The following is a 131,601-nucleotide window of genomic DNA, read 5'->3' on the forward strand; positions in this document are numbered from 1 at the left end:
GCTGCCCCGCGAATAACTCTCCTCCAAGGGTAGTCCTAACCGCGGGTCAGGTCTAATGTAAACAGAACTAACCAGGGGTGGCAGGTCGTGGGAGGGGTTTGTAGATGTTTTTAAATGTATTATTATTTTATAAATAAGGAAACAGCTGAAGAGAGTAACAGCAGCAGCAGGACATCACACGTAGGATCTACATTAGCAAGATGAATAACTGGGGAGAAAAGGAGATCCGTGAGTTACTCAGCCTCAGAGCCTCGGACCAGCGTATGTCCAGAACCACAAAGGGTGGTCTATTATTTGAACAACTGGACACAAAGATGAAAAACCAGAGCTTTGCAAGAAGCCAAACCCGTCAAAAACACTCATCCCGATGTTCTTCCATCCTCGTTTTGAAAATGACACCTGTCTGACGGCATATGAATTTTGCTGATGTAGGGACAATAGGTCATTCTACACACCCACATAGATTACGTTTTGCTTCGCACATAACGCCTCCCGGCTCGCCTTCCCTCCCCTCAACTCGCCTTCAGGCCCGAGGTGAAGAATAAAATGCCTTGCGTTTAAATTACCCAACGCACTTTAAACACGCGTTCATCATCCAGCGAGTTAGATGGATCCAATCTAAAAATACCTATTGACTCTAGAATACTCAAATCATTACACTTCCACCACCGTGTTTGACACATAATCCTGCAGATGTGTTATTTTGCTGGATTTGGTTTTCACCTAATGTGGTCTAGTGCACTATATGACTAGACCACACCTATGACTATCTCCACACTGTTCTCATTTGGGTCATTGTTCCAAGTTGTTATAGTTTTTTTCAGATGTAACTTAGCAAACTCTTCTTTTGAGAAAGTTTGGAAAATGTCTTGTCATGCTAAGAGAAGTGCTCTTTGCAGCATGTTGAAGATGTAATGAAGGGGGCACGATGTAATAGTGCAAGCAAAGGTAAACCAACGTTCCCTCTCACATTTATGCACATCTTCTCAGAAAGACAGCAGATGAATTCCATCTCAACTTTCATTTCGCCACTATCCTGCAAACACTGCAGCATTGGATTATAGCTGATACAACACCATGGATTCTGAGATTCTCAGCAGGTGTTGAGCCAAAGTGAAAGTGGAGACGGTAACTGCGCTGACACTTGCTTCATTTTGTGCTGGCAAAGAAAAAACAAATCTTTCTTGCTTTTTTTTGTTGTTGTTGTTTTTTTTAGTCAACCCAATATTAGATTTAGTACCAGAGCAGCAGTCCAGCAATCACGTGTGTGTGCGCCACAATCCAATTGTTGTACTTTCTAAACAGCCTGTAATGCTTGGTAAACAACATATAACTCCGCCTTAGAAATATGTCTACATAGATACAGCTTAAATTGATTATAATGCTCGCATATACCCCCCTCTCTTTCTTTCTCACACACCCATACATAAACACCCCCTTAGATCTAGAAATGGGCAGCTATAAAGTGCTCGCTCAGTCCTGCAGCTGCGTCAGCAAAGTGAGACGGAACAAAAAGCAATGCCTTTGCTCGAGTCTATGTGTGAGTGTGTGGTCGAGAGCAAGCGCGCATGTGTAAGGATTTTAAGGTGATAGGCTCTCTGAGCAGACAAAGAGGAATCACTTATACTCTCAGCTTCCATTAGACTAACTTAGTGGATCAATATTGATCCTTCCCACCACCAGGCTCAGTCTAATAGGCTTCTGGCCTCTGTGATGCAGTGACAGCATTAGCCACACGCCTGGGTGGATGGATCCAAGCGTGGTAAGAGGACCACAGCAAGAAGAAGGAACGTGAGAGATAAGGATGCTAATTTACAGATTAACAAGTTCAGAAATAAAAGGAGTGGAGACACTAATCCTGACAACAAAGGATAAAAAGGATAAAAAGGACAAAAATTGAAAAATCACAGTTTTCTTTTGATATAATAGTTTAAAGCAGTCAGTGACTCAGCAAAAAAAAAAAAAACACTGCTGGTCTTTCAGCCTGTATGTCACTTTGTGAATCAGGTTCTTGACGTTTTAGAGAGCAGCAAAGACAGGAAGCTTCAGTAAAGTGTGCTGATTAACGCATTAGGCCTCAATCTATGTCTGTCTCTCTTGGAGGACGAAGAGTTAAACAAGAGAGATCTGTTTGTTTTTGGCCATACCTTATGTGTGTGTGTGTGTGTGTGTGTGTGTGTGTGTGTGTGTGTGTGTGTGTGTGTGTGTGTGTGTGTGTGTGTGTGTGTGTGTGTGTGTGTGTGTGTGTGTGTGTGTTCATGTCTGTCCTGTAGCTCTGCCACCCTCCTCTTTGAATAACAAATAATGATCAGCTGTTGTTGTAATGTTCACCAGAGTCTTACAGTCTCCTCAGCCACCTGGTTGGAGGAAATAAGTTTGTTAGATCAGAGAGCATTTCTGTCTGAGTAGTCTTCTGTCACACACTCAAGTTCTCCCTGATTGTTATCTCAGTAATAGGATTAGGACACTAAAAGATAATGCTGTGGAATTCCCATGACTTTAGTCATTTAATATTCCTACATTCTGGAAAAGCATCCAAATAAAGCTGTGATAGATGTTTTTTGACTCTGACTGGGATGTGTCCATTTATTATATACACAGTAAAGTTAGAGTTAGACTTTTAAAACACATGTTCACAAATTTAATGTAACACCAAAATATAACAAAAGAGGTTGGAAATGCTCCAATAGTTACTTTATAAACTGATTTTACATTCCAGAGAGACCTAATTTTTACTGCTATGCATTTATGAGCTTTGGTTCCTGGTTATTATCCTGGTTTCACTTAAACAAACAAATGTGAAGGATGTAACCCGCCAGGCACTGTTAAATATTAGTCCCTGATACAGAGCACAATGTTAAAGAAACGTTCAAGAAGAATTGTCTCACAGTTTTTGAATGCAATGATTTTTATTTTTTTAAGTTATCATTTGCTATAAATACTTTGATATAATAACTGCTATTTTTACATGAGTTCACAATGTAAAAGCTTCTTCTACCACAGCAGGAGACAAATACTAAAGATCTAAAATCCAGTTTTCAGAGGATTACAAAAATAGACATAACAAGTCAAATTTAATTTATCAAAGAGAAACCACTACAGCTTTTTTTCCTGCTGTTTGGAAACAATACATGTGGTTATTCTGCGTCAGTTAAGTTAGAAGGCAGTTTGCGACGGTAATGACATAATAATTGTTTCTGCTTGCCTTTTTTTATTTCCAATGAAATGAAAAACCTGTGGAACCTGTTGTATTTCAGAGTACGCAACTTTTAAAAATTGTGCCTGCCCCAGGGCTTGTCTTTCATACACAGCCACACTTTAATGAGATGTCAACAGTAAAATTTGCATATTGCAAGTGAGTTCTATATAGAACCTGCAAGTTATTTTTAGACCATTTTCTGTGATAGTCATCCCAGAGAAGATAAGTAGTGTTTGGACTTAGTTGACAGGGTTTTTTTTGTGGCTGTTTTTTTTCTTCCTTTAATTCGCAGAGGCACCAATTGGTGATAGCTTAAGTCCAAAGGCCAGTCTTCACACAGAGAAAAGGAGGCTGGAACACAGTCTGAGCTTTGTGCTGCGGCTTGGATATAGGGTGAATAGTGTTGGGGTAACCAGGCAGTGCAGCTGGCCTTTCAAAAACATGCAACTTTAAGGCAGTGTGTAAATCAAGATTCAAAGGACAAGGCCCCTGTTCTCCTACACACACAAGGAAAGTAAAGGGAATTGAACAAGAGAGATGTTAAAACGATGATCTTTTAGCATTGCATGTCAATGAAATTCAGTTTAAATAGGAGCATAAACAATTCTGTTTTAGATAAATGATTTCCTTTACCACTCTGTTTAACTTGAGTCTTGTATTCAAAGACATAAAGTATATCTTTAGGTTTTTAAAACCTGTACTGGTCTGTTTTTGTGACTGAATAATGGAAAAGCTTACATGTAAATGGCATAAGATATTAAATATTTTAACTGCACAAAATCATCTGTTTTTCATTGATTAATTGATAGAAATTGGGTTCTTAAAAAAAAAAGCGATGACTGCTTTTAAACCTGTGATAGTAACACGTGCACCTAAAGTATTTCGTCAAAAATGTTCCAAAAGAAAATCAACTTCCCAGTAAGTTCACCGTTTGTACCACTAAACCTCCTCTCCGGCATTCCTATCATAAATGTGCAGTGCTTGAGTATTTTTCCACGAAACAAGAGTGAACTGGTATGCGGATGGACCCATTACAGCGCTGCTTCAATAAGAGGGTTTTCATTTTCACAATCAGATCTCTTCTCATGCTCTGACCCGTGGTCCAGCAGGGTTTTTTTTCCCCCAAGATTGAATAATGTTATTCTGCTAATGTGCCCGGCACCACTCGCATACGTAAATGCACTGACGTCCCTCCCATCCATACATGCATTGCTAGTTGAGAAGAAACCAAAATAACATTTAACTCCCTACTGTTAATGTATGTGTGTTAGCACCTGCATGGCAAAGTCCATCTGGTGTGACATTAGAGAGAGCAGCGTGACAATATTCTGCATGAGGCCCTCGTCGGATGTTACACCGTGTTTATCCTCGCCCCTCAAAGTCTAACTTTACCTAATGCATGTATACTGTCACACTGTGAAATAGCAGGAAAATGTACTTAGCCAGTCGAGTGCCTTGTTTTCTTTTGCTTTGTGCAGCATCAAAGGCTTTGATCCCCCAACAGTCCATCCCAGCCCCCTCTTCTGTTCCTCTGCCTCCTGCATGCATTCCTGCCCCTCCCCCTCCTCAAACTCCCCTTACCAGTATAGATCTGTGAAATGTTACTGGAGTGCTGTCATGGCACTGAGCAACAGAGGTGAGGGTTACCTCTGAAAATGGGCTGATCTCTCCGGACACAGCAAAATCCTTGTGTTTGTCCAAGCTTGACATCCAAGCTGCATGTTGTTCTATCAACCAGTGATCAGTGATGGTTTGTTTGGAAATGAATAATCCGCATAAGTCTAAGCTATTTGAGCATGTACATGTTGTAATAACAATTAATATTAACCTTGTTGTTTTAAATCAAAAGAGCCCTGAAATTGCTAAATCCTATTGTACCTCTCCTGCAAGAAGAGCAATAAAAATGAGGTGCCCACTGGATTTTATGGGTTGGATGTAAGTTAACCAATTCCAGATGCTCCTTACTTATTCCCAAACCAGTAAAACACGTTTTCAATATGTTTTAAACTTTTACTGCACATACTGTTCCAGAGATGTTTAGTTTGTGGTTTTTATATAAAATGATAATCCAGACATTTACAATATTTCTAAGATAGCAGGTTTACAAACACAGTAGCTGAACTCTGAGTATATGATATGATGGAGAAAGTGAGGACCCAAGTAGCCAGCCATAGTAATTCTTTCTTTTTTTTTTTCAACATAAATAATTTGTCTGGTTCCTCTGGATTCAACTTTAATTTCCGTGCTGCAGTACAGATACAGATGAACCTATCTCTGGACACCAACGAGAGGCATACAACCATTCGGAGAAATTAAGCATGCGATGTAGGCAGTGACAACCAGATTTGTGTTAACAAGAAACGGCATGCATCGGGGGGAGAAACGCTGCTGAATGACTGTTATCAGTTTTGTAGTTCCAAGGTGATCTTGAAAGTTTTACATGGTGGGTCTTTGATGCTCCTGTATGAGTCATCGAAGAAAGCCCGCCTCCACCGCCCTAACGTTGGTTTGGTTCGTTCTATAACAATGGAAATGGCTGCGAACAGGGGGGGCACCAGGCCCATTTCATGAGAGAGATTTCTCACCTAATGAATGGGTATTGCTGGCCAGGAGAGGGCTCAATTGCAACAGCTAAGATGTGAGCATTTCTCCAAGCCCAAGATTCACTTTGTGAAGTGGTGAAGAACATAATATTGGCTTACAAAGACGAAGATGGTTTTAACAACTGTAAGGGAATTTGGAAATGTAATGGTAAAATCTATATAGTGGTCTAAAACTCTAACTAATCTGTAGGTCATTTAACGTATAACAGAGTAGCAGTTGTGAAACACTTGCTGCTGAAAGAGTTCATGAAAAAAACATCACTGTGGACTACAACAATCTCGTTTTATTCTCTATTCTGAACAATCAGTTTGAAATGAACAGTCCTTACAGGTACCATTATTATAAAAGGCCAACACATGAATGTTATCTTACTTCATATAGTAATAGAAAGGATATAGGAAATTCTAAATCCAATAATATGCAAATAATGAATGCTTTTCCAATGACCCACTTCTATCAGCCTCGTACACACAGATGTATTCATTGATTAGTGTCATATATACTGCTCAGTATTGTTGCAATACCGTTCAGCTCTTGCCTGTCGCACTCAAACTATCATATCACTTTCAATCCGTCTCAATTTATCCATCTGTCGCTTCCTATCCTTAACTGGTTGTGTTTTATTTTTGGTTACTCAACAGAAAATACCCTTTTCCCGAGTTACCTCTAAAGACTTTGCAGTGGTTACAGCATGTCAGAAAGCCTAGTTGCGTTTGTGATACCTTGATGGCTTTCTCTCACCATCGAGGGATTGAACTGGATTCATTCTGATGAATAGATGATTTCGTTTCAGACTGCCTGGGTGACCTCAGTGCTGAGACCCTCCACCATGTCTGAGACTGCATCAGAAACCTCCTGGACATCCCCACACAGGTTCATGTCCTTTTTCAGTTCAAAGTCACTCTGCTCCTTGATGGGTGTCTCCTCTACCTTTCCATCTCCATTAACACATTCCTCTCCATTTGTGGCAATAGTGGCAGTGTCATCTCTGCACTCCCCATTCACTGCATCTGCCACATCATCTGTACCAGAAGGGCTGCCTAAATCCCCATTTTCCATCTTGTTTTCCACCTCTGGCTCTGGGCAACCCCCATCTGCCACAGAGGCGTCAACTGCCTTTTCAGACTCAGCAGTCATGTCAGGAACACTGACAGATTCCGTGATGACAATCTCAGGGACAGGTTCTGCTGCTTCTGGCTCAGCTGCTGCTTCGGTTTCTGTTGAAACAAATTCCTCTTTTGCCTCCTCATTGTCAGTGCAGACACTGTGTGTAGCAGGATCCAACTCCTCAGAAGAGTTTGCTTCAGTGGTATCAGATTTCTCTAGAGTTGGCTCTGGCGCAGGTTCAGGCTCTTCTACTTGTTTCTCAGCTGCAGGACTCACTGCCTCAACCTCTTGCTTAGGTTCGGACTCTTCTTCTTGCAGTGGTTCTGGTGTTTGTTCTGGTTCTGCTTCCAGGTTTTGCTCTGGTTCTGATGTTTCCACTGACTGTGCAGGTGGTGGAACTATCTCTGACGCTTCTTGCTCTGGATCAGCTGTAGTCTCTACTGGTTGACCTACATCTTGAATTGACTCAGAGGTTTGCTCTGCTTTGGTTTCTAACTTTGCTTCTGGCTCAGCTTCTGGTTCAGGTCCAGTGACATCAGCAGGTGCTGCTGTCAATTCAACAGTTTCTTCTGACTCAGTAGCAGTTTTTGGGGTGGGCTCTGCCTCTTGATCCTCTGGTCCTGCCTCTGTGCTCGCAAGAACAATCTCTGATTCTGGCACAGATACAGCTGAGTGTGGTTCCTCTACTGGGGGCTCTTCAGATGCAGCAGCCGACTCTACTTCAGCCTCTGATGCTGGATCAGATGATTCCTCTGTTGTTGTTGTAGCCAGTAATACCTCTGCAGGTACAGTTTCCTGTATTTCTGCGACTGGGGCAGATTCAGTTTCAACTGGCTCCTCTACTTCTGGTTCTTTTTCCTGTGCTTCTAGAACTGCCCCTTCCTCGGATGCAGGTGGTTCCTCTACACAAGCTGGGGCCTCTGGTGCAGAAGCTGGTAATGCTTCAACTGGAGCAGCTTCAACTGCTGCTGCAGCTGGTTCCTCCATAACTGGAGCTGTTTCAACGTCTGCTGCAGCTGGTTCCTCCACGACTGGAGCTGTTTCAACGTCTGCTGCAGCTGCTTCCTCCATGACTGGAGCTGTTTCAACATCTGCTGCAGCTGGTTCCACCATGACTGGAGCTGTTTCAACATCTGCTGCAGCTGGTTCCACCATGACTGGAGCTGTTTCAACATCTGCTGCAGCTGGTTCCTCCATGACGGGAGCCGCTTCAACTGCTGCTGCAGCTGGTTCCTCCATGACGGGAGCAGCTTCAACGTCTGCTGCAGCTGGTTCCACCACGACTGGAGCTGTTTCAACGTCTGCTGCAGCTAGTTCCACCACGACTGGAGCAGTTTCACTGGCTGCTGCAGCTGGTTCCACCACGACTGGAGCTATTTCAGCGTCTGCTGTAGCTGGTTCCTCCATGACTGGAGCTGTTTCAACGGCTGCTGCAGCTGCTTCCTCCAAGACTGGAGCTTTTTCAACTGCTGCTGCAGCTGGTTCCTCCACAACCGGAGCTGTTTCACTGGATTCTGCAGCTGCTTCCTCCATGACTGGAGCTGTTTCAATGGATTCTGCAGCTGCTTCCTCCACAGCTGGAGCTGTTTCAACTGCTGCTACAGCTGGTTCCTCCACAACTGGAGCTGTTTCACTGGCTGCTGCAGCTGCTTCCTCCATGACTGGAGGTGTTTGAATGGTTTCTGCAGCTGCTTCCTCCACAACTGGAGCTGCTTCAACTGCTGGTACAGCTGTTTCCTCCACGACTGGAGCTGTTTCAACGGCTAATGCAGCTGGTTCCTCCATGACTAGAGCTGTTTCAATGGCTGCTGCAGTTGGTGTCTCCAGGACTTTAGCTTTTTCAATGGCTTCTGCAGCTGCTTCTTCTGCAACTGGAGCTGTTTCAACTGCTGCTGCAGCTGGTTCCTGGACGACTGGAGCTGTTTGAATGGCTGCTGCAGCTAGTTCCTGGATGACTGGAACGGCTTCAACTGCTCCTGATTTCCGTTTTGGAACAGCTTCATCTTTTGCTGCTAATTTTTGCTCTTTTGGAGCTTCAACAGTCTCAGCTGATGGAGCTTCCTCCTTTACAACAGGAGTTACTTCCTCTGGTGCTGTAACAGGCTCTTCTGCCACTGGAGCTGCGTCAACTGGTGCTACAGATTTTTCCTCCACAACAGGATCTGAATCTTTTGTTGCAGCAGCCGGTTCGTCTGCTACTGGAGTTGCTTCAGCTGCCTCCACTTTAGCAGAAGGAGCTTGCTCTACTGGAGGTAGAGATTTGGGCTCATCTGGAGCTGCCACAGCTGACATGACAGTCTCCTCTTTTACATTGTCTGCTCCATTTGTCATCTCAGCTCCTGTGGGAGGCGCTCCATCTTCTTCCTTTGCAGAGTCTTCTACACCAGACTCTGTTGCAGCAGTCTCATCATTTTTGCTTTTGGGGTCGCTCACATCATATCCTTTTCTTTTTTTGCTCAATTTTCCTCCCATGATGTCTCCTAGAAACAAATAAGACACAACTTACTTTGTAAATTGTTTCTATTAATAGATGTTTAAAAAGGGTTAAAAAAAAAAAAACAATATGCACTCAAGTTTCCAATTGACCCTTATGATTCTGTGGTTTTGTTTAAAAAGGAACACATAGCAAATGCAGATGCATATATCCTGAATAATTGTGCCTAATGCGCCAAAAATCTAATGGAGCAATATCAAATTACATTCAAATGAGCGATAGTAATGACATTACAAGTATTGATTGCGTGTCAATGAAAATGCAGCATGGTTTTTACTTCCTTCAAATGTAAATGTGTTTAGAATGCAGAAGTCTCGTCCAAAGGAGAAGGAGAAGTTCAGTTGGAAACTGCTCTGTGCCAAACACTATTTGGCTGGAAAGCAAATCTCAATGCATGGGAACCTTACTGGGGTCAGACGGTCCCACAGACTCTACCATTTCAGGAATGTCTTGTCAGACTTGGTGCCAACTGACCCCACAAATCCAAACATCTATGATATGCATGCACAACTATTTCTCCCCCAGTATGACAAACTAGAAACTATTTGTTCTAATTGGTTTATGAGCACACACCCAGAGACCCTTCAAGGTATGTAATTAGAAACATAGTATGCATATAGAAACTAGAAAAGTGGGTCTTTTGTATGGCCTGCAAATCCTTGAAAAATTATAATATCAATCTAACCCATTATGCGTCAATTCTCCACTACAAACATGAAGTTATACTAGTTTATGTCACAACACTGACGTGACTGCAGAGGAAGTGTAAAGTGCACTGATTGCCACATAATTCACCAGTGACAAAGTAGAGAACAGGAAGTTGGTGAAGGATCATATTTCCACAAACCCTGAACAAATAAGCATGTAGGAATATAAACTATTAAAACAGTAATCAGGCTCTAGGCTTCTGCACTCAAAGAACACAAAACCATGCCGAATCTACTCCAACAGTCTCATCATTTCACTCGCCTCAAAATGGCTTTCTAATCAACATGGGCTATTTTTCAGTGTTGAGTCCTCAATGCCACAAGGAGGACTCTTACCCTGCAGGGCAGCATGAGGGCACAGGTAGTAAAAATCTGGGAACTGTCCGTAGTGCTGCAATGGAGCAATCAAACCAGGACGTGCTACAATCCAGAATGGAGTAAGATGCACTTGTTCATTTTTAGTCAAGTAAGATGCCTGTTTAAAATGGACATCATAGCTCTTTTTATAATAACATATGTTTAACTATGTTTTATTACCTAATTCTTACTGATTCTAATTTATTTTTGCTCTAATATTATTTATCTTCTTCTTTTTTGTATTTGCCTTTTTCCTTCATTCCTGTCTTTCCTGTTCCAGTCAGACAAAGCAAAAAAAATGTTTAGTTTGAGGAGAAAACTTCTTATTTTTGTATCAAATTGTTTCTGCTTTGTGATCAAAGTTACGTGATGCGTTATGCTTCTGCAGGAGTTCAAAATGTGAAAAATTAACACAATTCTTGAGGTTAAATTTGGACAGATGAGGAGCTCATGCAAATGCAAATGGGGCCTCCGACAGCCCCCTGTAACAAAGGACTCCTCGCCGGGAGCTGCTCTCACTTACAAAAGCAACGAGTTGGACAAAGTTGGGAGAAACCACTGAAGCTGAAACGTACAGGGCTAATAATGCAGACTGCAGCAGGCCTCTGTAGACTACAGCGACATTAAACAGCACGCCTGCACCCGGTGAGAGGGGAGGGAAGAGGAGAGGAGAGGAGAGGAGAGGAGAGGAGAGGAGAGGAGAGGAGAGGAGAGGAGAGGAGAGGAGAGGAGAGGTCTCCATCCCCCATTTCTAGCCACCCACCCACCGCTGCTCCCTTCGGCTGTACGGCCCCTTTTTGTTCACGCGGATTCCAAAATGTGTTACACTAACGGGAGCATGTCTAGGAAAATCTCCGAAAAAGCTTGTACTTTTAATCATTTACACATTTCTTTTGTATTTATCTCATAAATGTTTTACTCTCTTGACCTTCTATAAAACAACCCGAAAAGACGCCCTAAAAAACGCCCATTCAATCACAGAATACTGGAATAGCCTATGGCCATTATATCTATTTCTTTATTACACCAATATATGAATGAAAACAAGGTAAAACAAGGACGAAAAAACAACGTTGTCTTCTTTCTTTCTTTCTTTCTTTCTTTCTTTCTTTCTTTCTTTCTTTCTTTCTTTCTTTCTTTCTTTCTTTCTTTCTTTCTTTCTTTCTTTCTTTCTTTCTTTCTTTCTTTCTTTCTTTCTTCCTTCCTTCCTTAATTCCTTCCTCAATTCCTTCCTCTCTCTACATCTAGAACATTTAAACGACGATATGAAATAAAATAAAAATAACGTGACTTACCTGTACTTTTTGTTATCTATAAAGCGGACAGAATCAGTTATTCTTCTTTTCCAGTCTCCGGCTGGCTGTGAGAATGGAGGTAAAGCCTTTGGAGTGACAGCTGCAGATTCCGCCCCTGCTCTCCGAGGTGCAGTCTCTTGTAACTGAGGAGAGCCCCTCGTAGTTTTCTAGACATCTGTCGCTATCACAATCCAGCCAACCCCGCGATTGCTCCGACTGCAATCTATACCCTCCCAATTTTGTTAACCCCTCCTCTCCTTCTCACACCCACTCCAGCGCATTTCTCTCTGTTGTACACATATAAGAGCAGGGTTGGGGCGGGGAGGTAGGACCACCACTTATTAGGAATTATGAAACCCTTTCCTCTGTTCTCCCTTTGCCAGAAAAAAAATATTTGGGATATCATGTTAATAGACTCTCTGGGAGTACTGTTGCAATATAAATTATGCACAAGAGGCATTATGGCAGCAAAACCACTTACCATGTCCCCCCCCTCCCAACAACACACACACTCCTTCAGTCGCCATATGAATTAAAGTTCCCTTTTTTTCTTGTATTGTCAGCGGGAAAACATTCATGTCTGCTGTATTAAGAAGACGCTTAAGAAGTTTAAAGGTATATTTATAATAATAATAAATTATTATTTATCTTACAACTCAAAACATTCATGAGGGAAACTGCTGGCATACAGATATTGATATGGTATTTATTCTTGTTATGGTCTTAATAAGTCTTGTTAAGCAAACATTAGCCAAATATAGTTCAGAAACAATGTTTTTTCTGTTGATTTAGATGCTACCTTGTGTTTATATGCATAGTAACATAAGACTACCAGCTGTATTGACACAAAGAGGACTAAAAGTTTGCTATATCCAGTGCAAAGCATTCTAAATGATTACGCCTCTTTGCTATTTACCTTCTAGGTGTTAAAGGAGCGAGTTGGGTCAGGTGGAGACTTTAAGAAATTCAACAACTGAACCTTCCAGATAATCAGGTTGTCAACTTTAGAAATGGGCTCTAGGCTTCAGGCCAAAGAGACGCTGCAAAATTGAGGTTTCTGTGAGCAGCTCATGACTGTCACATGCATTGGGGATATTGAATTTCACGGAAATTATATTTGCATTAATCCACAATAAAAGTGAATTGCTATGGTACTGGACAACTTCTGTAATCTTGTTTATAGCGCCGGATCACGCTTGGCCAAAAACCCATCACATGTGTCCGAGCAGCAGATGTTCCCTGTGAAAAGTTAGGCAAGACTAGATTTGTCTGATTACACAGGCTGTTTTGTCTTAACAGTTACTTTCTGTAAAACTGCAAGGGGAATGTTAGGCTTGAGGTTTGATCAATCAAAAATGTCCATCTTCCCATTTATTTGCAAATTATTTGAAAGGTGAGGTTTTATTTTTTTCTTCTACTTTTGGGTTAATCATGTGTAACTTCCCAGTGAAAACTAGGAGAGGGAAAGCCGGAAAAAACAATTAATGGCAGGTTGTTTCAAAGTAAGAGGTCTTAACATATGTAAAACTTACACACATAGTTTTTTGAATTATAAACAAAAATAATTTACCAAATGTAATCCGAGTGTCCGTAGAATTAAATTGACGTTTGTGTAATTGCCATGTAGCAATCTTATAATAAATGTGTTTCTGTTACAGTATTAAAACCAATCACAGTATTATTGAGGAGACAGCGCCCTCTTCTGTTGTAAGAGTTGACAGCACAACATGTTATCTGATGAGATGGAGAAAACCTGCTGGGCATTAATGGCGACATACAATGATTTTATAACTAACAAAGATGGATTTTAAATGTTACAAAACAATTATACATTTTATGAATATCTATTTGCATTGCTAGAATGTATTGCTCTTTTGTGAGATTATCATTGAACCTATGCGTGGCCTCCTCTCAGTATCAGATACATCTGCTTCAATGTGCATCCCTACAAGCCAAACAGTAATCTTTTCTTAAGGAAATTACTGTGGCTCTCATCATAGTATTAGAAATATAATTGTCTCAATTTTGATATGGGTATAATGTGAATAGTATGAAATTAGTTATATTTGTTTTTCCAGTCACCCAAAGTCGTAGTGTTATAGACAATGACAGAAAAGGAAATCCATCTATTTTGTTTTTCCTGCTGACAGCAGTGTGAAACAGTGACAAAGGGGCAGCACAGGCTGACTTTCACATGATGCAGAAGCTCTGGAATGTGCTCCCAGGAGTGCAAGCACCATCCACGCCAGCCACTCTGTTCTTAGACAGGACTCAGAGACATGAGGGGAGGCCCAGGAAAATCTCCCAACTGTAGCAGAGCTTGTCTGAAGCTCATCTCTGTATGCAGCTCATGTTCTACATGATCCCAAAGGAATTAAGAAAAACCGGTGTTTAGTGCTACAACGCAGTACAGACCTACCACAAGTGTGTGCACGGACCTGGAGCTGCTCAGCCTGTGTGCAGTTCCCACTAAGAAGGCGACAGTACTTCCAAGACACATGGAGATATATTAGTTCAAAAATTAACCAACCGTAGCAATACTTTATCCAATAATGGTTGTTTTTGTTCAAGGCAAAACTTAAAAGCAACTTATGAAAGCTGTGTAAACACATATTTTGTGAGTTTCCCAACCTCAAGCAAAATAATGAAGCATATCAAAAACATAGTGAATATAGTGTGGCATGCTGGCATGATGTATAATGTGTTAACACGATCCCCCATGAGAACCTAGATTTATTTAGTCAAGTTACGTGAATGATAATTCTGCAGCATGTATTGGCGTTCTTGTTTATTTCAGAGAACGAGTGAAAATGACAGCAGTTTGGTCAAACTAACCCCTTTTATAGATCAGATTCCATCTAAAACCATGTGATAAATGGCCTTGCACTTATATTACCTTTGTTTTGATCTTATCTATCGCCAGAGGTGGAGATGCCATAGAGTAAAAGTCCTGACATGTTTCTGAATCAGCCTGTACATTTAGAACAGGTGTTTTCACTAACAAGCTACACCATGTACCACCTACCTGCACAGGAACTGGTTTAGTGATTGGTTGGAACAACTGCTGGACAGGATTTTTACTTTATGGCACCTGGATTATCCACCTCTGTCCATTTCTCCCATTCACACAAACACACTCATACTTCAACACTTCTGTTATGTATGAACTATATAAAGCGCAATGTTTCTAGAATAATACTCTGAAGTCCATTAGTTTGCTGCAAGAGGACACTTGAGCACATGCTGCAGAGGGGGGGCATTGCAAGTGCTTGCATTATAGATACTCAGTTTAGGATAACTCACTCATTTGCCCATATTTTTCCTTGAATTTTGAATTCACTCTATTAACAAGATAATGTTTAGCTCGACTTTTCAGCAGCAGTTTCTTCCATAAATTGTTAACTACAATCAACTACAGATTTTCAACGTAGTCCAGATTATAAAGTACAGATTTATAGTTTTCACAAAGGAACAAAAGTGCCATCTACTGGAGAATCAATATTTTACAACATACCTTTCGTAGCAAGAGTTATTAAATAGGTGATGTTAGTCCGCTATCAACTTTGCATTCAAAGGAGATTAAAAACATAACCCCCATTTTTTTCCATAATACCTGTGTATGAAGCCGATATTGTGTATGAACTGATGTGACAATCACCAAAATTACCCCATAATATACAAACTCTGTGCTCGATGGACTCCATTATTATTTCGTTTCCCAGTGAGAAACTAGTGTTCCTACTAACATGCACAGATTTGGTTTAAAATTATTCAGATATAGGATTTCACATTTTTGTGCTTTGCAACATGGTAACTGGCATGTCAAATGTAATATGACAGTTATATTCAGTTTCAGTTCAAGCTTGATTTATACAAAGCCAAATCATGACAAATGTCAAGTAAATAAAACATTGCTTCGCTAAGGAAACCAACAGCTTGCATCAAAAGTTTTTTGATACAACCCTCAATCCTGAGCAAGCAGCAGGTGACAGTGGAAAGGAAAAAAAACTCCCCTTTACCATAAAGAAACCTCCAGCAGACGCTTGCTGGGAAGAAGGGACACAGGTTAATAATAACAATGATGTCAGTATTAGAGTTTAAGTATAAGAGAACAGAGTGAGGAGAGGTGGATCATGGGAGGCGCCAGCAGTCTAGACTCTAGGCATATAGCAGCATAATTGTCACGAGTTGGTAGATGAGGACCCAAACGCAGGAGAGACCAGGAGTTCCAAAAAAAAAGGTTATTTAATATGCAAAAAACAAACTAAAAGCGCTGCAGAGCAGGGTTAACAAAAACACGAGAGCAAAAGTCCAAAAACCTGACAGGACACACGGAGGGAGGAAACAGTACGGACCAGCACGGAGCAGTGGAAAGACAGGACCAGATACAGAAGGGTTAACGAGACACAGGTGCAGACAATCAGGGCAGACGGGAACCAGGGAAATCAGAACAGAACTGAAACACAAGACACAGGTTTCAAAATAAAACAGGAACTGCAAACCGTGACAATAATAAGCGATGTTTAAAAGCACCTGCCATCCATAAGCTTTATCAAAAAAAAATGTAAACTTAATTTTAAAGGTAGCGAAGGTGTCTGCTTCCCGAACACAAACTGGCAGCTGGTTCCAGAGGAGAGGGGCCCGAGAGCAAAGTGCTCTGCGTGGAAAATATGGAACTCTGAGCCCTTGAAGATATGATGGAGCTTGGTTATTAAGAGCTTTATATGTGAGGAGAAAAAAAATTAATTATATTCTGGATGTCTAGCTAGTGAGTAAAGAGAAGCAAACACTGGGGAAATATGATCTCTCCTGGTAGTTCTAATCATAACCCTGGATGCAGCATTTTGGATGAGTTGAAGGTTTTTTTTAAGATACATTTTAGGATTTAAAAAGGAGATATGATATAGGTCTATAATTAGCCAACGGTCCTGGATCAACAGTAGGTTTCAAGCAACAAAGAGGCATCCTTCTCTTGGAGTCGATGCAACAATTATATTGACCAATCTGCACGAAATGTACTACAAAATTCCTGAGGGTTTCCAACACTAACATTCCTGTTATTACGTAATTTTATTTTGTTCCATGAAAACTAATACAGAAATTTAGTGACATCAACTTAAAGCATTAAAGATACCCTATATCATCTGTAAATTGATCTGTTAGATACACAATGCCAATTTCTTGTTCCTTTCTGTATGTTGCGCAGCTTCTCCAAGACAATTCACAATGTTACTCGACAATGTTAAAACTGATATACCAGATTGAGACATTTATTTTGATCCTTTTGTAATTGACATTCCAGCTGCTGACCACCTTCTACACTGACATCTGCCGTCTGTTCTCTGCACTTCCATCACCGTCTGGATCGGATCGGCCACCAAACTAGACAGGAGCAGACCTCAACGGACAATTAGGTCTGCGGAGAGGATAACTGGGACTAACCTCCCATCTATCCTGGACCTGTACCGGTCCAGGACCAGGAAACGGGCAGGTAACATCTCTGCAGAACCCTCACACCCAGGACACAGTCTGTTTGAACTCCTCCCCTCTGGACGGAACTACAGAGCTCTGTACGCCAAAACCTCCAGAAACAGAGACAATTTGTTCCCCCAAGCTGTTGCTCTGGTGAACTCTCATCACTCAGTCTCATAGTAATCAATCAATCACTGTGCAATAATAATAATAATAATAATAACAACAACAACAACAACAACAACAACAATAATAATAATAATAATTATTATTATTATTATAATGATGATAATAATAATAATAATAATAATAATAATAATAATAATAACAACAATAATAATAATAATAATAACCACAATCATATGCTGTAACAATGCACCTTTCAATAACCATGACTACCTCATACTGCTGCACCTTTTACTTTTAAATATTGTATATATGTTAATAAGAGCCATTTGTCTATAATAGACAGATGGCTCTTAATAACAGACAGTATATAAATATATATAATATACAGTCTATTACTATTTAAATTACTATTTAAATCTGGGTTCAGTGAGCAAAAACAAAAACAAATTCCCTGTCTGGCAAGTTCATACTTGGCCAATAAAGCTTATTCTATTCTAAATAAAAGTTTACAAGATCAAAATTGTCCAGGTCAATCAAGTCTAAATCAGGTTTGATTTTTAATTTTATTTTTATTTAACCTTTATTTAACCAGGAAGATCCCATTGAGATTAAAATCCTCTTTTCCAACGGAGACCTGGCCAAAATAGGCAGCAGCAATTACAACACATAGTTACACAGAGTTACAAATGACAGATAAAACACCAACAGATAAAATACAATTAAAATAAAATTTAAAAAAGCAAACAAATCACAAAAAAACAGGTACTTGTAATAGAGTCGGCCTCAAGTATTTTCAATTAAGATTTAAAAGTACTCAAATAAATTAACCCTGTTAGCCTCCAGTCAGTCAGTTTGAAAGAGTTAAACTTAAAAATGTTCTCGCCGGAGGATAATAAATGTGATTGCACTATTGTTCACCATCAGCTGATTAAAAAAAGAAGAAGAAAAAGTCCCTGCTATGACATCACTTGTTGGAACAGAGCCAGAAGTTGTTGATAGTTTGACCTCAAGTCTGAACGGGAAAATGCTCCATCTGTAACATGCAACTATTGCACATATATATATGTAGTTACCTTAAAACTACAACAGATAATGACAATTATTCCTAATCGTGATTAACAAATGAGTAACTGACGATATTGTTATATTCCAAAAGAGCAGCTGTGCATACACTTGGAGCCCAGGCGGCGTCGCGGTGGATGAATGCAGCGCACCCGTGGGTGCCGGAGGAGGGCGGTGCTAGGGCGGTGCTAGAGCTGCAGCAGCTCTCGCCTTTGTGGGTGTAGAGAGAGAAAAGATGGCTCCCGTTCTGGAGAAACACCTCCCGGGTGCAGCCGGCTCGGGCGACAACAACAACGAAGACGAGGAAGGACAAAACCTGTGGCAAGTTCTTCCCTTTTCCTTCGAGCAGCGTGAGGCGTAAAGCCGCGGCGGGGGGAGCCCGGCCCGGCCCCAGGTGCTGTGTCACCGCGGCGGCTGCAGCCGGACACCGGCCCGCCGGCAGGCAGCGGGGGCTGGCTGGAGCCGCGCCGGCGGAAAACGAGGGTACACCGGGCTGGAGCTCGGTGTGCGGGGTTACGGTGTTTAACAGGGAGTTGGACACGGAATATTTAGTTAAACTAAAGTCACATTCAGGCTTTGACAGGTCGTGTTTGGTTCATAGCTAATGCTAAATAGCTTTATTTAATGAAGTAGGCAGCGAGATGTTGCCGTAAGCGACACATTGAGCTGTGCTGAATTATAAAACTGTGTATTGGTCGTTGTTATATCCAGGTATCACGTTATTGTGTGATTCCAACTTGTCACATTCATGAATTCAGATCGGTGTGGTCACTTCCTGTTTAGTGTTGTCGTGGACTCATCTGCCGGCCAGACCATTTACCTCCAATAAAGTGTCATGTTAGACACGCAATTACTCTCTGGATATACAGGACTGTCTCAGAAAATTAGAATATTGTGATTTTCTGTAATGCAATTATAAAAACAAAAATGTCATACATTCTGGATTCATTACAAATCAACTGAAATATTGCAAGCTTTTTATTATTTTAATATTGCTGATCATGGTTTACAGCTTAAGAAAACTCAAATATCCTATCTCAAAAAATTAGAATATTCTGGGAATCTTAATCTTAAACTTTAAGCCATAATCAGCAATATTAAAATAATAAAAGGCTTGCAATATTTCAGTTGATTTGTAATTAATCCAGAATGTATGACATTTTTGTTTTTTTTTATTTCATTACAGAAAATAAAGAACTTTATCACAATATTCTAATTTTCTGAGACAGTCCTGTAGGCAAGGCAAGTTTATTTATATAGCACAATTCAACACAAGGTAAATCAAAGTGCTTTACATCGACATTAAAACCGGCAAGACACAAACGGTAAATATCAAATAAAATGAGATAAAATTATGAGAAAAGAAGGTAAAATAATAAAAAACACAAGTTACTGAAAACTAAGGGCAGTAGAGTACCGCAGGTACACATCTCATTCGCGGTTTTCAGTGAGTATTTATTTTAAGAGTATGCTTAAATACTAGGGGTGGGACAATACGGGTAACTCACGATTCAATACTGTGGCCCACGATAATATCACGATACACGATATCTACGATATTGTGGAAGTCGTGAAAATAGATGAGCCGACAACTTCTCACGGTGCGGACACAGAAGCGTGTGTCCCTTTATTAAATCCACCGGTTAACTGAAACTAAACGTTAAGAAGCTCGCGCTTCCCATCACAGAACAAACTGACTCCAAAAACGTCACCGTACTTAGAGGGACCGTAACACATTAAACACATAGACCAAAACACTAGTAACAACATAAATTATAACCTGAATAAACACTGTATGGTAATGCTGTGACTAACATCTCTATGCAGGGGAATTATGTACACATCACTATGAATGATAAAGGCACTACAATATTCAATATATTGTAAGAAATTTCATCAATGATATATCATTATATATGTGACTGAAAAAGGAAAAAATACCCATAAAAAGGAAACCGTCTGTAGTTATGCATTTATTCAATGCCAAAACTTCGTACAATGTATAAAGAAAGTGCATTTGATTGTGCCTGACTGCCTCCTAGGCTTGTAAATGTAAACACTGTCCAGCTAGACAAATTAAAGTGCATGAACAATAGTGCGGTTTCAACCACGTAAATCCATTATATGTTTTGTAATAAAATAACGATATTTGCCGTCAGTTTATCGATTATTTATTGCGACAGAGAGTGCAACAATATATTGCAATATACATTTTTTCCCCCCACCGCTATTAAATACCAAATAAATGAAATAAAATGGTAAAATAATAAAAAGCGCAAGTTGTTAAAAAGTAAGGGCAGTAGAGTACAGCAGGTAAGTATTTAATTTAGGAGTACGCTTCAGTAAACAGTAATGTTTTTAACCCTGATTTAAAGGAGCTGACAGTTGGAGCAGACCTCAGGTCTACAGGAAGTTTGTTCCACCGGTGAGGAGCAGAATAACTGAACGCTGCCTCACCTTGCTTGGTTCTGGTTCTTGGGACAAACAACAAACCAGATCCAGATGAATCTCAGGGGTCTGGGAGCTTCATAGGAACTAACAGATCAACCATGTATTTTGGTCCAAGACCATTCAGGTCTTTGTAGACCAACAGTAAGATTTTAAACTCTATTCTTTGACTCACTGGAAGCCAGTGGAGTGATTTCATGACCGGTGTAATGTGGTCCAGTTTCCTGGTGTTTGTAAGGACTGTGGCGGCAGCGTTCTGGATCAGCTGCAGCTGCCTGATTGATTTCTTGTTAAGGCCTGTAAAGATGCCATTGCATAAACCAACCTACACTTTTGTTCAGAGATTTGGGATCTGTCATTAACCAGCTTGACAGTCGGGGAAGTCCATACTACTACTACTACTACTACTGACGTCCTTAAAGTAGTTCTTCTTTCTTGTAGGTCCGCGATATTGAGTGAAGTGTCAACTCGGTCGAGCTCAAAGTTGCCATCAGGAAAAAACATCCTCGTATTCGGTGAGTCCTTGTCCTAGACTATGTATATAATAAACAAAATAATCCTGTGAAATCTTTTGGGTGGGGTTATGTTTATCTGATTGACCCTTCATGTACTGTGACAAATTGTTTTTCAATAGGAAGATATAAATGAGAGATTGCAGCCTTCTCCGCATTGAGGGTCTTTTGTTAGCATAATAGGGGATATTCTACCCTGATTCAGTGTTTTCCCTGCACTTGTAAAATTTGTGTGTGTAGATATATATATATATTACACCTCCTACACACACTTAAATTTCACTTGAATTAATATTTGATTTAGAAAGTGTTGTCTATTTCAAACTAAATTTGGACTCCCATCGTGATCCTCACCAGCAAAAACTGGTTTGCTTTACGACACTGTGACACACCTCAACAACAATGAGGCTGGTTCACAAAAGAAGGAAAAATGAAGGAGGAGAAAACGAGAGTGACTGAGCAAGAGACCGTACAACAGTACAACGTGGACAGCATCAAGAAGCGATTTAATCCCCACACACATAGAGGAAGCTTCTGCGCTAACATTTTCCAAACTCTGTGAGTTTGGAAAATATAATGTGAGTCACCTAATAACAAATATATTAAATCTTACAGGTGAGGATGGATCCGGAAAAACAACGATTATGGCCAAACTTCAAGGAACTGAACACAACAAGAAGGGCAGGGGGCTGGAGTACCTTTACTTAAACGTCCACGATGAAGACCGGGATGGTGAATTTACTTCTAACCTTTTTGTGGCTTATTTAAACCAGTAACTTTACAAAATCACTGTTGAAACTGTTGTTGTATTGCATATGTCTAACTAGTTGTTTTTTGTGTCCCAAATGAAGACCTTACGCGTTGTAATGTGTGGATCCTGGATGGGGACTTATACCACAAAGGCCTTCTTAAGTTTGCCATTACAGCTCAGTCGCTGCCCGATTGCCTAGCTGTGTTTGTTGCGGACATGTCACGGCCCTGGACCATTATGGAGTCATTGCAGAAGTGGGCCAGTGTGCTTCGTGATCATTTGGACAAGCTCAAGATTCCCCCAGAGACCATGAGAGAAATGGAGCAGAGCAGTAAGTACTGGCCCAGTCTGCCCACATTTCCTTAACTTGGAAGTGGGGAAAAAAAAAAACATTGAGTTTAGCCTACCTGTGACTTAGTATATGTTAATAATAAACACATCTTCTATCTAGAAAGATGTTAATTTTTTTCCTCCCCATTGCATTTGGCTGGACAGTGAAACACTTGTACCCTATGTAGTGCTAATCTGTCGCTAAAACATCTGATTTTATTAAATTTGCATGGCACAGTTGTGGCTTAGAAGATAGAGCAGTCTTCTGTTTTTTGGAAGATTGGTTGGAAGCTCAGTGGTTCGAATCCTGGTCAACTGTCAAAGTGTCCTTGGGCAAGATACTGAACCTTACATTAACCCTGATGAGTCCCACATAATGTGTTTGAGTTTAAAAAGCACAGTATCGACTGAAAAGAAAGATTTGGATGGATATGGATTAAGAGACTGTTGTGTGAACAGAGAGGTCAGAAAACTAGAAAAGCTCTTGCTGTCTCCTATATCTATAAAAATATGCTGTTCATTTATGATTTAACTAGACTCTTCTCTGGGTTGCTGGCACTTGTGCTAGAAAGATATCTTTCTCTTGGAAAGATAATATAACTGCATGTTCTCCATACGATGAGCCGTCTCTAGTAACGGTGCCTAAATCATCCGGGTGGAAGCAATGTGAGTCTTATATAAGAGCAAGAGTCCTTGCTGACTGGCTACAAAGGAAAAAAGGAAAGCTTGGTTAATGCAGGGCATGGAAGGCAAGCAGTGTATAAAATTACACATTGTCATGGTGGATTTTATGTGGAGAGGCCCATGATCCTCAGCTGTGTGCTCTGACTGGGGGCAAGTTCAGCAGATCAATGTGTGTGATGTGTTCAGATGTTGTTTTCCTTTTAATTTTAGACCTGATCATCTCTTGCTTATGAACTGTTCTTTTGTGTTTGGACAGACTGTTGCTTTTCAGCCTCCAGGGTATTGGGTTTCTGTATTCTCTCAAGAGAGATTTTCTTACAGAGAAAACCTTTTTTTTCCCCTGCAAAAATTGCAAGTTATTGTGACTTATCATGGTTTAAATGACTTCAACATATAACATGCTAAATGAGTAAAAAGTGTTGGCAAGTCTTAAAGAAAAAGTGTGAAAAGAAAAGGGAACCTGTTTGCCCTTTTGTAAGAGTGGAATCATTTTAAATTTGTTCCAATCGCTTTCACTTCAAGTTTCTGTTTAAATAAAATGTGTTGAATCGTAAACTGCACAATCCATTATGAACGAAACACCTCGTGGTGTTAGTATATTACCTACTTTATGAAGTTAGTATTAACTTTGGCCTTTATTGCATATTGTAAATCAGTGTTTTTCTGCATCGCACTTCTTTTTGTAGGTCTCCATAAGTTTGTTTTCAACAGTTTATTTACAGTTTTTTAATTAGCTGTCCCTAAAAGATTGTTTGCTCTAATTTTCCTCTTCTGACAAAAACTGTCATCTTACCCACTCACATGGTCAGAGTTCCAGTTTAGTTGAGGCATGTCATCCAGATAAAGGATCTTTCAGATTGTCTATTGTGATTTCTAGTACATCACAAACAGATAGTGTTTGAGTGAGCAAGACAGCCTGACGCTCTGGATGTGTGTATAAATGGCTTTTGTCCAGTGAATGTTGCAGGCGTCTTGCATCATGGCCACATCCTTTCCAATAGCAGCGTCGAGGAAAGGAAGTAAACCTAGTTGGTCTGAATTCAGTCAGTGGGCTGGACATTTCCCTGCTGTGGGGCTGTAACTAAAAGTAGATTGGATGTCTGGAGTCGTGTAGTCAGATTGCAGGATCCACCTCCTGTTGCTTGACTGCATGTTTAAACTGAGAAATATTTTGCTCAGTGGCTTCTTTTATAGAGATAATAAAAATAGTCTTTAGTGTAGTAGAGTGGTATGTGGACCAGTATATTCCCTGTTATGAGACTTCAATATTCACTAGTGAACAGTTTAAGAATGGTTTTATGGTCGAAAGTAAATCATAGTGATTTATTTGACATTTAGGTCGTCAGGTAATATTTTATTATTTATGGCTCAAGGTGAGCTTCAGCTTATTCCTACATTTGGTTTATGTTAAAATTAAGTGTATTTTAACTGAAATAAAGCATTATTATTATTATTATTATTATTTTTATTATTTTTTTAATGAAGTATGCAGCGAGCTGTTGCCGTAAGCGACACATTGGACTGTACTAAATTATAAAACTGTTTAGTGCTCATTATTATATCCAGGTATCACGTTATTGCGTGATACCTGGATAGAGCAGAGCATTATTATTTATATTTTTTTAAAGGAGGTTGAGTACGGGTGCGTTATGGCCCCACCTTTGTTTGTGAAACAGATAATTAGGTCTTGATGGGTCAAAGTCTGTCTGGCTTCATCATTTCCATTTTTATTTAAAAGTGTAATTCCATTTACAATCACTGTACTAGGCATCAAATTACTCATCTCCTGTTGGACTTCAAATCATAGCAAAAACAAACATTAACACATCCATACAAGCTGCTCAAACTATTAATGCAATCCACTGTTGAAGGAATGTTACTAATTTATTCATGAGCAGTAAGAAGATTTTTTTTAAATCAAAGCATATTATCTGTAAAGTTAATATTGTTGTTTTGATCATTGTCAAGCTGGACATGACTTTTATGTTTTTGTTAAATAAAGCTCTTTGTTTTGTTCAACATTTAGGTCCATCCTAACTTCAGGTATAAGAACAGTTAAGGACCAAAAGATAATTTGACGGCTTTCTGGGACCAATCAGGTTTAGGTAAATTAAGATAGAATGTATTCTGGTTGGTAAATGAAGACACTCATTTTTAGTAAAGTAGTGGGCCATTTGTATAGAGACATGTAGCTACTATCCTTGTGTCAGAATGTAAATGATCCAACCTATTCATGCATATTCTCTCGTCTTGTGTAATCGTGTATTCCAAGAAACTGGTTTCTTTTTCTGTTAACTATAACACCAGTTTTGGTCCCTTGTACAAGAATCCCATGTCTGAAATTAAAGGGTTCAGTTAAAGCGAATCTGGCTTTGTGGTCGGCTCCCCAACTGCATTTTCAAAGCTCTTGAGGGAATAAGCCAAACCTTCCTGTCTGCAACCATGAAACTTGTCTAAGCCAACAATAACATCTTAATTGAGTTTACAACAACTACTGGGTTTTTCCTTTTGGTCAAGACAGGAATGTTTTATTCAGATGCTAAACAAGACTCTTCCAATAAAAATAAATTTGCAGGGGAGAAAAAAAATTAAAACAAGCATACATACACAATAGTAATTTTCCACAGATATAGGAAAGTGTGAGAATATGAATTGAGACTGAACTAATCCCTATCTTTTTCAAGAAATGTATACCAGTTTTTGTTTTCCACAGTGGTAAAAGCTTTCCAAGAATACGGGGAACCAGAAGATGCCAACCCATCCTCCCCACGACGAGCAACATCAGGGGAAGATGAGGACATTGTCCTACCACTTGGAGAAAATACACTCACACACAACCTGGGCATTCCAGTCCTAATAGTTTGCACTAAGGTAAATAATTCCTGACGCTAAAGGACTAATGTTACGCTCTTGCTATATGACTTTATCATCCAGTAAAGCTTTCCAGAGTTTCCTATCTCTAGTGTGACAGTTACACTTACCATGACCCATAGCTAAAAGAAAAATGCAGCATAAAATTAAAACTCAGAAGTCTTAGCAGTACCATTACAGTTTATACTTCCTGCAATGATCTACATGCGCTTGTACAAAGAGGACATTGTAAATTGAGGCAATATTGCTCTGGTTTTCTGTGGATTGCCCAAGATGCACATGAATCTTAGATGGATAGACCCTTTAAAGCCATTGGGTGAGATTATTTGATACACCCCTGATGATAATATTCTCAAAGCTTCAGTTGAAAAGTTTTACAAATATTTTTTAAATAAGCTGTTGCAAAATGATCTTCCATTTTATCTTATCGTCCATATATTCTCTAAACTTGTGCAATAAAAGCCTTCTGAGCCAGACAAAGAAAGAAGTACAGATAACCTTTTTTTTAAATTTATTTATTTATTTATTTTTAAACCATTATATCAGCTGCCTTTACCACTGGCTTTGTCTGATTGTCTCTATTCCCATGGCATGCCTGTTTGGGTTTAGATCATCCTGGCTGACATATGTGTATAAGAATCAATTGGCATGACACTGGACTTGCATCACCCGTCTGGAAAAAATGAACCTTTTTAGAATCCATCAACGGAGAATAACACGTTAGCTGTAACTCGGAAATGGTGAAAGTAGCTTTTTCTTTTCTTTTTAGCATCTCCTCTTGTCAGAGGACTAAACTGGGGAATGTCAGAGTACTGGTTCATGCTCATCATTTGTTGCTTATCAAGTCACCTTAGCAATATATATTTTAATGACATCTCTGGTGACCACCACTCTCTCTGCTACTGGGAAAGATTCGGCAGCAGCTCACGAGTTTCTCCCTCAAATGCAAGTTTGTCTGTACAAACCTCAATAACAGTCAGTATAGAAACTAATAGAGGTGACAACAAATCAATTAGTCTTTTAAATCTAAAATTATAAAAAATTAGATAAACACTTGGACTGTTAAAGCCTGTCATGGTTTGTATATTAATGTGCACACCAGCGACGTTTCTGACGTATTGTCCAAATATAATTTAATTCTCTGTAATTTTGATTCTTTCAGTGTGATGCAATCAGCGTACTAGAGAAGGAGCATGACTTCAGAGACGAGCACTTCGATTTCATCCAGTCCTACATCCGGCGATTTTGCTTACAGTGTATCCTTTCAATGTTATTTTATTGTGTTTATAACTGTTTCAAAACAGAAATTGGCTGTATTTCAGTATTTTATAGTACATTATATTCTTTATTGTCATATGCAATCTATATGACATCACTCTAAGGGTGACTACCTTAACTGAATTTAATAGACGGAGCTGGCTTGATCTATACTTCGGTCAAAGAGGAGAAGAACCTGGATCTGCTTTACAAATATATAGTGCACAAGATGTATGAGTTTCAGTTTGTCACACCCGCTTCAGTGGTAGAGAAGGATGCAGTGTTCATGTAAGTGAAACTAGTGGTGTGTCGGTTTGTCAAACATGGGTTCACCATCACTATTCTAAAATTTGCCATTGTCTTTAAAATACTTATTTACTATTTGTATCAAATGTTGTGTTCAACCATCTTTTGCTGATGTTAAGTCATAGCAAGCAAGAGGTTAAATCAAAAGATTACACCCTCTTATCACACCTACTATCTCTTGATTATTTTAGTCCATCTGGATGGGATAATGAAAAGAAAATTGGGATTTTGCATGAGAACCTCACAACAGTCCGACCAGAAGATCCATTCGAAGACTTTATCACAAAACCTCCCATACGAAAGGTATGGTATTACAAGTAGTGACGAAGAGGATGTTATTGTCATACAGTAACATATTTGTGGACAATGTTACATCAACTCTGAGAATGCTCAAGTGGTGTTACAATGTCAACCATTAAGTTGATATAACACAGCAGTAGGTATATGCATAAATATTCATATATATTATATATTTCTGCTTTCTTGCAGTTGGTTCATGACAAAGAAATAAATGCAGAGGATGAGCAAGTATTCCTGATGAAGCAGCAGGTAAATGGGTATCTCCTTTGTAGTTTTATATTTGTCAAACATCACTGACATGATGGTGGTTATTTGATTTTGATTTTTTCTGATTTTTATATTCAGGTTTACGATTAGTTTACAATTACAAAACTTTATAATTTTATAAATTGTTACCTCCTGTCCAAAAAAATTCTTATGTTGCACTGCTATGAATGTACATCTGAAAATGCTACGTGGCAAGTTGTATTACTTGATTTAGGAGCAAATAAAGAGTTTAACGGCAATCAAAATGTTTTTATTAGGTTACTGCGGCCAATCTTCAATAATCCTTCACCTTCCTGTATCTGACATGTAGCATGCAGAATTTGTAAATAAGAAGAGTATCTATTTTAAAACTTGGAGAGGACAACAGAAGTGGCTGTTGGAAGTATTCATTTTTGATATTGTTTTTTTTCTTCTTTTTTTACCTGCAGTCTTTGTTAGCAAAACAACCAGCCACACCAACGAGAGGAGCAACAGTGAGTCTCTTAAAGTCCATCAGATGTGGTATATATGTATTTTTTTTTGGGGAGAGTTTACAAACGCTGCCTTATTGTTTTTGTGCTTCAGGAGTCTCCAGGAAGGACGGCTTCAGGCTCCCCCCGGCCTGCAGGCCGCGGCCAGCCCGCCGTAACCAGTGGATCACCACTGGCTGCAGTCAAGAAGCCTGACCCCAACATGAAAGGTTAGGCTGGGTATTCATCATAGAATAGAATAGAATCCTTTATTGTCACTGTAAACATTGTTTCCAACATCGCTGTGAAAATATACTTATTGTGCTATTTTTTTGCTCTTTTTTTAGCATAGTAGTAGCGATTGTGATAAAAATAATTGAAGTCCATGGGGATTTTCAGACACCTGGAGTGGGTTAAGTTGTGTGCATGTGATTCATGTTTATGTGAGAGGGCTGAACCCAATCAGCAGAGACCCCCCGGGCAGGTAGTTCTCTTGGCTGATCTAAGTATCTCTCCTACTATAGGAACATTTTTTTACACCGCAAAAATTCCTGAAGGGCTTTTTTGCAGGGCTGTTCCTGGTACGAGAGACGCCTGTAAATAGTTGCTCCCACCACAATACGAAAAATGAAACTATACATTTGCGACAGGGGTACCGCTTTGGGGGGGGCTGTGTTTCAGTTGAACAGTGTTTTTCTCTGTATGGCATAACTCTCCTTGTTTCCTCTCTGTATCTCCGTAATCTTATCTCGTACTGCAAGACATCACTTCAAAACAAAGAAAAAGAAGATTTCAAGTTTCAATTAAAGATTTCAAGTTTCAATTAAAGGATTTAACGCAGAACCATAATTCAGGCTTTATGCGATGCGAGCGTCAGCGACAAAATCAATTCCATTACTTTATTTTCTATTGGACTGTCCTAACTGGCCGCAGTGCTGCGCGCTGTTTTGAGCCAAGACAAGATATATTAGTATTAATTATCTGTGAACAAAAGTTCTATGTACATATTACTGATACATTCCTATCTGGGGTACTACAAAGCAGCAGACGATATTGGCAAATTGAGGAGGGTCGGTCATGTTGGTTTGTTGTTTTGTTTTGTTTTTCCTTAACCCACACCTACCTACGGCTTTATTTAAAGGAGCTTGAGGCCGGATTGAGGCAGAATTTATGAAAATAATTCGTATACGTTTTAAGTTTTATAGTAATAATGTCAGATGAAGCGTTCCAAACCAAAAAGAATGAGCCCTCTAGTGTATCTCTCCTTTGCCTTGAACAGGCTGTGTGCTGCAAAATGTGCTGCAATTCTGGGCCCGAATTTGACGCACTGGGCTGCAGATGTGACGTCACATGACGCTGCATGTGCGTTCTCCCCGTTCTCCCGTGCCGGCTTCACTGTTGGCTGCAGTACCCCCAACGGCCGTCGTGGTGAAGGGTGGCGCTAGAGAGTCTCATTTCTTAAAAGGAGCTTCATGCTCCTTTTAAAAGGGTTCTTCCCAGCATTTAATACTTTCCATTAAAATCTTTAAGTACATTTTCTTAAGAAACCAGAACAGGATATTTAAAAAGGAAAACAAAATAAGAGAAGTTAAAGCTTGTTTTAATATTTAGAGTATCTTGAAAATGTTAATATGAAGAGTGCATTTTGTCAAGTTTTATAAATTAAACCAAATGTGTGTTGCATTAATTAAAAGAAGCTTTACTGACTTCAAATGTATTAATGCAAAAATATTTCTTCTGCAGCGGGAGCTGCAAATGAGGGAGTGCTGGCCAACTTCTTCAACAGTCTGTTGAGTAAAAAGACTGGATCGCCAGGAAGCCCAGGAAGCCCAGGAAGTGGAGCAGTTGGAGCTGGAGTTCAAGGGTCTGCCAAGAAAACAGGTACAAGCTGTTATGCCAGTGCTGAGACAGTTTTTTTTTCTTTTCTATTTCTTCATCTTTTCAAATCTTTTTTAACCTTCTTTCCTGCAAGTTAACTGTTGTCCTTTTTAACAAAACACTTAAATGGACTTTGATTGCTGAATAGAGAAACAAGAAGGGAAATTACATTCAAAAGTCAGAAAAAGGATCATAAAATCCAATCTCAGGATAGCAACTTGTTTGAATTAGTGAAAGGGATATCCAAACCTTTTTTATTTTTGTATTTTGTTTTCTTAAATCTGTTATTTTATCTTTTGCACTGCACTGCAATGACTATTACATTTATTTAATTCCACAGTTTTGTACAACTGTAAAGGGAAAAATAATATGATCCAAACAGCATGTGCCTTCTGACATGAATGTCGAAGGAATGAGAAGCATCTCCATTAGGATTAAATTATCTTGTAGGTAGCTGAAACATTAGCATATTACTGTTAATTTCTAATGGAAGGCTTCTGCCTATTTCCTCATATGCTAACATAAATCCATGCGGTAACTTGTTTCTTTTTCCCAAGCAGTGTAGTGTGTTTAGAAAAGAAAACTTTCAGTGTAGTTTCCTTCTCCGTTGAGATGGATCACTTTAAATTAGCTTATTTATTTCTTATTCCAGAAGACGTTCAGTTTTTCAGCCATGTCATGTTATTGATAGCAACAAGGCTGAAGAGAGTAAGAATAGAAGATGACAAAAACAGATTGCTACACACACACACACACACACACACACACACACACACACACACACACACACACACACACACACACACACACACACACACACACACACCATCTTGCTGTCTGGAGTTTCATTTCTGCAGACTGAGTAGGACGGTTAAAGCAGGAGAAAAGAAAGTATCCGTTTTGACTGAACTTCTGACAGCTGAGGAAACTTGTAACAGGCCTGTATGCGCTGCAACCATCCATCATAAATTCCTGCATGGAATCTCGTCTTTCACAATCTCGGTACGTTTACATACAAAATATAGTTCTGCTAGGTTTATAGCTTGATTAGGCTGTTGTACTTGGACAGCTGTCCTTGTCTCAGCATAGAAGCACAGGAGGGAAATGGATGTATTGACCCAAACATCTAACTCTGAAGATTGCTGCCAATATTCCCAGCTTCTTACTATTAGACTTTTTCTGGTTCAGCTATTACATCACAAACCAAAACAAATGGTCAACAGTTAAGCAGGTAGCAGGTTAGTGCTTGTAGAGCAGTCAGTTGCATGGCTTATCTGCTATGTACGCTTTGAAGGTACTTTAAAAGTGCCGTCACTTGTCATCATTCTCTGCTACATTTCTGCTACATCTTTTTCTTCTATTACTTCTGAATCAAAGCTTGGGATGGGCACTGCAATCATGAGTAAAGCTTTTATCCTATTCTGGAGAAATTTGATTCTTATGTACTGTTTTTTTGCACTGGACTGAAATTACATCTACATTTGAAGTACTTTTAACATTACACCTCAACATCTGTATTTAGTTTAGCACATTCACGCTGGACAAGCAAAGTCTGTGTTATACTATCATTTACATAATTTACATCGATCACGGAAGTGACATCGGCCTTGCGTTTTATTAAACGTTAAAAGCATCTGATCAGAAATTCAAGTTAGATTTCAAGTAACCCCACATCACATTTTGACAAGTGATTAAAATTGGGAAATGGTTTATCGGCCTGTGTATCTACGTTGCCATGGTAACGGAAAACCTAATGGTAAACTGGAGCTTTCGTTGAAGCCCTTAAGGTTTTGTGCTGTCAGAGAGGCTTTGAACTTTTTTTTATAGGTCTGCTTGTGAAGCTTAATGTTGATTTTTAATTTCTTTGTCAGCCAAAAATATAGGATCATTACATTGTACGTGGTGGATATAAGTCAAAGTTGTATGTCACACTATACACCAAATCTGCCATAATTACTTCAGTAAGAGGCATAAAAGGTGACAAAATGAGTTTAAAAAAACAACATATTACTGAATTACTGGCATGTGCATTCGCACAATATTAAAATTATCTCATGACCTCAGTGTTTGCAAAAATAGGGTGGAATTTTTACTTTACAAATCACAGACATGGCGCATTTGCCTGGATTAAAATCACAGACGGTTTCATTTAGACTACCATATTGGCATGTATTTTAAAAATCAGCTTTTAGTTGGAATAACAATACGTTTTAACATCATGTAAACAAACTGAATGTCCCACTGCTCTCTTGCTCTACTAATTTTATTAGTCTTTAGCCTTGCTGTGCACAACAACACTTTGTGTTTTCAACACTTTTTTTTTTAACTCTGTATTATATAAACATAAGAAAGTCAAAACATTGTTAAATCTGAATGTACATTCTTGACAAAAACATTGCATAACCCATCTCTGCCTGAGACCACTGACACTATCTGTTCCATTGCTGAGCAGTGTTGATGTCTGTGACCCAGCTGAAATGAGCATGCATGAGCACATGTGTGTGTGTGTATTAGTTTTGCATGTGTGTTAACTGTGGCAGTAAGCATCACCAGCACCACCACCCCAACCCCCAACCATCTGCTTGCTGGCCGTGGAAAACTGTTGTTAATGAACACATGCAGAAGCTACAGGAGATTACTTTTGGGTCTTTTCTCCTGTTTTTTTTCCCAAGGGCAGAAGCCGGGTTTGACTGATGTCCAGGCTGAGTTGGACAGGATGTCTCGAAAGCAAGACTCACCGGTTTCAGCTAACAACATATCGCCGACAGAGAACAAAGCGTGAAACAACAAAAACAGCTGCATTGTCCACTGCGTTAATACCCTGGAAAAATATATGTACATGTGAGCTTCAAAAAAAAAAAAAAAAAAAAAAATTGACCAAATTCCCAAGGCCTTTTATCGGTCAGCACACAGTGGTTTCACCAAATGAGTTGAAGACGCTGTCAAATGTTTTGGTGAGATGGGAAGAGAGACATATAGATAGATTGAGGTGTCAATGAGATTAAAAATGCTGAAGGCTTGGTTTCATTTCTGTCCTCTCTTCTACTGTAAATGTTATTTTGTGAGGGATGTCAGTTTTGGGAAATGTGTGCACACTCTGACAGTCAGCCGGATTCACCGGGCTTCAGGCTATCCAGTTTCTGGTCAAAGCACTCTCCTCCTGGATTTCAGAAGTGGTTACTGGTCCTGTGGCCTGGTTTATCTCATGGATAGATTTGGTTGTGATTGGAGAGTTATTTAAACATTAATTGTTCAAATAAAATTTAAATACTTGCAAACATATGTAGTATGTAAAAAAAAAAAAAAAAAAAAAAAATACAAAAACAACTGTTGGATATGATACTGATGTATTTATACAAAGCTCCTTTCTATTTTATTTTGTGCACCATTTCTTGGTTTGAGAAAACCATCTGTAATATGTTAAAAAGCCACTGACATCATGACACTAATAAGACATGTCCAGATAGCTGACGACAGCATATCATATCATTTGCCCTAGTCATCTCGAAGGATCCTGTAAATATAAATAGAAGAAACCTTATTCAGGATAACTTGATTTTTGTATAAAATGCATTTCTGTCCAAAGTGTGAAAATGTCTCCTTTGACTTAACGAGACTGGTTGGGGTCTGACAGGCTTAGAGGATGCATCAGAACCGCTTCTTTAGCTACAGGTGTGTATATTTGGGGAGGGGTTTGGGCAGCATCTTTCCTACTATAACTCCTAAGTGCCTCGCACAGTTAGCTGTTTGTGTCATGGTAGAGGTGCTTGTCTACGTAAGAGAGGAAATGCACTGTAGCACCACCAGTTAATTTTTTTTTCTTCCCCTTTTGTCTTCATCCAAATAATTTATTTTGTTTTACATTTTTTGTGTTAACGTACATCAAGCCTGTGGTCTGTTAATTTTCAGAAATACGATTCTGTGGCCTGATTGATAGTGTTGAATAGATTTAATGCCTTCATAAAAACTGCTGGCTGCTGTTATCAATAAGAAATCATACGATGGACACCCCTCCCCCCCAAACCTTCTGTGCTTGAAATCACTTATTTGCAGCCAAAATACATAGTAGTTTGCTGTGGTCTGACTAAATTAGACATTGTATTCTTCAGTGTTTGACAACACTTCCCTCCTTCAGTTCCACATGTTTTAGTCAAACTGTACTCTGCATGTCGGTTAAAACATTCCCAGTTTCTACATGAAGTAGCATAGAAAAACATCCCTGTAGGAAACCAGTTTGTCCAGTTGGTCTTTTTGTTACTTAACTGTCCATCTAAAATGACAACCTTTGCCTTCAGTGTACAGCTTACAGTTTGTCACACTCTGCACCCTGCCTTCACAGGAATGCTCCTAACTTGTGTCTTTAAAGGGTTGCTTGATTGTCTTGTTTTTTTCCTAAATTGCAACAGTTATACTGTACCATATCAAATAATGTTTAATATTTCTAGTTTAAGACCATAATCAACAGGAATTAAGTGTGCACTGTCATTCTTAACTCCATATGCAAGCCCGTACTTAATGCTATTGATAGTGTAGATTGTAGAAACTTTCACAGAAGTGATGGCAAGTACGAAGTAAACAGCTATTTGCTATTCAAATAGTAAAAAAGAAACAGACTGATGTGAATTGGAACACAAAACCAAAGATACATATTACTCTTTTTTTTTTTTTTTTTTTTTTTTGTTTGGTTGGGTTTTATATTTTTCTTTTGTAGGATTCCACAAGATTAATCAGAGGCTATTATTTTGTCCCATTCTTGCAATGCAGACCTTTTTAATCCAAACATCAGACCAGCCTTTACAAACTTTAGTTACACGTTTATATACTAATTGATTTACAATGCAACCAACTTGTTTGCATTTCAGCAGACGGATGAAGTACCATCATTTCACTGCAGCGGGTTTATAGTAACTTTTATAAACAGGTTTAGACATGCATTTCCGACAGGGCTTAACTTAATTTTTCAAATACAGGTATTTGCTCTGCAAGGAGAAAAAGACTCCACATTCATATACAGTCCACACCATGCATTGTCAAAACAAAAAAAAAGGTTCTTATTTGTTCTGTATTTTCTTTCACTAAGAACTACGCCTTTTATTTTTTACCTCCTTACTGGTTGGCATGTGCACCTGATGGCCTCATGTCGAGGTGGATGAAGCACAATTTACAAGCAGCCAGAAGCAGTAGTGCCACCTGTTGAAATGAGCACTTTTTTTTCTAGGCCGCACGGATGTTTCCTTTTTCTAAAGTTATAGATACAGACTGCATTCTTTCTTTTTTGCCTTGCCTTTTTTGAACGTTTAGTAAAGGGAAGAAATGCACTGTTAAATATATCTCTGCATTCGGATAAGTTATTGACCCATTTCTGCTGGTCATATATATCAGTCCACTAGTAGTCTCTGGCAATACACTTTTCCTAAGGATGTTAAAAAAAAATCTTGATGTAGGTACACAATATAAATTAAATATTAGGCTTTTTTTAATAAGTCCCCATCATGAGTAACCCCTAGTTTTGTGTTCACATTCAGCATGATATCATTGTGAAATTATGGTTTTGCCTCTCTAAACATACTGTTAAATGTCAGACCACCCTGACTTGTGTTGATTACACTTCCACACTCGCTGAATTCAGCACTTAGCTGAGACAAATGCTCCTATGCTGCTTGGTGTCAGTGTTGCACTTGCTCTTTAAGATTTTGATCTTGCTCCCATGATTGAATAATGAACAGATGTTAACTTTTGTACTCAAATGTCACTCGAAAGAATTTGCCTTTTCACATCCTAACGTAATTGCCTTCAACCACTAGTCCACATCTAAATGAGACTTTGAGCTTCTGCTTCCAGTCCTTTTGTATTCAGGATATCGAGACATTTTCAGAACATGGCTGGCTGCATTTTTGTGTCCTGGATTAATTCAGAAATTTGATTGTATGTCATTAACACAAGTCTATAGCCTGTAAGCCACCATGTTGTTTCTAGCTTCTTATTATGCAGACAAAGATAAGGAAAATGTTTATCGGACCCCTGGCTTCAATAAAACCAAGAATCCAGATTTTGGATTTGTTTGCTTTTTTTGTGTGTGTGTGTTTTACTTTGTATTTTGTCTTAATGATTGGTTTAAATTTAAAAAAATAAATTAGGTTTCTTACAGCTAACTATAATTATTTTCACAAGAAAGCTAGATGGTCTAAGGTAGTGAAGGACATGCATTTAAGGGAGTTTAAAGAAAATACAATGGTTCAAGATAGTGGATATAATCAATTCAGCTTAGGGAAGTCTTTGTTATTATTATTGTTAATATTTAATTTAAAAAAATGAAATACTCTGACTATGTATGTAAGTAAGTATTGATAACCGAAATATCCTAAAGAAAAAATCATTGAGCCGAGGCAATGCTAGGAAACGCCAAGTCAGAACATTTGAGTTGTTAATAAGATGCAAAAACGAGCTCAGTTCTTCTAACCTGAAAATACACAGGTTCACATTTAGTGAAGGGTTCTAGTTGCATAAGTATCCAGGCATCAGATAAACATCCCCAGCATCTTGCTTCTGCTGTCACCTAGGCAACCTCTTATTCCCCCGATGACCACAGGAGGGCAGTGATGCACGGAGTTTATTTCACTGGGGGAAAAACCTTTTCTGACTATCGTTTGCGTCTTTGCTTAATCGGACCGTGTGGCCATAAATTCAGAAATCGTGCTTAACTTATATTTTTTCAGATACTTACAGTTTTCATGTTATGTATTAACTTGGTATAACCAATGAATAGCCGGCACATAAACACCTAGGACAGACTTTCCTTTACAAACACCATGAAACTGGACCGTATTACACCGGTCATGAAATCACTACACTGGCTTCCAGTGAGTCAAAAGATAGAGTTTAAAATCTTACTGCTGGTCTACAAAGACCTGAATGGTCTTGGACCAAAATACATGGTTGATCTGTTAGTTCCTATGAAGCTCCCAGACCCCTGAGGTTCATCTGGATCTGGTTTGTTGTGTGTCCCAAGAACCAGAACCAAGCAAGGTGAGGCAGCGTTCAGTTATTCTGCTCCTCACCGGTGGAACAAACTTCCTGTAGACCTGAGGTCTGCTCCACCTGTAGATCCTTTAAATCAGGCCTAAAAACATTACTGTTTACTGAAGCTAATCTTAAATTAAATACTTACCTGCTGTACTCTACTGCCCTTATTTTTAACAATTTGCGCTTTTTATTATTTATTATTTTTTATTACTTTTCATATCATTTTATTTGTTATTTACTGTTTAATTGTGTCTTGCCGCTTTTAATGTTGATGTAAAGCACTTTGAATTACTTTGTGTTGAATTGTGCTGTACAAATGCACTGCAAAAACTCAAAATCTTAAGAATATTTGTCTTATTTCTAATTAAAATGTCTCTTTTAGTTAAAAAAAAATCTCATTACACATAAAACAAGATTCATCACTGGAAAAAACAACACTTTTCACCTGTTTCAAGTAGATTTTCACTTAAAATAAGTAGAAAAATCTTCCAGTGGAACAAGATTTTTTTGCTTGTAATGAGAAGATACATTTTGTCCCACTGGCACATTTTTCTACTTATTTCAAGTGAAAATAAACTGGTGAAAATTGTCAAATAAGTTATTTTTCTGGTAATGACTCTTGTTTTAAGTGTAATGAGATTTTTTGACTAAAAATGAGACATTTTAACTAGAAATAAGACAGATTTTTTTGCAGTGTGAACTTGCCTCGCCTCTAATAGTTGTTGGAATACGGCAGAGGGAGAAAGGACCAGAAAAAGCTCAGTTCTGAGCAGATCCATTTTTACAGGCTGGTTGCGGATAAAGGCTGATTTATGGTTCTGCTTTACACCAACGCAAATCATACGCCGTACGGTGCGCGTCGCCGCGTAACCTACGGCGTAAGCTCTGCGTCGATTTAACGCGGAACCATAAATCATGCTTTATGCTGCGTTCCATTTACCTCGGAACTCGGAACTGGGAATGACGTCACAGCCGAGTTATCAGCGTTCCAGTTACAAAGTAGGAAAACAAGTTTGTAGTTCGCATATATCGCATGAAAAATGTAAATTACACTATAGCAGCATATATATGCCGAACAATACTTGTATACGACTGATTTAGTGTGACCAAAACTAGAATGAAGTGTTACGGATTTTTACAGAGCTCTCTTCTACTGTTTACAACCGGGGCAGCCATCTGGGAATGTGAACTCGGGGGTGGTGAAAACTCTCCCACTTTCCCAGTGGGAAATCCCACTTCGAGGGGCGTTCCAGTTGAAAAATCCAACTGGGAACTGGGAAATCCCCACTTCCGAGGACAAATGGAACGCGGTATTAAACCCGCAGAAGAATGTGCAGCAGTCCTGGGAGGGGGAGGCGGGACTAGACCGCCCTCATCCACGGACACGACGGCGGCTCACTGCACGCCAGTGCTGGGAAGTTTACAACCGAGAGCAACCTCGGGCTCCCTGGATTATCCAACCCGCATTCGGTTGATGTTTTTCAGGTCGTTGCAGCGAGTCACGCCGCCTGGCAAGCGTTTTTTTCCTTTGCAGTGGCCTAAATACACCCGAGTCGCTCCCCGGGACTCGAACCCGTGACCTGGTCCGCAGAAGTGCGGCTCTCCGGGACAGTAAGGCTGCAGGACAGGACTCCCGGCATGTTCCCCAGCATCCCCCGTCTCCCCGCGGAGCGGCGATGACAAATGGACTGTGTGGTTTGTTCTCTCGTCTCCAGCCTGCACGGGAATAAAGTGCGACTGAACTTGCGCCTCCAGGTAGATCCAGGACGCGTTTCCATTTTCCTGTAGTTGGTGTCCCGGTGCAGCGTGCAGGAGTTGAACCATGCGGAGCGGCGAGGACGCGGAGGGCTTTGACGGCCAGGCCTCCAGCAGCTCCATGATCTCCGGGGCCAGCAGCCCCTACCAGCCCACCACCGAGCCCGTGCACCCCCGCCTGCTGGGGGCCGTGCGCTGCGACACGGACTACCTCCGCTCATACTTTGGCATTCTAAAGCTGGTGGAAGTGGTAAGTTTTGTGCATAATTAACTGCAAAAACTGACACATGTACAGCCATGTTAAAGTACCCTTAAGTAAACTATATGACGCACTGATAACATAAACCACGCAGCCACTCTTAACGGAGGAACGGTTTAATTAGTGATCAAATAAATAATTAATAGGCTGCGCCCGAAATCCCATACTTACACCCTAATGAGTATGCAAAAACAGTATGTGAGATTTTTTAGTGCATCCGAAACATTAGTACTACTCAATAGTATGTAGTATGTAGTATTGATGGACACTAGCTAAGCAGAAACTTCCCACAATGAAATGCAGCGGTGTTTGTTTGCTAAGTGCTGCGCAGATACGTATATGTCATAAGTATAATATTAAGTATAATAATATTATATAATATTATAATATTTGTATATAATAATATTATATAATGTCATCTTGTTTCGGCCAGGATAAACGGGAAAGAGCGGTGCTACTACTGCTGCTGTTACAGGAGTGGTTACCATGGTAACAACTCCCCCTCCCAATGGCAGAAAGTGCCATGTGCGCTCTGAGTAGTACGTCCGAACAATGCTACTGATATTTACTCAAAAGTGTAGGCTTACCGAACTAAAGTATACTTTTTTTAGTATATACTGTTTAGTATGGGATTTCAGACGCAGCCATAGTGTCTTTGGGTTACTCATTCATAATATATCAAAAAGATGGTTTACTGAGACCATGTGGCAAAATGTATCATAGTTTAACCTGCACTACTTCAGGTATTATGTCATAAACATGACATGTGGACATAGCCTACTGAGTAAAGGGGGCATACCATGAAAAACAGGTAGAGGTATCTGTAGACTACTTCAGACACTACCAGTTAAAAAGCTCCAACATAACATGTTTTCTTTGCTTTATTTGTGGCTGCCTTTGTCTGAAAATGTCAAACAGAGAAAAATTCAGAGTTGCGAGGTACTGTGACATCACAGACCCAGATCTGAGTTGAGTTTTCCAGTTTTCCCATATTTTCTTTGCTGAATTTCTTGACGTATTTGGCCTATCTCTTAAATGGGTAGTGTAAAGGATGATTAATGGTTGTCCGTCAATTCGACAGAAAGGAAACGTGAGCCATTGTATGCCTTTCAAAGTTCTGCATTGAGGTCATATGCATTGCAAAGTGTTGTGAGGCAGTTTACCGCACAAGTGCTAGGGCGTGTCAAATTTGGGATCTGTGAAATCACATTGATTGTTGGCTGAGGGTTTACTTTCCAGTTTGGCTTTTTTGGTCACAGTGAACGATGGTGACTGAACAAGAAATGACGACATTGGAGTTGGAGTGGATCAATGTGAACGACTAGCAATTTTTTTATTTTTGCAAATGTTGCATCATGTGAGAAGGTGGTCTGGATGCCCTTTGAACAAGTCCAGCAGAAGGGACAAACCAGAATAGTGAAGTGTTGGAAACAATGCAGTGCAGTGGACCAATCACAGCCCTGGCGGTCTGCATTTCCTCAACATGTAGCCAGAAAATGTTGTTGGTGTATTCTGGACATTGCAGATGGTCTGCCTTGAGTCGGCGGACAAGCATAAATGGATAAGTTGGCCTATGCACACATCCTTCATAGAAGATCTCCATCCTCGCTGATGTTTATACCTGTCTGTTTTCATTTGTGCTGTTGTGTAATTGCATCACCAAATTCCAGGTTGTAGTAAAGGTTTTTTTCTGCAGCATTGTAGCTTGAAGGGCTGAGCTCTGTTTCGTTTCCTTCCTTCATGTGGCTCAGTAATACCAATGGAGCTAATTAAATATATTGCATGTGAATTGGGGCTAATCAATTGTGCAATGGTAATTTTCATTAACTTCGTAGCAATCTTATTTTTGTACCCATTTTAAAAATGAAAAAGGAAGAAGTAGCACATTGCAGGAAATACCATGGTTCCAAGCTGGCCAGTGACATGTGTTGTGGTCCGCGTCACCTCGACACGTCGTAATGTTTATACCGAGGTGCACATCAGGCTCCGGTGATGTTTACAGAATAGGAATCCCACGTCGTTCGTTCAACGCAGAAGTATAAATCATGCTTAAACCTCTATGCCCCATTTCAAAAGAGGTTTCAGCACGAGTGTGGGAAAGGTGGTGAAGTCTTTGACTCCAACCACTCAAACCAGCTGGTCTGAATAAAGCTGTAAAAACATTATTGAAAAATTGGCTGTTGCACTGTATCTCTGAGCTGATTTGATGTATGTCACAGACATTTCATTACGACGTTGTAAAACTGTTAATAATGTGCCCTTCTTTCATGTAATAACTCACAACAGCTTTTTCACTCTCTTCACCAACTGTTTCAATGGCTTTTTAATGCTTTCAGCAAACTAGATATATTACATTTTGTTGTTGTGGTGTCATTTTCAGCTTTCAGCTGTTTCAGTCGTTAGACATCTGCATTTGTTTGGGCCATGTAACAGTCACTGGAATAGTCATTTTTGTTAAACTGTAAATCACTGTGTCCAAACCAGATGTCTGAACTGGGTTGAAAGAGAACAACAAAGCAAAATGAGGGCTTTTAAAGATCTGATAAGTTGCCAGAGGAGGAAATATCTATTAAGATTGGGCTACTCCTCTTCGTTTTGTGCCAAAAACATTCGGTGCAGAACTGCACACTCATGCACATGAAGTGATTTGTGGGCACAACAGGAAGCACGGACTCATAATTACCTCTTTCGGTGTTTATTGCAACACAAGCAACCCAAAAATCCAAACTTTTGCAGTAGTCTTCTCTGCTTCACCGTTAAAACTCGAAAAGAAGTGTTTTAAATTGTTTTTTTTTTCAGATTGTGGATGGTCAACTGTCTTTGTGGTCTGTGAGGAGATCACAGTGAGCCTGAGTTCTTGCACACACTTGTGATGTTTACTTATATGCATGTGGGAAGGACGGATAGGAAGCCACCTGTCATCAGAAGGCCTAGTAACTAAGCTTCAAACTCCCTGTCATCATGTTTGCAGCATGTCCTGGATTATTGACTTGGCCTCAACAGGAGATCAATACAGAAATCGAATTCCATATTTTTATTGCTTTATAGGTGGTCCAGAGATAAAGACATGTGATGGCATCACATTTGTATTCTTACCATTCAAATGTTCAAATACTCTGATGTTAAGCTTCACGGTTCTCATGTAGATTCGCATTGAATTCAGGAACATTCTGATATCATCTCAACACGAGAAGCAAAATAAAAACGTTTCTAAAATTTGTCTGGATTTAATAAGATAATGATTTTGCTGAGAGACTATGTTATCCTTGAATTATGTAAACAAGGTGATAAAACTCCTTGGTGCCATGAACATATTTTGCTCAGCATGTTTGATACTCAAGAAACAAATCTTTGATTCTGAAGTGCCACCAAATACTTGCAGCATAATGAACAAGTATTAGTTAATATCCTATTTATCTTTTGTTTATACTCATACTTATTTTCTTCTGTGCTTTGTTCTGCTCTGATTATCTGTTCGGATGGTAATATTTCTCTACTGAAAAGAAAGCAGACCAGTGGAAGATTGGATTCAGTATCTCAGAGGAGGCTGACAAGGCTGCCTTCCAGACAATAATAGCTTCAAAGGGTTTCATTTTTACTGCTCTGTCCTCTGATTGTTGCGCAGAGTGCCAGCCAAGGCTATGTGTTGACCATGCAAAACTAACAGATGACAGCGCAGAGCTGAGTGTGTGTGATCTACTGTGAAAGTGCTTAATCTACCACAATTCCTGCGTGATTTGGAAACACAGTGAAGCTGCCATGTGTTGTTGCCTGAAAGTCTAGCTTGTGGTTTTGCACAAACTGGCGTAAGCGACTCTGCATTCTTTAAGATAGTGTAAAATCTGGCATGCAGTAAGTTAACCCTCTGATGCGTGCAGGTAGTCTTTGTTGCAAACAGTTTTCCTCAGGAAACCTGAACTGAGGGAGTCAGTCTAGTGGCTACAGAGGTGAGCTTGAGAGTCCTGGAATGGCAACCAAGATGAACCACCTTGGGTAGGAGCAAGCCCTTTGTTCTCTCAGATGTAAGTCGCTTTGGATCAAAATATGTCTGCTAAATGACAGTAGTAGTAGTAGTAGTAGTAGTAGTAGTAGTAGTAGTAGTAACTGGCATCTCTATTGGTTACTGAGGGGTTTGACATTCAAACATATATCAACCTTTAGCTAACAAGCCCGGTAACTATAAGGTACAACTCTAAAGCAAAAACAGCTGCTCTAGAAATGAGCCTTATATTCCAAAACCTAGTCAAAAAGGTCTTATTTTAAGCAAAAATATCTTTGCCAGTGGGGTAAGAAGAACAATTTTCCTGACTAGAAAGAATCTTACTATTCCATACTATTCTGACTATTCCATACTAGGAATTGTCTTATTTTATGCAGAAATATTTTGTCCACAGGGTACATTTTTTCCCCTCTAGACTTGAATTCTACTAGAAAAAATGGTCTAAAATGGGCTTCTAATTTTCTTGAAAAAAGTTTTATTTTGTTCCTTAGAAATTAGATTTTCCGGTGTAGTCTTCTAGTTTGAAACTTTCTTCACAAAATACAACCTCAAAACACTAATTTAGAGAAGAATTTTGCAATGAAAGTTTTCTTTTGTATCTGAATTAAATGTAAAAGAAATTGCATGAAACACACAAGACCATCACAAGTAAAAAAAAAAAAAAAAATTCTCACCTTTTATTTAACTAATCAAATAGTCAAGACTCCTGTCGAAATAGTACACGGGTGAAGAATATGTTTCACCAGGCACTAAATTATTCAACCCTAACATGAGTCTCATTGGGGAAAACAAGCTTCAGTTTGCTTTGGAGCATGAAGAATGGAATCAAGAACAATAGAACAGGGTCATGTGGTCTAATGAGGGGGAAGTAGTATGATCTGGGCTCAGTTCAGTCGGTCAGCTCTTAGATACCCCCAAGGGGCAGTGTCTTGTACAGCCAGAAAAAACACATGAAGGGCATGGAAAAACAACAATTGCCATTTAATTTGATACATATCAGAAAGGGTATTTTAAAAAGCCAATGGCAGCAGGAGCATGTGGATTTTATGTGTGCTTGTTGTGCAATCAGATCACGGCAACATAAAATCATTAAAGAGAGGGTGTTGAGCCTTCTTTCACATTCTGACCTTGGTTTAGGTTCAGCAGTGTTATGTGCCAAAACAATTAGGTCATCTGTCTGCTTGAATATACCGAGTGACCAGGTTTTTTGCCATCAGTGGTGATTTTTCTTTGCTGATTGCATATGTATGTTCCAAGATGACAGTGCCAGGATTCGCTGGGCTCAGATTACCAAGAAAGTAGTTCAGGGAGCGCAAGACATTGTTTTCACACATGGATGGCTGCCACAGAGTCCAGATCTTGACCCCATTTAGAGCTTTTCCACCACAGTGGTTCCAGTGCTAGTTCGGTGCTAGCACCAGTTCTTTGCTTTTCCACTGCCGGTGAAGATTGGTCTGTTGACTCAGCCACAGAAAATCACAGTGAACTTGAGTTCCTGCACACTTGTGCCAAGAAAAGTGGTGCTACGCTGGCCCCCAAAACCTTGAGGGGCCAGATCCAAGAACCACTACGTCATGGCGGGGAATGTGATGGTTGTAATCAACCAAAACTATTCAACCGCCGCATTTAAACAACCTCTGAGTTTAAAACATATATCATACCGGGAATTTCTGGATGCACGCTTAATGGTTTAATCATGCAATCAAAAATACATCTACTGCAAAACAAACGTGACTATAGAAAGACTCACTTTCACCCTGAGATGTAAGTCTGTCGATGTTGATGGCGAAAACTTGCATGAAGTCAGTTCCGCAGTCCAAACAAGATTTTTAGGGCCAGGATCAGCATCCAATCGTGTCATTTCTATCACACTTTTTTGTAAAAGAAAAGTGAAATAAAGTAACCGCCGCAGGTGTTCGATGTTGCCATTAAACTGTGTTTTTATTTTATGAGCGTAACTCTCCTAGTCTCTCAAATCTTTCTGACTTTTTGTATCTTGTCCTGCGAGACTTCTCTTTAAAAAAAAAAAAAAAAAAAGATCTCAATGTTGAAGATGGACAAAAAATCTCTAGTTTTTGACAAATTATTGTGATGGCTGCTACTGCTTTTGAGAAAAATAGTCAGAGGATGATCATTCAAATGATAATTCAGAGGCAAAGCCCTTATGTTATGCATAGTGATTAAGTAGTGTTATAGCACACTACATTTGGAAGACCAAAACGGACATAATTAAAAATAAAAGCAGGAAGAAGCAGGATCATTCATTTGACTTGACACAGAACGAGAATGTACAAATAATTGCATTTTAACAAATCTGGAGCACTAAAATGCATTGCAGTGACTTGTAGAGGCTCATACATGTTGTCATTCCTTACGTGAATGGCTGCTTGGTGCTGATGACCCCGACCTGATCAGAAGCAACCCACGGTAGGATGAAACCTGACCGAGGCATGTGTTTTCTGACAACAGGTATGTCTTTCTGTCTTTTCTGAGAGTCAACAAACCAATCTTCACCTTGTCTCCCTTGGCATATAGTGGGAAATTTGAAACCGTCAAGGACCTAACCATACTACTATGATACTCATTTGGTTTCCCAGCTAGCTTTCTGCATTAATGATGAACAAGAGTGATTATATGTGAAACCATATCTCCCAATTTTTTAATTGTTATTCTTGCAAATGGTGATTGAATATTGTGGAAAGGTTTTTTTGTTCTTGTGGATTTTGTGGAATAAAGTTACCAGATGCTTGCAAATGCCAGCCATCACGCCCTCCTCTGAGAGAAATGCCATATGCTCCATTCTCTCGTGGTTGGAGTATTACTTTGTTAGAGCTTGAAGCAATTCATAAAGAAAACACAAATCTTAAGCATGCATGTGGGGAGACATGCATGCTGTTGCCGTGAGCACAGAAACACAAAATCACTTCACCCGTAGGGTTGAAAATTGACCTATATTCAGGCTACTGATGCCATCTCCTGGCTCTTGCTGAAGTGTATTCAGTGGGATCCCATAGAGGAGCAGCATATGGAGTTCCCCAGCTTCCACGCTCAGGCCTGGTTTCTCCTCCTTCTTGAATTCTCTCTCCACAACAGATGGTGTAATAAGAAGATCAGGGGAGTCCAATACGCCTTTAAAGGCAGATAATAGTGTGTTAAATCCCAAAGCTTAGTACGTACTCACATGTAGGAGGTAGATGAGAAAGAGAGTGGAGGTGCATGACCATGCACGTATGGATGCTCAATGACCAGATTGGATTGAGTTAAGGTTGACATAAAATCATTTCTTACAAGATTATCCTGTGTTGGGCTTTTGATCCCCCACCTCTTTCCCTGTGAGCGTCTCACACCTGCTACACAGGATCGTGTGGAAGCAAAGCGCTTTTCCTCAAGAGACATGACATCATCCCTCAGCCCAAGCAGCCTTCCCCTCCTCGCTGGGTGTAACCTTTTTAGTTGTGCTGAAGTCGGACTTCTAACTGCTCAATTTGCAGAGGTCTGAACTGTTGCACTATGAAATGTTTGCCCTGATGGTTGGTGGGATGGGAGATTTGCTTTTCTTTTTGCTTTGCTTTAGTGCTTCACTCCTAATATGACTGTCACATTCTTGTCTGTGAGCCAGAGTTGGGTGAATAAACAGGAATCTGTCGCAAACACAAGTTTTCTCCACTGAGGCTTAACTGGTCCAAGTCACCAAACAATGCTTTACTTGTCAGAATCAGAGCGCGCCCATCTCATTAAACCAGATAGCAGGATTGTCTGTGGAGCTGCAGGGAGCAACGTGGGAGGAGGAGGGGTCTTTTGTTTGGGTTTATTCAGCAGTGTGTCAAGTAAGGAGATGACCCTGGCTAGACCTGACTGGAACTGGATTCAGCTCAGATAGGTAAGGGATAATGCCCGACGAGGTGTACATTATCAGAAATATATGGATGACGCTGGGGCGCGAAGCGGAGGACGGTTTGCCTCCGCGAAGTCCATATATTTATGTTATACCACGGCCTATGTGAATGCTCGATTCTGATTGGCTGGCAGGTGGAGGACGGTTCACGCCCCCGCGTTGTCCATATGTTTCTGTTAATGTACACCTCGTCAGCCATTATCCCTTACATAATGTACACCTTGTCGGGCATTATCTTGCTTATACCGCGGCCACCTACCAAAGAACAAATATTAAAGTTATTCATGCTTTAATGTGTTTTCAGTTGAAATCATTAGTTTTATAACGAGCCACAGCTGAGCGGACTATTTAATCTCCCGTGTGCAGCCGTTCTAACCTGGTAAGTTACGTTTTTTTAACAAGCCATAAATCAGTTTCCTTGGTAACGGGAGATATTCTAGTCCGCTCGGCTATTTTCTTTTCTCTCCTCTTCTGCATCCCAGTCATCAAAATTGTTAAATTCACCAAATAAATTGAAATAAATTACAAAATCACTCATGTCGCCGTCCTGCGGTAGCCGGCTCTTCTTCTCTGAATCTCCGTTGTCGTGGTTACCACCTGGCAGTTGATCCAGCACAATGAAAAGTTATCAGGCAATTTGACCGAACTTGTTTTCTAGACTGTCGGTTATATTCTGATTGGCTGGCAGGTGTAGGTTATCACTTATAACCTCCACCTGCCAGCCAATCAGAATCGAGTATTCACACAGACCGTGGTATAAATATCTTTTATTACGTTTTACTAAAACTGTCCAGTGTTTTAAAAAAAAAAGACTCAACTTTCTTCTTATTCTCTTATTGTCTTATTGTCCACGAACAGCAAAGAGTCAGATCCACCTTAAATATTCCACATATAGCTGCTTCTGACAGGCTTAAAGTAAGAAACAATCGCATAAGTGTCAGTTTTAATTTGTCTGGTTGTGAAAGATGTTTTTATTTATTTATTTATTTATTTATTTATTTATTTATTCATTTATTTATTTATTTATTTATTTATTTATTTCCAGTCTGCATTGTTGTATCCTCTGACTCTGCAAGTCTTAGTTCTTAAGTGGGGCCTATTTTGCAAATACTCACAAATAAAAACAGTGGGAGACAGGTTTTACTGCGTCTCCGTTTCATTAGTGCTTTGATCACAGCTTGACATGCAGAGGACGCTTTTACAGGCCGAAGGTGTGTATCTATAAGAAATGTACCAATTCATTTTCTGTGGGAGCAAAACATTTGAAAAACCATTTCAAGAGGTGCTTTTACTTAAGATTTGGCTGCATAATCAGGGTCATCAATTCAGTTCGGTTCAGTTTTAGTCATACAGCACCAAATCATGACAAACGTCATCTCAAGGCCCTTTAACAACAGTTCAAGCTGTTCCAACGTAGTCCAATTGATACAACGCAAATAAAATAACAATAATGATTATTGTTTGCTAAAGAAACCACCAGGTTGCATCAAAATGTTTCTTCAATACAATCCACCATCCTGAGCAAGCATCAGGCAACTGTGGAAAGAATAAACCGCCCTTTACCAGAAAGAAACCTCCGGCAGAACCAGACTGTCTGGCTCGACCAGGGACAGGGACAGGAAGGGGAGAGAACAGACACAACTGACCAGGAACACCTGCTGGGAAGAAGGGACACAGGTTAATATCAACAACAATGATGTCAGTAATAGAGTTTGGGTAGAAGAGAACAGAGTGAGGAGAGGTGCATCATGGGAGGGCCCCCAGAAGTCAAGGCGTACAGCAGCATAATAATCGACGCTTCAAGGTGTGAAGGTTCTACTTCTAGATGCTCTAGGAACCACAATTAAACCTGCTGTCTGAGAGCAAAGAGCTCTGGTTGAAAGATATGGAACCCTGAACCGTTTAAGATATGATGGAGCTTGGTCATTAAGAGCTTTATATGTGAGGAGAAGAATTGTATTATCTTAATTATGCCGTGTTATACTATTTATTTGCTTTCTCTTCTACATTTGGCCTACAGCTCAGTTGCAGTCCCAGACCTCTGAGTTGGTGTTTTTCTTATGTCATTTTCACTTTTTCATCATGTGTACAGTGGCCAAGTGCTCATGTGTGCCATATTTTATTGGCCACCAAAATAAAATTGAGATAATCTGACCACATTTATAATGTCAAGGCTTTGCCATTCCTTTGACACTCTTGCCTGGCGACAAACAGGAATGAGTTTGTGCCCTGGCTAAGTGCTGATAAACAAGGCTTTGAGACAGTGTGAACGTAAATTGGTTAGTCAAGCAGGACGTCATCATTTTAATAAGATAAACCTGTCCTCTGAACTTGTGCTCTTTTAAAGCAAGAGTTGTTTTTTTTTATTTATTAAAGCTACTGTTGCATTAAAAAAAGTAAAACCTCATCTCAGGGCTCGATTTCGAGAATACAAACTTCCTAAAGTTGCTACTGAGCTATCGACATCCAGCTTTGCGAATTACTTCATGAACTTGTTTAAAGCAATGAATATCATCAGATATTAGATCATTACCTCACAATGCCACATTAACTCATCATAGCCCTCTGGAGGATGGAGGTATTTTGGATCCTGCTGACTGAGGATGGAGCTTGTAATGAAGCAGCTCTTCAGTTATCTGGTTCTGGAGGACTGTCTGGTATAAACTCTGCAGATCCACTCATTGTCTGCATTCATGTGGAAGTAAGCCAGTGGATTTTTAGAGTATTGGCTTTGACCTCCAGCTAGAGATTTGTAAGATCGTACCTGCACAAGTTTTGGAAAGAAGTTTGGACCATTCTTGCTCCTATAGCCCCTCAAATCAGCCATATCTGTAGGATTTCTGGTGTAAACGGTCCTCTTGAGGTCACCCTGATGGATTTTCTCTGGCTTTTATTTTCACAGGACAGAAAAGACAACTAAACTTTATACAATAGATTGTATATACTTATTATCATTATTATGATATAGTTCTGGTTAACACCCACTGACATCTGGATTGTGTTTTCACTGGGCATGTTGACAGTTAGCATTCAGCCCTGACTACTGTACTGAGTTTGTGGACAATTATCGATTGATGAATCAATGTGAATTGAGTGAGAGGGTGAGCTCAGCCATAAAATAAGCTTTCACATTTACACATTAAAACATGTCATGCCGGTGTTCAGAAGGTGGCAGGAGCACCAGCCAGGGGTTACATTTTACTCAACTTTGCAGCTTTTGGCAGCTCTGAGCTCCGAAGTGTCATGATGGCTGCATTGATCCAGCTGAAACTGATCTCAAAAAGTCACATTCATTAAAAACCTTGCTCTGCCAGTCTTCCAGATTCAGCAAGACCAAATTAATTGTTAAGTAACCTGCAGGGTCTTCCCTGAGAGCAACACTTGGGCTGTGGGGTATCAGCGTTCTGAGTTGAGAAAGAAATCAATAGCCTGTATGTATCAGTCTTTGATGTTGAGGATCATTGTAACCGATACACAAGTCATTTATTTTTTCTGGCAACCATCGTGATGTTGTGATAAACTATGTCATTCTTCCCCCCTCCCACGGAAACATGCAGACCCAGGCAAAGCAAGCAGCCAGTAATCATGATACTCCCTCCCCTGTGCCGCAGCACTTCTCAACTGGGACAGTGTTTTCATGTTAGTACAGAGCACTTTTAACTTTTTATTTATTTTTAACCATTGTTCAATGATTCTTGGATGTTATTCTCAAACAAATATTTAGTTGTTTATTTGAAGCCTTTAAAAAAAAAAAAAAAAAGTATAAACACACACCATAAATTGCACTTGGCACTGCTGCACTTATACACTCTATTGCTATCTACTGTTATCTTGTTGTTTTTAAGGTCACAACAAATTATTGAACTGACTAGCTTTGGGATTTGTCCTTTCATCAGAGATCAGTCCTATAAAAGTTTGCCGCTTCACTAACTCATCAACAGCTTTATATAACCTGTCTAACTGTTGACTGAAAAAAATGTAAAGTCACTGCGATTATTGAGCAACTGTTTTCACATGTATGTGAAGATTACTCATGCGGGTATAATTATAGAAACAAAAGCATGTCTGTATTTAGCATGCATGTGTAATAAGAGTTGTGTCTGTGTTTGGGTAATTGGGTCAATGGGAAATACATTGTAAAGAGCTTAGTAAAGTGTAAACAATGTTAAAAAAAAAAAACCTAGCGTGGGTTCTTTGGTGTTTGTTCATTTAAGCTACTCAAAGCCATACATCCATTCATCTTTACTGGACAGATTTATAGATTTGTTGAAATCACATGCCTGGACGCAGGGTCCGTATAATCTCTCACAAATATATAAGTTATATCTTCTGTCCTCAGATGAAGCTTGTGATGTGTCCCTCTCATTCTCTCCCACTTCGATTATGATTACGTGCCACATGTTTTTGCTTTTCTTTTATGTCTGAGTAACACGATTTCTTTAGCTTGAAATACACTAAAGAGAGGTTGTACCTTTATCTGCGCATTTGCCTGTGAAAAACTGTTTGCAAATCAACTCTTACTCAGCTGCTTCAGCCACATCTCTTGTAGTTTGGTTGTCTAGGGGTTTTGGAAAACTCAAATCCTATAGGTAATCCTTTTCCCCTCCCTGGGTTATAGATTGCAGAAGAACACCTAAAAAAGTGTAATCCGTCTTTCCTTTGTGTGGTTAGTTGATGGTTGTTGGCTAAAGGCAGGCGTCATCTCCAGCTGCCAAAGTTGGAGCTCACGAGACGGGCTAATGGCCTCCACTCTATTCATAGGACAATCACTTCAGAAACTGGAAAGTGTGGCGTTTCACCACACTTACAGTGTTGTAGAAATAGCATAACTTATGCTTCAGAGGGACATACCCACTGAGCAGTTTTAAACTGCACTATACATTTATGTTAGATATTCTTATTTTGTCTTGTCTTCCCATCGGCCCAGCTGCAGAGTCAGTTTCAGTCTTGTTCAAACATCCAAAATGAAATACATGTTGAATATAGTTGTCAAGAACTGGACTATCCTGTCATTAAGAGCAAGATTGATTTAAGTAATTGCATCTGATTCTGGACATTTGCCAGTTGTTCATGGTGACCTAGTTTTTCAGCCAAGAGAGATGATTTACACATCAGCTGATGGCGCAAATTGCATTTTGCAAACACTAGTCTACACACTACACTCAATATGTCCTACCTTTCACAATTAAACCTCTTCTTTGCTATCATTTTCCATCTCCTAGGTCCTATCGCTCATCGGATTTATCTGCATAGAGACCATCATGATGTGTTCTCCCTGTGGAGGCGTTTACTTCTTTGAGTTTGTCAGCTGCAGTGCCTTCGTGGTGACAGGAGTTCTGCTCCTGATCTTCAGCCTCAACCTCCACCTCAAGGTCCCCCAGGTCAACTGGAACCTCACGGTGTGTACAAGCACTCGTCAATACACTCCAGTGTCTGCACAGTGCATACCACTGTTTTGTTTTGTTGTGTGTAAAAGTTGCATTGTATTACTGTTAACACAGCTCAAGCCTGCATTTATGGACATCCATGCACAGAACAAACTTTCCTGCTCTGTGGTTTTCCCTACTTTCTTAGACGCAGCAGAGTGATTGAGTTTCACAGCGCTTGTGCTAAGAGAACAGGAAAGAACTAGGCTGAATGTTCTCTTTGGCTCTACTGTTATTTCTGATTCCGCTGTGGCTGCTGAGAGACATTTGACAAACAGTAACGGTGACAGTGAACTCAAGTGAAATGACATTTGTCTCCGGTGACCGCCAACTGTGCACGTAACTCCAATGAAACAAAGCTTTTAAAAAAATAGCTATTTTCTGTTACGGAGGTCATCTTCAAAGTTAAATGACATCACATACTACATCACAAAGCACGTCACTTGACGCCATTCATCAATAAAGATGCTTGTTTGATTTGATACAATTAGTTATTATCCTCAGCATGTATAAAGGTCCTCCTTCAGAAAATGTCTTTGATCTCAGAGGGCCATCATCCATCTATCCATCCAATAATCCAGACCTCCATCTCCCCCACCACCTCCTCCATCTCCTCCACTGAGATGTTCCCAGAACCCCTGAGAGATATGTAGTTAGCCCCATTCACAGAGTCAGTCACCTATTTTCCAGTCTAGTGCGCTGTTAATGGCACAGAAGGTAGAAGAGCAAACCAGCTACTAGTGAACCCTGCTGTTACTACCGCCATCTCTCTTGCATATGAAACTCCGTCCTACAACTCTGGTAACTTCTCAAGCTCAGTCTTATTGTCATTTTTTCAGCACCATGTTTTATGCAGTATTGACTGAACTGCAGAATAGAGCCAAGGGACTGTATTTAGATTGTGATTCTCTGTAATTTTGTGTGAAAACACACTGGGAGGCAATATTGTGCCTTCATGGGGTCGCTGTGAAGCGCACCTGGAGAGTGGAGGGGATCGCGATAAAGCCATAGCCTCTCCAGCATGTCCTAGGTACGCCCCCATACCAACCATCAAATCAGCATTCATTCACTAAATACTAGTCATTTAAGATAGGGATAGTATTAAATAGAAATCAAGCACAGTTTTGGAGAATTACAGGCTTTTTCGTTATTCGGGGAAGTGCCAAGGCTCTCTATAAACTTGCTGCTGCTTGAATTTAGTTGGGTGCCATGCAACAACAACCTGACATCAAAGGAAACAGGGAATTTCTAGAAGAACAATCACTTTTTTACGTTTTACATTTTAGCAATAATGTCAGAAAAGATCCTGCTGATCCTACTAATTAGGGTTCAAAATAATATTTACTTTAATCTACTTTACATAAGAATCTGGAGTTTAGGAAGACGTGACACCAGCTCATATCGGGGATTGTGGGACACTTCGGAGAGTGTGTAGGATATGCGTAGTCAGCTGTAAGCAAATGTGCTGGTGGGTGTTCTCCTGCAGATGCTGGCTGGCTTCCTGTATTCGCCTACACACCAACATGAACATGTGTGTATGCACATGCCTGTATTTTTTACAGATGGGTGTAGCAAAAATGTCTCCAGCCATATTTCCAGGGGCTACACAGCTTACGGAGCACATCATAGCAAAGCAGTGGATTTTAAGCCACGAATCCAACCACAGCTATCAGATAACTCTCTGGTTTTGTTGGTATGGTATCGACCCTCAAACATGAAGGGAAGGTGGGCCTCTGACTTTTACTTTTGGCAGCACACTACCAAATGCAAGCTTTTTACAGTCTTGGAGAAGCCGGAGTCAATTAAAGAGTGCTGATTTAGGAACTTTTACTGGATACCTATGATCATTACAGTCAGGCGTTCAATCTAAAGTCCTTCTGTTCTCTCTTTTCTTCCTGGTCTTTTTCCCTCTCAGGATCACTGGCTTGCAGATTTGATTAATTATCTGTTTTTCCATTAAAAAGGGAATAATAGTTTAGAAATATGTAGTTTTAGGCTACTACGCTGCAGTTTGGCTGGAAATCATGTTTTTATTCACCCAGTTTGGAAAAAAAAAGATGAATTATTTAAAGGACAACAGATTCTGTGTTTATGACACAAAGCAGTTTCTGCTTTTTCCTTCTTGGATTGTACACCAGGGAAAGACTTGTGTAGGTGTTGTTTCCCAGATTCCACAGGCTTTTCTCCCACTATGAACAGCTGTAACTAACAAGCCCATCAAGCTGAATTGCTCTCTGAATTGCTACGTTGAGTACATCCATCATGCTCAAATCTGCTCCAGTCACATTGGCGCCCTGGGAATTTTTCCTCCAGTTTTTGTTAGCTTTGCTCATTTCCCGTGTTCCCAAACTTCAAACTGCAGCCTGACACTGACAGAAGCTCTTCTGTGGAGTGGGCTGCTGTAGAAGTTGGTCGAGAATCTAAGAAGGTTTTTAAAGGTTTTTAATCACAAATTCACTTGCTAGACGATCCCGTTGCCTCGAGTTCACTCTCCGTGATGACACTGGCAGCAAAGTCGGGGAAATATTGGCCTCCACTCCCATCTCTTCCACAAGGAAATTAATTCAGTCTTCTTGGAAAGCCACTTAATAACTAAAGGTCATTAAGTTCAGCATTTAATTTACTTTTTAAATTGTGACTACTTGGTGCTTATTTTCCTAATTCACAGTCAAACAAGTGTTAGCCACACTGAGGTTTCCCGGTACAGAAAAAGGGCCCAATAAGGTCGCAGACATATGACCTTTCAAAGCCCAAAAGGGAGGGGTGGAGAGAAAGGGAGCAGTTTAATTCTTGTTTTAGAAGAAGAACAGCAGTTTGTCATTGTGCACAAAGTAGTGTAGCTGTTTTATTCTCAGAGTACATATATTTCCAGATTTAATCACCTTTGGTGCAAATTAAAAAGTTACAGTCAGTTTGTTCTCCTGAGGTGCAGGGATGGGTTTGAAGCTGGAAGGCTTGGACACAGACGTGTCTCTGTCTTCTTAAATGTTTTTTGAGGCAGCTTCTCCAGAGCAAAAAAAAAAGTTGCACAGATGCTGCTCGACGGATGCGCAGGTGTTGGACAACACTGAAACAGGACTTTACTTGAACAACGGCCAACCTGGGATGTTTTTAAGCAGACTGGAAGAAATCAGTTTCTGCTGCGCCTAAACTTTTTTATTTTGTTCTGTTTAAAGGACGCACCGTGATCTTATGTTACCAGATGGTGAAGAGCCATTTGCTAACCCGAAGGCTTATATTCACGCGCTTTTCTGAAATAATCACTGATTACACATATCCCAGCAGTGGATTATTGTGATTAAATTCTAAATCTTTTATTACTGAAATATTCCCTATGTGCGCTGTAAAAAAGCAACAACAAATTAGCATGTACTTAAATTGAGTGCAATCATATGATCTCCTGGAGACAATCATTTATTAAAGTATACAGAGTAAACAGTCAAACTTTGACTGCAATCCAAGGAGTGCAAAAGGTTATCAGAGTCATGCTGGTATGGCCTATGTCATAATAAGAAACAAGTTGTGTCTGTGTCGTTGGCAGATTAGAGGCTTCTCCTTATCAGCATATCTGCTTATTTGCAACCCTGAATTGCAATAGTGAACTGGTCGCCGTGCTGTTCACAGATCAGTGCAGGTTTACGCTCATTGCTCCCTTTGCATTATTGTCAGCCGCAACAGGTGGCCGTTTTCTACAAGGAATAAGCTTTGAAAATCCTCTTTCATTCCCTGTTAATCACAAAAACAACAGAGACAAAGCTGCCATTTACTCAGCCATCGGGCAGATGTCTTCCTTCAAAGCAATAGAAAGGAGCTGGTGATCACAAAGGAGAATTTACCAGCTAGTGCCAGGTGTTTCCAAATTAATTATAAGGATGCTTTGTAAATAACAGAGGTATGAATAACTAGCTTATCATTGGCTGTGTCTGAAATCACCTCTGTTACATGTATGTAGTGAACTCTATTTTGTATTTGACATTTTGCAGCGTTGTCCAAATATGTGGTGAGAATTGTCACGCCCTTTATAGTGCACTGAATGTATGCCACAGTCCATCATGAAAAGTAGTTTAGTGGTCACTAAATCAGCCGCTGGAGGAGTTCGGTTACATTTTATCTGTTCGACAATCAGTACATTTACATGCATTAACAGAATTGTTGCCTTAATCCGACCGATATTGAAGTTTTAAAAGCCATGTACACACCTTAGCCGGGCTGTAGTCGAACCGAACTGAAGCTGTTGAGATCGAGCTTTTAGTGCCAGATAATGCGGTCCTAATCCGAATTATTACCCACGCTGAACTGAGCTACGGACTGCCCCGGGATGTGTGTGGCGCCACCTAGCATCGCAGAGTCGAACGCACCTCACCCAATAACCCATTGTCTTCTTGTGCATGTATACTTGGATTTCTCGGAAACTCCAATTTAATCCTTAGCTAGATTGTTGCCAATAGCTTGATTTAGATGTGCATGTAACTGCACTGACTGATGCCGAAATGAGCAGTGGTGATGAAATAACCAGTAGTGTCTTAAAGTTTATTATAGTGATGACCCCAGCTCATCATCTCCTACATGGAATTCCCCTAAACCGTGGCCAGGGAGCGGTGCGCTACGTAGAGGTGATGTCAGACGCAGCCATGGCCTGATGAACATCAGCAAAGCTTTGAAGTAATACATAGTAGGGCTGGGCAATTTTGGACAAAAATAAAATCCCGATTTTTTTTTTTTTCTCTGAAAACCCGATTTTCGATTTTTTTGGTAAAACTACAAAAGACAATGGAATAAATTGTTTCAAATATTTTATCTTTATTTTTAAAGAAAAATAGCAAACAAATGTCCCTATTGGGAATGAAGTGCAATTGAAAGATACTGTAAATCCTCCTTGAGTTTAGTAAAGTGACAACATTTACAATTTTCTTGACCAAACAAAGATGACTAGACGAGCTCTGTCTGTAATGCAGCCAGCTGCAAAAAAGGAAAATCGATTTTCCGATTTTCCTTTTTTTAACATCGTCTTGATTATAAATCCGATTTAGATTTAAAATCGATTAATCGCACAGCCCTAGTAGCTTATAAATGTGTCCATCTGAACAGCGTTGCAAAACATTGTTTATACCAATGTGCACTTGCTGACTGTTAAGTGGGCCGTGCAGTTTACCAGCTGCTGTAACAGCTGTAAACAGGGAACCACTACATCAGGAGGTCAGAAGTCTAGTGGCTTGTGGGTAAAAAGTGACTCTGAACCTGCTGGTTCTTGTGGTAGGAGCATGAACAGCTGGGAACTGGGATGACTGGGGTCAGAGGGGATCCTTCCTCCTGCCGCGCTGGTTGTAAATGTCCTGGCTGGTTGGCCACTCTGGCCTGGTGATGTTCCCAGCTAGGATGCTCTTGATAATGCATGTATAGATGTTTCTGAGTATCCTGGTGGTCATGCCAAACCTTGTAAGTCACCGCAGGAAGAAGAGACATCGTCTCGCTGACCTGATGATCATGTCAGCATGGTGTGACCAGCTGAGATCCTGAAGTAGCTGTTTCTCTTCACTGCTGCTCTTTTGTCTTGCTGACGTTGAGCAGGAGGTTGTTGGCTTTGCACCATGAAGTGAGTCCTGCAGCCTCCTCTCTGTAGGCTTCATCGTTGTCTGTGAGGCAGCTGATCATGGTGGGGTCGTTTGCAAACTTGATGGTTGGACGGGGCTGTGCGTGGAGGAGCAGTCATTAGTGTACGGGTCCACACCTCTCACTCAGTTACAGCTGAGAGAGGCTCTGACCCCCAACAACAACAAAAAGGTTGAAACTAGGGATGCAAATTATCGATTATTTCATTAATTGACAGTTGATAACCTTATCGATCGATCATCGATTAGTTGATAAGCGGCGTTTTTCCCCCATCTGAGATACAAACATAATTTTTTTTGCTTATATAAAATACAAAGGACATTTTAATGTATTCCTTAATCAAATATTTATTTGATACAAAAGTAACAAAAAGACATTTTTGTACCACAAGGAATATAATATAAAGTGCACTTCAAGGCTATTAGTAGTAGCAGCAGCCATAATAGTGTCATTTGTGTCAAGCAAATTTTAAGTTCTAGTTACGTTTTAAGTTAGAGTTTTGGCAGTGTTCAAAATAAAACTATGAGACCTGCTGTATGGGAGCACATTTTCTTTTAGTTAAAACTGTAGCGGGGACAGATGTTTAGAGAAACCTATGTATGTACCGGGTGAAGGCTGATTTATGGTTCCGCGTTACATAGGGGTGTAACAATATATCGTGCCACGAAATTTCGCGATATAAAAACGTCACAATACGTGTCGTGGAGGTGACAAAGTGTATCGCGATATTGGGTTATTAATATTAATCTATTGTGTTGACTAGAAACGCGCATCCGACCGCGACCGCATCTCGACCCGCGGACCAAAATCTTACTCCCCTCAGAAGAAACTAGTCCCATTTTGTGGTCCCGTTTTGAGCTCTGAACTTTTACTAATGTAAGGCTGGTGTAGAGGTAAGCCTTACCTTATTAAATTAAACCTTTTTCGGGTCGTGAGTAGGATAAACACGGGGACAACTTCTGCTGAGCTCCAGTGTACTTTAATGTCCCTCAACAGCGTAGGATTTTAGATCATCAACACAGCACCTAGTGCTGTATCACTCCGCCCAATCTCTCAGATATCAAGCACTACAGATAAACTGACTAGTGTAATTATAGTCCCTAATTTACATCAGAATATAAAGAATATATTTATAAAATAATGAACCCTGAATTACCAAAATAAACTTCTTAACAAAAATAAATCTCCTCTTACACTTATAAGGTGAGCATGAATCAATCTTTTTTATGATGTAAAATTGTATGTAATTATTTACTTTTATTTATTTAATTTTAGTTGTTAAATTAGAAAGAAAAAAGTCAAATCATACATGTGAGAAACTATTCAGTTTGTGGCAAAATATTTGTACTTGTATGAAACTGAAGATGCATAATGCAAACCTGACATTTACTTTTAGTTCACTTTGTGGAAAATGGTTGGCCTGGCTTTCTCTTTAAAACTTAAACAGTTATAAAGCATTACAAAATGTAACAATAGGGCAAATGCACAGCATTGTTTTGTATTTTGTGTCTTTCAAATAAAAGACAATTTTTTCCAGTCATATGTTCCTCATTCAAGGTTGTTAAAAAGATACTGCTATAATATCGTATCGTATCGTTATCGTGACCTCAATATCGTGTATCGTACCGTATCGTGAGATTAGTGTATCGTTACAGCCCTAGCGTTACAACAACGCAGAGCCTACGCCGTAGGCTACGGCGGCGGCTCTGCGTCGATTTAAGGCGGAACCATAATTCAGGTTTTAGGGGAGCATATCGGAGAACAACCAGAAGAATATAGAGTGGATTAAAAATAACAGTTAAGCACTGAGCTACATGTGTCTCCCGTCTGGGCCATTGCAGACTGTCTGAGCATGATGTTACTAAAACCAAACATATCCGCCGTCTCTTTCTTCTAACTTTATGTGCACGGCGCAGCGCGTTGTGTCGCATTAAATGTGGTCCGGGCGTAATACCAGCTGGTGAAATTAAACGAAAAAATTAATAAATAAATAGATTAATTGTAATCGTTAATTTTAATCGGGTAATTTCATAACGGCAATTAATCGAAAATCGATTAATTATTAACATCCCTAGTTGAAACTGGTATAGAACATGGATGTATAGATGCTAAACATAAAGAATCTCAGTCTCTGTCATTGTTCAGTCCCTGGTTACAGACACTAGTGTCCTGTAGCCTCACGCTGCTGGACATGTAGACGTTGTAAAGATCACCATTTGTTATCAGTTTGACATGGTTTGATATATATCTGGCCCCAGCAACCCATCTGTAACGCCATAAAATCTCGGGGTTCACAATCCTCCCTGAGTCTCACAAACTACAATATTGTCTCTGTTTTTACTCCTTACTATAGCATTAGTCGGAAGCTTTTAGCTACGAGCTATAATCCTTTTTGTGTGTGTGAAAGCTTCTTTCTCTGATCACCTCGTGTTATATTGCAGAATGTGCAAACAGCCAAGGGTTATGGGTATTGTTAACTTTAGTCGTTAATCTATCATCAGTTCAGACCCGAGACCACTTTGCTCATGTCATATTTACTTTACCTCGAAGTGGAATCCAGCAAAAGCTTTCTTGGTTTGGACAGCTGAAGTTTGCCACCCAAGAAGACAAAAGACGTGAACTACATGCCTGCTTTCCCTGTCTCTCAAAGAAATAACTTTTTTTCTTTCTCCTGCATGAAGCTCTCTGGCCTTCTGTGGCTTGCTGGAGCTGTCAAGAGAATACATTTCATTATCAGCACTCTGCAGCAGACCTCATGGTTTCCATAGTTACACTTCAGCGAGTATTTCTACTTTCAAACTTCAGAGCGCTGCAGAAACAGAACAAGCATGACAGCGAGCTGCTAACAAGCATGGCAAACATTCCCGTTTTTGTGCACAACCAAGAAAAATAAAATAAAGTTATGAATTATTGAAATTGTATTGATTCAGTTAAAATAAATTACATTTGTTAATTTAGAAAATTGGGACCAGCTCATTGAAGTGCATGTTCCTCCTTGCCAGCTTTGGAGGTTAACTAAATTTATTGTGTGCAAATTTCCAATTTGCATCAGACAAATCTGTCATTTAAAGACTGGTGTAAAAGCTTAGAGCAGATTAAATCACCCGCAAAATAAGATTGTTTGATTTACGTATAAATCTGAAATGCATTCAGTACCGTTACAGAATACTCAAGTTATGTATCTATCTATCTGAAAATGAACTTGAGCAGACAGATAGAAAAACAAAGGTTTAATGCAAGAAGTAAAAGCCAGCGGTTTCCGTCCAGTTTGCGCTTGAGTGATTTAAGATTGGAGCTGGCCCGGATAAAGTGTGATTGTGAACAGAAGCTTTTCTGATCACAAGAACTGGATATTTGACGGTTGATATAATGAAGAGTATTTCCTGTTTAACTGGTTGGTTGAGCTAGACGGGCGTGTATGTGTAATATGACCGATGTTTGCTTTGTGTTAATATGCATGCTGAGCATCCGTTAAGCCGGAGTTGGTCAAAGGTTGCTGTTACAACCCTGGTGTTCATTAGCTATGCCAGTTAGCATGCAACAAGAGGTTTACTATTGATTACTGATTAAACAGCAGAATTGGCTAAAACAGTGTCAGGCGTTTTATGCCCTGCAGACTTGTGTGCTTCTCTCGTTATGCATGCACGCACTGCCGTGCAGCTGTGTGCCTGCTCCGTGTTTGTGACAGCACCATTGTACGAGCCTTGTGTGTCATATGAGAGACCATGTCTGTAGTAATTAAAATCACACATCTGATCACGAGGCCTGTGCCACAGTCACGCCGAGCACTTTGCCGTTAACCCTTTCTCGACACTCTGAGCTACTCAAAACAGTAAAGTAAAGAGCTTCAGTGAGGTGTCGCTTTCATCTCCCTCATGTGTTCAGAAAAGTAGGAAGTGGCATATGTGTTTGGACATGGTGTGTTTGTATGTGGCAGCAGGTGCTGCGTGGAGGACCAGCGTGCAGTCTGGTTGTTTAGAAGGCTGTAAGAAAACATTTCAGTGAGAAACGGCGTCATCCAGGATCATTAAAATAATTTAAAAAAAACCATTTGGCATAGATGATGTGCTTTGATCCGTGGAAAATGGAAAAAATAATTTCTGTTCTTTCAAACCATAAACAAAGAGATAAACTAACTTAAATTTAAAGATCCCATATCACTTGTGGGTTTTTATTTTTATATTAGGGTCTTCTGAAATGTTGTTTTTCTAACACTGGGTATTTCTGCAGCACTTGTTCCTTTTACGGGTGAAAAGCTTCACTTTCGTTCCTGTTTCTTTAAGGCCTCTCTGAAAAGGGTGGGGCCAAACTAGCCATGAAGCAGGTAAATCTGTGAAAAGGTGATGCAAACAACAGAAACAAAAGAAATATAAACACTACAGAAAAAAAAAACTAATCATATTACCGTATAACCTTTTAAATGATCTTCGCTACTCGAGTTTATCTTTACTATCTACTCTCTACTGGAGCTACAAAGGAAGTCCAAACCAAATCCAAACTACCACAAAGTCCTGTGTTCAGGTTGTTGGAGGAGTGATTTGTTAAGTCATATATAACATCCAACAGTTTATATGACCATCAAGAGTGAAGATAAAGCTCTATTCATTACTTGAAATCCGGAGGGCGTGTTTGTTTTTCAGTTTTCTCATTCAAAAAGATAGTACTGTTAATGCACGTATGAATTGTTATTTCATGTTTTTTTTATATATATTTTCCTGCAGGACCTGGTCAACACTGCTGCCAGCACCTTGTTCTTCTTCTTGTCGTCTCTCGTGCTGGCGTGCATCAACCACAACACTGGAGCTGAGATAGCAGCAGTGGTGAGTAGACACAACCAGTCTGCCTTTGCTGCCGTATTTCTCTGGTTCCATTGCAACAAACAATACAGGCATCGTATGTATGTGTTTGTGTGCAATCATCCAGTGTACGTTTGAGGAGCATCAGCTGTAGCCTCACGAAGGGCTCATTTAATTACGTGACTTTACAGCAGCTGCCTCTTTTACAACATCAGCCTGTTGACAAATTGGGACTGATAAATATGAGCAGCAGTTCATTCATACAGTCTGATGTTTTTGGTTCCCATTCAAATGCAGACATTGTTACTGTGCTTCCTGTTCCCGCTTGTATGCAGATCTTTGGCTTCCTGGTGACAGGTGTTTACGGCTTAAACACCTTCCTGGCGGTACGGCGGTGGCGTCGTGGGAACGGCTGTCAGAGGGCAGCTCAGGCCAGCGAGTACATCCGAGCACGCACAGCATCTCGTGGAGAAATGGAGGCCCGACCCGAGCTCGCATGAGGGCTTTCAGACAATCAGACTAAGAGAAAGCCAGACTTGAGGCAGCTGAATGTAATGAACACGAGTCTGCCCTCCGAACAGTTCAGACCAATCAAGAGACCAATTTGTTTCATGGGCGGAGACGACCTCTGTGGCTTTGCTTGGCAGCCCTGGCTGTTCCTTGATCACGTATTAACTCTCTAGTGAAATGCAGGGTCGGAATTAAAGGTGTAGTTTGTCAATTCTTTCTTCAACTAAATCAGGCGAAAGTTGGATGATATGGAGGCAAAAAAAAAACAAAACAGGCAATGATTTTTAGATTTACTAACTTTTTAATTTTTTTTTTAGGACAGTGTGACTTGCATGTCATGCCTGCAACACATTCCAGAAAATAACTGGTACTGAGACCGTTTAGTGCTGGTGAAGGAGGTGAAAGGCAAGACAAATAAATAAATATCTTATGTCAGACAGCCGATGTCAACAGGTGTTTGTCCTGAGGATCCATGATAGGCTGAATGTTTGAGGGCCAAAGATCTCCAGATGATGTTCAGTGGATTTCAGTTCATTCGGCATCATTAAACTACTCAAGTTATATATAAGAGGACTGTCAGTGTGTAAAAAGCAAGAACTCCTTTGTCAAGTACTATAATCTGTATCTGCAGTCACAAAAATGTCCCTGTGCAAGAAGGGAGCCTTTCGTTAACCTTTTCCAGGGGCGGCCTTTGACGTTTGTGGGTTCTGGGGGATCTGGGGTCGACCATCACACAGCGGGATTGTATATTGAGCTCAGATGAGCCGGTACTCTGGATCTTTTATGGAAAAGGTGGATATAACATGCTCCAGACCAAAGATGAAAACAACTATCCAGAGAGTTCCCAGAGACAAGTCCAAAAACCAGAGTCTGTAGTGAGGTTGATTCTGCGCCCCTGGGAAACGTCATCTACGCTTCTGTGATGGCAGCATTCATGCAGAGAAGGACAACATATTCTGCCTTCAAGACAGCATCTTTTCCAGGGACATCTTTGCACTTCAACAAAGTGCTGGGCTGGCCTGCCTCCAGTCCAACAGAGGATGGGTTGAACGCTGTACCTCTTGTACCTTTCAAGCTTACAGAAAAAATGGGACAAAATAACAACTGAAATGCAGCATTGTTTGGTATCCTCGGTGAAGGAACGTCTTCACCGTTGTGAGAATGAATAGCATCAAGACAGAGTGGCTAAAGCTTTACTGTCCAAACTTTTAGGAATGTGTTGTAGGTCTGAAATTCAAAAAATTTGTGTGAAGAAACTTCATTAAGCGCTACAAGGTTACTTCACTCAAACTGCGGTCTGTGTGGACTCGAAGGAATTTTATTTCACTGTGAATGAGGTTTTTAAGAGAAGGATCCCTTAAGTGGAATTTGCTTATATCATTCCACTGGCTGTGAAGTCTTAAGATAAATAAAATCGTTGACCAGGATGCCTCTGGAACAGCGACATGCAGTTTTCTCTTTGTCTTAGCTGACTTTGAAAACTTCTTTCAAAATTCTACCATAAGCTGCTATCAAGATGATAGCTGTAAGAAATTGTACATTGACAGTACAGACTCAAAATACTCTAAGTTAAAATGTTCCCAATACACCATCTAGTGGTAAAAATTATAACGACTGAATACAAATTAAACAATTTGTATACAAAACTGAACCATCCATCTCAGGTTGTGCCGAATCAATCCCAAATAATTATTTTTTCCAGATTCTTGGACTTAACCTCATATCAGCTTCTCCAACAGTCTATTATTTTGTGAGACCTAGACAAGTACAAAAATGGTTCCCCAAGTCAGTTTAACATAGTCATTCTTTTAAAGACCAAGGGGTGTCGGACTCCAGTCCTCGAGGGCCGGTGTCCCTGCAGGTTTTAGATGTTTCCCTGCTTCATTGCACCATGATACAAGTGACTGTGTCATCAACAGAACTATCCAGACTTTGATGTCAAACTGGTGATGATGATTAATTAGAATCAGGTGTGTTAAAGCAGTGAAACATCTAAAACATGCAGGACACTGGCCCTTCTGGGATTCAGTTTGACACTGTGTTGTTGTTATGAGGAGAGAGTTCATACCTTAGTTTTTCCTAGATTATTGTCCAAAATATTCTCTCACTATTTTTCTTAAAACGTTTTGTTTTCGTTTAAAGGTAAGTGGTTATTTTGTTCCCTTTGCTCATGTCCAAGGTGTGAGATTGATTTAAAAGAAAATTCAACATGGGCGATTGAGACCAATGACTCTGTAAACTGCATCTCAGGAATTTGCACTCCTTCACTCTTCAATTTTTTAGAAAAAACAAACAAACAAACAAAAAAAAAAACCCATCTGAAATGAACTCACAGGGTGCCTGGACCTGAACGCTGTATTTCGTGATGCCTTCAGCCGTGACACTTGTGTTGTAGAAAATTGAATAAACAGATGAGTGAAAGTGGAGACTGCGGGGCAGAAAGATGGTACTGTTTGCATTTTGCTCTGTATTTGGTTGTATAAAACATTTATGTATAACAGTATGTTACCAAACACCTCGTGTATAATACCTGTATCTGTGACGTTGAAACAGACTGTAAAACAGATTTGTCATTCCTTCAGTGATTTTGTTTTTAATAAGAAACAGGAAGATGACTCTTGTGAGAATGAAGGAGGACATTTAATTTCAGATGTCTTATATTTCTTAAATATATTGAAACTTCGTGACTCTCCTGATTCTGCAGGCTTGAGGAACTAATCAAGATTGCGGGTCTAAATCGACTCAATGGCGCCATCTCCTGGCCTTTATCTTAAACGTTTTTTCTTCTACTTTGGCGTACAACTGAGCAGTTGTTTTTGATGAAAGGACTAAACGTGTGTTTGTTGATAAAATAAATGTTCTACGGCCTAATTAATAGCCAAAAAATGCTTGATTTATCAGGCTTTTGGTCACATTTTAAATAATTTAACAATATTCTTTGTTATTCCTCTTGGTTTTGGTGACTGACATGCTTGTATAAAAAGACAATCACATTTGTATTTATATTTTTAACTTTCAGTAGTGGATTTTCTTTTCTTTTTTGAGTGACGCTATAAACAAGAAAATCAAACTAATTCATAATGATTATTGATTTACATAAATTGACCTTATCTTTGTAAAAAGCTACTAAGATTCAGCTTTTTCTGTGTGTGTGTGTGTGTGTGTGTGTGTGTGTGTGTGTGTGTGTGTGTGTGTGTGTGTGTGTGTGTGTGTGTGTGTGTGTGTGTGTGTGTGTGTGTGTGTGTGTGTGTGTGTGTGTGTGTGTGTGTGTGTGTGTGTGTGTGTGTGTGTGTGTGTGTGTAACTTTGTGCTACATTATGTTTTAAATAATTTTTAGTTAGGAGATGAAATGAAGGTTCGAAAACAAAAGTTTCCAGATTGGGACTTGATCTGAACTATGTCTGCTTTTCGTAACAAATGCACCAGGATCAGTCTTGTACAGCGTGGAGCCGTGCTCGGTTGTATTTTTGTATTTAAAATATACTAAATATCTTGGCATCAGTTTTTAGTGACTATTTCAATAAAGCACCATTATTTAAAAAGAGTTTTTATTCAAAAACAAAACAAAAACAACACATTGAAAAAGAAGGAAAAAAGTTTCACATATAACAGTTCAGCAAGGAGTTTGATCAGCTTAGTGCTTTTACATTTCAGTGTCAGCGTATAGCTCTCACCTGGTATAGCCTTACTACACACAAAGATGCCACAGAGTTTTACACTGGATTAATTACTCCAATTTGCAGTCAGCATCATTTTGACAATCACATTGTGCAGTTTGTATCACATGACCAGACAGTGACGCTCTCTCGTGCATCGGGAGAGGTGGATAAGGAGAACAATGAAAAAACATGCAGAATCGAAATGTAGTCACACAATTTCTATTTAGATTTTCTCAAAGAAATACTGCATAATCTAGACTTGTTGAGGCAGAAAGATACAGCAGAGGAACTGAAACATATGATTAGATGGTCTCTGTAACTTTGGGTTGAAAGGGAAAGTTCTAGCCGAGCCAGCTGTCTTCATTCTTTACTTCAAAGAATTATTGTAGTTCCTCTGGATTCAACTTTGATCTCTGCAGGATTGTACCGATGAACGCAGAAGAAAATACCTCTGAATACCACTGGACAGGCACACAACCACACACTAGTATCAAAAATAAACAAGAAAATGCATCCAAATAACGTGATCTAGAATAGAAACGCTGGTGAATGACTGTTGTCAGTTTTGCAGTAAAACTTGATTCCTGGAATTATTAAGGATTTTACAGCTATTTTGGTTGGTTTTTCTGGCTCTTAGATGCTACTATATGAGTAATTTTTTAAAACCCACATGTCCACTCTGTGAAAGGTTTGGTACGTTTTGTACCAGTGGAAGTAGCTGTGTATGGGAGGGGTACCAGAGCTATTTCCCAAGAGAGAATTATGTCAGATAATGGGTATGGCTGGCCAGGCTGCAAAGTCTGGAAGTGTAGCATCATTTCTTTCTTTTTTAATTTTGCCCAAACGAAATGTACCTGGGACATAAACACAGCATCACACAATCATTAACAGGCTGCCATGGAGTACAGCATGTCACCGTTACCGAGGTGTTAAAACATAAGAAGATACAACAGTCTTCACACACCATCCTCAAATGACTGAAAACACATTCCTGTAGATTTACAAAAGTTAGGTTGTAACCAGCCAACCAATCTCCTCGTCTATGTACAGCACATGCAGGTTTTAATCTGAACTCTGTTAACTGTATGTCACGTATTATTTTATCACTTCCACATAATAAGATCTGAACAGCTTTGATTTTATAAAATTATGAAGGAGTTAGTAAGTATTTATTTGTTAAGGCCATTAATCTAGCGTTTTAGTTTGACTTAGTTTAAAACACGGTCATAAGAAGTTTTCAAAAATCAGTTTTAGTCATGATTTCAGGTTTAGATATTTGCTTCCTTATTTTGATTATACAACTACTAAAAAAAAGAAAAGAGACAGGACAGTTTCACAGCTTTACGAAGTATCAGCAGGGATTTGGGAAAAGTGGATATTTTTTGATAACTGCATGTGGATAAGACACCCAGTATGAGACATGAGCTGTGTTATTTCTATAAACTAAATGGGAATATCAGAAAGCACTGGTGACACGAATAGTGTCAGAAATGTGCCACAGAACTTTTATACAGGTCTCCAGATTTCCACAACTACAAACAGAAGCGTGAAATGAACCAAAATAAAAACATTTTGATCCTGTTGTGCTGTTGTGATTTCTGCCGTTAACGGTTTTAACGCGGCATTTTGGAATAATGAGACTCTTGAAGGTCTTTGCAAATGGCAGCCCAGCACTGGTACCTCTTCACAAATGTTGAGATGAAACATCTCCTGGCGACGATCCCTGAGATTTCAGTCCGAGTCTGAGTCTGAAATATCATCTAGAAAAAAAGGAGAGACAAAACACAGACTTAGCGGTACTTCTTGCTTTGTTCTTTCATTGGATAAGGTACATAAATAAGTGAAGCTTTGGCATCTCTACAGAGCTTCTGGCAAGACAGCAACAACAACAAAAACAAACAAAACAAGTCCTGCATGATGAACGCTTTTGAGGTCAAGATGTGATGTTGTAGAGGAAAGTATATTGTGCTGTGTTTTTATCAAACTTCAGAATTGGAGGTTTTGGTGCATTAAACAATCTTGGAGGATGCGGTCGGGAGGAATCTGGCACAAACAAAAAAAATGACGATAAAACACTGTAATTTGAAAATACAGCAACTATTTCTTTTTTTTTAATCCTACACCACTCCCATCAGAGGAGCATTGGTTCAGTATATGAACTCTAAAGTTGAGAAGCTTCTCAAAGGGCTGAGGATGTGGGGGGAAACAACAGGCATTTTAATTAAATCGAGCATCCTGTATCATAACCTACAGCTACGACATTACTGAGACAGCAAATCATTTGAAGTTTGCCTGAAAATGATTATTATTTTAACTGCAGATAAACTTGGACCCTTGCAACACAGTTACACATTCATGTGAAAAAAGTACGGTATAAATGACAGTCTGAGCAAATCCTTACAACCTCCTGAATCTGAGAGGGCAAATAACCTCCAGGTACTGCTAATCAAAAATATTTGATTCATGGATCGTCAGCCGGCGTAGCCATCTGTATCCACAATAACTGAGTTTGAGTTAAAGATTATCATCTACAAAAGGCTTTTTTGTTTATGCTACCGTGAACAGCAGGGGATATGTGAATGACATTTGGCACGACAGTGCTAATTGTTTCAGACATATTTCATTTTTACATATTTTTCAAGAAAAAAACTAAGGTACATCATCTGAAACAAGTCTCTATCATACAATAACGATAGGAGCACGTTAAGTTATGTTATATTTTTATCCTGAATATAAAACATGCCTTCATAAATAGTCTTTGATATGTAAATCAAACAGTTACTACTACATGTTGCATGTGAGGCATTCACATTAAATTGCAGGAAATGTCAATGAAACCCATGGTGTGTTAGTTTCTTGCACTGTTTTATTCAGTAGATGTTTGCTTATGTTCTTACCTTGCTGTCCTGAGGGCTCCTCATTGGACCCCCCTCCTTGCTTTAAGAAAGTGGCCAGCTCATTAAAAATGAGATAAAAATCTATGGCAAAGGCAATGGTGGCGATAAACCCGAATATCTGCAAAAACAAGGACATTTTAGGAGAATACAGAGAAGAACTACAGCTGAAACAAAAGATGAGCATGTCAAACTATGGCCAAGTGCACAGCGTGTACTTAGCAACACATATACTTATGGTGTGACAGTTTAAAAGTGAGCCCTACCCCTGCAGCTTTGGAGGAGCCGTCCACATATTTGGACACTGCCATTATGGAGACAATGAAATAGATAATGGCAGCAGTCACACATCTCATGAAATCCTTTAAGAGAAGACACATGACTCAGGGACACAGCGTGATCTTGTTCTCTATTTTTCCAATTCATCGCGAAAGGGATGATGTCGGGTTCAGCAGCAAGTTGCAATAGCTTTGAAATGAAAACTGCTCTCACCATGAGAGGCCAGCAGAAGCCTTTAAACCTCTCGTTGAATTTGGTCGAGTAAGCAAACAATACGAAAACAGCAGCCAGGAACTCCAGCAGGGGGACGGTCACGAAGGCAGCTGCTGCTGACGCCGCGAAGCAAAAAAAAGATATGAAGGAAAGAGCCTGGAAAACAGAAAGAGATAAGATATAAAATACGTATATATATATATATATATATATATATATATATATATATATATATATATATATATATATATATATATATATATATATATATATATATATATATATAAATACATACATATATATGTGTGTGTGTGTGTGTGTGTGTGTGCATTTTTTTAACAAAGCTTGTAGAGGTCACAGCCGAATTTGCATTTTCAACCCAAATTACAAAACAAACTTCTGTGATCTCGGGTCTTCTACCCCTGAAATAAATGGTCCAGTACTTCAAAGCTGGGAGTCTGCTTGCATTACAGCTCTGGGCCCATTTCCTGTTGAGAGATACAGCTGGGATAAAGTTTATTCACATTGTCTTAAACATTATATCCCTCCTCTGTATCTTTTACCCACGAACACGCTGGTGCAAACACCCAGCAACCCTCAACTGTAGTCATGAAAGAGGATACTTGTGGAGCAGTTAATTGCTGTGCAAGTACAGCGAGCCTGTCTGTTCTTTGAAGCTCTCCCCTAGAAGAGGTGGACACGCCGTGTCAGAGCAGACCACAGCAAGTCCAGACGCCACAGTCTCAGATTGTCTTTACTTTGTCTCAGTGGGTTGCCCTGCAGTGGCCCGAGGGGATGATCTCCCTCTGAATGAACCGAAACTGGTGCAGCTGCTCGCCTGCACAAATGCTGATATACCCAAATGAGATAACTAATACAGGGAAACTCCAGAGTTTCCCTGTTTTCATATGAACGTAAAAATGAAAGCAGAACAGAACGGCATGGGTAAATCTGTAGATTTACAATAAAGTAACTGAATGAACATTAACACTGTTGTTTTCAACTGTCTTGGGGAAGGAGTGACACGAGGCTTTAATGAGTGACTGACTACTGCAGAGCTCCCACAGCTCAAGGCTCAAGGCCACACTAACAAAAAAGCCAAAGAGACTCAAATTTCAAAGATACAAAAGTGTGAAACAGAGCTTTAGAGGATTCATCTAATCAATAATCAGCAAGGTCTTTCTAGTCTAAATACTGAGATAAACATACACCCTACTCTGGATTGTTTGGGCTGGTGCAGGAAGTCTGTTGTGGGTGTATAAAAGGGTTTTTAAATGACAAAACATTGTAAACCTTCGAGGTGAGTAACATGTATTCTGAGAAGAAAATTCTAACAATACTCGTTGTTTTACAAAGGGAGGAGGCACCACGGTTCATGCACGTTCACCACTTATAGTTTCTGTTACTGGCAGCTTGTTTGCATTTTTGAGGTGTTTTCAAACACTGCAAAACATTATTCCTCCTGCTGTGATCTCACATTCCTTATCAAGTCTGTTTTTGAAGGAGGGTCCTGATGACTAATGCACGGTGGTCTGGCGCGGTCATGCTTGCTCAGCAGGATATCTGTCTGACTAATATACTCGTCAGAACAGCAGAGCTGTGATCTGCTTTCCCTCTGGCCTCATGTCAAACAATCAGCTCTGCAGGATTGGTACGACGCTGGCTGTAAGCTTTTCCTTTTAACGAGATAATAATGACTCAAGAGCTTCTCAGCAACGACAAGGACATCCCACACACACAGAATACACGGCACAATGCGGTACTGTATTGACAGATACCAGTGTTTCACACTTCTGAACTTTACGTGAAGTCTTTAGATTTTAAGGAGCCTTATTCAAATTCACCCCCAGAGACGTGTTAAAAACCTGCAACAGAAACACAACAGAACCCATTCTGAAGGTTTCTGAGTGACTGAAGGCTTCTGAGTGACGGACTTCAGGCTGAAGTGCCCTCCACTAAAATGGATGTGGGGTTTCACGTCCTTTTTTTCTGTTAAACCAGTTTAGTAGACATGCAGCTGGAGATGTTCGAGAGTGGTTCAGTAGAACCTGAATCCCTCAGGTTCATTGTTACAGGACCGTCAAGCTTGAATTTACAGTCTAGATGAAAAGTGTCTTTGCTGACTGAGTTTGTTGATTTTTCAGGTGGAAGATTTAGCAACTGATGGCCTTGGAAGAAGCCACGTTGTTGCTTATCACTGTTGCCTTACAGAAAGTTCCTGGTTTCAAATCCCAGCTGTCTATGTGGACTGTGCATGTCCTTCCCGTGCTTTCACGGGTTCTCTCAGTTGCTCTGGTTTCCTCCTGCAGTCCAAAAACATGCAGGTTTACACAGCGAATCAGCCAGTGTTCATTTGTCAGTGTTATTTTAACACCATTTAGATTAAAAGTAACACTTTCAGAGTAAATTCCATCAAGTGTTAGTGTCTATGTCCTGTGTGACATGCTTTCCAACACCTGCAGTGTTAAATTGACCACACCATTTTCAACTTCATGGGATCAACACTTATCTGTGCTCACCAGTATTCATCAAGTGTTGGAGTAACTTTGGTTCAGTCTTAGATAATAAACAATTTTCAAAGTGTTAAAGTAACGCTAAAAAAGTGGACACATATACACATTTTTCTAGTATTGAATTTAACCGTCTCAATTTAGCACCGGTGATTTTGCTGTGTGTGCTGACTTCACGTAAAGCTGGGATAGTTTCCAGCAGACCCCTGTGACTCTGAACAAGAAGAAACTGGTATAGTTAATAGATTGATGGGCTTAAAGGTTAATAAAAGAAACCATCCCCAAACAAAGAGCCGCCTTCATTTCTACCCTTTGATGAATGAGTCCTTGACTCATGTGTTGCATACTTTCATTTCTGAGATGCTTCTTTGTTAAGAAGTGGTCTTCGGACTAAATTAGGTCAGAAAGCATGTACAGTATATCTCAAAGGTTTTGACTCTGTACTTTGCAACAATATTCACCATGTGTGCACCTTTTCCCATACGTGATCCTAACATGATAAAGTATGAACACACTTTTGTGTTTTACTTTAAGATGGGTTACAGAAGGATTTGATCCAGAAGGTTTAACCCACAGTCACACTGCGAAGCTGCAGTAAAGAGGCTTTATTGTGGAGCTCTGCATTCCCACATGGAGGACAGAGCTCCAGGACGTGTGTTGTGGCAGCAGAGTGATGGATGTGACTGAAGTTTGATTTATGGTTCCGCGTTACACCAACGCAGAGCCTACGCCGTAGGGTCTGCGTCGATTTAACGCAGAACCATAAATCAGGCTTGAGATGGAGATATGTGCTCTCTCTCGTGACATAAACAGTGCTCTCAGTGAAGACCCTTGCAGTGAACTCATGATGCTGGTGATCCCCCTAAACCCCACCTATCAGTTCCTGCTTTACTAAAGATCCACTTAGCTTGGAATACTAAAAAGCATATATGCATTTTTGAATTCCTTCTAAATTCTCGGATCTGACATTAAAGACTGTTATTTGGCTTGACTGACGGGCTTTTTTTAGAAAACTTTTAACAAAACTGTTCAAGGGAGTGGCCGTTTATTTCAACTTAAATTAAATTCACGCCAAAGTGGCAATAAATCCGTTATGCCCGACTGTATCTTATAAATTCGCATCAAAATCATCTGCAGAAGAAGTGAAGAGGAAACAACAGTCGCAACTTTAGACGCGTCAAAGTGTCCAAAAACGCGCAGCGCGTTGGCGTTTGTGCGTATTATCTGCAAACAATGTCCTGATCTAGCGGTTTTTAAATTGCTGGCACAACTTCTCTGCTCACTTCTTACCACTTCAGCAATGAGCAGCATTCCTTTCCGGGATGTGGCGAACTCTTTGCTCGGGAGAAGCGAGAGCAGGGCGGACTGGCGCGGCCCGCTGGAGCTGCTGGGAGCCTCGATGTCCCCCATGCTGGAAGAAAGATCCTCTCCAAACTTTAGATAGCGGAGAACTCTCGGACTCAGGGCAGGGGAAAGAAAAAAAAGGGCTGTGTGGAGGCGTGAGGCTTCTCGAGGGTGGAAGCGGAAACAATGACAGCGCGGAAACGCAGCTCCAAGAGGCGCAACATCTGCTCTCTCCAGATGTGAAATGTGATGCCCCCATGCAGCTGCAGAGACTACAACACTGCCTGTTATTCCCTGAGAGGAAGAATACAGCTCAGGATATCACAAGATACTTACAATCTTCTTTATTCACATTTGTTTCTGTACAAGTGTTGGCAAGCCTATGACAATTTAATATACATGGCATAACTATGGATGAAAAAAAGTATATTAAAAAAAAAAAAAAAAAAAAAAAAAAAAATATATATATATATATATATATATATATATATATATATATATATGTATATATATATATGTGTGTGTGTGTGTGTGTGTGTGTGTGTGTGTGTGTGTGTGTGTGTTATATGCAGCATCAACAAATATTAAAGGAAACATATGAAACAAAACTAAAACAAGAACAAACATATGAAACAAAACTAAAACAAGAACTAACCCATCACTTAGACTAAATCCGAAAAGTTCTCGTAATGTGATGTCACAGATCCAGATCAGAGAATAGTTATCCACCCTCTCCATCTGTATCTACACTCAACTTCACACCACTGCGTTTGCTGGACCTCTGAAGTGCTGATGGGTGAATCCTGCTGATCTGAAGGATTGATCCGGATCTTTTATTTTTAAATAGTTGGGCTATTAGGCCTGTTACTGACATCAGGGTAAATCAGGGGCTTGTAGGAATTGCAACTCATTTTAACTCCCTTCATTTCTTGTTACTGCACTTTGGTGTGCTACTTCCATGTTTTCATCTAGCCGTTCCTGTTTCGCCCGCAGGATTCCTACGATAGTTTAAATGGAGTTGAAGGATAAAGGACTCATCTGATCTGATTCCAGGTACTGACTGATCCAAGAAGTCTTGGATCCCTTGGAGGAAACTGATTCCACGTACTCTGAAGTGGATCACAAAAAGCTGCAACACTAATTTGAAAAGAGGTCCGGTAACATCTGCTGTCTAAAACTAGGTCTGATGAACAGAGCGGTAAAGATAGGGTTGAAAAATTTATCTTTTGTACTGTAACCCAGAGGTATCTTGACATGTCAGGAAAAGGTATTAATATTAGTTAGAAAAAAAATCATATATGTCTCCTTTAAGAAAATCAGGCTACAAATGTTTAAGTTGCAAAAACACACTGACTGATGCACAAACGGTTTCAAATCACAAACGTGGTAAACCCAAACTTGCTTCAGGGGTTTTAGCACACTAAGATGTTGTTTTAACACTCAGCTCTTTTCTTCATTAGCTTCATTCTGTGTTACATTTCTTGATTTGTTAAATGTGATGATCTTGAAAAGCATGTAGATGTCCACACACAGCAGTCCAGCTGACAGGAAAAACACAATCTGCAAGTACAGAATGAATGCATTTTATTTCACTCCTCTCCAACACACTTGGAGTGCTGTCAGGTTGTGGGCACAAGGTTAAGCCTGGGGTAGGAGTAAGGGGGAGGTCCCATTAAAGCCATTAAAATGTTAGGTTTTCCTCTCCAGAAATGAATGTATTGTAAAACAAGCAAATGTACTGTCCACGTAAGAATTGGAAACAAGTCTCTGTGTGAGACAGAGGCCAAGTACTCAAGAGACTCATATTGCTTGGCTAAAACAAATAAAAGTTTTGTCTGGATCTAAGGTAGATTAATAGAATGATTCTCACCCCTCCTGCCAGGGTGCCGTTGGCTGTGTATGAAGTCATCGCTATCAGGCTCAAGACAGCAAGGTAGATTGCTGCAAACACTGAATTGAAAACATCCTGTAGAGAAATTAAGAAAAAAAAACTTATATTGCCATTTTCTTATCACAGTTTATGTACATTTACAAAATATACAATGTTTAATGAGGTGTTGTAGACAACACTCACAACGAGAGGCCAAAAGAAGAAAGTAAGCCTCTTATTGAGCTTCAGCACGTATAACAGCAGTAGAAGTGACGTGATGAGAAACTCCATCACTGAGGCTGCAATGTATCTGGGTGTGGATGCTGTGGTGAAACACACAAACGCCACAAACAGAGTCACCTAAAGAAGGAGAGAAGATACAGAATAAACACATGAAAGGAAACATTTAAGATTTTAAGTGTGAATTTCCAACAGAGGATGCACATCAGGTCTTCCCCTTAATTCGTGCAGCACGCTGAAAGAGGAACTGAGTTTCCGCAGATCTTTAATCAAACTGAGTTTCTGTTTTAGATTCTCAAATGCTGTTTTGGACCATGGCCACTGGTATCAACTAACTAGGCATAACGTGAACATTTAAAGTCAAGAAGCCGGTGGCACCAGCTCATTGCCTTGCAGTTTCACTTCCTCTTTCAAATGTGTTCACTTCAAGAGCATTTTAGCCGTTTCATAGTGCACGTATAGCTAAATTAGAAATGTACAAAGTTATAAAAGAGATACAAATACATCTCACCATTTCTGCTGCTTTCACAATTCCCCTCTTGGATTTGAGAAAAGCAGTGTCCACGTCCATGGTTGATACGTTGTTGTCATTCTCCGACATGATGAACAATTTTGTATTTGCAAAAGACAGCTTATTCAGTCCATTTCCTGAAACATGCAATTTCCTTTGAGATAAAAAGGAAATGACTGTAAGACTCTGCTCTAAATGTGCACACCAGAAACTACAACGACACTATTACCAAAAAAGAAGCAACAAAAAAAAGGCATACAGCTACTGCACTCTGACTCATGACACAAGGGGCTGCAACAGAAATGGAGGCTGTACATTCACATTTACTTTAAAAAAAGGGACTAAGGTACAAAACAATCTAAGATATACAGTGCCTTGCGAAAGTATTTGCCCCCCTTGAACTTTGTGACCTTTTCCCACATTTCAGGCTTCAAACATAAAGATATAAAACTGTAATTTTTTGTGAAGAATCAACAACAAGTGGGACACAATCATGAAGTGGAACGAGATGTATTGGATATTTCAAACTTTAACAAATAAAAAACTGAAAAAGTGGGCGTGCAAAATTATTCATCCCCTTTACTTTCAGTGCAGCAAACTCTGTCCAGAAGTTCAGTGAGGATCTCTGAATGATCCAGTGTTGACCTAAATGATTAATGATGATAAATGGAATCCACTTGTGTGTAATCACGTCTCCGTATAAATGCACCTGCACTGTGATCGTCTCAGAGGTCCGTTTAAAGCGCAGAGAGCATCATGAAGTACAAGGAACACACCAGGCAGGTCCCATATACTGTTGTGGAGAAGTTTAAAGCTGGATTTGGACACGAAAAGATTTCCCAAGCTTTAAACATCCCAAGGAGCACTGTGGAAGCGATAATATTGAAATGGAAGGAGTATCAGACCACTGCAAATCTACCAAGACCTGGCCGTACCTCTACACTTTCAGCTCATACAAGGAGAAGACTGATCAGAGATGCAGCCAAGAGGCCCATGATCACTCTGGATGAACTGCAGAGGTCAGAGGTCACCTACAGCTGAGGTGGGAGACTCTATCCATACGACAACAATCAGTCGTATACTGCACAATTCTGGCCTTTATGGAAAAGTGGCAAGAAGAAAGCCATTTCTCAAAGATATCCATATAAAGTGTCGTTTAAAGTTTGCCACGAGCCACCTGGGAGACACCAAACATGTGGAAGAAGGTGCTCTGTCAGATGAGACCAAAATCAAACTTTTTGGCAACAATGCAAGACGTTATGTTTGGCGTAAAAGCAACACAGCTCATCACCCTCAACACACCATCCCCACTGTCAAACATGGTGGTGGCAGCATCATGGTTTGGGCCTGCTTTTCTTCAGCAGGGACAGGGAAGATGGTTAAAATTGATGGGAAGATGGATGGAGCCAAATACAGGACCATTCTGGACGAAAACCTGATGGAGTCTGCAAAAGACCTGAGACTGGGACGGAGATTTGTCTTCCAACAAGACAATGATCCAAAACATAAAGCAAAATCTACAATGGACTGGTTCACAAAAACATATCCAGGTGTTAGAATGGCCAAGTCAAAGTCCAGACCTGAATCCAATCGAGAATTTGTGGAAAGAACTGAAAACTGCTGTTCACAAACTCTCTCCATCCAACCTTACTGAGCTCCAGCTGTTTTGCAAGGAGGAATGGGCAAAAAGTTCAGTCTCTCAATGTGCAAAACTGATAGAGACATACCCCAAGCGACTTACAGCTGTAATCGCAGCAAAAGGTGGCGCTACAAAGTATTAACTTAAGGGGGATGAATAATTTTGCACGTGCAATTTTTCAGTTTTTTATTTGTTAAAAAAGTTTGAAATATCCAATACATTTCGTTCCACTTCATGATTGTGTCCCACTATTTGTTGATTCTTCACAAAAAATGACAGTTTTATATCTTTATGTTTGAAGCCTGAAATGTGGCAAAAGGTCACAAAGTTCAAGGGGGCCAAATACTTTCGCGAGGCACTGTATGGAGCACCACAAGCATGATGAGCTCCAGAAGCTGAAGACAAGTTACCTGACAGACTCGTGCACTGCCACTGGACTGGTGAATGGGAACACTCCGGCCAGATAACAAAAACCTGCCAGTAATGCGTCAAACTCCATCAAGAGTAGGTTCATTCAAATTTAAAGCAAATATGTTTTCCTTAGATAACGTTAAATAAAGCCTTGGGATCTGACTCTGCTGAGCTCACTGGTGAATAAATTGACAGGTAGTTTTTAAGCTATAACAAATTTAAAAAATACATAAAACATCCTCTAGTGTGAACGCACAATGTACAATGATACATAACGTCTGTTGATTGTAAAATACATCTTTAATGGCAAAAAATCAACTTTTTTTTTAATCATCCAAAATCAACATGCGGTACAAATTATACAAAAGTCAGAAAACTTTAAGTTGTAATTTAAATATCCCTCAACAAACTGTACATTAACTAGAATCGTCTGTTGAATTATTGGAAAAAATGACTACTTTTGATCAAAGTTTGAGTTCAGCTAAACTGGACCTAATCCTTACAGTTCAAATACTTTATTCTACAACCAGCTTTTAAGTGTGTTTAGAGTTGCTTTTTCTTGGAAGACTGAAAGATGATTTGAGGATTTGATGACGATGTCAGCAATAGTCCTCATCCTTCATTACTCTATCCATTTTGTACAAGAAGGCAGCCACCACAACACCCAACTGCAGTGAAGCAACATCCTCCAAGAAACTTTAATATTGTCCACAACAATCAGTGACTAACTTAACTCTAGTTTGACTATGTTTGAGTTCTATCATATGTCAATTGTAAAACAAACCATCATCCCGCCACCACCATGCTTCGTGGTTATTATGAGGTGCAAATAAGAAAAAAACATTTTCACTGTAGGCTCATTAGTCCAAAAAAAAAGAAGAAAAAACCCATAGTTATGATGTTTTGACAGACTAGAGGCTGCCCCAAACAAGTCAGACATCTTAAGTCTCCAGATGGCGAGCAGGAATTCCTTTACTAGCATTATTGCTGACAGCTTTTCTCTTCATCATACCTGAATGCTCCAGAAGGGCAAACAAAAGTGATGAACACTTGCTGCTGATCAGTTCATAAAACACATGAACAGCATCTGGATGTCATTTCATATCTTAATTCCCCTGGAAGTACTAAGGTTGTATTCAGTTTTCCACAAATTACTACAAATTATTTTTGTTTTCATTAAATACTTAAACTGAAAAACAAATTGTTTTTTTATTTCATCCTGTCAAGATATGTAAAAACTTATGAAGTGAAAAAGGGTGAACCTTCTTTGTTACAATATAATGGAAACTTCCATCTGTCGGAGTCAAGGGTTTATAAATCCCAAACTCCCATTATACAACAAATATAATTTATCATTTACAGAACATAAGACACTGAATGGACTTCATATATTTGTGCATTTTTTTCCACAGCAGAATGATCATAAATACATCGCCCTTTCTACTGTCCACCATTAAAAAAAATCTTAATCTTTAATACAGCATTTCTTTTCATCTCACAACTATTTTGAAGATGCTATACCAAAATAATTCCTTTGTTTTTTTTTTAACCAATGTCCGGTTCTTCAACATACATTTTAATTAGTTTTAGAAAGATTTCAACAAACAGGTTGGTTGTTTCTCTGTCGAGGGCTGCAGCTTTGCTCTCAGTGTGGCCACTGACACTTCCAGGGTTGAGACTTGGGCACGTTCAGACATTTTCCTAACTTCTCACAGCCAGCAGGCGCCCAGTTCTGCAAAAGACAACAGTCATCACTGTACGTGCGAGCATGTCAGACCATCCACACTACTATTTACGTTCAGGATGATGTTTAACTGTTTGTTTAGAGTTTGACGCTTCCATTTAGTTTAGCATCAACCTGTATCCTGTACCTTAGCAAACGTCCACACATCATGAACACCCAGATTTTATAGTTTTTTATTACCCCCACAGCGCACTTTGCTCTCAGATTGAGTATCGAAAAGTAGAATAGGAAGCAGAGCTCCAAATATGAGGATGCTCTCCTGCAGAAGCAGCTCCTGGACGCACACACCAGGTCTTAAAAAGGTAGAGGGGCTACGTTTTTAAGATTAGGTCTAAAAACCTTAATTTTTAAAACAACTTATACTCAGGGCTGAAATACTTTTTAAGAATTGTGTCCATGGAAATAGAGCTGTAGGGAACCAGGCAGACTAAATTACATTTAAATATGATTATAAATGGATTTATTTGTTCTGTACTGGAATTGCGTTCTCAGTAAAAATGCCCTTGGACAATTTTTGTTGTGAATGACCACTATAGTAATAAACTGAACTGAACTGTATAAATAAGTGAATAATGAAGATAATTGCTATCTCAGGGAAATAAAATATTCAGCATTAGTCATCAAAAAAAGCTGATTTATTCTAACCGATTTAAGACTTAAGACTTTTGTATTGACCACAGGGAGGCAGTGTTGTGACACAGATGAATAAAGAGCAAAGAAGTTGGCATGAGCCAGCGAGGACAATCCAGGTCACAACAGCTCCTCAAAATATTCCTAAAACCAATTATCACAAAAACATTGACACATAATCAAAGAAAAAGTCCTGACTAAGACGATGAATCCATCAATGTGACGAGGCGCTTTCGTAAACAAACAGTCTTATTGCTTCTCTACCCAGATATTGACCAATGTTTTATTATTTTCAAGCAGATTTGTCATTGTAGCTTTTTTTTCAAATAAAAAAAGGTAAAGGCTGAACATCTGCTGTTTTTATACACTTAAAGGGTGCTGAGCCAAAAAAAAACAATGAATATTCTATAAAAACTGTCATACACCAACATTTATCTGCACAGAAAACAAAGGATATATTTTTTAAAATATAATGAATAGCCATGAGTTCAAAAGCAGATTTTATTTTGTGTAATGTGACTTTTACCATCGCTGCCACGTCACACATGTTGAGCTGCGGCATGCCAGGGACCAGAGTCTTCTCATGCTGCTGCACGACTTCAGAGATGCTGCGCAGGGCGTCCTGGTACTCCTTAGTCAAAACGCTGTAAACACATGCGACACACATCGTCACCAGGTTTATTATCTGCTGTTAGTTCACAGAAGAAGAAAAAACGTGTACTATGGATATCTTTAATGTCTTTTTGTATGTCAACAATAGTCTAAATCACAACAATTTACAATTATACATGACAAAGACACATACACAGAACTGTGTAAATACACAAAAATAATCAATTAGTTGCCAAAAATGTTTTCAGCATTTGTGTCTGAGTTTTTTTAGCTATATTATTCTTTACAGTAATAAGTCACAAAATGTAGTGTAATTGCCGCGTACAATATTTTTACCTCGGATTCATGTCAATACATATAAAGATTCTACTCTCTTTATTTGACTCTTTGGCCTGTGTGCTTGTTAAAGTGTTTATTACACATTTAACAGACACACACACGCACACATAAAATGAACAAGCTTAACTCACTGTATCAGATTAGGACCAATCACAGCATCAAAGACCACAAACGCAAAAAACACTTACGCCAACTGTCCACTCTGGCCACCTCTGCTACAGCCAGCTCTGCAGGGGTGACCTGTGTGACCCCCATCACACCCCCTGTCTCTCAATTACTGCTGTTGGACACCAGTGAACCCGAGCACCTCTGTGCATTATTATATTCAGAGTGTAAAACACTGGGGCCCCGAAGGCTTTCAAAGGAACGCTGCTCTCAATAGAACCTGTAGGGTTAATGGGCTGAGTGTGTGTGTGTGGGGGGAGTGGGCGTCTGGTGGCGTGACACGGGGATAGACAAATATCAGCAGTGCAATTACACCCCTGATACATTCGCCGGCAGCACCTGTGCCAGTCTTCCATCCATCCCTCCACTGCAGAGCCAACCTTCTGATTGGCCCCCAGGGACCATGTGCATGTGTGTGAGGTGAAGTGTCAATTAGAGTAATAACCCCGGGCCCTGTCCAGCTCACACCTACCCTCCCTCTCAGATCTCCCACAGGGCAGCAAGGCTTCCTCCATCAGCCAGCACCTGCTCCTTCCCTGATTCCCACTCTTTACTCCCCCTACAATTACTTGACTGGTGGTGTGCTGACTGGGATCAGTCTCGCTCCTTGTGCTCCACATTTGTCATAATGCATTTTCGTCCACTCTAATAGGAGGAAAAATCCGACTGGTTAAAAATCAAACTTTCAGACTGAATTGCTTCAGGTATCTACAAATCACAACTTCTTCTTTTACACGATCTCCACCAGCAAACAAATCTCATTTTGCTTCCGAATGATTTGTTTTGTGATGAAGTAGCTTAATAGAAGCAAATGCGAGGAAGATTTATCAGACCGTTTCAAGCACTAAATATCTGCACACAACTGTGAAAGCAATGCATGCTGCTCACTGAGAAAGTTGCAGACAACAAACTTTTCTGTTGTTTTGTCTATGCACAGAAAAATCTTCCAGTGCAGACCTCTAAATCAAAGACTAATAATATCATTTGTTTATGCCCCTTCTTCATACAACTAATGAAAAGCTCACAGTCAGCACTGCTCATTATCATGATTATAACCCTTAGCTTACTTGTGTGGAGAAAAAATCTGGAATAATAAGCAGCCTCTATGCAAATTGAGTCTTTTGATTTATAATGTATGGCACCCATGGGGGATGGGGGCATTGCTCAGGTGTGTCACCACTCTGATTACTGATTCATAACACTATAGCAGTAACACACACACACACACACACACACACACACATGTAGGCACACTCATTTTCGACCACACAGTAGCAGAAGGTGGGGGAACAGAGGAGACAATCAAATACATCTGTCCTGCCCACCCCTCCCCTTCACCAGCTTCTCCACCCTGGTGGAAATTGAGCACTTCAGTGAGGACTATTGATTGGAGACGCGAGAGCATGGTGGCAGCAGCAGATGAGGCCAGACTGTGTTGGGCTGCCTGTAGTGTCAGGGCTGGGACTGCTCTGTCGATGAGCAGGGGCTCTGGGGATGTGAGCTGAGGTGGGTGGTGAGAAAGTAGGATGTGTTAATCTCAGTACATTAGGTCAGAGGAAGCTGTAGCTACTGAACGTGGTGGAGTAGCTGCACACGAGGACAATACCCGTCTTCAGTTCTGGACAGATGGACCACCCATAGAGGTCTCGTCGGGCTCCACTGCACCTAAAGCGTTAATTTGAAACAAGTACAGACTGTTGTTTCAAATCAAACACGGTGCCAATGGGAGAGTCCAGAACTGTGGGTAATGTCCTAAAACTGTGCTTATCTACAAATGCTACTAGCCCATTTTCAAGGTGGCGCATAAATTGGATTAGAGTTGCAAACGAGCAGGCCTGTTCATAATCAGCACCCTGTTATTGACAAACCAAACAAGCTTGTTTCTTATTGCATTACAGGCTATTGAGCATAAACCTGCTCCTGGTTCAAACAAACAAACAAATAAAAACACAATGCAGTTTATGAGCTCTACTTAGACATGTCTAATTCCCCATGAGTGATGTAAGAATAGTGAAACTACAATCAAATGTGTTACTGTTTTTGTGAGAGTAATTAAATTGAGTCATAAAGGGGTTGCATGTAGATTAATAATAATAATTATTATTAGTATTATCATAAGGAAAACACTTTGGGCTTACCCAACAGCCATCCATCACTGGAAGCAATTGCCCAACTCTGAGTTATCAATAATTAGCTATTATTCCGCAAATTGAAGACATAAATCTAATGTTTCAAGGCCTTTTGGACCTTCTGGTAATATTATATTCCACTGCACTCTGGGATAACCTGGTTGAAATGTGGACACTAAAATTGTAGCTACACAGGTTATGGTCTGTCCTTTAAAGCAAAACAACACCTCCATAAAAACCAAGACTAAGAATTTAACACCAAAACACAGTTTTGTAGCAGGTGTGCTGTGATAGCAAATCTGCCCCTGGCCCTCTATTTGGACATACAAGAAACAAGGTACAAGAAAAAGAAAATAGGAATGGAAGATTCTCTCGTAGACTAATTATAATAAACACTACTTTCTTGTGTAACTGGGCTCAACCGGGGATTGTGTTTTATGTGTGTGTTCTTTGCTGTATCCCGGCCTGCGACAGTAGTGAAGGTATGTGCGCAGACAGGCCCTACATCATCTTAAGTGGCTCTTTAGGTGGTGACAGTTATTAATGACGGCCAGGCAGCCAGTCCAGCTGGGGGACCTGTGAACAGTCCTGGTGGATGCAGAGGGACATCAGCAAAGGGAAGATGGGAACTTCATAAAAAGTTAGACAAAAGTTTGTAGATAATAAAAAGTTAAAAGTATACAACAGAGTCAATCTAAAAGGAGATGAGGGCATGCAGGTTGTAGGATGGGGTAACCTTGGAAACAAACTCACACATCCCTCGGTGCAGAAGCTAAAAATAATATTAATTTATATCTATCTATATATATATCTATATATATATAGATAGATATATATATATATAAGTTATATATATAGGGTCTGTGTGTGTGTATCTATGTGTAAACGCCTAGCACTCAGTACAACACATGACTGCATATTGATTGGTTCTTGATTTTTTTTTCTCCTTCTTCCAATGGAATAGCGAGGCTAAAAGGTGGTCAAATGAAAAACAACATTAATGTTTTATCATCCAATCTCACTCGTGAACTGAAAGGAATTCGAGCTGGAAGCACAGAAACAGATAAGGCCACAGCAAGAATGTGAAAGGCAGAGAGGCAGAAGGCAGAAAAGAAAGGTCAGTGTAGGAGGTTTTATGCCAGGAGGGAGCCAGAAAGCACAAAAAGAATACTCTCTCATCAAAGCGTTCTGAGATTATCTTAATGTATTAGTCATGGAGTCAGGCTGTGCCATCTTCTTTTCTGAAAGATCATGTTAATGGTGCGCTTTGGCGGTACACAGTGAAATTCTATGCTCATCTGTCTTTGCATCTGTATTTACTAATAGTTTTAGTTCATCCTTAGAGTGTCCTTTGGCATCAATCTCCTCAAAGCAATTCTTAACTCTCTTTGAGGCTGAGGCACAGAAACACAAAATACATTAAACTGCACTAGCTCTCTCTATAAGCCTGAACAATTTATCTTGCAATTTTAACCTGCAAGCGAGCCGACGTGGGGGGTAAAGGGCCAGATAGCAATCATTAAGAAGCTGTTTGCAATCAAAGAGGAGGGTACAATCATGTGTGCTCTGGATGAGAGGATCAATCCATCGCTTTCTTTTTCATGCCGGTGAGTCTGCATTGATCAGGCAAAAATTATCTTCCGTAGACAAAACAACCTCATACCCACATGCCATTCCTTTTTTATTGCTACTAGTTTTCTCGACTGAGTCTATTCTTCTTCCTTACTCATTCCTGTCCATTGCAATTTAGCTTGAGATAAAGTCACATTTGGATTTTCCGTGCACCTTACCTGAGCGGGTACTTTTCTCCAGGGTCCTGCCCCAGGTGGAAAATGATTGGCTGCAGCGTGTGTTCCTTCTGATCATGAGTAGTCACACCCTCGACCTCTTGACCTGGACAGAAGTTGATACCCTGTAAAAGAAGAAATAAAATTACAGTGGGTAAAAAAAAAAAAAGAAGAATATCCATGATGTATAGATGCTCTTTTGTAAGATCAAGATTTTCACTTGGTTCCTCGATATGCTCGCAGTTTGGTGTGTGTGTGTGTGCGTGCGTGCGTGCGTGCGTGCGTGCGTGCGTGCGTGTGTGCGTGCGTGCGTGCGTGCGTGCGTGCGTGCGTGCGTGCGTGTGTGTACACTCAAACCTGAAACATCTGCAGGGACCCACGCTGAACTCAGCTAATGTACAAAAGTTACATAAGTAAACTTAATTTTCACCAAATTTAAGACTTTGGCTTGATTGAACAGCACAGATTCTGAGATCAGTGTTTGAGCATGAATGCACAATAAACATACGTAAAATAATTAGTTAGTTTCCTCTTATTGGTACAAAAATACGGGATCCAATCAACTTCAAATCTGTAAACTTAGGCTATGTGCCACAGGTTTTTAAAGTCAGTAATTAAAGCTTTACTTAAAAAAACATCTCTTGACCCGGACATTTTAGCTAATTATAGACCAATCTGAGATCAATCTAAAACGTGCAGTAGACTCGTAGCCCTCGAGTACCGGCCTGTGTGCACCCCTGGCTATATACATAAAATTGAATTTAACTTCAATTCAATTTTATGTATATATATATATATATATATATATATATATATATATGTATATATATATTGCTACATCCATCAATCTGTTCAATAACTTCTGCTTATCTTAGTTTGGGTTGCAGGAGCAGCATCCTAAGCAATTCCTGGCCACCTTCTCTAACTCTGCTGGGTGAAAACAAAGGCGTTCTCCAGCTAGCGGAAAGATGCAAACTCTCCAACATGTCCCGCGTCTGCCCTGGGGAATCCATCCAGTTGGATGTACTTGAAACCCCTCCCTAGGGAGTTGTCCACGAGGCAAGTCTGTCTATATGTGCTTTGATATAAGACTAATTGGCCACAGGAAAGAGCAGAACAGCTCTGTTTTGGCTATAAATTGTTCATAAATTTAAAATGAAGGTTGGCCTTTCTCAACACAACATCTAAGGACAGTTCCAAGGGCAAGAGAAATGCAGATTTTCTTCTACTCTTTGTGCACTGCATATATGAAACCTAAGGATTAAAAAAGGGAACAACAAAAGAATACATACAATTGTGCCATGTTCAGAGGTGTGGAGTTGATTGTGTCAGATGTTTTAGTTCAAACACATGTAACAAAGCCTTTTCTGTGTAGTTTGCAGTAAACTGCGCTGAAGTCCTCTGCGGAGATCTGAATAGAGTTCAGCTTCCAGCCACCTGCTACTTTGAACTGAATGCTCATTGCTGCATGATCTATATGCATATTTTCTTCCAATCTGTTGTGTTATTCATAACGCTACTGCTGGTGCATCACCAAGGATTTTGAGTCCCTCAAAAAGAGGACTTTAGCTGCCTCCTCTTCATCTCTCTCTGCTCCCCGACCCCATTCTCAGGAGGCTGGCAGTGATCGCAGCCTGACTGAGTCATACTCTCTCCTCTAGAACCCCTGGAGAGCTTCCCCCTCCTCCAGCTCATGTGCACAAACACACTTTTATGATGAGCAAAACTAATTTTGAAGAAGCATTCATCTGGAAGGGACTGTGGCCGCCCCCCCTCTGAGATCACTCATCGCAGCACCTCAAAATACATATAGAAAAGGGAGAAAGAGGGAGAAAGAAGTTTATACCCCCCATCCTGCGGAGCCTCCACTGATCCAGACTAGTCCTGTCTTTTGAAGCCAACAGCTTAGAAATGCAGAAAAGAATGGAAAAAAAACCTTCATCCCAGTGGAGCAGCATGAAACGCCTGCTGTGCGCATCTCTCTGACTCTGTTACTGTGCCAAAGATATTACAAGCAGAACTCCATATCTCATGTGACATTAACAGTATGGATGCAGCGAGGCTGCTTTCAACTGGAGCACACTAGTCATGACGAGATAAGATGCAGGGCCACCCAGGGGTGGCAGGGGGGATGCAAAACTGGGAGTCTATTAGATAGAAACTCTTTGATTTTGAATAATTCCTTTGTAAATACAGTGGTTGACATTCTAAATTGGTGTTAAAATATTTTTATTCATATGAACTCATTTGCCATAAATTAATTTAGCTAGCCTAGAAAAATGTATTCCAAATTTAAATAAAGTATTAAAAAAAACAACTTTATAGTATGTATATTGGTGAAGCATTAATTTCCTTTTACTTCCTCCGTTCCAATTTAATATCTCGGAACTCCTCACATTCATCTTGTGGCCAATATAGTTTGGAGCTATTAGAATATACTGCCCAGCTTTATATAAAAGATGAATTAGTTCCAACTCAGTGAACAGTGAAATGGAGCTAAATCAGTAAAAGTACTTTTCCTGCAAAACGGAATGACTTGAATTTCTTAAAATGACAGAAGAAATGTTTCCAAATTATGGTGGTTGTTGCCTCCGTGACATGCAGGACTGCCAGACTTTCAATGTGAGAAAAAAAAAATAGCTTAAATGTCAGACTTGTTACATTTCTAATGGGATCTTCCATCAAACAAAAAATCTGAGAACATTATAAATAAATGCACCCTGACTGCATAAATCTGGACACCCTTTCCTATTGTGGTGTCTAACCGTCCTCTGACCATCACATTTGAAATAAAGCTTGTATATAATGGCGTACACCTGCCATCAATTAAAGTGATTCTGACTAAAACCAGACAAAGGTGAGCTGTTGCTGGAGTATTTGAATGAATGCTTGCAGTTGTGTTCCTTTGAAAGGCATTGGCTACAAAGAGCTGCCTAAAAATGTACCGGGGAAGGCTGTCAAAACCATCACTTACAAACTCGATGCCAAGATCAGGATGACCCTGCGAAGAAAATCAGAGGACAAGTAAAAAAAAACTATCACTGAGGCAGCCGACAATGAAGGGACAGCAGTACTTTGGGGCAGGTACTGGTCATTCCTTGCATGACTGCCATCGGCTGTTTTCTGTACAAGCCTGAGCTGTGGAGCAGAAGGAGTTTCTTATGCAACCAAACTGTGGTAATTTTTTTAAATTAAAACTTTTCCAGTAATTTAAATATTTCCTTTTTCCCCCTCTACTTCCGTAACTTAAAATTTTGCATAAAAAATGTAACAAGTCAGACATATATGTACTTTGAAAGCATCCAGTTTCAGGTCATTTTTAGAGAGAAGCTTTCCTGACTTGAAAGATCAATCTAAAAGTATTGAGGGTTGTTTTAGTCTTTTAATATGATTTGAACGAAGCAAAGGCTCTTAATATTTCTGGTTCCAAAGGGTGCTATCTACGAAAAGCTGATCGGGTCTTGGGGATTTTTAACGTACAAGGTTTTTGCCTTTGTGATTAAAACAGTACTACATTTTTTTCTTCTTCTCAACAAAAATGCTGATGTCATATGTTCCTATTAGTTAAGAGGAGCAGAGTATATAAGTTATGGCACAGGCTACTTCTTGACATCTTCAGCAACAGAACCAAGGCCCTTTAATAAACACCTACCATTGGATTATTAGCTGTCCACTAGGGGTGTAACAATATATCATGCCACAAAATTTCGTGATACAAAAATGTCACAATACGTGTCGTGGAGGTGACAAAGTGTATCGCGATATTGGAATATTAATATTAATCTATTGTGTTGACTAGTAACGCGCATCCGAAAAAAGAAAAAAGTCAAAACATACATGAGAGAAACTATTCAGTTTGTGGCAAAATATTTGTACTTGTATGAAACCGAAGATGCATAATGCAAAACTGACATTTACTTTTAGTTCAGTTTGTGGAAAATGGTTGGCCTGGCTTGCTCTTTAAAACTTAAACAGTTATAAAGCATTACAAACTGTAACAATAGGGCAAACGCACAGCATTATTTGTATTTTGTGTCTTTCAAATAAAAGAACATTTTTTCCAGTCATATGTTCCTCATTCAAGGTTGTTAAAAAAATACTGCTATAATATCGTATCGTTATCGTGACCTCAATATCGTGTATCGTACCGTATCGAGAGATTAGTGTATCGTTACACCCCTACTGTCCACGTAACCATTGGATTATTAGCTGTCCACGTAACAAGTTCCACTCTATTTTTTGTTCATTACCATGTCAACCTTAAAAAAGGTTGAAAAAAAGACAACACTGATTCCTCAGAAATCCTTATTGAAAAAAATAATTATTATTTTAATGATATGGCTCGACAGGATATTACCAAAGTTGCCTTAAAACAGTAAAACATAACTCTTGACATCAATAAAGCTGAGGGTTTCATTGTGTGTCTCAATTTTAAATCTACAGAGACATTTTAGGGGTAGCAAAAGAGGAGAAATTATCAGTGATCCATTGTATTTCTGACAAAATAAGAAAAATATGAATCTGAACATGTTTTCAAATAAGGCTGCTGTTTATGTTGCTTGTGTTTGAAATATCTTATGGGTAACACACAAACAAATATGCACAAAAAAACAGTTTGAGGATTCAACCATAATGACTCAAACCACTCTAGAGATTCAAGCTTCCCTTGTAGAAATTCAACAGTCGCTCACTGAAGACACACACACACACACACACACATACACATACACATACACATACACACACACACACACACACACACACACACACACACACACACACACACACACACACACACACACACACACACACACACACACACACACGTCTATGTACATGTTTTCTCTTATGCTCTCTCACGTTCATGCACACACCAATCAATAGGCAACTCACAGGCAATCAGATGCCATTATTTGTGAAGTTCCACTTCAGTTCACATGAGTTGATAAAGGAGGCGGCTATTGATCCAGCGGCCCTGAAGGAGAGAGCAATTTAAGCAACCGATGGGGCATAAAACAAACTAGATCACAGGAAAACCATTGCCCTGGAGGGAGGACAGGAGAACATGCTTTTATGGACAGAGACGAGAGAGAAACAGAAAGAGACAACTATACTTTGTCACTCCTCAGGTGTCAGATCACACATTTCTCCTGATACATTTAATCCACACCGAGTTGATGTAATTACAGCACAGCCAAGCTCCACAACGCCAGAGGAGCAGGCAGGGGATAACAAAATGTAAATGGAGGGGGGAAATTTGTGCCGTAGTTTGAACAAACAAGCCAACTGGTTGATGAATGACGCAAGTTCGCTCATGTGGGGGGCTCTTCATTAATATTCATTACATTCTGATGTGCACAGCAGTCAATTGATGAGCCATTTTAAAGATAACACCAACAACAGCCAAAGTGTTTGTGTGCTTGAGTAAGATTAGGAAAGACAAAGCGGCATGACGTGGCTGTGTGAATGAAGAAGTGAGGAAACGGAGATGGGTCACAGCTGAGAGGGAGTCTTACACTCTTCAGCTCCTCCCGGGAGTTGGTCCAGGTCCAGTAGTGGGCCTTGTGCTGTCCGAGCCTCACTGCCATCAGCTCATTTCCACGGTAGTAGAATATCGGCCTGTTAAGGAAGAGATGAAGGACAGACTAACTAGACAATTTAAAATTAATGCTACATCTACTTAAAAGCCAAATTGACACTCTTTTTTAACCTCCAGTTCGGTGAATAACGATGTGCACAAAATTGTTGCTATCCTTTGATCAAAGGAGAAAAAACCCACACGGATCAATAAAATAACTGGAAAATGATGAAAGAAAGAAATAATAAATGATTGAGAACTGACAATTGTAAATCAGATATTGCTTTAAAGTTTTGGTTCAACATAATTATTGAAAAAAAATACCCAAACAACTAACTAATGGAACTGGATGTGGCAAATTAGCTAGTACCGTCAACTTGATATTTTGTTTCACAACTGTTTTGAGGCAGTCACGGTAATTTCTGTAACTCAATGAGATTTCTGCACCTGTAGACTTCTATTTTTTTAAATGTGGAAATGTACTCATGTAACTAAAGCAAATGAGATAATTAGGTACAAGCTAAGTCAAGCTAAGTCAGTTAACAAGCTGTGTATAAAATAAGACAATAGAAAAAAATAAATGGACCTCATAATCACAGAGTACAAGCTGTGAGAAAGATATGTTCAAAGTTTATTTCTAATTCATTTAAAACTTCTCAAGATGCATCTCCCAAAAGCTTTGATTCTCATCCAAGTACCAGAGAAAAAAAGTCAGGGGAACGCAGAAGTTGTTAGGATTTGAATGATTGAGGCGCTAGTAACAGCATCTTGCGAATATTTACAACTATAAGCAAAGATTAGTTCATCTTTGGTTTAATAACACAACTGTGAATATCATATAACCAACCAATGGTGCAAAAACGCATTAGTTTTGATCTTTATTTGTATCTTTTCATTTACTGTACGTCAGCAGCTAGTAGTGCAAAGCTGACACATTTCAAAAGAGACACTCTCCTTAGTAGAAGGTGTAAAACAGAATTAAGTGGGCCACTCAGCACCCGTACAACTCGCTGCTGTGATCAGAGTTATGACGACATGAGTGAAAGGGAAGCTATTGTACTGTATCGCTATGGTATTTTTATCAAGGCATGAAACATACATTTAATTAAGCTCTCAGGAAATGGTCTCAACTTCTTTAAAAAAAAAGAAAAGGATAATCCTTCTCCTTCAATGCATATAAGCCTTCAAAGAAATATTTCTTTCTCAAGCCATCTTTCAAGTATCAATTTTCAGCTCCACATTCCAACTTAAATACAGTCACTTCTGGTGCAAGAAAAGGAGAACGTGGCTTGAGGGCTTGAAGAACAGCTTACACTCCTGTGTGTGACACTCCTGACATTTAATGCATTTTAATTATAACAGCTAATGTGTGAAAGTGTTTTTACTCACCTGTCTCGGAGTGTGTGAGAGTGGTTGAGCAAGACAGGAATCAGGTCCACTCCGTCCACGATTCGGTCACCAGGAGCGCTGATGCCGGCCAGGGCCAGACTGGTGGTGAACAGGTCCATGACACTGGCCAGCTGGTAACTCACCTGCACACGGGTGAAGGAACAGAGAATACAACCACAGGTAAAAGATGCTGCTCTCACAACAAAAGGGAATTTGAAGAGACAAAGACCCACCATGGTCTCCTTAATTAACATAGCGTATACCTGGCCACACACACACACACACACAAACACACACTGATGCTGTCTCATGTTTATTTCTTGCAGGCTTTAAAATTTTCACTTGATGACTTCATTCCTTCAGAGAGAGAAAGAAAATAGACACATTTTTCCAGTCCCGTCCATGGAGGTTTACTACTGAAACTCCAAAATACCTTTCCTTCTTAATTTTTAGGGGGGGGGGGGGGGGGGGGGGGGGGGGGGGGGGTCATTAAAAGGAAAAGAGGAAGCAGGGGAAGGACATGGTCGGGGCAAGCAGGCTGCAGAAGCTTGAGCAAGCTGGTGTTTTATCTCCTTCTCCCAGTCCCAGTGAAAAGCTTTATTTTATTTATAAACTTTGAACTATTTTCAGATAAAATGCCATTTTTTCGCTGTCATCCTTGATCTTCCGTTCCATTCTCTCCTGAGCGAGCCTTAGAGGGAGACGGCACGCTCACAATCAGATAGCACTATCAGGTCTCTGCAGCTGCACCGCCATGTGCCGCTGTGCTCCTATCGGCACCGACACACACACACACACACACACACACACACACACACACACACACACACACACACACACACACACACACACACACACACACACACACACACACACACACACACACACACACACACACACACACACACACACACACACACACACACACACACACACACACACACACACGCTCCTGAGCACTGAAATAAATTCCCTTTTCTTCTGCATCCACAGAACGAGCCAGAGAAAAGCCTCTGCTATGCATTCTATGATCTATCTGCACATCAAGACACTCTTTCGCTCTCTTGCACACAAACACCAACAGATCCAGTTTTTCACTTCATTTTTCAAGCCCCCACTCAGGCAGTCACACACAGACCATTAAAGAAGTGAGGACAAAAGGAAAAGAAGAGAAGCAGTGCTGACATTTAGTTGGTAATAACTTCTATGAGCAAAAGCCAAAAGTTTCAAACTCAGACTGGCCTGACAGAGGACTTTATCTCATGAGCTGCCATCTATTATGTCCCCCCGCATTAGCTCTGCCCTCTTCAGCAGTCTGCACTGAACTTACTCCTTTCATCCTCCTTTGTTCCTTCTTTTTTTTGTCTGACTCATCACTCTTTATAACATTACATGCTCTTTTTCTCATTTCTTCCTGTGCTGCAATGTTGGTTATCAGAGGATGCAATGCTTCCATCCCCATCTCTTCCATTCTGCCTGTGTGTCTGCTGCTGATAAAACGACAAAAGGGATTTTGATGCTCAACAATGTTGTGGGCCTGACAGCCCACCCACCTCCCCATCTTTGTTCCTACTGCCTCCACCGCTCATAATTCAGGTCCCCCCTCCCTCCACCCCGTGTGCCCCGGGCACTGGGAGAACGCTGAATCTGCATCTGTCTCAGATCGCTCATACCCCGTCATTCCAGCGCATCCCCTCCTCATCCTCGCGATTGCAAGTTGATAATTTCCTGCAGACTCATGCGAGTCAGTTAAATAGCAGGTAGCAACTAATTATACACACAGAATCATTCACCCTTGCACATGGACAAAGAGGCACATTAGTCAACAGTGACACAGTGCAGGTGCAGCAAACACAGCAGCATCCACCGCACTGTGACAGTACCTGTGTTGTCTTTAGTACTCCTCCTCATTTTCTCTTTTCTACAACAGCCACCTCTTTTACAACTTTCCTTGCTTCCTTCCCTGCACCCCTCCTTCTTCCACCCCTCCTATTCCTTTATCCTGTGCGCCTGGCATATTCAGATACTGGAGTCCTCATTACGGCTCAATCCAACCTCAGCAAACACACAAACAGATTAGCCGCTTAAGACGCTCCCAATCCCCCTCTCCCTCGCTACTCTGCCGCGCTATCAGGCCCCAGCACAACCCTGTGAGATGAGCCAGGGGCAAGGCTTACTGCAGACTGCTGCCTCCGCTTGCTCCTCCACAAAATCCCTCTGCGTCACAGCCCCGTGTCACAGCTGCCCCTAATACAATTAAAAGTCATTTGCAGAACGCACAGGCTTATGGGATCACGGTGTGTGGGGGGGGGTTAAATTGGGGAATGGGATAAAAAAAATAGACACTTGGGGCATTAATTCTAGCCAAAAATATTTGAGGAAATGGTGGAGAAAAAAAAAAAAAAATCACCCACATGCTTTGTGGCTAAAATCACCCGGTTTGTCCTTTCAGTCTCTGGAGTTAAATTTCTTGATAGCAATTAAACACAGTTTAGATTAATTGTGGCATTGGATCAGACTGCGGACATGTAAATTGGTAAATGATATGTAAATGAAACAAAACAAAACCCATTAGAAGAAGAGGATTAGTGAAGTAATTATTCTTTTTACAGTCAACCTGATACACAATGCTATGCAATGCCTACAGTTTTTGTTTTTTATGGAGATTTCAGCTTCTGGCACAATCTGAGAGGCAGAATGTCATGGAGCTACAATGTTTACAATTAAAAAATGTGTTGAATTCATTTATCTAAGGCCTTTCTCAAGAGAGCGTAGTGGGAATTCAGTGAATCATCATCTTGTATTATTTAGGGGGCTTAAACGGCAAGTATTACCGTGCCTCCTTTGATGTGTCCAGGCCACCAGGCAATGGCAGGCTCTCTCATCCCCCCTTCAAAGGTGGTCTCCTTCCCGCAGAGAAACGGCCCATTGCTGCCACCTGAGGAGTCGGCCACAAATGCATTTATCCATTAACCATATGATGCAAAAACCAGAAAAGGAAATCGATCAGGCTCTAGAAAAAAAATCAAAAATAAAGAGTTGTGAGTTTAGTTCCTACCTTCATTTGGGCCAGACATCAAAGCTGCTCCGTTGTCTGAGGTAAAAAAGACAAAGGTGTTGTTCTCAATACCCAGAGTCTGCAGCCATGACAAGATCTGACCAACGCTGTAGTCCAACTCCATCACTGCATCTCCATAACTGCAGCAGACACGTATCAGAGTTCACCTTGAGAAATGCATTCAATTACGATGAATTGTGCTTGTCCAGAAAGATGCATGAATACAAGCATACCGGCCTCGTTGACTCTTTCCTAAGAAGTGTTTGGAGGCATAGACGGGGGCGTGGGTTGCATCGGGTGCCCAGTAGAGCAAGAAAGGCTGCTGGGCTTTAGTCTGACGATGGATGAATTCAAGACCCACCTGTAGTGATTGGGGAAGCTGTTACCTCACTGCCTGTACAGACGTCAAAAGACTTTGTAAAAGTCTATACTTCACTTCTTCAGATGCATTTGAAGTTCTCTCTCATTTGCAGTTGGCGGTTTAGGTACACAAACCTATAATTAAAGGTAGACAATCACGCAGTCCACTGAACCACACCATTATGAGGGTGATGCTTGTATTCACATGGCAGTGGGTCAATGCAATTACACATACAGACACACAGTTAAGACTGCCTGTTGAATTTCAAACAAAGCATCAGAATGAGATACATTTAAGTAACTTATAAATAGTTGTGTTGCTCTCAGACTGGACTAATGTGAGTATTTCAAAAAACTGCCCACACGCTGAGTTTACAGAATATTGGCTACGATAAAACCTCCTAAAAACAAACTGAAAATATCCTGTGAGTTATCTGGGAGAACACCAAACAAAACTCTTAATCATATCTGGTTATTCACCTCTGTGCTTCAAGGTTTTTTAAGCAACATGAAGCTGTTTTTATTTTAAATTACCAATTTGTTTTGATCACATTTACAAAGTGTTGTTGAGTTGTCACAGTCTCTTTCTTACTATCGGCAAAAATCACCCACACCTGACTGTACAAAGCCAAACTCAAAACTTTCCTATTTAGATTGGCGTTTGGCTTAGAAGAATACTAGTTTCTCTGTTTTAATTTGTTTTACTGATATATTTTTATTTATACTCTGTTTTAATGTGTTTCAGTTTATATTTTTTTGTATTTTTGTATTGATCTTTTATTTGTTTTTAATGTTGTGAAGCACAAGAAAGGTTGTTTTTAGGTGTGCTATTTAAATAAAGGTTGATTTGATTTGAAGAAAAAATATGAACGTGACCAAGCAAGGGACCAAACCAGAGCAAAGTTATGACAGTCTTGGGAGGAACCTGTGAGCTAAAAATTGCAAAGTTGCTTTAACAGTGCATTGTCCAGCAATTAGTTATTTTGTTAGCTATTTTGCGGGCACACACGAAATACGAGTGTATATTCATTGACCATAATAACTTATGTATTTCAGTGGTTACGAAAAACAAAATTTAACAAACACAAACACAAGTAAAAAGGATATCAGAATTTTGCCTTTGCACTGAAGTCTAAACAAACTATACAAGTGAAGCCAATGTAGTCTCCAAAGAGACGTTAATACATCCTTTAAAAAGCTGTGCCTGACAGGCCCATCCTCTTCTTGTGAAGAGCCTGCAGTGCATCTCAGCATGCGGCTTTTGATCTTTACAACAACATAATACGCGGGACTCGTGCCAGCAACAGATATTCAATGGGAGCATGTGAAAAAGCAAAATATCCACTTCTGAAAGCTCCATAATAATAAAAGTGTTTTTTTATTATTTGCTACAAGCAATTCATACAATAAAAAAACGACAACACTGTACTCTGTTCTGTTACTACATCAAAAAAACATTGGTAAAACATATGATGAATCATCCTCTGATGAAAGGACCGGATGAGCTAAGCAGACAGCTTTGGAAACGAAAGACGAAACTTCTCTTACCTGCAAGTACATCTGTGTAAGGTTTGACTCCCCAGTCTTTCTGTCAATTGTAAATTCCTCATAGTATCTAGAAAAAACAAGTGTTGACATGATTCATTGACTGCATCTTCACCTGTTTGTTTCAGGGCATACAAAGTATCCGTCTCAAAGAGCGAATGTTTTCATCATTGCTACAGATGACTACAGATCTGCTTCCATATCCACTGAACCTACCGCAGGTAATATTATTACGATAGTGGAAGCAAATTTCCTGCTTTTTCATTGTGTTTGCCCAATAATTTGGTGGAAGACATATGTGGGAAGTCCCAGCAAAGCTGAGCAGAGGGAACTGTTATGAGGTGCCGTTGAAGCGTGGCGTGGCGAGTGGGGAAGCAGTGACAGAAATCTCTTTCCTATGCTTCACTTCCTCCAGGTGTCCTCATGCACAGACAACGCAACCTGTTGTCTCTGGAGGGCGTGTGTGTCTCTGTGTACGCGTGCCTATGTGTGTGCGTCTGTCAAGGGCCCAGGTATGCAGAGCTGATTAAACCCACGGCTAAGCGAAAAACACGGCCGGCTGCCAGTTCCAATGACCCTTAATACACATATGGCTGTTTAGGGGAAAACAAATGGGCGGAAAATGGAATACACAAGCACAGCTGGTACAGAGAAGTGAGGGGGGGGGCACTCAATTCATCCAGAGATGCAGACAGGTAAACTATGCAACAGAGTCAAGGGGAAAGAAGGCTTCATTATTTTCTAAATTCAGATTTGAGTCTCTGTTTCTGGTGTTGAATGAACGTGCATGTGATGTACCTCCCAAGCATCTCAGAGTTGTTGTAGACGGGGATGTTGGGTCTGATGGTGTTATTATAAGGACCAAAGTGGCAGTTTGGTGCACCAAACCATTCATCAATATGAGGTGCCGTGAGGGACATAATTCTGAATTAGTGTTCATAAACACATATGAAATCCAAAACCTTTTATACACACAGGTGAAATGCTCTTATACATACAACTGGAAATGTATCCACTCACAACTGAAATGTGCTCACAGATACTACTGAAACGCTTTTACACAAACTAGTGAAATCCTTTCATACAAACTAGTGAAATCCTCTTATTCTCACTAGTGAAATCCTTTCATACAAACTAGTGAAATCCTCTTATTCTCACTTGTGAAATCCTTTCATACAAACTAGTGAAATCCTCTTATTCTCACTAGTGAAATCTTTTCATACAAACTAGTGAAATCCTTTCATACAAACTACTGAAAATTTCAGTAGAAACGGAAGTCATTTCAGTAGAAACGGAAGTCATTTCAGTAGAAACGGAAGTCATTTCAGTAGAAACGGACGTCATTTTTTTTTTTTTTTCCCGGGAGTTATTTTGATTGCTTGATAGAGCAATCAAAATAACTGCAGCAGCCAAAAACAACTGACTGAAGCAACAACTTTACTCAATAATATATTAGCTTCAGCAGAGACTATAAGGACCGTGTCAGGTGTTCCAACTGCGGGGCTACAGCCCCGCCCCCCCGGTGACTGCGAGTGCAGATCGGTGCAGGTGTGCTGGATGAGCCTCACGTCACTTTTCCCATCCCGGCAGCTGCGTCAGAGCATCCCGTTAGCAACGGCAACAACTACAGTTTTGAGAGGATACACACCACGTTATCAAACCCAAAAGTGTTTTTGCACATGGATATATACTGGCAGAAAGCTATCACGCGGCTGCCGATGTTCTGTCGATTTCTGCTGCTTCGTCGAAAAATGCTACCACCGCATAAACCGAAAGCGCCTGTCTATCGATTTTTGCTACCCTATCAAAAAATGCTACCTAATGGTTTTCTACCTTTGTAGAGCTACAATTTTACTGTGTTTTACTCCCTAGCCCACGTCCTTTTCCCCCAAGTGGTCCTTGTCTCTTGCCAGGCCGTCATTGTAAATAAAAATGTGTTCTTAATGACCTGCCTGGTTAAATAAAGGCCAATAACGAAATGGATATCAAATAAAGTGATAACATAGTTTTTTTTTTTCTCTTTATCATATAATGTTCACAAAGTGTAATGCAATTCATGTCATGGGTAGTGTATTTTGAAGGATCAAATACTCAACTTCCCATATCATCCATGTTAAATCTATTTAATGGTAGCATAATTTGATAGTCCAGTAACATCCTATCAAATAATGCTCCCGTCACTTAATGCATTCAGGTAAGATACTAATCACCTCACTGCCACTGCAAGATGAATGTCAGCATACTTACACCCCCCAATTTATCCATTTTGTGATCACTATTTTTGGATTGATAATAAGTATAAAATAATAAGAAATAAAAGTAAAGGCACACAAACAGTCTCAATTTCTCGTTTCAAAAGAAGAGTCTGCTAAGTTCAGAAAATTAGCCTATTTTTAATAACATAATAACAATAATAAATAAAAGTTAATGAACACAAACAACAACAAAATGCCAAACAGAGTAGTTCAGCCACATTTCTGGCACTTATAATGTGAGACTCTGTCATAGTGGATACATTCAAAATGTGCCCACCTACTGCAGGACTCGCACTGCACCTACAAACAAATTAAAGATATACATTCATTTAAATTAATAATACAATACAAAGCACTATGGCTGGACAATTAATATAAAAATAATGGAAACCGACATTTAGGAACTTTATTAGACTTAATCTTGCTCATGTGAATCAATCATGGCGCAGAACCACAAAGTAGCATTTCTCAACGGGTAGCATCAAACATAACACCGTGATGGGAAAAGTGACTTGAGGCTCATCCAGCAGTCACCGGGGGGGTTGTAGTCTTTGCTGAAACTAATATATTATTGAGTAAAGTTGTTGCTTCAGTCAGTTGTTTTTGGCTTCTGCAGTTATTTTGATTGCTCTATCAAGCAATCAAAATAACTCCCGGGAAAAAAAAAAAAAAAATGACGTCCGTTTCTACTGAAATGACTTCCGTTTCTACTGAAATGACTTCCGTTTCTACTGAAATTTTCAGTAGTTTGTATGAAAGGATTTCACTAGTGAGAATAAGAGGATTTCACTAGTTTGTATGAAAGGATTTCACTAGTGAGAATAAGAGGATTTCACTAGTTTGTATGAAAGGATTTCACTAGTGAGAATAAGAGGATTTCACTAGTTTGTATGAAAGGATTTCACTAGTGAGAATAAGAGGATTTCACTAGTTTGTATGAAAGGATTTCACTAGTTTGTGTAAGAGCGTTTCAGTAGTATCTGTGAGCACATTTCAGTTGTATATGTGAGTGGATACATTTCCAGTTGTAAGAGCATTTCACCTGTGTGTATGAGAGATTTCACAAGTGAGTGTGAGAGGTTTTCAGTATAGTGTGTAAAAGGTTTTGGATTTCATATGTGTTTATGAACATTTCCAGTTGTATGTGTAAGAGCATTTCACCTGTGTGTATAAAAGGTTTTGGATTTCATATGTGTTTATGAACACTAAGACAGAATTATGTCCCTCACGGCACCTCATACATCAAAACCATGCTTCAGAGGAAGGTGCTTTGGTCTGTGGCCCAGATGCCTGAAATGACAAAAAAAAGTGTAAGATCACTGTCACTGAGAGGACTCCCCCATGTGTTAACATGTAAAAAAATAATGTTTTAAATCAGGGAACCACTTCAAATCACATACACATTTAGTGTTCTGGGTCTTCGCTAAAGGGGCAATGCTTTCAATTCCCTACAGCACAGCTAGGGGTTTCACAGTTACCAACTTAATTGCAGTTATGTGAAATGATCATGACTTTGTTTGCATAATTGTCAAAGTTGTCTTTTTATTTGTATAGAAGGAACTGGGAAAAATGGAGTTGGCATACTGATGGATAGGGTTTACATCCTTTACTGTTCCTGTATTCATCTCTAATAAATGGCTTTTAGTCTCATAATTAAATGAATTAGTAAATTATAAATACATATACTTTTAGTATACCATGGAATAAAAATGAAATGAAAAAAATAAATAAACTGGTAATCATAGTATATTAAAAAAATGTGTGTGTATAGAAATTTGAAGAAAAAAAACCTTTGAGAGGTAAATGATCTTTTCCCGGCAGGTCTCTGACATGACCACAGGACATTGAGTGAGTTGAACAGGATGAAGCAGGTATAGAAAGTAGATATATGACAGCTCTGTGTGCAGAAATTAACCTGCAAGAGCTTGGAGCTTGGTATTCATTTATAACCGATCAGTGTGTCCACTGTGTGAGCTTTGATTTTCTTATTTCTTCTGTCTGCAATACTAAACAGAAATACCAAAGACCAAGATGACTGCAATTACATGTAGTATACTGTGGAAATGATGTAATGATCTCCTACAAGTGAAATACAGTGAACAGACAAAACATGCACTTGTGCTCTGAAGAAGTGTCAAAACATTATTTGTTTTTCCTCTAATATTTCTGTATCAGTATAGTTTGGCATATGTTGTTTCACTTTAATAGATCATTTGAATACTCCCAGCACTTATAAATGTCTAACAGCTTGGAAAACAGTCAACGATAAGAAGCTCACCACTTCCCGACTATCTTGCTGGCATAACCCTTTTTCTTCAGCATCTGTGGTAACAAAATCTCCTCGTTGGAGATTCCACCCAATATCTCCTGAGGTGTATATGCTACAGAAAAAGAATGAAAATAACACATTTCTAAAACACTTTCTCTGACTCGATGACACACATTAAAGGCAACATAGTGAGACATCTTCAAGAAATGATTGTAGACGATCTCTGCAGAAAGAACATCTTGGGAACGCACCGTTTCTGGCGTGGGCATTAGTGGTGTAGAAACCATTTCTGACAGGCAGCCTCCCAGTGAGAAGTGCAGCTCTGGCTGTGGGTGAAAACAAGTGTTTTACAGATTTTTATGTTGCTTGTTGAAATGTTCTTTTGCAGCTGGTAAATAAATAGAGCGAGTGCACTTCCCTCGTCTCCCTCGACAACAATGTGAGATTGATTTTTTTTCCCCCACTTACCACCACACAAGATACTCAATACACTTTGCAGAGTTCTTAAGATAATCAAATCCTGCCGCCATAATTATATAGACTTCTCAGTTTTGATACATGACCCAGATCTAACTTTTTCAGCTTTTAATAACTCGTTTTCTCCTAAGATTTGCAAATCACTTAAACCCTATGTCCAATTTAAAATTACAGTGAAGCAACATATCAAATATTATAACTAAGATATATATATATATATATATATATATATATATATATATGTATATATATATGTATATATATATATGTATATATATTAATATTTGATATGTTGCTTCACTGTTGTTTTGATATGAGCAAAGGGAATGAAAAAATTTGTCCTGGTGAAAAGAGAGGAACCCCCCTTTTTGGGTAGTCATTCAAGCTTCGGTCAGCCCAGTCCTCCTGGCAGAACTTGCCTCTTCAGTGCCTTCCACAGATTTTCAGGACTTTATGGTGGCCAGCCCAGTACATTCACTCTGTTTACCTTGATCCACTTTCTAACTAATTTGGAGGTATATTATCGTTATCCATCTGGAAGACCCACTCACAGCCAGGGTTTAACTTTAAGGCTGATGAGATATTTCTCCAATATATACACAAAATCTTCTTTCCTCATGATACTATGGGTTCTGTAAAGAGCACCAGTACCTCCTGCAGCAAAGCACCTTTACAACATATTACACCCAAGTCCATGCTTCGTGGTTGGGATGGTGCTCTGAAGCTTATAGACTTGTCTTTTTCCTCCAAAAATAACAATCATTATCAGCAAAATGTTATTTTAGTCTTATCAGACCACAAGGCATGTCTTCAAAAGTGGAGAACTTTGTTCCTATGGGCAGCTGCAAACTGTAATCTGGTTTCTTTTGAGAGTTTTTGAGCAGTGGCTTTCCCCTCCCTGCACGGCCTTTCAGCTCATGTTGGAACAGAACATGTTTCACTGTGAATAATGAGGATCTCTTCTGGGGGCACGGTGGCGCAGCTGGTAGTGCAGCCGTCTCACAGCTAGAAGGCCGGGGACGCTGTGGGTGCTGAGTGTGTGTTAAGTTCCCCCATGACCTCAGCACCCACACCCTGGGTGGGGTTCGTGAAAGGGCCTTTCTGTGTGGAGTTTGCATGTTCTCCCTGTGTTCCTTGGGTAGCTAATGTGAGCTACCCTCACAAAAACATGCAACAGTCCTGGGCTATGAAATGTGAAACATATGTGTGAAACATATATAGAACGATAAAAAAAAATTGCAGAACATAATCCAGAATTCAGAATTCAAATTTAAGTTTCTTTTTGGAAATCATAGACGTGGCATCTCTAAGATGATCTATGAACATTATTGCAAGCACAAAGTTAGAAATGTATGAAGTAATAAAGTTGCACATAAGCAACTGCTCTACCTTTCTGAAACAGGTTGCTATAAAAAAAATGTTTAAATTGTATATGTTCTCCTTGTACTGTTTGAAAAGTGGGACATTCTACATCTATTACAGAAAAACAATATTCTATGTTATATATTTTTTTATTTTAATGTCAAGATATCTAAGAAAAATATCTTATTTTTAGATTTTAACTGGTCAGTTTACTTCTTTTCAGTCAACACAATGCTTTTGATTTCTTGAAAAGGGGATACTTTCCTTAAAATGGTTGCACATCTTAAATGGTAAATGCCCTTTTTTGTGAAACTTCTTCAATTATAGCTGATAGTCAAAATTATGATCACATCATGGTAGATGTATTTTCAATCCATTATGGTGAACAAATACATAATCATATGCTGTAAAGAACTACGAACTGCTTAGAGGTGTGAATGTAGTTGCATCAAAACTAACCTGTATCAATTGTTTTTAATGACTGTGGTTTAAAGCAATAATGATGTGTGTTCTAAGTTTATAACTGTTGTATTATTGTGGCGGCCAAAATATTAGCAGAAGTGAAGATAGCTGTCACTGCTGTCACTGCTGAGTGAGTGGGAATTGATGTGTGTTAACTATAGTATGGTTTGATGGTATGGTTTGATGGTATATGTGGGTAAGGACTTCGGGGTTATGTTTTTATGTTTATTGGAGTGTGATTGTCGCCTGTGCCTCTCGTGTGTGTCCAAGACAAATTTCTCCTAAGGGAGACAATAAAGATTCATCTTATCTTAAAAGAGTGTAGTTCTTTATTTTAAGTTCCCAGGATAACTCAACCCAGCTGCCGTCTTTAGAAAATATGATCGTAAACTATTCGGAAGGTCGTGGTCAAGTATCTCTAGTTTATGGAATGTTTGTGAGGTTGTCTGAGGAATCTTCAGAGTGTAGAAGATTGGCCTGGTGTAACGATCTGAATATAGACATAAGTGCTGAAGTTTGGGAGAGGGCTTGCTACAAAGCCCAAACGCAGACGATCAATACCAGGTACAAATTATTACAGTACAAGTGGCTTATGCGAACGTATATTACTCCCTCTCTACTTAATCGTTTTGATCCTAATATACCGGACCAGTGTGAAAAGTGTAACGTGGAGAGGGGTACATTATATCACTGCTTATGGCAATGCCCAGAGATCGCAAAGTTTTGGAAAGAAGTAATTTGTATCTTATCCCAGATTATCTCAGAAGACATTCCTATTTGTCCACAATTGTGTATTTTAGGTATATTTCCTGATAACTTAAAAATAAACAGTAGAAAGAAGAGTATGATAACTTATTCTCTTCTCCAGGCGAAACATTCAACCCAGACAAACCAGACATAAAGCAATGGTACAAAGAACTCTCAAATTGTCTTGCATTAGAGAAACTGACATATGCCATGAAAGGGAAATCTGATGACTTTTGGGAAATCTGGGGACAGTTCATGCGCTTTATGAGGAGTAATCCGTCGGGACCTGTACTGGATGATTCTGTTGAATGATGATGTAGGGGGGATTCTGTTTTTCTTTCTGTTTTTGTTTTGTTTTGAGTTTTGTGCGTAATGTTCTTTTATGTTGTTGTTTTGTGTCTGTATCTTTGTCTGCTATGCTTGTGTTTTTTTTTCTTTCATTGTTTTTTTATTTTTATTGTACATTTTATTTACAGATAACTGTATTGTTGTAATAATTGGAAAAAAATGTCAATAAATATAGTGTTAAAAAAAAAAAAAAAAAAAAAGAGTAGTTCTGTTTTGCAGTGTTTCCTGCAGACTCACATGGGGAGCAGAGCGGGTTGGCGGTGTAGAAGTTGGGGAAGAGCATCCCCTGAGCTGCCATGGCATCCAGGTGGGGGGTCTCCTTCGAGGGCTGCCCCAAAACCCCCAGGTCCCCCCAGCCCATCTGAAACGCAGATACAACTTTTAACTTATGCTGTCTTTACCAACACCTTATGCCAACCGATACAGTTATTAAGAAAACAGGAGTCACATAATGCAGTTGAAATAACTCTGCACACTTCAACTGCTGTAACGATGTTGTGATAAAGTTACAAGTTAATAATGTAGATTTAGAAAAAAAAAGATAGATAAAATAACTTACGTCATCCATAAGCATGATGATGATGTTTGGAGATGAGACATTTGATAGTCTGTCCGTCGCAAAACAAGATATTAATAAAGTGCACAACAGAATTAGAGTTGTAGTCCACACCAGTCGCATCGCTGCACTGTTGTCATGTGAGTAGCATCAATTTAGAGGAAGTTTCTTTGATTCTCCGCTTACTCTCCTGGCAACTGTTTTCACTTCACTTACGCTTAAGCGTGAACATTTTAAAAATGAGCAAGAAATAATTCAAGCTTTTAATTTCTAATGCATATATGCGTAACTTTGTGTCATATGATCATCGTGTGTATTTGAGGAACTTCCTTGTTTTGTGCTGCATTCAAGACAACTTTTTCATTTCTATTGTATGAATACATTCGTAAATCAGTCGGAGGAGCCATTTAGTGATAACTATAGATAAATAATTACTTTGTTTATTGACTATATTTTGTGAAAAATGCGCCCTAAAAATGATCAATATATGAACAAATATTCAATGAATCTCTATGTGATGTTTATATTTCCCATCGCCTTGAACGCCACCTGTCACATGACCTAGCGGAGGACTAACATGGCGGTGTGCATAGCAGTCATTGCTAAAGAGGTAATCATTTACTGTTAAAACGTGTCAGGTATCTTTAAAAATCATTTTTTTCAGGATTATAAGGAGGTTCTACTAATGTATCTAACCGATCTTGCCAAATGTCAGCTTTCTGTATTTGAGAGATACATTTCCACCAGGTTGTAACATTAGCCTCATTTCATCCTGCCAGCTGTCAGCATTTTCCACATTTCTTCTGGAGATTTTAGCAGGTCTTTTAAAAGAATTGTTGACAGGTGTCCGTCTGTGTTCGTGTGTGTGTTTTCTCAGAACTACCCGCTGTACATCCGCAGCGTGCCCACCCAGAATGAGCTAAAGTTTCACTACACAGTGCACACCTCCCTGGACGTGGTGGAGGAGAAGATCTCCGCCGTGGGCAAGTCCCTGGGCGACCAGAGAGAGCTGTACCTGGGTCTGCTCTACCCCACCGAGGACTATAAAGTGTATCCTTACATCTCTGATCAGTTAAGGGCAAGGACAGCTCAAATTACAGGAGACCTTTCAATTAAAGGGGACCTCTTATGGCATCTAATACCTATTTTAAACAGGCCTTGGATGTCTTAAAAACAAGGTTTTTATTGTTTTTGCTAAATAAATTAGAAATTCAGCCTCTGAGGAATGTCTTTATCATCCCATTCTCTAACCTCCTTCTCTATGCGGGATTCTGAGTGGGCGGGGAGGCTATGACAATTTGTAGAGGTGGGTGCAATCCATCGATGTGTCGATGCATCGCGATGCGTCACGTGACGATTTGGAATCGATTAATAAAAAATAAAAAAAATGTTTTTTTTTTAAGTTATCCTATCCAGATTCCAGACTGAATAAGCTGCTGAATCATTTCATTTTCAAGAATGCACATTTCTTATTGTTCACTTGAAATATGGCAGATATGTTTACACTAAATACATTTGATGGAAGTACATATCTTGTTTACTTGAATTAATGAACTCATTAAATCCAGGGCTTGACCGTTTTCAGTGTTTTCTGCCAATAGAGGGGGCTCTCATGCAAGTGCAGCTTTCCCTGGTCAAAGTTAAGTAAGTCAAAGAGCAAATGTTTACATAGTCATAAAATAAATTATTTTGTGTCTTTGAAAAATACATGTCAAATGTTCAAAAAAACTTGTTATTTACTTAATGAGTGTTGTTAGAGGAACTGAGTTTATTGATTGGCTATTTATTTACAAATGTAGCCACAGATGAAGACAAAATCAATCTTGTATGGAAAAAAGCATTAAAAATCACAATCGAAGAATCGTGGCACCAATAATAAAATCGAATCGACAATCGTTATAATCGAAGAATCGAAGCTCCAATAATCGAAATCGAATCGAATCATGAGGTACCCTTGTTTGCACACCCCTAATAATGAGGCACTGTGCTGATTGGCTGCCTGAATGAAGCGATACACCACTACGAAAAAATGGCGGAAGCTCCGGCCGGCGGAGTTACACCGTGTCCTAACTGCATGCGATACGAGCAAGCGCCAGCGACAAAATCAATTCCATTGCTTCATTTCTATTGGACTGTCCTAACTGGCTGCAAGCGACGCAGCGTGAAGCGGCGCGCCGTTTTGAGCTGAACATTTGTCGAACGCCCTGCTTCTATTTTCTTCCTGTCGCTCGCGTTGAAAGCCGGTTGGAAGCGCTGTAGGAAACAGTCATGGATGAGGAACGGCTGATCCAGTTAGTTGAAATGAGAAGTTATCTCTATGATACCTCCTCATTTGACTACAAAAACCTCAATAAAGTGGCAGCTGGCTGGAGGGAGATGGACAGAGAGCGTCTGATGTCACGCAGTGCGATGCGATAGTCGGACGCTCGCATGCAGTTACACGGTTTTATAGTTGTAGGCATGGTGTGCATTTTGGTTACGTAACGAAAATGCGCAGAATCTGAACGGCTCATAGAAGTCACATCACACTGGACGGCTCATCCAGGCGGCTGTACAGACACTGCAGAATTTGGTTGCTTTCCTCCTTCTCTGAGTTGGCAGGCTGAGGGGAGACCACTTTATATATGTTAGAAAAAACGTGTTTTTCATAATAGGTCCCCTTTAAGTATTCTTTCTATAATAAAGGCTAGATTGTATCTTGACATCCGACAAAGTGCTTTGAGTGGCCATGTTGTATAAAACCTCAGTCTTATCATTTCAAGATCCTTGACTGAAAAAAAAAAACAGATATGGGTATGTAACCAACTCCAAGGTGAAATTTGTGATTGTTGTGGATTCATCAAATACATCACTGCGAGACAATGAAATAAGAAGTGTAAGTTGATTCTTTCAAGTGTCTCAACATTTACAAACCAAATGAGTTGACTTGTAATGCCATTTGAAATCATCCTGAACCATGTCAGTTAGCTAAATTATTCATCGTTAAATCAGGTCCTCATTTAGGTGTTCCTGTTTTTTTTTCACCTTTTGAGAATTGTCATGTATATTTCATTAACATAGTCCCCTCACTGTATTATTGAATTCTTCTCTAAATGAGTTATTTCACAAATCTAATTGAAACTTTACTGGGTTCAACTTATTTTAAGTTGTTCATTTAGGTCTGCTAAAGGGTTATGGAGAAGAGAAAAACTTTTTTTATTCAACATTGAAGTCATAACTATTTAAATGATTATCCATTGATTTTTTGAAGCTAGTCAAAATATCCACTGAAATTAGGATTGAATAACATTGCAGACCAAATAAAAAACGATTCAGGCCAACAGCAAAAATGCTGGTAGAGCTGCTCAAATCTCAAACATTTATGGCCAGAAACACCATAGTTGCCTGGGTATCAAATAACTATTACACAAAAATGATCACTCAATGGCCAGATGGGATCTACACCTTAATGCACAAATCAGTCAGAGCACAATGTGTGGCAGAACACATTTTTCATGAATACATTTTTTTTGGCGAGTAGTTGGTGACAAAAGTATAACTAGTTCAATTGCACAGCCTTATATAAAAGATTGTGGTTCCATGTAAATTGAAATGTTTTTGGTCTTCCAGATGTTCAGAAAGTTGCACAACTCTTTTACTGATGTAATGTGCAACCCATTCCACAATCCAGGGGACCCCATTCAGTCCAAGTAAGTTTGAAAAATTAAGATACACTTAACTTCAATAGTTTAAGGACTTTAAAAGGTTTAACATGTATCCTCTTCTTCAGGGCCTTCAATGGGATCGTGACTGGAATGATGGTACAAAATGGCTAACACCTTTCTGACTCTCTACACCCATTGTATATAATTATTGTTTAAATACTTTGATTCTTGATATGTAAACTTCTGATTAAACTTGTTAAAACATTACTTGTGGGATTTGACTATAAATGGAGTTTTGAATTGTTTTATTTATTCACATAGCAAAGAACGTATAAGTTACACATAAGGGGGGGGGGGGGGGGGGTGGGGGGGGGGGTTATATATTACAGCCAATGACAAAACATTCCCATCAACTTGTAAAAACAGATTCAACTGCATGACAATTTGAACATTGTCCCATGCATTCACAGCAACATATGCTTATAATGAAACACCTGGGATCCAGTCTGCTTTCAAATGCCTGAAAGCATGTGTGGTTTAAAATCATCACATCCTTAACGGCATGAACTCTGGGTAGTGCTAACGCTGTGGGTAGTGCTGTCCACTTGACCCAACCCCCAACTCCTCTGATGGTGGTGTGATGAGTAGAAGACATGGGTGACGTTTCTGTGTTTGTTCATGGTAGTCCACGTGTCCCCACTGTCTCTTCCCTACTGACTGTCCTCCATAGTAAGGGTGAGGTGATTGGTGTTGGGGTCTCGCTGACTGGTACCGGAATCTGCCCCGAAAGCTGTTTTGGTATCTGGGAGGGCGGTAACCACGGCCTCGGCCTCTGCCTCTGGAGTGACCTCCTCTGTGGCCTCCCCTGTCAGTGGTGCTGATTCCTGGCATGTTGGTCCTCTTTGGCATTACCTGGGGAAAAAAAAAAACCATGTCCATTACAGTTCCACTCAAACCTGAATAAAATGTTTACAGTTTAAGAATGATTTAAAATACTACCAACTTTAGTTTTCATATGGCATTTTTTGCCAAAGCTTGTTTTGAGTCATAAGCACAGGATTTACCAAAGCCATCTACAAAAGTAATAAGACCCTCTTGTGTAATAACTGAGCTGAGTTGTCGCAGTATCATTCACCAAGGTGCTTCCGCAACTTATTGCCAAGTTCAGGGATAGACACTGATCGGTATAAGATCTTTGATAAAAATGTTCTGTCACAGCAGGCAGGCCACAGTAGACCTCTGAAACAGTGCTATGTCAAACCACAGAAAGTAGATTTCAATGTGGCCACACCGATACTCAAAAATGCAGTCATGTGACCTGATGAAAGGATGCTACAATCACCACATACAAGAGAGAGAAGCGGGGCGGTGGGGGTTGTTAAATGGTCTTCCAACCAAACTGCAAGAAGTATACTTTTACAAAAAGCTGTTATTCAAGAATAAGCAAAGGTCTGGCTACATACAGTAAACATTTTCAAAATACATTTTTGAATTGCTTTTTGTTTAGTTTTCTCCTCCCCAAACTGCAAGTCTCAGTTCGAATAGTGGTAGTGATGAATTTTCAGAAGAGGTGCTTAATGTCAGGCAACAGTCTCGTCAATTGATCCTTACCAGATCTGTATAGCGCACACACGCCCTACACTTGTCCAAATCAAACAAACACCCACAGAAAATTATGTCTGCAAGACATAGAAGCTAGTATATTACACCATTTTATATAAATGGGTGGTTTCTGCAAGAATACAAAAAAAAATTATTCCTTTATGCTTTTGTTCAGCTTCACATCAGTTGTATTGACGCCTAGTTCAAACTGCTAAATTAAGCTCTTTAATACACAAGAGTTGTCCATAGCTTTCTATAGTCCAGTAAGATTTTTTTTTTAAATATATCAAAAACTAAATTTCGTAACAGTTTTATATGAAATAAATAGAGCTGGGTATCGATTCAAATGTCAAGAATCGATTCGATTCCGATTCAGCATCGATTATCACCATTTGATTCGATATTGATTTGGGTTAGTGTTGCCTGGATTATATGACTGTAAAATAACTATTGAAATAATAATTTCACAATAATTATTGTGAAATAACTAAGAAATAAATAACTCAAATAGGCATTTCAATATCCATTTAAAGTGCAAAAAAAGAAATTGCAACAGCTCAAGCAGTAAACAAATTATTTTAGCTTGTCTGATTTATTCTGTCACCAGACACACAGCTTGCCATGAAGCACCCGGCATTTTTCAGGTATTTCATGACAAACCGTGTCCGATAACAGAGAAAACAAACAAGCTATAGTAAATATAGATAATATGAACTTCATTGAACTAATATAACATTTAGAAATTTAAGCTGAAATGTCCAGCATTTTCTCTAAAGAAAAGTTCATTTAGTTCAGGAGTTTTCAAGACTACTGGGATTAAAGTTCACCAGGCAAAAATATAATAATGGGGAAAAAAATATAAAAATTCTTTTAAATAAAAAAATAAATAAAAAAAAAAAAAAAAAAAAATCGAACCTTAGACATACAAATCGATTTTTAGGAATTAATATGAGAATCGATTTTTTTCAACACAGGCCTAGAAATAAACTAAGTATAATACTGCTCAAGACTAAAATGCTGTATTTAGATCAACAAGCCTGTTAACGTTTGACTAAAGTAGTAAACTACTATGGGAACCTTTTAAGACAATCATGCAGCACAGTCACCTTGAGGACTCTTCCTCTGAACAATGTCTCATGTAGACCAATGGCACTCTGCACAGAGCTTTGATCAGAGAACTCGATATAAGCAAAGCTGCAAAGGGAGAAAAGAAAACATTAACCGGGGCTATCTACAGCTGCATGCAATGGTCAAATAGTGACAGGTAGCCAAGCTGTACACTCACCCCTTGGGGTGACCAGAAAACCTGTCACACAGGATGGTTACTCTGTTGACAGGACCACAGCCATTGAAATGGATCTCCAGCTCATCTGCAGTAGCTCCATAGTCTACCTGGGAATTGTTCAACTGTCTGTCAGAAAAGAATTGTTAACATACGAGATATTACAAGAGAAACACGCCTTACATTTCCCACATAGACTGATCTGTTGTCTGCTTCTATCCTCTCCTCAGGAGTCATATTGTAGAAAGGTCCTGTGATGGGAGAAAAAAAAAAAAAACAAAGCTTGTTCATACACAATATATAAAGAACGACACACTAGGTTTCACTGAAATCAAATAATGAACACAACATTGTATTTTGCAATATCTATTGACAGCTATAGAAATGTGGCTGCCCTCTGATACAGTATAGACCACGTTTCTGTTGAAACCGAAAAGGGAGGAACGGATGAAGAGATGCAGAGAGGCAGAAAAATTGCTCAAGGCACAAAAGGAGGACACTTCTGGTTCTCTGGGGCTCACTGGGCAGTGATGACACACACACGAACAACTGTTATGACCACATTCCAGTGTCACAGGTGTTAGCCAGATGGCAAGAGTGTGATTACCTCACCTGCCTGGAAGCTGCAATACTACACACCTGGCTAAAAGAAAATTATGATGTTGAGGGCTTCCTGACAGATTAATCAGTATTTATTTAGCTGCACACTGATGTAGGACAAAAAAAAAAATGGCAAACAAAGACATGTTAGCCCTCTCACCTGGCTGTGGGCTGCTGGCCAGGAGCTGCATCTCCTCTAAATCACATCTTTCATCCTCTTCTTCCTTCAGTCTTTCTGCCTCTTCTTCCATCTCCAGCTCTTGAACCCTGGCCTTGATGGCCATCAGCTCCTAATGACGCAAACATAGAAAACAGCTCCAGAATCCAGTGTAGTAGTTAGCACACAGTATACCAACCTAAAACAAAAGACCCCACAGTTTTGGGGCACGAACAGAAGCTGGTCACATCCCTCCTCTAACTTAGTTTTTACTGCAGCAATGGCATTATGGAATAATATGCAAAGTGGGCTGTACAACCTGCAGCATGAAAGAAGTACCTGGGTGGCTTCCTATTAATACAATTGTTTTTGTGTATGCATTACATGCCCTGTATACTAGAATACACAGTATGCAGTTTAAAAGACAGCCCAACTTTCATCAATACAAGCCAAATAATGCCTTTAAGCCACATCCACCTTCTGAAAATAGATTTTAAAAAAATAGACCAGACTCACTGCTATACATAAATCCTATCGCAGTGCCCCCTAGAGGCCCGCCAAGGTAATTGTGATTTTAAGATGTATCTGGGCTCTTTAATCTATATACCAGATTTGTCTGGTCCATGCAGAATTACTTGAGCAGAAATAAAGTGAACAAAACAAAAATCCATCCATAAAAACAATTACACATATTGACCATGGTAGGCAGTCACCTAACATTTGTGACATTAAAATCCTTATCTGTCTGCATTAGACCCAGTACTGGAGTTGAGGGAGGATGAGGGGGGATGGCATCCCCCCCTGAAATACAAACGGTCCAAATCATCCCCCCTGTAAAACTGCCATCCCGCCTTTCCATCCCTTATGTCATTTCATCAATGAATGAGGTTTTACTGCTATTTCAACATTTAGAGTCATCACCAGAAAAATAACACCAGAAAAATAACTTATTTGACCATTTTCACCTGTTTCAAGTAAATTTTCACTTGAAATAAGTAGGAAAATCTACCAGTGGGACAAGATTTTTCTTCTTATTACAAGCAAAAAAAAAATCTTGTTCACCTGACAGATTTTTCTACTTATTTCAAGTGAAAATCTACTTGAAACAGTTGAAAATTGTTGTTTTTTCCAGTGATGAGTCTTGTTTTAAGTGTAATGAGATTTTTTTTACTAAAATGAGACATTTTAACTAGAAATAGGACACATATTCTTGTTAAGATTTTGAGTTTTTGCAGTGATTCATTTTACTTATCCTGTGAAGGACAGAGGCATATTGATAAGTTCAGAAAACTGTTTTTTATTTTTGTGTTTTGATGTATTTGATGTAAGCCCAGTGGATATTTAAAGCTTACAGAAGGCTGCATTTAACTGCTGCTATGTCATTCCTGCAGTATTTCTGCAGGTGTTTTGGTCACTGCTATTATTTGTAATATATTATATTATTTGTAATCAGCACAAATTATCTGTCCTCATATGATAAAATCCACCATCCCCCCTGATTTTTTTTTTCAACTCAAGTACTGATTAGACCAGCTTTTTAACATCGTTACCTCAAGCCGTTCATTGTTTCATCTGTATATCCAATAACACACGTACTATTGCCTGAAACAGGGTGCACATATGCAACAGCTTTGATATTTATGTGCAATCATAATGCTGACCATAATGTCAGTGTAACTTAAGGGGGTTTTCAGGGTGTATTAATGTGCTACGGCTATGCAAAACGACGTATAATAATAAACCCGTTGTGGACTCCAGATGCATTTAATCAGACACACGTGTCAGCATGCATGCATGTAGCCGGCTAGCAGCTTTAGCTGCTGAACCCAAGCCTCAAACCTCGTTAACGGAGTGCTGTGTGCACATAATGTGTTCATCCGACAATCCTGGTGCAGATAAACGTGACGGGATCCCCGCAGACACACGCACTCACCGGGTCCTCGGTGTAAGGCTGTCCCCCGGGCTCGCCCTCCAGGTAGCGGTACTCCAGATGACTGTCCGCCATGCTCAACGACCACTCATAATAATCTCTGCCGACCACAGCTCACCCAAGCCCGCGACTAAACACGGAGCTCACTGGAAGAAGGACGACCAGTGGACGGACGCGACACCTGAGCGCATAAGAGGGGAGATAATAGATATCACCTGTGGACCAGAGCCGTCACGAGCAGGGCTGATGGACGGAGCAGCACACGTGAGGTGATGCTGAGGAGGAGGAGGAGGAGGAGGAGGGAGTGTCTGGAGGAGGATTTATGGTTCCGCGTTACATCAACGCAGAGCCTACGGCGTAGGGTACGCGTCGACGCGCACCCTACGGCGTAGGCTACGCCGTCGATTTAACGCGGAACCATAATTCAGGCTTGAGCCCCGGTACCCAGTGTAGGCTCGCCACCCCGTCTATGGGCTCAAATTAATGCCATAAATATTTTGTATCTGTAAATAAACTTTGTACTTGTAGAAATATTTTGTGCGTGTGCAAAAAATATTTGTACTTGCAAAAAATATTTGTACTTGTAGAAATATTTTGAGCGTGTGAGAAAAATATTTGTACTTGCAAAAAATATTTGTACTTGTAGAAATATTTTGTGCGTGTGCAAAAAATATTTGTACTTGCAAAAAATATTTGTACTTGCAAAAAATATTTGTACTTGTATAAATATTTTGTGCGTGTGCAAAAAATATTTGTACTTGCAAAAAATATTTGTACTTGTAGAAATATTTTGTGCGTGTAAGAAAAATATTTGTACTTGCAAAAAATATTTGTACTTGCAAAAAATATTTGTACTTGCAAAAAATATTTGTACGTGTAGAAATGTTTTGTACGTGTGCAAAAAATATTTGTACTTGAAAACAATATTTGTACTTGTAGAAATATTTTGTGCGTGTGCAAAAAATATTTGTACTTGCAAAAAATATTTGTACGTGTAGAAATATTTTGTGCGTGTGAAAAAAATATTTGCACTTGCAAAAAAATATTTGTAGATACAAAGCTACAAACGTTTTTACAAAACATACAAACTTTTTACAAAGCTACAAACTTTTTTACAAAAGCTACGAAACTTTTTTTTTACAACTACGAGTTATGGCAGTGTTTTGAAGTACCAAAACTAAGAGCCAATCAGCGATCTTTGGCACGGGTTTCAAAGCGTTCCTGGAGAGCCAATCAGCACATTGCATCGCCTACTGACAGAAACAACTTTTCATTAACTGTATTTGGCCTTCAATCAATTTTTGGCAGGTGAAAATGCCTATTTTGTGTTGTAATGGTCCTTTAAAAGAGTTAAAAGCAATCCTTTGAGCTCTAGTGTTTATATTATGAAGCTCAAGAACGAGATCAAATCATATTTAGGTAGAAACAACCTTTCATTAACTGTATTTGGCCTTCAATCAATTTTTGACAGGTAAAAATACCCATTTTCAGGGGAGAAATCAGATTCTGGCTGGCAATCACTTTTTGGCACGACACCTGTACCCAGTGTAGGCTTGCCACCCCGTCCCTTGAAATACGGAATTGTTCCGTAATTGGGAATTAAAAGTTGCGTTCCGTATTGAACCAATACAGACACATATTATGCGCTTATTTATTGATGTCATAATATACATGTGAAGGTCGGAAAATTTGAATATATATTGCAAAACTTCATTCGTGGTAAATTCAATTTAAAGGGGACCTATTATGCAGGGGTCACCAATCCTGGTCCTCGAGGGCCGGTGTTCTGCATGTTTTAGAGTTGTCTCTGCTTTAACACACCTGATTCTAATTAATCATCGTAAACAGCTTGTCATTGAGGTCTGCACAATTCTCTTAACGACACAGTCAATTTTATCACGGTGCAATGAAGCAGCGAAACATGTAAAACATGCAGGACACCGGCCCTAGAGGACCAGGATTGGTGACCCCTGTATTATGGCATCTAATCCCTATTTTAAACAGGCCTTGAATGTCTTAAAAACAAGGTTTTGATTGTTTTTGCTAAATAAATTAGAAATTCAGCCTCTAAACCATGTCTTTATCTTCCCATTCTCTAACCTCATTATCTATGAGGGATTCTGAGTGGGCGGGGAGGCTATGATAATGAGACACTGTGCTGATTGGCTGCCTGAATGACGCGATGCACCGCTACGAAAAAATGGCGGAAGCTCCGACCGGCGGAGTTACCGTGTCCTAACTTCATGCGATGCGAGTGAGCGTCAGCGACAAAATCAATTCCATTGCTTTATTTTCTATTGGACTGTCCAAACTGGCCGCAGCGACGCAGCGCAGCCAAGGCGGCGCGACAAGGTGCGCTGGGCGGCGCCGTTTTGAGCTGAACATTTGTCGAACGCCCTGCTTCTATTTTCTTCCTGTCGCTCGCGTTGAAAGCCGGTTGAAAGCACTGTAGGAAACAGTCACGGATGAGGAACGGCTGGTCCAGTTAGTTGAAATGAGAAGTTATCTCTATGATACCTCCTCATTTCACTACAAAAACCTCAATAAAGTGGCAGCTGCTGGAGGGAGATGGACAGAGAGCGTCCGATGTCACGCAGTGCGATGCGATAGTCGGACGCTCGCATGCAGTTAGGACACGGTGTTTAGTTGTGGGCGTGTTTTGCATTTTGGTTACGTAACGAAAATCAGCAGAATCTGAATGGCTCGTAGAAGTCACATCACACTGGACGGCTCATCCAGGCGGCTGTACAGACACTGCAGAATTTGGTTGCTTTCCTCCTTCTCTGAGTTGGCAGGCTGAGGGGAGACCACTTTATATATGTTAGAAAAAACGTGTTTTTCATAATAGGTCCCCTTTAAGGTGAAACAAATATATTATTTCCCACTACATGCAAAGTGCAAACAAATAAAGGCTTAACATATCTTGCTTTGCCTGTAATGAGACTATGTAATATACATGTATTAGTTTCACCTTTTAAGTTTAATTATTGAAATAAATTAACTTTTACACCATATTCTTCACCTGTAGGCTATATTCTACATCTTGGCTGATGTGGACATAGGAGGCTATTTCAGTTGCTAGTATGGTTGGCTGTCTGTACAGTCATGCAAGTTCAATGCTATTAAAGCACTTTAAACTTTAAATCAAAGCGTTTTGTTTTTCATATAAAATAAATACATTTCTATGCATTTTAGAAGTTTTGGGTATGTCCCTTTTTTTGGCGCCTGCGCTGCTGAAATCGGGGTGTCCCTTATTTCTATTTCTGAAAGGTGGCAACCCTAACCCAGTGCCCTAGTTCTCACCCCTGTTATTGAAAATACAAATGACCTCCAATTGATTACTGTAAGTTTTGAATTAATTGGAATATAATTGATGGATTCTTCAAAATATATATTACTGAAGGTTTAGTGCTGTTCCCTTGCAGCAAGAAGGTTCCTGGTTCAGCTCCCAGCAAGGGTCTTTCTTTGTGGAGTTTGGGTGTTTTCCCCATTCTTGCGTGGGTTTTCTCTAGATATGAAGGCTTCCCTTCAGCTTGTAGGGATTGTTGTCCCCAATCCTCCATGATGTTGGTGGGTTTCATACATTAGCTGGTGCTAGGATTTTATGCTATTGTTTGATGGGCTTTTCTATAAGATTCTACACTGGTGGTTGCTCTCAGGGCAGGATCACCTCCTGTTTTTTATGACTACACTGTTATATTAAGACTGTTTAGCTGAGTTCTCTTCTTTAGGTGAAGACAACGAAGGGAAACAGATGTTTTAAAACTGATGGTCTGTATTTCAATAATCTATTTTTTTATGTATATTTAAAAAAAAAAAAACGTTATTCTCTTTAAAAATGTATCAGGGATATACGTATCACATATCACTCAATACCCTTAAATGGAACTTCCTTTGCTTTTGGTGCAATAGAAAATTTAAATCATCGAATTATTTCAATCTCATACTCCCAGAATTTTTTTTTCTTTTACTAGAAACATTTTTTAATTGAGTTTTTATTTGAAAAGAATGGATTTGATTTTGCTTAATTCCAAAGTTGGGTTATTTGAAGCTAAAGAAGTCCATTCATTCAAGCAATATGATATATGTGCTACAGCATTTTGCCTGTAGCACAATATTCTGGACTTCTGCTCTTCAAAAGCAGCAGGATATATAACTAAAAGCTTTGGTTAGGCATTACATTGTGGGATGCAGAATGTAAAGTAGACTGGCCAGTTGTATACTGGAAATCTTTCTGCAAGTACTACAGCATTGTGTTATTTTTAGCATACTTGCAGATTTGCAGTTATTCCCATACTACATTTTAGCAAAATCAGTACTGGTAAAATCATTTGAGGCCTGAAAAAAGACAGCCCACACACGTTTAAGTTTTGGTTTTCTACAAGGCTTTTCATGTTGCTATAAACATCTACCAGTGAATAAATATGTGCATATATAAGTAAATAGTAGCCCAATTTAGTCTATTCTTTAACCATTTGTTAGGATGACTTGTATACAAAGGGCTGATTGTCTGGCTGCATGACGGTCCTTTTTTTAGATTCATTTAACAGACAACTTCTGTTATTTGTTGTGTTGTTTTTTATTCACTGATGCAACTTAGAATTTATTGTTCCCAAAAACAATAAATCAGACAGAAACCATGATAGTTCCATCTTTCTCTATTACATATAGAGCTCTGTTTGCATGGGATTAAAGTTATCAGGGAACCTGCGGTGATTTGTAATAATCCCTGAAGACATCTGTGATTTTAATCCTGTCTGAATGCGCCATGTCTGTGATTTGTAAAGTAAAAACTGCACCGCAAATTACCTACCCTATTTTAGCAAACACCAGGGTTACAAGACAATTTTAATCCCATCCCAACGCACCTGTCAGTAATTCAATGTGCAAGATGGAATCTTTAGGAAAAAAAGAAAATACCCCTCATCTTTTTTGCCTCTTTTCCAGCATCATTTTTGCAATTACGGTCCATAGTGAGATATAATACGTCAGCCTTATCATGGGAATCATGTGACATCACACAGTGGTAGTAGCGCCATCATTAGGACTGACTTCCAATATGCCTTCCATCTGCTGTGTTTTAGGCTGTGATAACAACAAATCACAAAAATGGTTTAACCAATCCTAATGGATTGCTGCCATTAGGAGGGATCACTGGACCCAAATCACAAGAACCTTTTTATACTTTAACAAGGTGGTTTTTCAGGTGATTCGATAATTCAGTTTATTGCAAAAGTGTAATGGAAACACTTTGGTACATTTCTACGGCTCCGGCAGCACTGGATTGGATGTTGCTGGTAAATCTTAAGTAATCAAAATCCATTTTCCAGCTGTTTTTGTCCAGTTGGGTAGAAACACCAACACAAAGTTGGCAAACTAAAGTTAATCTGCACCGCTACTTTTAAGCTTGAGTTTCAAAACTTGAATATATTTTAACTACTGATTTTATTTTTTGTTCTTTTTTTCTCTCTTTGTTTAAAGTTTAAATCATGGTTTTTATTTGTGATGTTTTAATCTCTCTGTAAAGCACTTTGAATCACCTTGTTGTTGAATTGTGCTATACAAAGAGCTTTTCCTTGCCTAATGAAAGCTAGCCAGCTACTCCAGCCACCTGTTCAACTGTCCCTCTAACCCCTGACAAATGTGTAGCTATCTCTGAGCTATGGTCTGTCCTTAAACTCATTGCCAAGGATGCAATTTAAAAAATGTTTTTAAAGATAAAAGACTTACTTTATTGATCCAAAGACTGGGAAATTATTGAAGGTAACCACACTCAAAAGCTCCTTTTTGTTGTTGCACACTATGGGCCTGATTTACTAAAGGTTTGCGTGCGTAAAAACGTGTGCAAACTTGACAGCACCCGCAAATCAATGTGCCAGCTGATCTACTAACAGCGTGCAAAGAGGACTGCGCCTCTCAAATGAGCAAAATAGCACACGCTATTCATTTAGTACTTTTGCCCTGATGAATAATCAATATGGGGCGTACCCGCCAGAAATCCCTAAATACTGGGAGGGGAAAATGCAAATATCTCCATTTACCACCCGCAATGAGATTTACCAAGCCTGAAAGTTTTTGCGGGGATTGTGATTGCGTCTGTATTTAATACGTTCGAAAGGAAGGTGCTAATCTCCACATGCAAAAGTAGAAATATTTTATTTGAATGTTAAATCGAGTATTATTCAGCAAAAGGTTGCCACAGGAGGCACATTCATTTTTTTATTTGTGATAATAAATAAATCACGTGTTTTCATGGAGAAAAAAGTGTTTCTCATTGTGCGCCTATACTTGTTCTGCAGTTGTCATACCCCGGTCCGGTGTCGTGCCGTATTCAGCACCCCTGCCGTGAAAAGCACCCCCTCGTCTGACAAAAATGATATTCTCATTCCGTGTCACGTTCTGTTTAGCGTCCAGTTTTGTGTTAATGATTCATGTTTAAATGCGCTCATGGATTCCCACAATCACAGTCACAGATAACAAAAATCGGGTAAATGGTTATTGATGTAATTAATTAATAGCCTGCTTACTGTGTTGTCTTCCATAATATTTGTAAATATATATAATATAAACTCCTAAGTATGTGTTTGTGTGAGTGTGTATATATAAATATATTGAAGTGTCAGTGTGTTGTTTTTTTTCTTGGTCTACTTATCATTGAATATACGAGGGGGTGCTTTTCACGGCAGGGTGCTGAATACGGCACAACAATTTGCCTCGTCCACTAATATCTCTAACTCCAACTCGTCAAATTTCATTTTGCGCTTGCGACTATATCCTGCTTTCCATCCAGACTCTCCATGGCGCAAAGTTTGCGCCGCAAACCGTAAGACGCGCAACACCTCATTTAAATACTGCTGTTTGCACCTGTTATCAATTGCGCACGCAATCTTAGTTGATCACCCGCAAAACACACAACAAACAGCACGCGCAAACTTTTTCAGTGCACACGCAATTTAGTACTCTTTATTTACGATCTTAGTAAATCGGGCCCTATGTTGTCAGGGCCCAACTTGCATAAGCTATGAGATGCTCTTGTCCTGCATCTTCCTGTGACAACATGGCCCCAATGCCAGCATCAACGGCATCTGTATCCAGAAAAATGTTGTGGGGATCAAGATACATTAGAATAGAGGCACACATTAAGCTCAGTTTGAGCCCTTCAATAGCTGACTGATACCTCCATCCACTTGAATCACCTCACTGTTAACAATGGCCAGATTCTTTGACACTGGCCATTACCGCACTGCTTCTACACCTTGTGGTGAAAATAGATTACATTTAGCTGGTTTCACCTTTAAGTTGGCCTGATGCAATTTGGTTAACACCTCATCCAACCTAAACAAATGCTCATGAAAGGTACGACCAAATACAATAATGTCATCCAAATAAACAAGACAAGTTGTCCACTGCAGATCCGCCAACACAAGATCCATCAATCTCTTAAACGTACTGGGACTGTTGCATAACACAAAGCTCAATACATTGAATTCAAAAAGGCCATGACAGGTAATAAAGGCAGTCTTGGGATCTACTTCAACCTGCCAGTAATAGCTCACCAAGTCAAGGGGTGGAAAATCCAACATACTTCACTCAAACGGCCATCCCGCTCCTGGACAGGAACAACTGGGGCTGCCCAGGGGCTATATGAAGGCTGCATGATGGCCTTATCTATGGCATCTGTTTGAGATGCTCCAACATCTCCTCCTGTAAATGAAGAGGAACTTAACTCTACCAGGTCCCAAAACACCCTCTGTTTTACCAGTATTATTTCACTGCAGGGGGAAATAACTGTCACAGTTTGGTCTTACCCAGGTCAGCTGGTACAAAGAGAGGCCACGGCTTTCCCATGATCTAGCACTTTTTTTCCCCCAAAAAAATATCTAACACCACACCATATTTGCAGAAGAAATCACACCTAAGGTAGATCAGCTATCAAAAATTCCACAACCAATGATCAAATTGACAAAACAGTCAACCATTTTCACAGGATTCCCATTCCCCTACCTTTTGCAGCAGAAACATCCCCTTGATATCTAGTCAACACAGACCCTTCCTTTGTAGTACTTAATAATTTGGGGATAACAGAGTAGCCCCACTGTTCACCAACAGCAAGGTATCAAACTCCCTGCAACACCATGTCTACCAGCTGAAGCCACAAATGTAATAGTGTGTTTGGAGGCAGGCAGTTGACCTGCTGTACCTGCCCTCTTTCATTTTCCTGCAAATAAAGACAATTTGGTCTGAGATATCTGTTACTACCACATTCCCAACAACCCCTAGCTTTTTCTCATGTTATGTAGCTAGCACTGCAAAGTGGTCCCCTTTGATTACTCACTGGGTCCCTACTGGACTTTTGGTGGGCTGCTGGTGCCTAAGCTGACTGCAACCTTCTAACATTAGAGTGCAGGCCACATATCTCCTGTGTCAACTCCTTTACAATCTCCAACAGCATCCCCACCTGCTCATCACTACCATATTTAACCAGACACTCCCAGTACTCTGGACTAACACGAGTTTGCTCCCAATTCCTTAGCAGCTCCATTTCTGATGACATATTAATGGCTTCCTCGTAAAGCTTTAGGTATTGCAGCTCTCAAATTTGCCCTGAAGTCCCCTGTGGCAAAATGTAAGAAACTGATCTCTTGCAACTAGGAATGCTGCGATCCGATCCGCGGATCGAAAATATGCTGCGATCCAGCCAAAAAACACGGATTGGATCAGATCGCAGTGCAGGGGAAAACTGCGATACTAGCACTCCATTCAAAAAGTCAGCTCCAGCTTTTCCATCCAGCACTTGCTTCTCACACACGAGGAAGAAAGGAGAGGGGAGGGGGAGCTCAGTGATTACAACCATAGACATTATATACGTAGACGCCCCATCAAGTGGTTTTGTCCGCTGCTGCGATACATCAACGTCACCACCATATTGGATGTGGCAAGACTGCGCTGTCAACTAATACGAGTAAATTAACTTATTTTCATAAAGTGCCTTACTTTTTACGTCTCATTTATTCATTCACACATGCACTAATATACTTGGGAAACAGTTAGGCACCAAATATAATATATTACATTTTCTCAGATGGCAAAAATAAGAACTTTATTGATCCCACATTGGAGTAATTCATGGGGCTGCCCTTTGTCACCGGTCCTGTTCATAATTTTTATGGACAGGATTTCTAGGCGCAGCCAGGGGCCGGAGGGGATCCGGTTTGGGAACCTCAGGATTTCATCTCTGCTTTTTGCGGATGATGTTGTCCTGTTGGCTTTATCGGGCCGGGACCTTTAGCATGTGCTGGGTTTGAGGCCGAGTGCGACGCGGCAGGGATGAGAATCAGCACCTCCAAAACTGAGGCCATGGTTCTCCACCGGGAAAGGGTGGCATGCCTTCTCTGGGTGGGTGGAGAAGTCCTGCCTCAGGTGGAGGAATTCAAGTATCTCGGGGTCTTGTTCACGAGTGGGGGAACGATGGAGCGTGAGATTGACAGACGGATCGCGCAGCATCCGCAGTTATGCGGTCGATGTACCGGACCGTCGTGGCGAAGAAGGAGCTGAGTCGAAAGGCGAAGCTCTCGATTTACCGATCAATCTACGCACCTACCCTCACCTATGGTCATGAACTTTGGGTAGTGACCGAAAGGACTAGATCGTGGATACAAGCGGCCGAGATGAGTTTCCTCCGCAGGGTGGCTGGACGCTCCCTTAGAGATAGGGTGAGGAGTTCGGTCACCCGGGAGGAGCTCGGAGTCGAGCCGCTGCTCTTCACATTGAGAGGAGTCAGCTGAGGTGGCTTGGGCATCTGTATCAGATCCTCCTGGATGCCTCCCTAGGGAGGTGTTCCAGGCATGTCCCACCGGGAGGAGACCCCGGGGAAGACCCAGGACACGCTGGAGAGACTATGTCTCTCGGCTGGCCTGGGAATGTCTCGGACTCCCCTCGGAAGAGCTGGAGGAAGAGCTGGGGTGAAGGAAGTCTGGGCATCCCTGTTGAGACTGCTGCCCCCGCGACCCGGGAACGGATAAGCGGAAGAAGATGGATGGATGGATGGATGGATGGATGGCTTTTTCATGTTGAGATGTTATTTATTTTATTTAATGCTACTGCCTAGTTTATGTTAAAAAAAATTTAATATCTAATAAATAGCTCAAGTTTTGTCATAATAAACTACTGTTGTGAAATATTCATCTCAGGAAGTATTTTATTCTCATTCTGAGTAATGTCACTTTATCAAGCCTTTTCTATTATTCCACATTACAAAATAAGTATTAAAAAAGTGAACCTATTGGTCAGAACAGAGAGATAGAAATATGCACTGGTATTGGATCGGTATCGGATCGGTACTAGGGCTGCGGTGTCGGTATCGGATCGCAAGTGAAAAAGTTGGATCACAGCATCCCTACTTGCCATTATATCACAGGTAACCTCATCAGCAGGGGGGTATGCTCCCTGTGCCAACCTTCTCAAAGCATTACCAAATTCCCTAGCAGTTTCATTTGGATGCCGACATTGGGATATGAAGCTAGCCTTACTCCAATCCTCACTGTTGCAGTGTTCAAAACATTGACTCAAAGCAGATTTAGCACCACAGTTACATTTTGCTTCAGCTGGTAGACTACTATACATATCCCTAGCTCAACCAGCTAGCAAAAGAAACATTAGTTTAATCATGAGTGCCTCATCCCAGTGGTGAACCTGCTCTGCCATCTCACATTTCTCTGACCATTCATGCCCAACTCCCGTAAATGTGTCAGGCATGAAAACAGGCCAAGCAGTGTGTAACATGGCGGGTTGCATGGTATGACTACTGTGTCCATTACTGGATGAACATTTTTGTGGACACCCCCAAATGACTTTCCTCTGCCTCAAACATGTTGCATGAATTACTCAGCAGTTTTCCAAGGGGGAGAAGCAGGATCCCACCACTGCCACCAGCGTAATAAACAATGCAATTATGCTCTACGTAGCATAGGAGCAGAGACTAGTAGGGTGAGGAAAAGAGGCAACACTTTAGCCACAACTCATTAAGACAGCCAGTGCTAGTTTCTTTAGTCCAGGAGAAACATTCCAGGTCAGATTGTTGGGTTTAGTCTGCATGATCCACTTGTTTCCATCAGTGCTTGTTAAGGGAAAAACCACACACCAAACTAGAGCACAGCACAAAGACCAGCCAGGAGGGCCCCCCCTTATGAGCCAGGTCCTGCTCAAGGTTTCTTCCCTCCTAAAGGAGTTTTCCATTACCACTATTTGGCTTAAGGTTTTTCTTCCACTAGGGGAGTTTTTACCAGCCATTTATGATTGCTTGGGTGTCATGTTCTGGGTCTCTGGAAAGCACCTAGACACAACTTATGTTGTAATAGACACTATATGAATACATTTGAATTGAAGGTACTACAATTGGAATCTGCCCAGAACAAAGATGCACTACAAGCTTAAATACTGCAAAGTAAATCTATTCACCCAGTCTAAACGTGGCACCATAGACTAGACATGAGGCAGCCCTTTTTCCCAAACCCCTGATTAGAACCACCCCAGTGTTCTACACTGACTGATATTTAAAATTCCTTAAAATATATATACATTCACACCAGTACTCACAAACACACAATGGATAGAGTTAAACAGTCTCAACACTCACAGGGGTCAAGGCCCCTCCCCTGTGGTCTGAGATTTAGCACAGGTCCATCCCAATGTAGTCTGTTTCAGGGTAGATGCTGGCCCAGCACCATGAGGTGTCTACACTGATAGCAGGAGACCTGCTGGAGAGCAGATGAAAGCAGATATCCCCTTCTGTCAAGCACTATTCCTGCCTAACAGCAACTTGGCCCTATAGCCCCATAAACTCTCTTCGCCAGCAGCAGCCCTAATCAGCTGCAATCGGCACCCTACCAACAGAACCTACTGGGCACACAACAGTTTGTTTGGCTGGGCCTTATCCCTGTATAACCACCAAGCTCTGCTTGCCAGTCTCCCTAATACATACTGACTGTGCTCCTTCAACCACTCCTTCTTCTCACTCTCACAGGTGAGTACAATGCTATTAAAGATAAAACAAAAACACTTCGAACTGGCTGAAAAGCCAGACAAACTTCTGGCCCGTCAGCTCAGGAACATACAGGCTAACGGAGCTATTCATAAAATTAGAACCAAATCAGGCACCATTTCCACCGATCTGAAAGAGATTAAAACTACAGCAGATACCACACAAATCTCTGATTTCCTCCGCACTCTTCACCTCCCCAAACTGAATCCCCTAGCTCAATCGGAGTTGAATGCAAATATATCACCAGAGGAAGTTGCGAGGGCAATACGTTCCTTCCCTAACGGGAAAGCTGCTGACCCAGACGGTTTGACATCAAGTTTTACAAAGTATATATTGACAACGTCACTCCTATAATGCTAAGGATGTTTAACCACTCAATTTCTACTGGCCGACTCGACTCCCTGACTCTTTTTTTATTCAGTCACCATCTCTCTGTTACTGAAAAAATAGAAAGACAAGACTGACCCAGCCTCATATCGTCCCATGGCTCTCCTCGGTTGTGACCGTAAGGTGTTCACTAAAATACTCGCCAATAGACTTAATAAGTGCATAACCAACATAATCCACCACGACCAAACTGGATATATTCCAGGAAGATTCTCCTTCTTTAATGTCAGGCGGCTGATGAATATAATGTACTCCAGATACGAAAAAGATTCTAAAATTTCTATTCTAGCTCTTGATGCGAGTTAAGCCTTCAACCAAGTCGAATGGAAGTACATCTTAGCAGTGATAAATGAGTTTGGCTTGGGCGACAACTTTGCTTCCTGGGTTGAAATGTTATATTCTTGTCCGTCAGCTTCAGTTATAAATTATAACAAATCACCCACTTTTCCATTACAACGCTCCTGTCATCAAGGCTGCCCTCTGAGCCTGCTACTTTTTCCAATAGCAATTGAACCCCTAGATATCAGTATAAGAAATCATCCCTCCATTGCTCCCTTGACTTTACGTAAAGTTGACCATCGCATTTCGCTTTACGCAGACATGTCTTGGTCATGACATGGTCTTGTTTCTCTCCCGCCCCAAAGAATCCTTGCCTCCCTTATTAGAACTAAATTTGGTGAACTATCTGGCTGTACTATAAACTGGGACAAGAACGAATTTATGCCTCTTAAAGGTGAACTCGATCCGAACCTTATTAATAACTTGCCCTTCCATGTTGTTACAGACAATATTAAATATCTAGGCCTGGTTATCCCCAGAAACCACAAATTGAGCTACGAAACCAATTTTGTGAATATGGTAGAAAAACTGAAATCCAATATTGAGAACTGGAGACTGTTACTTCTGTCTATGATAGGGCAGGTGAACGAGATTAAAATGATGGCACTCCCCAGGTTTCTTTACCTTTTCCAGAACTTCCAGAACCTGTATTTATACCCAAGTCATTCTTTATATTATTGGATTCCACCATTCTTGCATTTGTGTGGGGCTTTAAAGCACACGCATTTCTAAAAAACATCTCACTGAGCTTAAGTGCTCGGGAGGCCTCAGTTTGCCTAATTTCCAACACTATTACTGGGCTGCAAATACTGGGGCGATGATGTGCTGGCAAAATGCATACCCGAATACAGCCACCGACTCTATCCCTGCTTGGATTGCGATTGAACAGGACCTCCCCAAAACTTATCTTCCCACCCTCCCCGCCAATCATTCCCCTAAAATTATCACAGGTAACAGTTTCATGGTTTCCAGTTCTTTGAAAAAATGGCATCAAAAAAGAAAAACCTTTAATTTACCTGACACCTCAGTTTACAAACCTGTTTGCTATAACCAGAACTTCCATCCTTCATTCACTAATAACACTTTTGTGCTCTGGAGAACTAAAGGCATCATCACTATAGCAGATCTTTATGTGGGCAAAACTTTTGCCAGATCCACACAACTACAGGAAAAGTATACACTCCCACATTTGCATCACTTCCGCTTCCTCCAGAATAGATATTACATCCGCACTAACATACCAAACACTGAATCATTTCATACCCTTTCTGAATTGTACACTATTATGAAGCGGGCCCCTGGTTTCTTGCTTTGTTAATTTCTTTGTTGCACATGAATCTGTTTCCACGCAGCATCTAAAGGAAGCCTGGGAGGTAGATCTTGGCTTTACAATCAGTGACGAAGATTGGGATACCTGCCTCACAGCCATTCATGGTTGCTCTATAAACCTCTAACACCAACTCATACAATTCAAAGTGACTCATAGATTGCATTATTCCTGTACTAAACTGCTCTCTTTTAACCCCTCTGTCTCTCCAATTAGTTCAAAGTGCAAGTCAGCAGAAGGCACTTTGGGGCATCTTTTCTGGTCTTGCCCCAAACTACACACATTTTGGTGCCTTTCTAAAGTACATAACTGCGATATCTCACCAGTCCATACTTGGCCATACTGGGCGGGTCTGAACACCTCTCAAATTTAACCCACCCCCAACAAAAGACAATACAATTCTGCATGGTTATAGCAAAAAGGAACATTCTAACCCATTGGAAAAGTGAAGATGCACCTTCTTTTAAGACCTGGCTGGCGGAAGTGACCAGCTTATTACATCTGGAGAGGATCTGCGACAGTATCTCTTTAACCTCGGCTTCCTTTGACAAAATGTGGCAACCTTTCCTGTTATATCTCTCAACTCTGTCCTAGATAATGATACACATAACTGCTGGAATGTATACCTGTACACACTCCTTATATGTATTGTACACTTACCATGTTCATCAGTGATGTTCAGTTAGACAACGTCATAGACATTTATTCTGTGGCTGGTACTATTATTAGTATCATTTTTAACTCTAAGAGCAGGTTTCTGTATCTTTGCACTTATGTTTGTATTTCTGTTGTCTGTTATATGGAAAAATTACAAATAAAATAATGAAAGAAAACAAAAACAAAAAAAACAAGGCACTCTTATGGTCACAAAAATGGCATTTAGGTATTAGAAAACTAAGAAAAATGTTTAAATCAATTTCACCATTTGAACAATTACTGCTTTCAAATGGCATCTTCTGTCATTCGAAACCATTCAGTCTTTCTCTTTTTGATGTGTAACACTGTCTTATCGTACATCATTAGTACGTGATTAATAAAAATGCCATTTAACACATGGTAGAGTCATATTATATGCATTGAAATTAAATTGTTGCAATTTTATTTGGTTTTACAGAAATAATGGGGATGGTCAAAAAATGTAGTATTTAAATATAACTA

General features: G+C 39.9%; 8 protein-coding genes across 11 annotated transcripts; 3 read left to right on the forward strand and 5 right to left on the reverse strand.

The window, feature by feature from the left end:
- Window positions 1-6,071: 6,071 nt before the first annotated feature.
- si:dkey-56m19.5 (uncharacterized abhydrolase domain-containing protein DDB_G0269086) lies at window positions 6,072-11,959 on the reverse strand. Of its 2 annotated transcripts, XM_061741871.1 has the most exons (3): window positions 11,764-11,959; window positions 9,031-9,390; window positions 6,072-9,000 (listed from the first exon to the last, which is right to left on the reverse strand). In XM_061741871.1, exons 2-3 carry the CDS (start codon window positions 9,380-9,382, stop codon window positions 6,593-6,595), a joined length of 2,760 nt encoding a protein of 919 aa, XP_061597855.1. In that variant the 5' UTR covers window positions 9,383-9,390; window positions 11,764-11,959; the 3' UTR covers window positions 6,072-6,592. The 2 variants fall into 2 exon arrangements, with proteins under 2 accessions (XP_061597855.1, XP_061597847.1); XM_061741863.1 differs by having other exon boundaries at window positions 6,072-9,390.
- A 6,651-nt stretch (window positions 11,960-18,610) lies between these two features.
- Window positions 18,611-36,528, forward strand: dync1li2 (dynein, cytoplasmic 1, light intermediate chain 2). 2 transcript variants are annotated; one of them, XM_061741972.1, is made up of 13 exons: window positions 18,611-18,747; window positions 21,316-21,389; window positions 22,002-22,118; window positions 22,238-22,468; window positions 25,865-26,022; window positions 27,185-27,278; window positions 27,432-27,567; window positions 27,777-27,888; window positions 28,075-28,134; window positions 28,581-28,625; window positions 28,717-28,831; window positions 30,345-30,482; window positions 33,152-36,528. In XM_061741972.1, the coding sequence occupies exons 1-13, from the start codon at window positions 18,662-18,664 to the stop codon at window positions 33,259-33,261; spliced, it is 1,476 nt and encodes a 491-aa protein (XP_061597956.1). In that variant the 5' UTR covers window positions 18,611-18,661; the 3' UTR covers window positions 33,262-36,528. The 2 variants fall into 2 exon arrangements, with proteins under 2 accessions (XP_061597956.1, XP_061597964.1); XM_061741980.1 differs by having other exon boundaries at window positions 33,157-36,528.
- Window positions 36,529-38,883: 2,355 nt separating this feature from the next.
- Window positions 38,884-66,152, forward strand: cmtm4 (CKLF-like MARVEL transmembrane domain containing 4). The gene is made up of 4 exons (XM_061741883.1): window positions 38,884-39,507; window positions 52,634-52,810; window positions 63,169-63,267; window positions 63,579-66,152. Exons 1-4 carry the CDS (start codon window positions 39,325-39,327, stop codon window positions 63,741-63,743), a joined length of 624 nt encoding a protein of 207 aa, XP_061597867.1. The 5' UTR covers window positions 38,884-39,324; the 3' UTR covers window positions 63,744-66,152.
- A 1,279-nt stretch (window positions 66,153-67,431) lies between these two features.
- Window positions 67,432-74,767, reverse strand: cmtm3 (CKLF-like MARVEL transmembrane domain containing 3). The gene is made up of 5 exons (XM_061741893.1): window positions 74,599-74,767; window positions 70,799-70,954; window positions 70,573-70,668; window positions 70,310-70,427; window positions 67,432-69,172 (listed from the first exon to the last, which is right to left on the reverse strand). Exons 1-5 carry the CDS (start codon window positions 74,716-74,718, stop codon window positions 69,144-69,146), a joined length of 519 nt encoding a protein of 172 aa, XP_061597877.1. The 5' UTR covers window positions 74,719-74,767; the 3' UTR covers window positions 67,432-69,143.
- A 409-nt stretch (window positions 74,768-75,176) lies between these two features.
- LOC133420384 (proteolipid protein 2) lies at window positions 75,177-77,404 on the reverse strand. Its single transcript, XM_061710076.1, has 4 exons — window positions 77,274-77,404; window positions 76,727-76,882; window positions 76,523-76,618; window positions 75,177-76,212 (listed from the first exon to the last, which is right to left on the reverse strand). The coding sequence occupies exons 1-4, from the start codon at window positions 77,361-77,363 to the stop codon at window positions 76,093-76,095; spliced, it is 462 nt and encodes a 153-aa protein (XP_061566060.1). The 5' UTR covers window positions 77,364-77,404; the 3' UTR covers window positions 75,177-76,092.
- A 2,200-nt stretch (window positions 77,405-79,604) lies between these two features.
- Window positions 79,605-107,490, reverse strand: galns (galactosamine (N-acetyl)-6-sulfatase). 2 transcript variants are annotated; one of them, XM_061741904.1, is made up of 15 exons: window positions 107,139-107,489; window positions 106,817-106,940; window positions 103,435-103,509; window positions 103,193-103,295; window positions 102,155-102,204; window positions 99,458-99,551; window positions 98,663-98,729; window positions 96,988-97,115; window positions 96,755-96,894; window positions 96,531-96,634; window positions 93,697-93,839; window positions 92,246-92,348; window positions 86,733-86,854; window positions 82,224-82,341; window positions 79,605-81,055 (listed from the first exon to the last, which is right to left on the reverse strand). In XM_061741904.1, the coding sequence occupies exons 1-15, from the start codon at window positions 107,256-107,258 to the stop codon at window positions 80,969-80,971; spliced, it is 1,578 nt and encodes a 525-aa protein (XP_061597888.1). In that variant the 5' UTR covers window positions 107,259-107,489; the 3' UTR covers window positions 79,605-80,968. The 2 variants fall into 2 exon arrangements, with proteins under 2 accessions (XP_061597888.1, XP_061597895.1); XM_061741911.1 differs by lacking the exons at window positions 79,605-81,055; window positions 82,224-82,341 and adding an exon at window positions 84,067-84,314 and having other exon boundaries at window positions 107,139-107,490.
- A 142-nt stretch (window positions 107,491-107,632) lies between these two features.
- trappc2l (trafficking protein particle complex subunit 2L) lies at window positions 107,633-111,046 on the forward strand. The gene is made up of 5 exons (XM_061741924.1): window positions 107,633-107,745; window positions 108,013-108,185; window positions 109,923-110,010; window positions 110,745-110,824; window positions 110,905-111,046. Exons 1-5 carry the CDS (start codon window positions 107,713-107,715, stop codon window positions 110,948-110,950), a joined length of 420 nt encoding a protein of 139 aa, XP_061597908.1. The 5' UTR covers window positions 107,633-107,712; the 3' UTR covers window positions 110,951-111,046.
- Window positions 111,047-111,141: 95 nt separating this feature from the next.
- On the reverse strand, window positions 111,142-116,635 carry pabpn1l (PABPN1 like, cytoplasmic). Its single transcript, XM_061710087.1, has 6 exons — window positions 116,354-116,635; window positions 114,424-114,553; window positions 113,847-113,914; window positions 113,667-113,773; window positions 113,488-113,575; window positions 111,142-111,691 (listed from the first exon to the last, which is right to left on the reverse strand). Exons 1-6 carry the CDS (start codon window positions 116,423-116,425, stop codon window positions 111,359-111,361), a joined length of 798 nt encoding a protein of 265 aa, XP_061566071.1. The 5' UTR covers window positions 116,426-116,635; the 3' UTR covers window positions 111,142-111,358.
- Window positions 116,636-131,601: the final 14,966 nt, after the last annotated feature.

Source organism: Cololabis saira, chromosome 2 (genome assembly GCF_033807715.1).
Source record: "Cololabis saira isolate AMF1-May2022 chromosome 2, fColSai1.1, whole genome shotgun sequence".
Classification (NCBI taxonomy): Eukaryota; Metazoa; Chordata; class Actinopteri; order Beloniformes; family Belonidae; genus Cololabis; species Cololabis saira.

What these genes read in the sequence shown, in the direction of transcription:
- si:dkey-56m19.5 (XM_061741863.1), bottom strand. Translation starts at nt 9,382, where the DNA reads ATGGGAGGAAAATTGAGCAAAAAAAGAAAAGGATATGATGTGAGCGAC.
- LOC133420384 (XM_061710076.1), bottom strand. Translation starts at nt 77,363, where the DNA reads ATGTCGGAGAATGACAACAACGTATCAACCATGGACGTGGACACTGCT. An exon ending in TCTTCTTTTGGCCTCTCGTT is followed by an intron (nt 76,619 to 76,726) that starts GTGAGTGTTGTC and finishes ATTTCTCTACAG; the next exon opens with GATGTTTTCAATTCAGTGTT. An exon ending in ACGGCACCCTGGCAGGAGGG is followed by an intron (nt 76,213 to 76,522) that starts GTGAGAATCATT and finishes CTGTACTTGCAG; the next exon opens with ATTGTGTTTTTCCTGTCAGC.
- dync1li2 (XM_061741972.1), top strand. Translation starts at nt 18,662, where the DNA reads ATGGCTCCCGTTCTGGAGAAACACCTCCCGGGTGCAGCCGGCTCGGGC. An exon ending in CCACGATGAAGACCGGGATG is followed by an intron (nt 22,119 to 22,237) that starts GTGAATTTACTT and finishes TCCCAAATGAAG; the next exon opens with ACCTTACGCGTTGTAATGTG. An exon ending in TCCTAATAGTTTGCACTAAG is followed by an intron (nt 26,023 to 27,184) that starts GTAAATAATTCC and finishes TGATTCTTTCAG; the next exon opens with TGTGATGCAATCAGCGTACT.
- trappc2l (XM_061741924.1), top strand. Translation starts at nt 107,713, where the DNA reads ATGGCGGTGTGCATAGCAGTCATTGCTAAAGAG. An exon ending in TAGCAGTCATTGCTAAAGAG is followed by an intron (nt 107,746 to 108,012) that starts GTAATCATTTAC and finishes GTGTTTTCTCAG; the next exon opens with AACTACCCGCTGTACATCCG. An exon ending in CCCACCGAGGACTATAAAGT is followed by an intron (nt 108,186 to 109,922) that starts GTATCCTTACAT and finishes AAAAAAAAACAG; the next exon opens with ATATGGGTATGTAACCAACT.
- galns (XM_061741904.1), bottom strand. Translation starts at nt 107,258, where the DNA reads ATGCGACTGGTGTGGACTACAACTCTAATTCTGTTGTGCACTTTATTA. An exon ending in TCTGAAGCATGGTTTTGATG is followed by an intron (nt 99,552 to 102,154) that starts TATGAGGTGCCG and finishes CTCATATTGATG; the next exon opens with AATGGTTTGGTGCACCAAAC. An exon ending in TCTCACACACTCCGAGACAG is followed by an intron (nt 92,349 to 93,696) that starts GTGAGTAAAAAC and finishes CTTCCTTAACAG; the next exon opens with GCCGATATTCTACTACCGTG.
- pabpn1l (XM_061710087.1), bottom strand. Translation starts at nt 116,425, where the DNA reads ATGGCGGACAGTCATCTGGAGTACCGCTACCTGGAGGGCGAGCCCGGG. An exon ending in AGCCTTACACCGAGGACCCG is followed by an intron (nt 114,554 to 116,353) that starts GTGAGTGCGTGT and finishes TTGCGTCATTAG; the next exon opens with GAGCTGATGGCCATCAAGGC. An exon ending in GGCCAGCAGCCCACAGCCAG is followed by an intron (nt 113,915 to 114,423) that starts GTGAGAGGGCTA and finishes CTCCCATCACAG; the next exon opens with GACCTTTCTACAATATGACT.
- cmtm3 (XM_061741893.1), bottom strand. Translation starts at nt 74,718, where the DNA reads ATGGGGGACATCGAGGCTCCCAGCAGCTCCAGCGGGCCGCGCCAGTCC. An exon ending in GCTTCTGCTGGCCTCTCATG is followed by an intron (nt 70,669 to 70,798) that starts GTGAGAGCAGTT and finishes CTTCTCTTAAAG; the next exon opens with GATTTCATGAGATGTGTGAC. An exon ending in GCTCCTCCAAAGCTGCAGGG is followed by an intron (nt 70,428 to 70,572) that starts GTAGGGCTCACT and finishes TTGTTTTTGCAG; the next exon opens with ATATTCGGGTTTATCGCCAC.
- cmtm4 (XM_061741883.1), top strand. Translation starts at nt 39,325, where the DNA reads ATGCGGAGCGGCGAGGACGCGGAGGGCTTTGACGGCCAGGCCTCCAGC. An exon ending in TTCTAAAGCTGGTGGAAGTG is followed by an intron (nt 39,508 to 52,633) that starts GTAAGTTTTGTG and finishes TCCATCTCCTAG; the next exon opens with GTCCTATCGCTCATCGGATT. An exon ending in AGGTCAACTGGAACCTCACG is followed by an intron (nt 52,811 to 63,168) that starts GTGTGTACAAGC and finishes ATTTTCCTGCAG; the next exon opens with GACCTGGTCAACACTGCTGC.